General features: G+C 36.7%; 1 protein-coding gene across 1 annotated transcript; it reads right to left on the reverse strand.

The window, feature by feature from the left end:
- Positions 1-4573: 4573 nt before the first annotated feature.
- MROH9 (maestro heat like repeat family member 9) lies at positions 4574-73740 on the reverse strand. The gene is made up of 20 exons (XM_029226922.1): positions 73666-73740; positions 72819-72898; positions 66283-66418; positions 65622-65708; positions 63543-63647; positions 55064-55199; positions 46731-46855; positions 43278-43427; positions 29197-29351; positions 26699-26864; positions 25388-25530; positions 24231-24368; positions 23516-23636; positions 20850-20987; positions 18570-18746; positions 16525-16677; positions 16307-16423; positions 15639-15741; positions 6434-6496; positions 4574-4917 (listed from the first exon to the last, which is right to left on the reverse strand). The coding sequence occupies exons 1-20, from the start codon at positions 73738-73740 to the stop codon at positions 4574-4576; spliced, it is 2712 nt and encodes a 903-aa protein (XP_029082755.1).
- Between the last annotated feature and the right edge of the window lie 70439 nt (positions 73741-144179).

A 144179-nucleotide genomic window follows, 5' to 3' on the forward strand; every position in this document is an offset into this window, starting at 1 on the left:
GAATCTGCCTGCCAATGAAGGGGACATGGGTTTGATCCCTGGTCCAGGAAGATGCCACATGCAGCGGAGCAACTAAGCTGCTGTGCCGCAACTACTGAGCCTGTGCTCTAGAGCCCATAAGCCACAACTACTGAGTTCATGTGCCACAACTACTGAAGCCCATGTGCCTAGAGCCCATGCTCCATAACAAGAAAAGCCACTGCAATGAGAAGCCCGCGCACCACAACAAAGAAAAAGTAGCCCCCTCTCGCCTCAACTAGAGAAAGCCCGTGCACAGCAACGAAGACCCAATGCAGCAAAAAATAAATAAGTAAGTAAGAAAATAAATAAATTTATTAAAAAAAGAATCAAACAATACACAAAAAGGATCATACACCATGAACAGGTGGGTTTTATGATCAAGGATCATACACCACGATCAAGTGGGTTTATCAAGGATTCTTCAATATATATAAATCAATCAATGTGACACACCATATTAACAAATTAAAGAATAAAAACCATATGATCATCTCAATAGATGCAGAAAAAGCTTTTGACAAAATTCAACACCCATTTATGATAAAACTCTTCAGAAAGTGGGCATAGAAGGAATGTACCTCAACATAATAAAGGCCATATATGACAAACCCACAGCAAACATCATTCTCAATGGTGAAAAACTGAAAGCATTTCCTCTAAGATCAGGAACAAGAAAAAGATGTCCACTCTCACCACTATTATTCAACATAGTTTTGGAATTCCTAGCCGTGGTAATCAGAGAAGAAAAAGAGATAAAATGAATCTACACTGGAAAAGATGTAAAACTGTCACTGTTTGCAGATGACATGATACTATACATAGAATACTAAAGATGCCACCATCAATGATGCTAATCAATGAACATGGTAAAGTTGCAGGATACAAAATTAATGCACAGAAATCTCTTGCATTCCTATACACTAACAATGAAAGATCAGAAAGAGAAATTAAGGAAACAATCCCATTTACCACAGCAACAGAAAGAGTAAAATACCTAGGAATAAACCTACCTAAGGAGGTAAAATATCTGTACTCTGAAAACTATAAGACACTGATGAAAGAAATCAAAGATGACACAAACAGATGGAGATTTTTCTTGGATTGGAAGAATCAGTATTGTGAAAATGACTACACTATCCAAAGCAATTTACAGATTCAATGAAATCCCCTTCAAATTACCAATTGTATTTTTCACAGAATTAGAGTAAAAAATTTTACAGTTTCTTTGGAAACACAAAAGACCCTTATAGCCAAAGCAGTCATGAGAAAGCAAAACGGAGCTGGAGGAATCAGACTCCTTGACTTCAGACTATACTAAAAAGCTGCAGTAATCAAGACAGTATGGTACTGGCACAAAAACAGAAATATAGATCAATGGTACAGGATAGAAAGTCCAGAGATAAACCCACGCACCTATGGTTACCTAATCTATGACAAAGGAGGGAAGAATATACAATGGAGAAAAGACAGTCTCTTCAATAAGTGGTGCTGGGAAAACTGGACAGCTACATGTAAAAGAATGAAATTAGAACACTCGCTAACACCGTATACAAAAGTAAACTCAAAATGGATTAAAGACCTAAGTGTAAGACCAGACACTATAAAACTCTTAGAGGAAAACATAGGCAGAAAACTTTTTAACATAAATCCCAGCAAGATCTATTTTTGACCCACCTCCTAGAGTAATGAGAATAAAAACAAAGATAATCAAATGAGACCTTATTCAACGTAAAAGCTTTTGCAAAAGAAAACCATAAATGAGACAAAAAGACAACACTCATAATGGGAGAAAATATTTGCAAAAGAATCAACTGACAAGGGATTAATCTCCAAAATATAAAAACAGCTCATGCAGCTCAATATCAGAAAAACAAACAACCTGATCAAAAACTGGGCAGAAGACCTAAATAGACGTTTCTCCAAAGAAGACATACAGATGGTTAAAAAGCACATGAAAAGATTCTCAGCATCACTAATTATTAGAGAAATGCAGATCAAAACTACAGTGAGGTATCACCTCACACCAGTCAGAATGGCCATCATCAAGATATCTACGAACAATAAATGTTGAAGAGGGTGTGGAGAAAAGGGGACCCTCTTGCACTGTTGGTGGGAATGTAAACTGCCACTGCCACTGTGGAGAACAGTATGGAGCTTCCTTTAAAAACTAAAAATAGAACTACCATATGACCCAGCAACCCCACTACTGGGCATTACCTTGAGAAAACCATAATTCAAAAAGACATATGTACCCCAATGTTCATTGCAGCACTATTTATGATAGCCAGAACATGGAAGCAACCTAAATGTCCATTGACAGATGAAAGGATAAAGAAGACATGGTACACATATAAAATGGGATATTACTCAGCCATAAAAAGGAACGAAATTGGGTCATTTGTTGAGACGTGGATGGACCTAGAGACTGTCATACAGAGTGAAGTAAGTCAGAAAGAGAAAAACAAATACCATATGCTAACATATATATATGGCATCTAAAAAAAAATAAATGGTTCTGAAGAACCTAGGGGCAGGACAGGTATAAAGTCTCAGTTGTAGAGAATGGATTTGAGGACACAGGGAGGAGGAAGGGTAAGCTGGGACGAAGTCAGAGAATGGCATTGACATATATACACTACCAAATGTAAAATAGATAGCTAGTGGGAAGCAGCCCCATAGCACAGGGAGATCAGCTCGGTGCTTTGTGACCACCTAGATGGGTGGGATAGGGAGGGTGGGAGGGAGACGCAAGAGGGAGGGGACATGGAGATATATGTATACGTATAGCTGATTCACTTTGTTATACGGCAGAAACTAAAACAACATTGTAAAGCAGTTATACTCCAATAAATATGTTTAAAAAGAGAAAAACAAATATTGTATATTAATGCATATATGTGGAATCTAGAAAAATGGTACAGGTGAACCTATTTGCAAGGCAGGAATAGAGACACAGATGTAGAGAACAAACGTGTGGACACAGTGTGGGGGGAGGAGGGGAGGGCTGAATTGGGAGATTGGGATTGACATATATACACTATCGTGTAAAACAGTGAGCTAGTGGGAACCTGCTGTATAGAGCAGGGAGCTCAGCTCAGTGCTCTGTGGTGACCTAGATGGGTGGGATGGAGGGTGGTGGGAGGGAGGTCCAAGAGCAAGGGGATATATGTATACATAAGGTGATTCACTTCATTGTACGGCAGAAACTAACAGCATTGTTAAGCAACTCTACCCCAATTAAAAGAAAAATAGAGGACTGGAAATGTGTCTCAGATATATCAGGGTTCAATTAGAGAGGCACAACCAGAGGTTTGACTAAGCAATTGTGGGAGCGGGTTAAGAAGTCTCTGCAAAGTTGTCATCTTCACACCTTGTGCTGGAGCTCAAAGTCTGCAGGGCAGGCAATTGGGAAAGGAGTGTGGGTGTGAAGTGGAGAGCAGGGACAAGGTAGAACCCACAAGCGTGTGACTGTATCAGTCTCTTATTGCCTCCAACACTGATGATGTTGATGATGCAGATGTCCTGCAGGAGAAGCTGGTGTCCTTTGTCAACGTTACTAAACCCACCTGGCCCAGAAGTCAGAGAAGCTGAAGAAGGACCCAAGAGAAGGTAGAATGGCTGCTGCCCCAACTCCCAGCAAGGCGAGCTGGCAGAGAAATGAGAACATGTGTGAACTGCAAGTTGACACATTCCAAAGCCACAACATCTGAGTCAACAGAGGAAATGGGGCTTTCATCTACCAGCAAGTAATTCCCTGTGGCTGAAGTGGTTTATGCTAGGGTGGGATGCAGGGGTGGGAGGAAGGTAAGGTGAGGTGAGTGAAAGATGAGCCTGGAGCCTTAAGTCAAGCAAGATCACTGCAGTTCAACATTTATATATCAACTTTCTTATAAACCAGGACGAAGTGTTAAACTGGATCCTGACGGCCATGGGAACCACTAACTATGTTGACTCTCCAATTTTCATTTCAAAAAGTTTAAAACCATTGGCACAGCACAATCTTCCCCTCAAGTCTCAGCTCTCCCTATTCTTTCCTTAACCACCTGTACCCACAACAAACTCTCCAGCTTCCCCCAACACTCTTCTTGCCTCAGTGTCTCTACCTGGAATAGTTTGCCTGCTTTAAATCCTCTTCCCCTGCAAGCTCCATTTCTTCCTTAGTAGATACTGCCCTCGGCAGCATTCATCAGAGCAGGGTGTAAATAACCACACTGTGTGTCACTAGACTGTGGCCTTCCTGAGGATGGGAACCTTGTTTACATCATCCAGATATCCTCACTATCTAGCATAGTGTCTGGCACTTAGAAGATGTTCAGTAGCTATGTATTGATTAATTCAAGCTCCAAGAGCTTCTCATCAAACACTTCGCTTATATGTTTTTTCAATTTTGTTAGTTGCTTTGATGAAGTAAGTCTTCTAATCACTGTCAGACAGAGAGAAGCAACACATTTCTATATTTGAGTAGAGAATCAAGAAGAGACAGTAAAGGCTTCTAGTGTCCTTCTGAAAAGCATCTACAAACGGACTCAAGTTATCAAGAGGGAAAGGAAAATCATTCCTCTTCGGAGGTGTGCTCCAAGGCACTCGTGAACCTTGCATTCTTTACCGATACATCTTCGTTCTTTACCAATACGTCTTCATAATTATTGTCTGTAATGGCTTCCTTATCATTCTTGGTTTCTTTAATCCCCATAGGACTGCCTGTCAGGTCCTTGGGAAGGTTATAATTATAAAGAGGCTTCAATTTTTTGATGTAGATTAAGTTAAACAGTCTTTGGAAGCTTTGTTTAATATTTGAGGAGGTCAGTCTATGGGCTATTTCCATAAAAATTTTGTTTGTTATTTCTGCAAACTCCCTGATCACAGGATCTTCATCCCGAAGCACTCGGTCAATAGCTGTAACAGCAGAAAGGCCATTAATTCAAGGCATCACTGTCATAGTCTGAGAAGCTCTAACCCTAAATAGACTCACCACCTTTCACAAAAGCCCCCCTCCCCCAATTTTTGTTACTTTGACAAATAGCGTCCAGGAAGTTTTTTATGCTCTATCCTCACCAGACCTCATTAAAAGAAAAAAGGAAATAGTCACTAAGTGTTTACTGAGTGCCTATTATGTGCTGAGCATTGTGGTAGACAGCATAAACATATATTCATGAAGAGGTTCAATATTGCTCATAATAATGAAAAAAGTGGAATCAGCCTAAATGTTCATCAATATGAAAGTGCTTAAAAATTAGAGATATCATAAAGTGAAGTAGCACATACATATTAACATGATGATGTAGACCCATATTTCTTGGCATGAAAAGATGTTTCTGACACATGAGTAAGTGAAAAAGTTATAAAACAGTTATGATAGTTTTAAAAATAAATAGGTAATAGTTTATATTCTTTAAAAATATCTGCAATAAGATATATACCAAAATGCTAATATCATTATATTCATATGTTGAGCTTGTGGGAAGTTATTATTTTCTTTCTTAATAAAAAGAAATAGAGAAGGAAAAAAGGACAGATTTAGAAAAGAGAGAAAAAGTAGAAGGAACAGAAGGAGGAGGAAGAGTGAAAGAAGAAAAATATTCTGAGTGACATGGAGGGAGTGCTTAGTATTTAGCCGGCAGTCAATAAATATGAATGGATAAAAAAGGAAGATAATGATGTGTCAATGTAGATTCATCAACTGTAACAAAGGTACCACTCTGCTGGGGGATGTTGGTAATTGGGGGAGGCTCTGCATGTGTGGGGGCAGGAGGTATACAGGAAACCTCTGTATCTTCCACTCAATATTTCTATTAATCTAAAATTGCTCTAAAATATAAAGCCTATTACCAAAAAAGGGAAGGAAGGCAGCCACCTTATTTTCTGCCTCCCCTGTTTGTAATTCTGATCCTGAAGGGGAAATAGGCAGAGGCTAAGAGAGAGATGCTGAAGATCCAAACATTTTGAAAGAATAAACATTACCCTTCTTTAATTTCTTCTGGTGGAAGTGTACATTGCTCTCCACTAAAATGTAAATCCTCTGAGGGAAGGGACTTTGCTTTGTCTGCTGCTGTATATCCTGCAGATAGAATAGTGCTGTCACATAGTAGATGCTGGAAAAATGTTTGTTGAATGGATTAATGAGTGAATGAATTCTTAACTGTCTGTATCCCAAGGACTCTAGGATAATAGTTAGGTCTCAACTAATGAGAGGGACAGATGGAGAGATTGAAACAGAGAGCGAAAGAATAAAAAATAAAGAAGATGTCCCTTAACCCATTCCTTCCACTGATTTCCCCTTAACTGCCTAGCTACCTCTACCACCCTCTTCCCATCCCTGGCATCACTATAGAGCTCAGATATAAACTGAATCACAAACAGTGAAGTTATTTAGGCCTATACATAAAGATTTCATTATAACTTCAACACTTACCCTCAAGCATGACTTGAATTTCATCTCTGAGCAGTAAATGGCCACCCAATTTTGCCAAGTACCCTATGCACAAAGTAAAATTAAAGTTACTCCAAAATACGTTATGAAAATACATCATCTGATATTATCTGGCTACATTCATTGCTTTCTTCAAAGCAAAGCATCTCTAGATTATCCTTGAATCATCTTTTAGTGCTTTCAAATAATTATTAATAAAATTCTTTATTGAGATATAAATGTGCAGAAATCATAATTGTACAGCTCAATAAATGACCACATAGTGAATACGTCTAGCTACCACCTAGGCCATTAAATAGAATATTACTATTTTCCTCATGCCCTTTGTAGCCTCCTCCTTCACCTTTCAGAATACATTCTTTTGCTCAACGTTATATTGTATGATTCATCCATGTTTTTAAACATAGCAATAGGTCATTCATTTCCATTGCTACATGACAGAGGTTGGCAAAGTTCTCTTGAAACACAGCCATGCTTATTGGCTCATTTGCTTATGGATTATCTACGGCTGCTTTCACCCTCCAACAGCAGGGTTGCATCGTTGCGACAGAGACCATATGGTACTCAAAGCCTGAAATAGTTACTATCTGGTTCTTTACAGAAAGAATTTGCAGAATGCTTTTATATGATATTCCATCTTATTAATGCAGCACTTTTTAGCCATCCTGCTTATGATGGACAATGTGTTGTTTCCAATTTTGGGCTATTATGAATAATGAGGTTATTGTGGGCATTCTTGTACATGAATTTTTGCGTAGATTTGTGTGCATTGCTGTTTGGTATATAGCTAGGAGTGGACTTACTGGCTAATGGATGTGCTTATGTTCACCTTTAATCATTACTGCAGAACAGTTTCCAAGGTGGTTGTACCAATTTTCACTCTTACATTTCCATTGCTGTACATCCTCTCTAACACTTGAAATTGTTAGTCTTTTACCTTTCAGTCAGTTTCATGGGTTTGGTGGTATTATTTTTGTATATTTATTGGCCACTTGGGTATTTCTTTTTTTTTTGCAGTACGTGGGCCTGTCACTGTTGTGGCCTTTCCCATTGTGGAGCACAGGCTCCAGACACGCAGGCTCAGCGGCCATGGCTCACGGGCCCAGCCGCTCCGCTGCATGCGGGATATTCCCAGACCGGGGCACGAATCCGTGTCCCCTGCATCGGCAGGCGGACTCTCAATCACAGAGCTACCAGGGAAGCCCTGGATATTTCTTTAGTGAAATGTCTGTTCAAGTAAGTCACTTGTTTTTATATTGAGGTGTTTTTAAATTATTTATTCTTAGGCATTTTAAATTCTGGATACTAATCTCTTAGGATATTACACCCATTACAAATATCTTCTCCTACCCTAGGGCTAAACTTTTCCATTTGTATTGTTTTTTTGGGTTTTTTTTTTTGATGAACAGAAGTCCCTAATTTTAATGTAGTCCAATTTATGGTTAGTGAATTTTGGAGTCCTGATAGGGAATCTTTGCTGTCTGAAGGTCATAAAGATATTCTCCCATATTTACTTCTGGAAACTTTATTGTTTTACCTTTTCACATTTTTGGATTGCAAGCCCAACTGGAATTATATGGCATAAAATAGGTGTTGAGATTACTTACCTATGAAATTAATCGAGCACCATTAAGAGAAAAAAAACAAAGTCTTTTCCCTAATGCTTTGCAGGGTCATTTATATCATGAATTGTGCAGGGGTCAGTGTCTTGACTCCATTCTTAACATTGTGCCACTTCCATAGTACCTTAATGTAAAATGGGTCTTGATATCCAGTAGTATAAGTTCTTCAACTTTGTGATTCTTCTTCAGATTATCTTGGCTATTCTCAAATCTTTAAATTTTCATGTAAAAATTAGAATCAACTTCTCAAATTTCACACACACACACACACACACACCCAAAACCTCTGGTGAAATTTTGTTTGGAGTTGTATTGAATATACTGAACAGTCTGGAGAGAGTTGACATTGTTACAATACTTAATTCTTTAATCCGTAAACATGATATATCACTCTATTTAAGTCTTCTTAAAAACTTCTCAACATTTTCTAGTTTTTTTGTGTATCAGTCTTGTACATCTTTCCTTAGTTTTATTTTGAGGTATTTGATGAATTTTGGTACAATGCATTAGGCATCAAAAAATCGATTTTCTAGTTGTTTATTGATAGTGTGTAGAAACCCAATTGATCTTTGTATATTGATATTGTATATAGAAAACTTGCTAAATTTATTTAATTCCAATAGTTTTTCTGAATTCTTTCCAGTGTTCTAAATGCTCAATTATTTATCTGCAAATTTTGGAAGTTCTATTTTCTTTTTTCCAGACTTATACATTTTATTTCTTGTTATTACCTTATTTTAGTTTTGGAAAATTTTTGGTTATTATCTCTTCAACTATTTATTTTGTCTCATTCTTTCCCCACTATCCTTATGGAATGCATTTATTAGACCTTATAACCATATCTCATATTATTATGCTCTGTTCATATTTTCCATTTTTAACTCTTTGACCTTTGATCTTGAGGCTGAATATTTTATTCTGACATTTCTAATTCTCTTTATCTCTTCTCAGTTCTTTCTAGTCTGCTGCTAATTTTACCCATTGAGTTCTGCATTCCATCTCATTATTTAATCTTTTGAACATACTAATCATATTTATTTTAAAGTTCCTATCTGATAAATTTCAATAATTGCATATACTAGATTGTTTCTATTTTTTCCCTTGTAATTAAAAAAATCTAAACCTCTGGTTATTTTTGATTAAATCTCAGCTATTGTGTATACAATTTTGTGTAGATACTTTTAGGCTCTGGGCAATTTATCTTCTCCCAGAGAGGATTTATTTTTGCTTTTTTGGCAGGCAGTTAGGCTAGAGGTATATCCCCTTAATCCAACCAGGGAGTTAGATATTCAAAGGTTCAGTAATTTTAAGAGCTGGCCTATTTTTAGTTTACTCTCACTCTTAGGGGAGAGACATCAGGGATCCCAGCTGAAAACTTGGGGGTATTTACCAGGGTTCCTCCTCATTGTCAGTCCAATCCAAGTTTTATTCCTCCAGCTCAGTGAGACAGCTAAAATTTCTGCACAGTTTATCAGCCTCCCAAATACCCTTTTTGCATTTAGAATTGATCTATAAATTTATAAAAGAAAATCTATAAAGGAAAATAATCCCCAAATCTCAGGCCTACTTCTTTTGGTTTTTCTACTTTCTCTTCACTGCCTTTATAAAAGCTCTTACATGTTTTCAGATAGATTTAAGAAATATTTTTATTGCTGTTCCTATTATCCTCATTTTCCGTGTGATAAAATAAAAGTTCATAGAGATTAAGTAACTTGGTGAAGGTCACACGGCTAGTGGGTGTTCATTCTGAGATTTCAATGGAAACGTATCTACTCTCACCAATATTTCACACTGCCTCTGCTTCAGTCAAAATAGTGACCACAGAAATCACAATAATACATTATTTTCATAATACAATTTACAGATAGTAAAGCTCAAGATATTCTTATTGACAGGTGGAACATGGACTTAAAAATTTAAGAATAGGGCTTCCCTGGTGGCGCAGTGGTTGAGAGTCTGCCCTGCCGATGCAGGGGACACGGGTTCGTGCCCCGGTCCGGGAAGATCCCACATGCCACAGAGTGGCTGGGCCTGTGAGCCATGGCTGCTGAGCCTGTGCGTCGGAGCCTGTGCTCCGCAACGGGAGAGGTCACAACAGTGAGAGGCCCGCGTACAAAAAAAAAAAAAAAAAATTTAAGAATAATGTTTAAAAACAAAGCCCTGTGTTGTGGAGGTATCCTTAATTGGCATACTTTTGCTTAAGTTTGTAAATCAATGCAATTCCTCTCAGAATTAGATGGCGGGTACAAATAATGAATGAAAATTTCTTATGCTAGAGAGTACTAATTTCCCCTGTTGTCAAATTACTTCTTTATCTTTAGTTCTCTTACTAAAACTACCAATTTTTAGCTGGACACGTGGCCATCTAGCAGATGACTAGACTTTTAAGACTTCTTTGCAGCTAGGTATGGCCATATCTGTGTTCCGGGCTAATGATCATTTAGCAGAAGTTACAGTTGCTCTTTAAAGAGATGCCTGTGACCTCTTGATATTTTCCCCTTTCCAATTGACTGGTATGTAGAAGTGGTTGCAGGAGATGGAGGAAACATCTTGGACCTGATGTAGGAAACTGTGTGATGAGAATACTAGAGCAACAGAAGAGCTGACACTAGTCTACGTATACTTGGATTGTTAAATGAGAGAGAAATAAGGTACTATTTTGTTTAAGCCGTAATTATATTTGGGTCTTTCTTATACTGTAGGAACTTCAGAAATACAACATTACCACCAAAGGAGCAAAACAGGTGGTAAAATTAGGCAAAAACAACTGAAAATTAAATGACTCTACTGAAATGGTGTTTTTGAAAGTTACAAATGAACTTTCAAATAGAATTTGATGTTTTGAAAGTTTTGAAACACGGCAGACTAACCACAATGCCAACAAGGTGCACGTGGAAAAATACAGTTAGTAGTGGTGGGGAGCGTGGAGACAGGAACTACAAGCTCCATCCACAAGCAGTCAGCTCTGCTCAGTTGCTACCAGGCAGAAATGCAGGTTCAGTGTAGCCTTATCTCCTCCCCCTATCAAATAATTGGAAATACAGATAGTTATGCGAAAACTCTTAAATTTTAAATTTGGCAATTGTGACACACTGCTAGCTGTCAATCTAATATCATTGTCCCCTTCTTGCCCAATAAAAAAAGTGCCAAGCAGCTCTTGCAAATGATGGTGGCATTGTGACAGTTCTGATCATTGGGAGGTATAAGATGAATCACTGGTTGGGATTTTGAAGAAAGCTTTGTAAAATTAGGTTGACCCAGAGACACCTTTTGCTCTTTACGTTTTTCTTTCTCCTTGGTGTAACACTGCGAAAATGCTGAGGGTAATCAGAAAACACAAATAAGGATACAAGTCACATGCTAAGGATGATGGTATTATAAAGCCAATGATGCAGTGAATATCTACATGCACACATCACTTCTCATATGTGACTATATCAGAGGATAAATTCTCTTGAGAAGAGATTATTAAGTCAAAAGAATATGCATTTCACATTTGGATGGAAATTACCAAACTGTTCTGAGATTGTAGTAATTTACACTCTGACCAGTAATGTAAGTGATTGCCTACTTCCTGCAACCTGGACAAAACTATGTAGTATAATCATTTTTGTTCTTTGTCAGTTTGATGGATGGAAGCACTTTATCAATTCAATTTGCATCACTTTTTGGATGAGGCTGTGAAAATTTTATGTATATGAGCCAAGTAATTTTCTTCATGTACTTTGTCCATTTTCCTAGTGGGTTGTTTGGCTTTTCTTACAGATTTGTAAGGATTCTTTAGACAGTAAGAATTCATGCACCCTTTATATGTGATAAGTGCCATAAATATTTTATTACAATTTGGCTTTTGACTTTGTTTATCGTGGTTTTGCCTTGCAAAAATATTTGTTTTTACATAGTTTGTCAACTTTTATGATTTTTACTTTTACTTAGAACGATCTTACCTACCCCATGATTATAAAGCAAATTCTTCTACACTATTTTATCTAATCTTATTTATTATTATGGTTTTATTTTTAGCATTTGAGCCTTTGACCATCTGGAATTTATTTAGTGTAAAGAGTGGGATAGGAATAAAATAATTTAAAAAATTCCAGATGGCTCACCATGTGTCCCCAAACCATTTAAGGAATATTCCATATTTTCATCACTATTAGTTAAAGCCAGTGATTCACTGTAAAATATTGCATGTTTTGGCAGTTATTTCTAGATGGTATTTTGTTCCATTTGTCTATCTATTCATTCCATGTGATTTTAATTACTGTAGCTATATTAATATCTGATAAGGCTAGTCCTCTTTCATTCTTTTTTGGTTAGAACTTCCTGGATATTCTTGCATGGTAACTTTTCTATATTAATTTTAAAATTAGGATGTCAATTTTGAAAAAAAAAGCCCTATTGATATTTCAGTGGGCATCTTATTCCATGTATAGATTAATTTAGGAAAGGACTGGCACATTTACAATTTTAATTCTTTCCTAAAATATGGTTTATACCTTTCAATTTATTTAAAATTTTTTTGTGTCTTTCAGTAATGTTTGCAGGTTTTCTTCATAGAAATACTGCATACATTTTAAAGTTTCTTTTTAGATCTTCCTTCCTTCCATCTATTCAATACATGAATTCATACACCTAGAATTGATTTTTGTGTAGGGTGTCAGGTAGGAATTTGTGTGTGTGTGTGTGTGTGTGTGTGTATTCCCATTGTCCTAGCACCTTTTATTAGACAGCCCATCATTTCTGATCTGATATATACTACCAGTTCTGATCTTTATATTAGGTGTTTGTATATGTGTGGATCTGTTTCTAGGCTTTCTATTACAGTTTCACAGGTCTTGTCTTTCCTTGAGTGAGTAACGGATTGTCTAAAATTTGTTAGTTATATCTTCTTATGTTGGTCTTTTGCTCTTCCACATACATTTAGAATCAACTTGTCAAGATCTATGAAATTATCTGTTGGTATTTTTTATTATAACTGGATTGAACTTATTGATCAGTATTTCTCAGTAGGGGCTCTGGGGATTCTAGATGGGATAATTTGTGACTAACACTGTTACAATTATTACTGATGAATATTAAGCATACTCCTGTAACATTAAATGCATTAATGGACATTAAATGCTATACCAACCTGAAAGCAAGCTGGCAAGGGAGATTGGGAGATGTAGACCATAGAGGTCAGTTTTTGAGGCATAGAGAAATGTAAAACATAGTGAAGAATGGATTGGGAGCTGGAAGTCCTACAGTTAAGTAGATACTGTATGTCCTTATGTGATAGTTCATCCATTCCTTCTTTAGTTGGCTGAATTCCATCCATCAATGATTTCTTCAAGAAGGATTCATGGTAATGAACTTATGCTGAGTTTTTATGTTTTAGAAATGTTTTCTCATTATTTTTGTAGTTGGATATAATTTTGATGAGTATAAAATTCTTCAGTCATAATTTTTTTCTACTTACGATTTATAGGCTCTATTCTACATTTTAGAGTTGAATACTGAAGTGGAGAAATCTAATGCCACATTTATTTATTTTGTAACATATAGGTGACTTTTTTTTTGCTCAACTGCACAACGAATTCTTTAACTCTGAAGTTCCATAACTTTGTTAGGAAATGTCTTAATGTTTCATTCTGTATAAAATATTTCTTGAACAATTTATACCATCAGTATATTTAATCAAATTTTTTTTAGTTCTTAAATTCTATCTTTGAATACTTTTTTTCTGTCTAATTGTTCATTTTTCTTTGTGGATATTATCTATGCATACTTGCATTTCTTTCATCTATCTTCTATATCTATCATTGCTCCCTAATTTTTCAAACTGTTTCTTGTTGGTTTATATTTTATTTTGCTAACATTATTCAACCCTTTACTCCTTGTTCCTTACTGGGTTATCAACAATATATATTTGCTCTTCCATTGGCTGCAATGTAGTTTTTTGCAATGGTTATATATTTTTTCTTACACTTTCCATCATGCTTTGAAAGCTTCTTTTACTTTTTGAAATTCTCTGTTTTGCCATTTATTTTCTTGAACATATTAATCAGTTTTTAAAACATATGTCTCACATCTATGTCAGATAACTTTAGTATCTGGATCTCCTGATGTTCTCCTTCCATTGTCTATTTTTTTTAAAAAAACTTATTGGATTATAGTTGATTTACAATGTTGTGTTAGTTTTAGGTATACAGCAAATCTCCTTCTAGAGTGATGAAAATAAAACAAAAATAAACAAATGGGATCTAATTAAACTTAAAAGCTTTTGCAGAGCAAAGGAAACCATAAACAAAGCAAAAAGACAACCCTCAGAACGCGAGAAAATATTTGCAGAGGAAACAACCAACAAGGGAGTAATCTCCAAAATATACAAACAGCTCATGAAGATCAGTATCAAAAAAACAAACAACCCAATCAAAAAATGGGCAGAAGATCTAAATAGACATTTCACCAAAGAAGACATACAGATGGCCAAAAAGCACAAAGCACATGAAAAGATGCTCAACATCACTAATTACTAGAGAAATGCAAAGCTTACTCTTCATGTGTTCCCGTTATCCCATTATATATTCCCTGTGTGCTTATATCTTTAGATCTTTATTTTAAAAAGTTTTGGATTCATGAATATATTTACCATGATTTTCAACTACTCTGTAGAAACATTTTCTAAAATTTGATTTTCTTCTTTGTGGAAAGTTTGTGGAAATTTCCAGTGTAGAATTCAGAATAGCATGAATTCTTTATGGTTTGAAATAAAGTTCTTATAATACAGGGTTCTCTGTGTGTGTGTGTTCCTCTACTCCACTCTGATCAACACAGATCATGAACTGTAGTGCTGATCATAATACAACTTGTCTTCTACCCTGACTAATGACAGACTTTTCTGTACAAGTATAATGTGACTAAGTATTTCCTCATTCCTTGGGGCCCCAGCTATTCGAGGATGCCAAATGGGGTCAAGGGAAGATCCCACTACCAAGTTGGGAATTCAGTTCCTATCATTCCAAATAAAGGATTATTAGTTTTGATCTTCATGGCGAGAATCTAGGGGGAAAAAACTGATTGGTCAGGTTTGTCCAAGGTCAAAAATTACAGTTGTTTTCTTTTAGAATCTTCCTGCACTCCCACAACTTTACATTTTCTTCTTCAAACTTTATTGGATTTGGTAGCTCTTCCTCATCTGTTGTAGTCTGTGGTTATAGATGTTCATGTTTTTTTGAAGATGACATTTAAAAAATACATTATTCTTATTCTTTGGGGGGTGATTTTTAAGCAGTGAAGGAAAGCTGTAGTGGTTTGCCACCATCTAAAATTTTGAAATTCATCCTGTTGAATGTACTTTGTATGATAATTTAATCACACAGCTATACCCACTGTGTATTATAAAGTAGAACTCTATACTCATGATATATTTTAACTTCTGTTCATCTTAGATATCACCATGAAAAGTACTGTCTATCATAAAGAAAGAAAATTTATAATTTTTTCAAGGAAAATTTCTAGCTGCTTACCCCATTCTTTACCTTTTAAGACAAATTAGGAAATTAGAATTGAATTTTACTTACCTATTAAAATAACTGATCCTCTTCTCAGATATGTTCTGGAACTCCTCAGGAATCCTAAGGTATCAGATATCAAATCTATAATATATTTCTGATGAGAAATAAGCTGAGAATAAAAAAGGAAAAAAAATTCTCTCACTTATTGAAAGAGCACATTTGCTGTCTCCAGAGAGGCTTTCAGGGAAAAGAACTTGGTTGCTTATACCAAATCAGGGCCAGTTTAAAACTTGGGGGTTTCTGTGTATGAACGTTATTCTTTTGCTTGCAGGTATTATTCAGCTTATTACATGATATCCAAACTTTGGGTTTCCAACTTTTGCTTAACATCCTTCCATCCCCATTTGTCTATCATTGCAGTTTATGCTGGTTTTCAGAGAACCGGCTCATTCAGCCATGGAAAAGAAATTCCAGCTTTTCTTTTGGTGATCTGAAATGTTGTTCCTACCTTTACACTGCTCAAAGTAGGTAGGTTGGAGGAAGAAACGATAGATGGAAAATGTTGAGGAAAAGAGAGTGGAAATTTTTAATTTTCTCTTGTCTCAAGTTCTAGCTATAATTGTTCATTTATCTTTTCTTTATATTCCTTGCTCATCATGCTTTTCATCACTTTGGATATCCTTTAAAGTTCCTTCTATAACTCTTGTGGTAGTAAACCCTGAGGGGTCACTTACAAGATTGTTACAGATGTTGAGCACTACCAGCTCAAAACTGCAATGTTCATCCTTGAGCAAATATGATGTTGGCCATTTTAATTCTGAGGCACAGATTTCTAATGTATATTTACATGCCTGTGAAGTAGAAAAAGGTCAGTAAAAATCTATTCATCTGATGTTACATAAAGCACTGCGATTCTCAGCAAAACTAAGAAAAACAAAATCACAGGACTTACTTTAACTACTCTTGCCTCTGTATCTTCCAGAAACAGCATCAGAGGCACCAAGCCTCCGAAAACCACATCATTCAGCATCCATGTATACTGATTCATGTCCCTGAGTAACTCACCAAAGTGTCGAATGGCCATACTCCGAATGCCTCCATTACTCTGAAATATGCACACAGAAAAGACCTCATTTGAGGATATTTATATATATGCACACACACTATATACTATATATACTATGTATACTTATATACACTATATAGTATATATATATTTATACGTATATATACTATATATGATGTGTCTATATGTATATATATAATTTTTTTTTTTTCGATACGCGGGCCTCTCACTGCTGTGGCCTCTCTTGTTGCAGAGCACAGGCTCCGGATGCACAGACCCAGCGGCCATGGCTCACGGGCCCAGCCGCTCCGTGGCATGTGGGATCTTCCCAGACCGGGGCACGAACCCTTGTCCCCTGCATTGGCAGGCAGACTCTCAACCAGTGCGCCACCAGGGAAGCCCGTATATATATAATTATCATTTATTTTTAGAAAAGATTCACTTTGGGTCTAAGAAGTCTAAGGGTCTAAGAAGATTCACTTTGGGTCTAAGCTTGTCTTTTGATTTTAAAGTAAGACTTGCTTACCAAAATTCAGATTACCTTAAAGAAAATCCCCTGTGAAAAGTGAGTTTCTTAAATTTAGGAAGATAGTATTTAATAACATCCTAAAATTATAACATGTACAAATCTATATAACTTGGAGATGATTTCTATAATAATACTTAGGGTAATGTGACCATGATGTCTTCAAATGCTGGAGGACTTTGCAGAATTGCCAGTGAATACCAATGCAAGTTCTTTGCATAATGGCATAGTACTAGGTTTCCAAGGGCTTACTTATGCCAAATAGGAAGGTGATTGGATTATAAAGATTCTAGAAGAGAAAAATTGCAAGTCAGAGGAAGAGGTTAATTTTTTAAAGTATAATATCACCTTCAGTTTTTAAAAAAAGTTTATGATTCCATTTTGAAAATAATTCTTTACATGGACATGCCAACTACTTACTAGCTGTGTGAACTTGGCCAAATATTCATTTCAGTTTTCCTCAGTTTCCTTATATGTAAACTGGATAATAGCAATAGAGTTTGTTACAGGATTATGTGAAATTGTCCATGTAAATCCCTTAAAATAGTGCCTGGTACATAGTAAACGCTCAGTACATTTTAGCCACTATTATTATTACTATTCTTATCATTATGTCCTTATGAAATACTTTCTGCCACTGTTTCCTTTTTCTATAATTTAATAATATTGGGCCTTTCTTCAATGAAATCTGCAGAACTAAAAAGTTACACATTTTGGCAAGATAATTTACTATGAAATAATTCTCTGGTTCACAAACACTCATCAAAGGAATCTTTAAAAACAAATAGATTTCCCATAGCATACCAAAATGTTCTTGTTTATTAAAATGCTATATTACTGTCATCCAACTTTTCTGGAACACGTTTACCATAAAAAATGAGAATTTTCAAAATGCACAACTTTCTGATGAAATACTTTCTAATTAAAGTTTTCTATGAAAATATCATATTCATTTGGGGCATTACACATGTCAACTCTAATACCCATAATATGCCTGCTATTCACTCTGTTTTACAGATGATGCACTAAGAGACTGAACCACCTGCTCAAGATTTCACAGCTAGTCAGTGGCAGCACAGGGATTTGAACCTAGGAAGTCCAGATTCAGGGTTAACAAACACAGCCACTAAACTATAATTCCTCTTTCATCTAAGAACAGAGGCTACATTTTGATTCTCTTTTCCTATGGGCAGACTTTTCCAGGTTCTCATAGTGTAGTTTAAAAACAAACAAACATAGAGCTTACTTGATTAATATTATTATCTCTGGAAAGAAAAAGGTAGCTCTGCACAAAATGACTGCCTTTTGTTGACTTATTCTGGGATGTAATAGCATTGCCTTACCTGGGGCTTCAGCCAGGTAAGATAAAACCTAATGATCTCACATATCTAACTGTGTAACTCACATGATCCATCAGAGGACAGTAGCTGCAAGCAATTCTGGTACACAGGGAGGAGTAGGTCACCTTGTCCAGTTTGCCTAAAAGTCTTCGAAGGGTCATCAAGGCCCTAATTACAACAGTCTTGTCTTGGGAAAGGAAGGCATCCAAGATGGCTATTAATAAGCTGCAGACATTTTCTATCTATATATAAAAGGAAGAAAGCGGTGGGATTTAAGAACTAGAAGGAGACTTGAGGTAGCATTTAGTACACACACCTCTGAGTTTGGGCAGCATGCAGTAATGTGCTGGAGCTAGCTTACAAGAGTCAATTGCCAAATTGTCAAAAATTTTGCAAGCTGATCATTAAAAGTCACTATTAAAAATTAAATTTTATAAATTTAGAAATAAATAAAAACAATGGTAATAAATACTGAAGACTCATCACTTCCTGTTCTTTTGCTACATTTTGCTCTTTTATGCCTTTGAGGTTATTTACACGTAGTGTATCTGTATGGTGGGGATATTAAATAATGATGCACTACTGTGCATCTCCTCCCAAATCCATGTCTACTGATGTCCCTTTGATAGATTGAAATCATCCATAGTGGGAGTATTTAAACCAGAGAAATTGGTCTTATTTTCACAGAGCTGCTTGTTTAAACATTTACCAACACACCACTGGCAGTATAACCTCGAAACTAGGTGACAATGACCTGTTTGGACATGAGAGCCCCTGAGCTGCTGAGCTAGGTCATGGGCATCAATTGCAGATCAGAGACAAGCAGAATATCAGGTAATTAAAGCATGAAAAGGAGACACAAAAGGAGTGAAAGAAAGGCTGGAAAGAAAGGAAGTAAAAGAAATAAATAATATTTGCCAAAATAACAGCCAGAGGACACTTGTGTCTGGCTGGAGTCTTTACCAATAGATAGTATGTGAAACCTCAATACAGATCCCTCTCCACTGTTTCTCTCCCACTTTCCTAGACAACTTTGTTACATTGTTAATCGCATTGGTAAGAGGACTAGACAAGGCAATAAATAACTTTCTGTTCACAATACATCCTACTGACTTGTATGATTTATCTAAAGCAAATAAACTATGGCTCATTTTGTTGTAAACGCAAAATGAGTGCCCACTGACAGGCTTTAAGCTTTCAGAGACTATGCTTAATGGATATACTAGGATTTATTATTAAATTTATTATTAAATCAGTAATTTATGGAATATCTACAGCCTCAGCATTGTGCAGGCTACTTTGAAATTTACAAAAGAATTACAACACATAGGTGTATGCGCTGACACACTCTTCCTGGAAGGCAAGAAGTATTCATATGACTTAGTGGGAAATGATATAGGACAGTAGTTCTCAAGTTCAACCTGCATTAAAATTACCTGGAGGAGTTTTGAAAACATAGATTGGTGGGCGCAACCCCCAGGATTTCTGATTCCATAGGCCTGTGATAGGGCCTGACAGTGTGCATTTTTTTTTTTTTTTTTTTTTTTGCGGTACGTGGGCCTCCCACTGTTGTGGCCTCTCCCGTTGCGGAGCACAGGCTCCAGACGCACAGGCTCAGCGGCCATGGCTCACGGGCCCAGCCGCTCCACGGCATATGGGATCTTCCCGGACTGGGGCACGAACCCGTGTCCCCTGCATCGGCAGGTGGACTCTCAACCACTGCGCCACCAGGGAAGCCCGACAGTGTGCATTTTTAACAAATTTCCAAGAGACCCTGATGCTGTTGGTTCAAGAGTCATAGGTAGAGAGCCATAAATATGAAATATATAAGCAAGTGCTTATAGTTGTTGTGGCCCTGAAAGGGATGAGGCTGCTAGAGACCAGAATATCCAGTGAAATTCGACTTGAGCTGATCATTGGAAAATAAGAAAAATGTGAATGGGTGAAGGAGGAAAGTGGTATAAAGGAAGAAAAAGCTTGAGCGAGTGCTCTGAGACAGGAAATTAATGTGCATGCATGTGTGTATGTTGGAGTAGAAAATAACGTATGTGTGGTTTAGAGTGTAACAAGAGTGTTTATGTAGAGCAATGCTGATAAATTCTGAGTGTAATGAGTGATTTTCTGGGAAAAATATAAATAAGGTGATAAAGCCAATAAATTGACTTAACACATGCTTTCCATTCAACCCAGTTTCCTTATTGATAAAACACTCAGCTTTGATATTGTGTTGGTGATGTATAAACTAAAAAATAACCAATGTTTTGTCAGTAAGGATACTGAGTTCTACCAAATCTCAGATTATGACTTCGATGGTGCTGGCAGACACAGATCACACACACACATACCTCGTTGATAACCGGTGCCATGCTGGCAATTTTCTGAAGGCTCAGTTTGCTAACTGCAGGATCAGAGTCATTGACCCAGTTTCTGAAGAGAACCAAAAATTCTTCTGGGAATGGGTCCTTGAAGAAATTATTGAGAAGCTAAAAGAAAACAATTAAGTTCATAGGCAGAGTAGTGGCCAGGCATTGTTCTTGCTTCAGTCATAAAAAAATCAAGACATTTTCAGTAAAACAAACACAAATCACGCTAAAACTCTAAATACTTACACATATTTTTACATATGTTTCTGTGCGCATAGAGGGAAGGAGAAGTAGCAGATGGAATAGGAAATACATGCTTTGTTTTATATATATGATGAAAGAAATTTTTACATGTGGAATAACAGAGTTTACGTTAACTTTTTATACTTTTATGTTGCCTCATCTTTCTCTTACCTGGAAAACCTTGGTGCCTAATAGCATTAATATGTTTACTTATTCGTTTTCTACCATATAATGCATACACTAGTCTTAAAATTATGATATCAACACATATAACATCAATAAACCTCCTGAGGAAAAATAAATATTTCTTTACAGATTTTTTTTTGTCCTTGCAATTTATCTCACTAAGGACGTACAAAGCACAGTGTTCATGTATTACTTGATCTTTCACAAATCTGTGGGGTGTGTATATGTGTGTGTGTGTGTGTGTGTGTGTGTGTGTGAGAGAGAGAGAGAGAAGAGAGAAGCATACAATTCACAGAGAAAGACACTAAGATCATAATAGTTAAATAGGTAAAGGAAAGATCAGGTTGTTCATAATATGGAAATTTAATTTATAAATAATATTTTAAAAATGTTCAAACTCTCTAAAATTTTAAACAGTAAGTACAAATCAAATCACCCCACAGGACATCACATCTGCCTCTCACATTGGAAAGCTTGTTTATGGTGGTGAGAGTGCCGTGGGGTAAGCATACCCATGAGCTGTGTGGGGAGCTCTGATTGGCACTGCTTTCCAGATAGCGGTTTGGCATTAAAAATCCTTAGCCTTGAGAATGTTTATACCCTTTGGTTATTATTTCAGATTCTTGGAATCTATTATAAGAAAATAATCTAAAATACCAAAAGAAAGAAGATTTAGGCACAAAGATGTAAACTTGATTACTATTTATATCAGTAGAACTTGATTGCTATTTATATCAGTAGAAAACTAGAAATAACAAATATATATAAATAAATGGCATAGGCATTGGTAATACTATCTTAGGTATCACTGGCTGATAAGACCAAAATAAGGTAAAATGCATAGATTGTGTGTTCAGAAAAACAAAATGCCAAGGGACCTCACAGTTGAACTGGAAAGTTGACGATTGCCCAGAATTTCTAAACAGAGAAAGTGGTGGGAGGTGTGGTCATTGCTGAGTTCCTGGAAAGACAGGCATGCCAGTCTCCAGTAGCAGGAAGCATTACATTCATGATGAGAGAGGCAACTAGGTTTCCATCTAGGTATATTAATGATGCTTACATAAATCTTATGTAGTTTGTAAATTTCTTTTAAATGTAGCATTTTATGGAAGGGATTTTGTATCTCATGTTTAGACCTATTTGGTGTCTGTACATACTTAAAGGGTAGTACAATAAAAATAATGAGTCACATAATAAAATAATGAGAGGTTCAAATGGATTAAGCAAGTTAGAAAAATACTGATTTGCTACTGCAATGTTAAGTTAAACTAATTCATGTATCCTTGTGACAGCTTTAGAAGTATAGAGTAGGGCTTCCCTGGTGGCGCAGGGGTTGAGGGTCTGCCTGCCAATGCGGGGGACACGGGTTCGTGCCCCGGTCTGGGAGGATCCCACATGCCGCGGAGTGGCTGGGCCCATGAGCCATGGCCGCTGAGCCTGCGCGTCCGGAGTCTGTGCTCCGCAACGGGAGAGGCCACAACAGTGAGAGGGCCGCGTACCGCAAAAAAAAAAGAAGAAAGAAAAAAAGAAGTATATAGTATATTGTATGGGTATGCCTTTTATAGTTTATTAACTCTTTTGACATGAAGTTTGAAATGTAAAACTTTTGGAAATATTTGGCATCGTACCTTAGATCAATACTTATTATATATTACTTTTATGGAAAATTAGATTTGACTCAGATAATTTCAATTTATAGAACTTTTTACATGCCTTTTGTAAGCAAAAGTACTGCCTCAATTTGCTTAACTCTGGTATGGCATTCCAATATTTGATGTAATATTCATATACAAAGTAATATAGTTCTATATCTTCATGTTACCCAGTTATTTAGCCCATTCCTTTTTTCCCCTAGACAATCTGAAGTATCGTTTAGACACTAGATGTTACCTACCACCTTTAGTAAACTTAATTATCCCTATATACTTTAAGAAGCTTGTAAAGAAATATGAACTAGGACTACAAAAATAATTAGTTTGTGCAAATCCGCACCCCCTAGGAAACTACAAAGGCCAACTGCTGAAACAGTCTAAAGGGACAACCCTCTCATAAATCTATCTTCGCCTTACGCCCCTCAGCTTCAGCTATCTGTTATTGTCTTAACTTTTGGTAAGAATCAATATTCGGAGAGGGAGACAAAACATTAGAGAGTCGATTTAAGTTTGGATAAGGAAAGGGAATGAGAACTTGGTTGTTCACAGTCTCGTAATAAAACTCACTTCAGTGAGGAATATTATTGTGATGACGTTGTCTTCTGACCTTCTAGGACCTTCCACTGAGAGCTTATAGAGGTAATGCAAGGTGTCTGGAAACTGTGGAAAGTTATAGTCACTGAGAGTTCTGTAAAGAAGAATAAAGAACTGAATTAGCAAAGAAGATGAAAACACTTTCTGCAACAGCAAATGCTAATGGTAGAAAAGAGGGAAACATTATCCTCATATTTTGTATCACCAGATAAAAAGAAAGATATTCTTGAATATTCCTTAATCCAAGGTAAACTGCGGGCTCAGTATGAGTTCTACGCAGACTCTGTGGATAAAAGTCCTCTTCTATTATACTTTCCCAAATTTGTCTCATTGGGTCCAGGTTTTTATCAGACCTCTTTAAAGTGGGACCACATATCTGATGCCTGCAGAGGAGGAATCAGTTAACAACAGAGGAAGGAAAAAGCAGATTCACCTCTAGTTCTCCATATCTGTTCTGTGGAGGGAGAATAATTTGGTGTCTACATCACTAGGTAAGAGAGCAAGGCAAGGAAAAGTAAAACCCCCCCCAAATAAGTGAAAAAGAAGAAGTCAAATGGCAATTCAGATCATTAGGAGAGATTTGGAAGTTGGAGTGGCTATTGACTGTGTTCCCACAGTGGCTTAGTTGAAGAAAGATGAAACAGGTGGGAAAGAGACAGAGAACATTTCTCAGTGCCCCTGTTCTTACTTGGCAACAAGGTAGACTCCATGATGGTGAAACAGTGCTTGGGAAAACTGGTTCCAGCAATTCTTTCTCTTTAGAGCAATATCCACTTGTTGCAGTCCAGAACAATTCAGCAGAGCTCTCAGTGCATCTCGAGCATAGCTAAGGTCCCAAAGAAGAGGAGAGTCATCACCTGCAAGTGGCCTTCACATAACTAGATACAAGTGATTATTTGCCTTTTCATTCTACGTTGGGCAGGATGCCAGTTTTGGGAAAGGGGGGTGTTTCAAAGAAAAGACCATTAAATGCTCTTCATCTCCCCTGATTAGCAGGACATGGGATGTGGGGTTAAACTGAAATTGTAGCATGTAAAATCTAGGATTAATCATAGAGCAGCTTATTCGTTTATTAAAAGCTTGTTAGCAAAAGATGTTAAGTGATGTGAAGACATGCTAAAGGTGCCTGTTGATTGTCTTCTTTGCTTTAAATAAATAGAATACATTCTTATCTACTTGGGATGATTTGGTGTCTGTCTGCTTGAAAGACAGAGAGTGGATTAAATATCTTAATGGGATTGTGTTTTAGAGTCCTGCCTGACTTAGAAGTCAACACCAGATGAGGGCAAATAGCAGAAAGTTGGGTCCTGATTTCCCTGGAGAGCAGGAAAGCTTACTGTAATCTCTTGGGCAAAAGAGAAGAGCCAAACCTTACCTTATGTGGACAGAATGACTGCATGCTATCATAAGCCCACACATCACATCACCAACCGCAAAATAAATTTACAGTTCACAAAGCACATTTGTGCACATTATTTTTACCTTACACGTAATTTACCCTGAGAGATCACTATCAGAGTAAATGGCAGAGCTAGTACATGTCTGGTTTTGGACCTGTTGTTCCTCCCTACTCTCTCTCTGCGTGGTGGCTTCCCTTTGTGGCAGGAATAAACCGTGTTCTGTGGGAGTGGTTTTTTATACACTGCATACACATTCAGGGAAGGTCCCAGCTTACTTCTAGGTACTTAGAATAGTTACTTTTCCAAAGGCATCCTACCCTGCAGAGGAAAGAAAACTGTAATAAATGAATATACTGCACAAGGGATTATATAGTTCCACATGAACCCAAGGGAGTAGAAATATTTGACAGCTGGAAGCTCATTTCTTATACCACTAGTATCTCACAAAGTCCTGTCCTCTGTCATCAGTCTCAGGTTGCTAGTGTAATAGAGTTGAAGCATGAGGGCCATCAAGAGCTGAGGGAAAAACTGGGCCACTGCTTTCTTGTAAGAACCAATAGGCAGCAATGTGCACAGGGCCTGGGATGCCTATAAGAGAAGGAAAAAGGAGTCAAGAATGTAACCATCTCCCTTTAAACCCAGTCAGCAGCGGTGAGGTGGGTGGAAAGGCAGGGACTCTGCAACTCCTCCCCCAAATTCCTTGAAGGAAGCCTGAAACATGCATGTGTATTCATTCATTCAATAACAGTTACTCAGTCCATTTTGAAGCAGGAACTGCACCAAGCATTCTCTGGCCATGGGCTCCCAAATCACTATCAACAGTGCCTGATTGCCAAACCAGCAGGAAGCAAGCTGATTCTCAAGGAAGGCATACCTCCCAAGGCTCCATGCCTATGTGGTCATGAAGAACAGTCTTACCAGAAACCCAGGTCCTCCCAGTGCTTCAACAATCCAGGGCAGTGAAATATTTAAGGAGGGGCATGCCAGGTCAACTAACAAATTTTTTGGTCTACTGACCACTACAATACCCACTCTATCAGAGAAACACATCTCACCACCTCACATTTGTGGAGCATTATCCAGTTTTTCCCCTATTATATGTCTGTAAGACTTGAATTTACTCCCAGGAGTGGCGATTTGGGTGCTTGGGAGATATATAATGATGGACACAAATGAGGTTCGGCCTTCACATGCCTATCAAGAGTCTGTGTGATCTGGCTGGTGGCTACCTCTCTGATACCATCTCCTACACCTTCACCCTTGCTCATTACTCTCCAGATGTTTTGGCCTCCTTGCTTCACTGATATACCAGGTAAGCTCCTGTCACCACGTGGCTTTTGCCCTTCTCTCTGTCTAGAACTCTCATGCCTAGATATCTGCAAGGATCACTCCCTCACCTCATTCAGGTCTCTGATTCGATGTCACTGCAGCAGAGAGACCTGCCCTGACCAATTTACCTAAACCTTCCCTGCCACTTTCTTTTCCCCACCCCACTTTATATCTCTTCTAAGCTTTATATCATCTGACACATAACACATTTTTTTGGTTCATTGTCTGTGTCTCTTACAAGAATGTAAGCTTCATGATCGAGGTGTGGCATGTAGTAGGCACTCAATAAATATGTGTTGAGTGAATGAATGAATGAATGAATTAGAGCCAGATTGTGTCAAGGAAGTATGACTGAGACTGCGAGCAGATAGGGATTTTCACGACTAAGAAAACAACACCAGGAAAAAGAAACACTCGTATTATTTACCGCCACGGGCATCATATTAGTAGTGTCAAGAGAGAAATGTCTTCTTTCCGTTATTCTTTCTTCCATTGTCCCAGGCTTTCCTTTCAGTATCAACAAGATTGTCTTCAGCACAAGTGGAGCCACACTTGACTCAGCACCAGCCGCCTGCCACATCAGCATCAGAGTGCTGCAAACACAGCCCCCCATCCCTGATAATGAAAATCATACGTTTTTCATTTCCTACTCAACACTGTGACACAAATCAGGAAAAGAGTCTTGGTTTTACATCTTTATAGTGCGAAGAAACTGCAGACAAGTCCAAAACTAACTGATATTCCCATTTCCAAATGATCCCATTAAGTTTCTTGTCTTTGAAAACAGGGGAAGAATTTCAATATGGTCTTGTGGAAAATACAGACTGTAAGTCTGCAAGTTCATTTCCTACTGCTATTTAAATACCTGTCCAGCTCATTATAAGGAACTGATCAGCTTTCTGTACTCCATACTCTTCCCTCCCACCTTGTGACCTTGTTTGTCTAGGGATAATAGAGTATTTAAAAACTGGTATGGAAATACAAATTAATATATAAATAAATATATCAATTTAAAAAAGCTAACTAAAAAGCTAACTAAATTAAAGAAAAACTACATAACTTAAAAATTAGAAAATTAAATTTAAAAACTAGGGCTTCCCTGGTGGCACAGTGGTTGAGAGTCCGCCTGCCGATGCAGGAGACACGGGTTCGTGCCCCGGTCCGGGAAGATCCCACATGCCGCGCAGCGGCTGGGCCCGTGAGCCATGGCCACCGAGCCTGCGTGTCCAGAGCCTGTGCTCCGCAGCGGGAGAGGCCACAACAGTGAGAGGCCCGCGTACCGCAAAAAAAACAAAACAAAACACTGAGCCATTTCCCCAAATGTCACACATATAGTCAGTGACACAGATGTAATAACTAGAACCCTGACTTCTCAATCTCCAATTCCTGAGTTCCTTTCCCTACATACCTGTCACACTTCAAGATTATTCTTACTATTGCTCATCTTAAAAACTGCTATATGTCAAGCCATGCTGGGTTCTGAACTCTGTCATTCTTTCTCTTTGCATTTAGGTTCCTAATATGGGGGCCTGGTCCCTCAGAACATGGACACACCTATCTCTCTAGAACCCCAGTACTCAATTGCTTTTATCTGCAGGGCTTATTCATAGTACCATGCTTAGAACCACATGGACATCAAATCTCTCAAGCCCTGTCTCATTCTCTTACCTCTTGATCACACCTTCTTTCTGTTTCTCTGTTTAAGCTTACCTACAAATCCCAGTTTTTCTACCTCAATCCTCACCTACTATTGCACAAGACCTGCTAGTGACTATTTTAATTTTCACCTAATTCTAATTATGTTTGCTTTTTGTACCTCCTCAGTACACACTGTTTGTAATGGATTCATTGGAAGCTTTTATCTTACATCCATGTGGGTATATTCACTCTCCTCAACAAAATGCTTGAAGGCTGGTAACTTTACACATAGTGGGTACTTAGTTCCTGAATGAGAAAACACTGAGTCTTATGAATATTTTTAGTTTCCAAGAATTTTCTAAACAGTAAAATACTTTGTGAGTTTAAACTTCCTAAAAAATACAATCTTTAAGTTGGAAATAGAAAGTCGGTAATATAATTTGTTTAGCATTTTGTTGATTTCATTGCCCTCTTACAGACTTAACTAATTTAATCCATATAACAGCTTTATAGATGAAAAGAACTTTCCTCATTTCACAGATGAGGAAATTGAGGATCAAGGAGTTTATGAAACTTACATGATGTCACACAGGATATAAGGGTCAAGGCTGGGATGCAGTTCATTTTCATTTGTTTCCAAAGCCTGAATCCTTTCCATAATGTAATTTCCTGCCTTTTATACTGTTAATAGTAGAGAAGTAATACCTTCCCTTCCAATGTACAAACTATAGAAATGCAGTGGTGTGATTTAATAAGCTCCTCTAACGTGGCTGTTAGATTCATAGTGTCACGTAGCTCACCTTTCTTCTTAAATATTTCTCATGACCCTGGATCATGAATTTCAGATAAACAGTTAAGGGACAGGGACAGGTAAAATTCCCAATTATACCTGGGAATTTTAAATGTTTTATGATTTAATTGGTGGTTGGAAATATGTCTGTCCTTCATAAATGAGAAAAAAACACTATGAATTTTATCACATGTGGGGAAAAAACCATTATAACTTTGAGAAGAGGTTTTTTCAATGTGGGATATGCAGCAGAATACAATTTAAATCCTCAGATAAATAATAGCAACAATTATGATTTCTTGATGGTCTACTGTGTGCCACATATTTTACGAAGATATGAATACTATAGATGATCTTATTTAAGCCTTACAGTCATTCTATGTGGTACAAAAATAGATATTCTCTTTCAGAAAAAAAGAAACCAGATCTGATTTGTTCAGGTCTGTCTGACTCTGGAGACTGAACAAACTCTGTGGAAGGGGTGAGAGGGGCCTTACTTGTCTGCTGGGACTGGGTAGTCCATAAGTTGAAAGATGACCTTCTTTGGTGAAGTTCGTGTCAACAAGGTAATGACCCTCAACATAACTTGCTTCAAAATGGGAGAAGCATTTCCACACAATTGCTTATAAATAACATCCACAATTTTAGACACCTGGAAAAGCAATTTCACAGGTCAACAAGAGTCTCTAGTTGCACAGCCACCTCTAACCGAGGCGTTTCTTAGACAAAAGAATTCAGTCTTTCTCAGAATGACCAAGGCAGCAATTAACACACAAATAAGCACTAGAGGAAAGCATATTTATGTGTATTACTACACAATGAAAATGTTTATTTGGATGAGAAATAAACATATGCATTTATTTTTTTCTTCCGATTTTATTGAGATATAGTTGTCATAAAGCACTGTATAAGTTTAAAGTGTATAGCATAACGATTTGACTTACATACATTGTGAAATTATTACCACAATAAGTTTAGTAAACATCTATCACCTCATATAGATACAAAATAAAAGAAAAAGAGAAAATATTTCCTTATGAAGAGAAATCTTAGGATTTACTCTCTCAGTAACTTTCATATATAACATAAAGCAGTGTTAATTACATTTATCATGCTGTGCATTACATCCCTAGTACTTATTTATCTTGTAACTGGAAATTACCCCTCCCACCAGCCTCTGGTAACCACAAATCTGATCTCCTTTTCAATGAGTTTGTTTATTTATTTTTGAAGTATAATTAACCTATAACACTATGTTAATTCCTGGTGCACAACATAGTGATTCTGTATTTCTATACGTTACAAAATGTTCACCATGTTAAGTGTAGTTACCATCTGTCACTGTGCAAAGATAGTATATTATTCTTGATTTTATAAGTTTCCCACACTGTACATTTTGTCCCCATTACTCACCAGAGTCTATGTCTCCAGGTGAGTCCAAGTTGCCTCCTGCCTCTCTAGGAGGCTCTCCAAGATCAGTAAGTGGGTCTGACCCAGGCTCCTTTCAAATTACTGCTTCTGCCCTGGGTCTTGTGGAGCATGTGAGGTTTACTATGTCCCCTTTAAGAGTGAACTAACAGCCCTCTGGCTCTCCTGAAAGCAAGCCCCACAGACCTTCAAAGCCAGATGTTCTGGGGGCCCATCTTTCTGATGCAGGACCCCCAGGCTGGGTAGCCCAATGTGGGGGTTCGACCCCTCGCTCCTTGGGCAGAACCTCTGAAATTGTGATTATCCTCCTGTTTGTGGGTCGCCTCCTTGGGGGTGTGGATATTGACTATACAGCGTCTCTGCCCTTCCTACTCATCTCATTGTGCTTCCTTCTTTACAGCTTTAGTTGTAGATTTTTTCTGCTAGTTTTCTGGTCTTTCTCATCAATAGTTGCTCTGTAAATAGTTGTAATTTTGGTGTACCTGTTGGAGTAGGTGAGCTCAGGGCCCTCCTATTCTGCCATCTTGGCTGCCTCCCAATCTATATGCATTTATGGATAGTGGGAGAATACCCATTTTTTTTTTAAAAAAAGTTTATTTTGGATGGGTAGACTATTGTATAAAACATATAAGCTCAATTCAAAAAGCAAATGTACAATATAATTTGAGTCCTTTAAAAAGAAAGTCAAAATAATGGAACAGAATAACAAGAGAACAATATACTTCTGAAAACATTTTGACAATTAAAGGAGATATGAATCTATATTTTGAAGGAATGAACTATGTGTTGAGGGAATGGACTAGAATGGTAAATACTGAATCATAATCTTTCAAATTTTCTTTATAGGCTCCAAGTTAGTTTTATTTTTTCCTTGTTTTCTGGCTGTATTCTTTTTTAAAAAAATTATTATTTTTAACATCTTTATTGGAGTATAATTGCTTTACAATGGTGTGTTAGTTTCTGCTTTATAACAAAGTGAATCAGTTATACATGTACATATGTTCCCATATCTCTTCCCTCTTGCGTCTCCCTCCTTCCCACCCTCCCTATCCCACCCCTCTAGGTGGTCACAAACCATCAAGCTGATCTCCCTGTGCTATGTGGCTGCTTCCCACTAGCTATCTATTTTATGTTTGGTAGTATATATATGTCCATGCCACTCTCTCACTTTGTCCCAGCTTATCCTTCCCCCTCCCCATATCCTCAAGTCCATTCTCTAGTAGGTCTGTGTCTTTATTCCCATCTTACCCCTAGGTTCTTCATGACCTTTTTTTTTTCCCCTTAGATTCCATATATATGTGTTAGCATACGGTATTTGTTTTTATCTTTCTGACTTACTCTGTATGACAGACTCTAGGTCCATCCACCTCACTACAAATATCTCAATTTCGTTTCTTTTCATGGCTGAGTAATATTCCACTGTATATATGTGCCACATCTTCTTTATCCATTCATCTGATGATGGACACTTAGGTTGCTTCCATGTCCTGGCTATTGTAAATAGAGCTGCAATGAACATTTTGGTACATGAGTCTTTCTGAAATATGGTTTTCTCAGGGTATATGCCCAGTAGTGGGATTCCTGGCTCATATGGTAGCTCTATTTGTAGTTTTTTAAGGGACCTCCATACTGTTCTCCATAGTGGCTGTATCAATTTACATTCCCACCAGCAGTGCAAGAGTGTTCCCTTTTCTCCACACCCTCTCCAGCATTTATTGTTTCTAGATTTTTTGATGATGGCCATTCTGACTGGTGTGAGATGATATCTCATTGTAGTTTTGATTTGCATTTCTCTAATGATTAATGATGTTGAGCATTCTTTCATGTGTTTGTTGGCAATCTGTATATCTTCTTTGGAGAAATGTCTATTTAGGTCTTCTGCCCATTTTTGGATTGGGTTGTTTGTTTTTTTGTTATTGAGCTGCATGAGCTGCTTATAAATCTTGGAGATTAATCCTTTGTCAGTTGCTTCATTTGCAAATATTTTCTCCCATTCTGAGGGTTGTCTTTTGGTCTTGTTTATGGTTTCCTTTGCTGTGCAAAAGCTTTGAACTTTCATTAGGTCCCATTTGTTTATTTTTGTTTTTATTTCCATTTCTCTAGGAGGTGGGTCAAAAAGGATCTTGCTGTGATTTATGTCATAGAGTGTTCTGCATATGTTTTCCTCTAAGAGTTTGATAGTGTCTGGCCTTACATTTAGATCTTTAATCCAAAAAATTGTTATTGAAATATAGTTTGTGTTAGCTTCAGGTATACATCACAGTAATTCAGTAATTCTTTTTCAGATTCTTTTTCCTTATAGGTTATTACAAAATATTGAGTATAGTTCCCTGTGCTATACAGTAGATCCCTGTTGATTATCTATTTTACATGCAGTAGTATAAATATATTTATCCCAACCTCCTAATTTATCCTTCCCCCCAACTTCCCCTTTGCTAACCATGTTTCGCTTTCTATATCTGTGAGTCACTTTCAACTTTGTAAATAAGTTCATTTGTATCTTTTTTTTTTTAGATTCCACATATAAGCGATATCATATGATATTTCTCTTGTGTGGTTTATTTCACTTAGTATGATAATCTCTAGGTCCATCCATGTTGCTGCAAATGGCATCATTTCATTCTTTTTTATGGCTGAGTAATATTCCATTGGATATATATATGCCACACGTCTTTATCCATTCATCTGTTGATGGAAATTTAGGTTGCTTCCATGTCTTAGCTATTGTAAATGGTGCTGCAGTGAATATTGGGGTGCATGTTACTTTTTGAATTACAGTTTTATCTAGATATATGCCCAGAAGTGGGATTTCTGGGTCATCTGGTAACTCTATTTTTAGTTTTTTACAGAACCTCCATACTGTTGTCCACAGTGGCTGCACCAGTTTAAATTCCCACTTAGAGTGTAGGAGGGTTCCTTTTTCTCCATATCCTCTCCAGCATTTATTATTTGTAGACTTTTTTTTGAAATAAATTTATTTATTTGTGTATTTATTTTTGGCTGCATTGGGTCTTCATTGTTGCATGTGAGCTCTCTCTACTTGCAGCGAGCCGGGGCTACTCTTTGTTGCGGTGTGTAGGCTTCTCATTGTGGTGGCTTCTCTTGTTGCGGAGCATCGGCTCTCCTCTTGTGGGCTTCAGTAGTTTCTGCACGTGGGCTCAGAAGTTGTGGCTCACAGGCTCAGTAGTCATGGCTTGCGGGCTCTAGAGTGCAGGCTCAGTAGTTTTGGTGCATGGGTTTAGTTGCTCCATGGCACGTGGGATCTTCCTGGACCAGGGCTTGAACCCGTGTCCCCTGCATTGGCGAGAGGATTCTTAGCCACTTTACAACCAGGGAAGTCCCTCTTTGTAGACTTTTTAATGATGGCCATTCTGAATGGTGTGAAGTGATACTTTATTGTAGTTTTCATTTGCATTTCTCTAATAATTAGTGATACTAAGCATCTTTTCATCTGCCTGTTGGCCATCTGTATATCTTCTTTGGAGAAATGCCTATTTAGATCTGCCCATTTTTTGATTGGGTTATTTGTTTTTTTTGATATTGAGCTGCATGAGCTGTTTGTATATTTTGGAAATGAAACTCTTTTTGGTTGCAAATATTTTCTCCATTCTGTAGGCTCTATTTTGTTGTGCTTATGGTTTCCTTTGGTGTACAAAAGCTTTTACATTTAATTAGATCTCATTTGTTTATTTTTGTTTTTATTTCCATTACTCTAGGAGACTGATCTGAAAAGATATTGCTGAGATTTATGTCAAAGAGTGTTCTGCCTATGATTTACTCTAGGAGTTTTATAGTATCTGGTCTTATGTTTAGGTCTTTAATCTATTTTGAGTTTGTTTTTTTATATGGTGTTAGAGAATGTTCTATCTCACTCTTTTACATGTAGCTGTCCAGTTTTCTCAGCACCATTTGTTAAAGAGATTGTCTTTTCTCCATTGTATATTGTTGTCTCCTATGTCATAGATTAATTGACCATAGGTGGGTTTATTTCTGGGCTTTTTATCTTGTTACATTGATCTATATGTCTATTTTTGTGCCAGGACCATACTGTTTTGACTACTGTAGCTTTGTAGTATAGAATGAGTTCTGAAGTGTTACTTCCTCTGCAATTTTTTTGGAACAGTTTCAGCAGTATAGATGTTTTCTCTATATGTTTGGTATAATTTGCCTGTGAAGCCATCTGGTCTGGGACTTTTGTTTGTTGGGAGTTTTTCTGTTTTAATTTTTGAATTTTAATTAATTTATTTATACAGCAGGTTCTTATTAGTCATCAGTTTTATACACTTCAGTGTATACATGTCAATCCCAATCGCCCAATTCATCACACCACCACCCCGACCCCCCGCCGCTTTCCCCCCTTGGTGTCCATAAGTTTGTTCTCTACATCTGTGTCTCAATTTCTGCCCTGCAAACTGGTTCATCTGTACCATTTTTCTAGGTTCCACATATATGTGTTAATATACTATATTTGTTTTTCTCTTTCTGACTTACTTCACTCTCTATGACAGTATCTAGATCCATCCATGTCTCAACAAATGACCCAATTCGTTCCTTTTTATGGCTGAGTAATATTCCACTGTATATATGTACCACATCTTCTTTATCCATTTGTCTGTCGATGGGAATTTAGGTTGCTTCCATGACCTGGCTATTGTAAATAGTGCTGCAATGAACATTGGGGTACATGTGTCTTTTTGAATTATGGTTTTCTCTGGGTATAATAAGCCCAGTAGTGGGATTGCAGGATCATATGGTAATTCTATTTTTAGTTTTTTAAGGAACCTCCATACTGTTCTCCATAGTGGCCGTACCAATTTACATTCCCACCAACAGTGCAAGAGTGTTCCCTTTTCTCCACACCCTCTCCAGCATTTATTGTTTCTAGATTTTTTGATGATGGGCATTCTGCCTGGTGTGAGATGACATCTCATTGTAGTTTTGATTTGCATTTCTCTAATGATTAATGATGTTGAGCATTCTTTCATGTGTTTGTTGGCAATCTGTATATCTTCTTTGTAGAAATGTCTATATAGGTCTTCTGCCCATCTTTGGATTGGGTTTCTTGTTTTTTTGATATTGAGCTGCATGAGCTACTTGTAAATTTTGGAGATTAATCCTTTGTCAGTTGCTTCATTTGCAAATATTTTCTCCCATTCTGAGGGTTGTCTTTTGGTCTTGTTTATGGTTTCCTTTGCTGTGCAAAAGCTTTGAAGTTTCATTAGGTTCCATTTGTTTATTTTTGTTTTTATTTCCATTTCTCTAGGAGGTGGGTCAAAAAGGATCTTGCTGTGATTTATGTCACAGAGTGTTCTTCCTATGTTTTCCTCTAAGAGTTTTATAGTGTCCGGTCTTACATTTAGGTCTCAAATCCATTTTGAGTTTGTTTTTGTGTATGGTGTTAGGGAGTGTTCTAATTTCATTCTTTTCCATATAGCTGTCCAGTTTTCCTAGCACCACTTATTGAAGAGACTGTCTTTTCTCCATTGTATATCCTTCCCTATTTTGTCACAGATTAGTTGACCATAGGTGTGTGGGTTTATCTCTGGGCTTTCTATCTTGTTCCATTGATCTATCTTTCTGCTTTTGTGCCAGTACCATATTGTCTTGATTACTGTAGCTTTGTAGTATAGTCTGAAGGCAGGGAGTCTGATTCCTCCAGCTCCGTTTTTTTCCCTCAAGACTGCTTTGGCTATTTGGGGTCTTTTGTGTCTCCATACAAATTTTAAGATTTTTCGTTCTAGTTCCATAGAAAAATGCCATTGGTAATATGATAGGGATTGCATTGAATGTGTAGATTGCTTTGGGTAGTATAGTCATTTTCACAATGTTGATTCTCCCAATCCAAGAACATGGTATATCTCTCCATCTATTTGTATCATCTTTAATTTCTTTCATCAGTGTCTTATAGTTTTCCACATAAAGTTCTTTTTTCTCCCTACGTAGGTTTATTCCTAGGTATTTTATTCTTTTTGTTGCAGTGGTAAATGGGAGTGTTTCCTTAATTTCTCTTTCAGATTTTTCATCATTAGTGTATAGGAATGCAAGCGATTTCTGTGCATTAATTTTGTATCCTGCAACTTTACCAAATTCATTGATTAGCTCTAGTAGTTTTCTGGTAGCATCTTTAGGATTTTTTATGTATAGTATCATGTCATCTGCAAACAGTGACAGTTTTACTTGTTCTTTTCCAATTTGGATTCCTTTTTCTTCTCTGCATGCTGTGGCTAGGACTTCCAAAACTATCTTGAACAATAGTGGTGAGAGTGGACATCCTTGTCTTGTTCCTGATCTTAGAGGAAATGCTTTCAGTTTTTCACCATTTAGAATGATGTTTGCTGTGTGTTTGTCATATATGGCCTTTATTATGTTCAGGTAGGTTCCCTCTATGCCCACTTTCTGGAGAGTTTTTATTATAAATAAGTATTGAAGTTTGTCAGAAGCTTTTTCTGCATCTATTGAGATGATCATATGGTTTTTATTCTTCAATTTGTTAATATGATGTATCACATTGATTGATTTGCATATATCGAGGAATCCTTGCATCCCTGGGATAAATCCTACTTGATCATGGTGTATGACCCGTTTAATGTGTTGTTGTATTCTGTTTGCTAGTATTTTGTTGAGGATTTTTGCATCTATATTCATCAGTGATATTCGTCTGTAATTTTCTTTTTTTGTAGTATCTTTGTCTGGTTTTGGTATCAGGGTGATGGTGGCCTAATAGAATGAGTTTGGGAGTGTTCCTTCCTTCGCAGTTTTTTGGAAGAGTTTGAGAAGGATGGGTGCTAACTCTTCTCTAAATGTATGATAGAATTCACCTGTGAAACCATCTGGTCCTGGACTTTCGTTTGTTGGAAGATTTTTATTCACGGTTTCAATTTCATGACTTGTGATTTGTCTGTTCATATTTTCTATTTCTTCCTGGTTCAGTCTTTGCAGGTTGTACCTTTCTAAGAGTTTGTCCCTTTCTTCTAGGTTGTCCATTTTATTGGCATACAGTTGCTTGTAGTAATGTCTTATGGTCCTTTGTATTTCTGTGGCGTCTGTTATACCTTCTCCTTGTTCATTTCTAATTTTATTGATTTGGACCCTCTAGTTTTTCTTCTTGGTGAGGCGGCTAATGGTTTATCACTTTTAAAAATGTTTTCAGAGAATGAGCTTTTATTTTCATTAATCTTTTCTACTCCTTCCTTGGTCTCTATTTCATTTATTTCTGCTCTGAACTTTATGATTTCTTTCCATCTACTAACTTTGGGTTTGTTTTGTTTTTCTTTCTCTAGTTGCTTTAGGTGTAAGTTTAGGTTGTTCATTTGAGATTTTTCTTGTTTCCTGAAGTAAGCTTGTATCGCTACAGACTTCCCTGCTAGAACTCCTTTTGCTGCATCCCATAGATTTTGGATCGTTGTTTTCATTTTTATCTGTCTCTAGGTATTTTTTGATTTCCTCTTTGATTTCTTCAGTGATCCATTTGTTGTTTAGTAGCATATTGTTTAGCATCCATGTGTTTGTGTTTTTTACAGTATTTTCTTATAGTTGATTTCTAATCTCATAGAATTGTGGGTGGAATAAATGCTTGATATGATTTCAGTTTTCTTAAATTTACTCAGGCTTGCTTTGTGGCCCAGCATGTGATCTATCCTGGAGAATATTCCATGTGAACTTGAAAAGAATGTGTATTCTACTTCTTTCAGATGGAATGCTCTTTAAATGTCAATTAAGTCCATCTGGTCTAATGAGTCATTTAACACTATTATTGTGTTACTGTTAATTTCTCCTTTTATGTCTGATAATGTTTGCCTTGTACATTGAGGTGCTCCTATGTTGGGGGCATAAAAATTTACAATTGTTGTTTCTTCTTCTTGGGTTGATCCCTTGATCATTATGTAGTGTCCTTCCTTGTCTCTGGTAACAGTCTTTATATTAAAGTCTATTTTGTCTGATATGAGTATTGCTACTCCCACTCTCTTTTGATTTCCATTTGCATGGAATATCTTTTTCCATCCCCTCACTTTCAGTCTTTATGTGTCCCTAGATCTGAAGTGGGTATCTTGTAGGCAACGTATATATGAGTCTTATTTTTGTATCCATTCAGCCAATCTGCGTCATTTGGTTGGAGCATTTAACCCATCTATATTTAAGGTAATTATTGATATGGATGTTCTTATTGCCATTTTGTTAATTGTTTTGAATTTGTTTTCTGTAGGTCTTTTTTCTTTCCCTTTCCTCTTTTGTTCTCTTCTCTTGTGATTTGATGACTATCCTTAGTGTTGTGTTTGGATTCCTTTTTCTTTTTTATATCCATTATAGATTTTTGTTTTGCAGTTACCATGAGGTTTTGGTATAGTAGTCTCTCTCTCTCTCTCTCTCTCTCTCTCTCTCTCTCTATATATATATATATATATATATATATACACACACACATGATTGTTTTACGTTGCTGATATCTTAATTTCAAATGCATTTAAAATATCTTGCATTTGTACTCTCCTCCTCTCATGATTACTGATTTTGAGATCATATTTGTGTGTGGATAATTTCCTACATTTACTGTAAGTTTGCCTTTATAGGTGAGCTACCACTCTCATAATTTTCTTGTTTCTAGTTGTGGCCTTTTCTTTTCCACTTAGAGCAGTTCCTTTAGCATTTATTGTAAAGCTCGTTTGGTGGTGCTGAGTTCTTTTAGTTTTTGCTTGTCTGTAAAGCTTTTGATTTCTCTATTGAGTCTGAACGAGAGCCTTGCTGGGTAGGGTATTCTTGGTTGTAGGTTTTTCCCTTTCATCACTTTAAGTATATCATGCCACACACTTCTGGCCTGCAGAGTTTCTGCTGACAAATCAGCTGATTCCCTTGTATGTTATTTTTTGCTTTTCCCTTGTTGCTTTTAATGTTTTCTCTGTCTTTAATTTTTGTCCATTTGATTACTATGTGTTTAGGTGTGTTCTTCCTTGAGTTAATCCTTTATGGGATTCTCTGTGCTTCCTGAACTTGGGTGATTGTTTCCTTTCCCATGTAAGGGAAGTTTTCAGCTATTATCTCTTCAAATATTTTCTCAGGCCATTTCTCTCCCTCTTCTATTTCTGGGACCTCTATAATGTGAATGTTGGTGCCTATGACCTTGTCCCAGAGGTCTCTTAAACTGTCTCCATTTACTTTCATTCTATTTTCTTTATTCTGCTCTGAAGCAGTGATTTCCACCACTCTGTCTTCCAGCTCACTGATTCATTCTTCTGCCTCATTTATTCTGCTATTAATTCCTTCTAGTGTATTTTTCATTTTAGTTATTGTATTCTTATTTTCTAACTCTCTGATGGAAACTTCTTGTAATTTCTTGCTCTGTGCATCCATTCTTTTCCCGAGTTCTTGGATCATCTTTAAGTTCATTACTCTGAACTCTTTCTTGGGTAGATTGCCTATCCCCACTTCACTTAGTTGTTCTTCTGGGGTTTTATCTTGTTCATTTTGTCTGGAATATATTCCTTTGCCATCTCTTTTTTAAAAAAAATTTCTATTTGTATTTTATTTATGTAGTAGCTTAGTTGTGTTTCTCAACCTTGAAGAAGTGGCCCTCAGTAGGGGATGTCCTTTGTGTCACAGCAATACTCTTTCCTCTTATCACCAAATGGCCAGGGACTAGCGGGTCCCAGGGTAGGTTCTGACCTGTGTTTGCACACTCAGTTCTGCAGCCTGTGGGATCATAATTTTCTTGCTTCTGGTGCCTGCCCCTTGGTGGGTGAGGCTGGTTTAGAGGCTTGTGCAGGCTTCCTGGTGAGAGGATCCAGTGCCTGCCTTCTGGTTGGTGGACCTGGGTCTTGGTCCTCTTGTGGCCAGGGCCATGTCAAGGGGTGTGTCTGTGGCTATGGGCTCAGGAAGTCTTTAGACAGCATGTTTGCTGATGGGTGTGGCTGTGTTCCCACCTTGTTGGTTGTTTGGCCTGAGGAATCCCAACACTGGAGCCCACAGGCTGTTGGGTGAGGCCAGATATCAGTGCCAAGGACCCAAGCAAGATATCTTCCTCCAGCCAGAGTTCACATAGATGAACACTCCTTGATATGTCCACCACCAGCTTTTATGACCCCAGAGAGAGCCACAGCTGCTCCCTGCCTTCCCAGGAGACCACCCTCCAAGACCAGCAGGTAAGTCTGGCCCAGGCTTCTATGAAATCACTGTTTTGCCCTGGGTCCCAGTATGCACAAGAACTTGTGTATGCCAAGACTGGAGTCTCTGTTTCCCCCAGTCCTATGGAGCTCCTGCAATCAAGCTCCATTGGCCTTCAAAGCCAAATACTCAGGGGGCTCCACCTCCTGATTCTGAGACTGCCATGGAGCTCAAAGCTCTCACTCCTGTGGGAGAACTTATGTGATATGATTATTCTCCAGTTTGTGGGTTGCCCACCTGGATGGTATGGGATTTGGTTATATCACTAGTGTGCCCCTTGTACCATCTCATTGTGGTTTCTTCTTTGTGTCTTTGGATGTAGAATATCTTTTTTAAAATAGATCTTTATTGGAGTATCAGTGCTTCACAATACTGTGCTAGTTTCTGTTGCACAACAAAGCGAATCAGCCATATGCATACACATGTCCCCATATCCCCTCTCTCTTGAGCCTCCCTCCCACCCTCCCTATCCCATCCCTCTAGGTCATCGCAAAGCACCGAGCCGATCTCCCTGTGCTATGCTGCTGCTTCCCACCAGCCAGCTATTTTACATTCAGTAGTGTATATATGTCGATGCTACTCACTTGGCCCCAGCTTCGCCCTTCCACCCCATGTCCTCAAGTCCATTCTCTATGTCTACCTCTTTATTCCTGCCTTGCAATATCTTTTTTGGTAGGCTCCCGTCTTTTTTGTCAATTGTTGTTCAGCAGTTGTGATTTTGGTGTACTTGTGAGAGGAGGTGAACTCGGGTCTTTCTACTCCACCATCTTGTCTCCAATCCCTCTTCATGTTTGAATAAGGAGAGTTTTAGCTAGACCTGGAATTTTTCTCAAACCAATGGTTGTATATTCAACATCAAATTTAATCTACCCAGATCACCTCACTTCTTATTTTGAAAGTACTTCTCAGAGACCATAAGCTGAAAAGTTGTTTGATGTAAATTTACATTCCATTGCAATTGCCTTGTATACAATTGAATTATCTGTGTCCAACCCTCTACTCTAAACAAACAAAATGAAGTGTTTATTGTAAAACATTCATCCCGCCACATATGCTCCAAGGTAAACATGAAATGGGAGACATAAACCAGTGATCTTCTCCAGAGTTCTCTTAACCTATTGGGTTTAGAGCTTTTTCTTCTCATCCTCCTCCTCCTACTTTAAATGCAGCATGCCCCTAAAACAAGCCAGCTATGTTACTGTATGCTCAATTGTAGAAATGATGATTTCCTTCAATCCTCAAGGAAAGACGTGCTGTGTTAGATTTATTTAGAAATAGTAAGCCCACAAACTATACTTGCAATTTAGGAGGTTTTCAGGTTTTCAGGATAATTTTAATGCAATTTTTCATTATAACTGACTTTAGAATCCAACCCTGTTTAAGCCAAGAATCCAGTGTATTCAGTAGTTCAATTGTTTGTGGGAGCTGGGGTGGGGAAATAAGTTGATGAACCCCATTTTTGTTCAGTTTATTTCTCCATGTTTAATGATTTCATTGTAGCACAGGCTAGGTTTACACATCTAGTTTTCCAATTGGCTTCTTGTCTTCTCTAGGACCTGATATGGTTTTACCTAGCCTCCTTTTCTCACTGCATGAGAGGAGAACTTTTATTTTGTTAAAGAAATAACTGTTGCCCTCCAGCTTTCCCCTTGGTCTGCATGCCTTTTGGAATGCTCCTGTCTGTAGAAGCATGAGAGTTTGTAAGAAGCATTATTTCCCCTTTCCTGCTCTCTGAGTTTGAGTGCAAGCACTTAGTTTATCTACAATCACATAACACTGCTATGTCAGGAGAGGGAACTGGGAGTTCAGCCCTTATGTCTCCATCAGGGCTGGTTTCATGGGCATGTGACCTATGCTTTTGCACAAGGTCCCACATTCAGAAGGTCCTTCACTTTGTTTAAACCTCTGCTGTCGTCATATTGAAATTTTTAATAAGTTTTTCCTTGAGTTTGTGTTTTGTAAGTGAAGTCCCATGGGACAGTGGAGCCTGTGTGTGTGTGTGTGTGGCAGTATGAGAGTCAGCTACCATTCCTGCAGCCTCATTCAGAGGCAGCATTCACAATTCCCTAAGAACACAGAATTCCAGTAGACCCATGATGTGCAGGGGTTAAGTGGGAAATCAAAGCAGGTATAAGATAAACATTTATTGATGCCTCAACCACTTAGGCTGAAAATGGTGACATAGAAGGAAAGAGAAAGATGTGACAATCCATAAATTCTTTTCCTTTCAGTCTTTCCTTACTCACGAACAAAATGAAGATAGAGAGTGTTAATAGAATGTGTGAATGACAAGGAGTGAAATAAAGACAATTAAGGTAGTTTTGTGTACCACTCTTCTGGTAAGAATAAAATACATATGCATGCACGAAATATGAAATTTGAATTGTAGTATTTTGTTAAGTTGTGTGCTCTTATATTTGCAGCTATGATTGGCATTGCACAATAGAAAGATGGATGGCAAAATGCATGCTAATATTATAAAATTTTAGGTTTTTTTTTAACTTAGAAAATAACAACACCATGATAAATTGAGAGAGAGAGAGATAGGAAAATCTTCATATGTTTCTACATCTAATAGTAGTTTTTTTCTATGTTTTGAATAAGAAGCCCCACATTTCAGTTTGCACTGGGCCCCACAAATTATGTGGCCAGCCCTACAGCTAGCTGAGGGTTCTTAAAACTTTCCTTAATGGTTACACAGGGGATTTCAATTACAGTTGTACTATTTTATTGTTGTTAAAGCATTTCTTTAAAATTTGAAGCAAGTATAGCAAAATGTACAATTTGGTGTGATTGGTGAGCGAATGTTCATTACATTATTTTGAAACTTTTCTGTATGCTTGAAATATTTCACACAAAAGCCTCATTTTTTTGAAGTGACATAATGAACAATGGCAAGAAATATATATGAAAAGAAGTAGGCATATAACAAAGGCAGTAAGAGCCCATTAGAGAATACATTCTGCACTCCCCTGCTCATTGTCAAGTATCTTACCATGGTGACCTTATGGGCATAATATTCCAGAGTCAGTTTCAGTATGGTTGCTGCCTCAAATGCAGTTGTTTGATCAGGTGCAGAGAGTTTCATCAGGAGACTCCACACAAAGTCAGTTAGCAAGCATGGCAATAAGGTTTGTCCTACACTCTGAAACCAAAAAGGAGAGTCATGATCTCAGACCTTACTTATATCAAGAGAAGCAAGACAGCTGAACTCAGACATCCTGAGGGAAGCTTCAGGGCCAGGCAGGGCCATATGAATTTTGTGGGCCCTAGGCACCTTTGCTGCTATGGGCCTTTTCCTCCATTAAGAAATATTAAAAATTATATTTTATAATTGTGTTGCTATTAAGATGACTGTAATTCAAGTTGAATTATATATATTTTTTCATCTGATTTTTAAAGCAATTAAAACATTTTTATCTGAATAAGTCAGCTCTGGGGGCAAGCCAGGGAGAAGTGGAAAATCATGGCATTGCAATTCAAAAGAACTATAAAATATTGATTTTATCCCATTTCAGCTATTCAAATACTAGAAATTATTGTGAACTTCAGCTTTGGAAATGAATTTGCTCAGATAAGAAACAAGCATGATTTGTAGAAGATGAAGGAAAGGATGGGGTAAGAAAGGCAGGGTCATTCAAAGGTGTGGACTTTTTCTCAGAGAAGTATCAAGAAGCGGGAAGAGAAAAAAAGGCCCATATGTCCACGATTGAGATACAACAACTACAATTCAAACAGTCTCTTTGAAGTTAGAGGAATATCCATGGGCCATAAAATGTGAAAAAAATCACAATATTATGGATCTCTCAATTAAGAAAGATGAATGAACCACATTTCCTCCTTTTGTACATGTGTGTTATATATATATATATATATATATTCAAAAAATATATATATATTCAAAATTTTCCTTTATGTGTGTGTGTGTGTGTGTGTGTGTGTGCCATTCTCTAAAATACAGAAAGTACTCAATATTGCTAATAAAAGCTTTTCTCCATCCCGATTAAAGGAATTGAACATAGCTCTTTCTGGTCAATAGGGAAGGACTGAGGTCTGAGTGAAAATTGATGACCACCAGGCTCCCTCCTACTGGACAGAGGGGTGAGGGATAGTTTTTTTGGAAAGCTATGAAAGATAGATAAAGGAGGGTCACTAAGGCTTGGTGAGGTGAACTGAATATTATAAATAGTTTGCTCTACTTTGAGAAAGCCAGATTTAATTATATAAGATGTTGAATTTTAAAAAATCATTGGAAGAGGGAATATTCTCTTTTGCATATTTTTTTATTCAACAAAATATTTTAGTTTGGTGTCTATTAAAATGTTGTAGAAGAAGCAATTCCTAGTGAAACTTAGAGATAGTGTTAGAGGTTTCTGGTATGTCAAGGTTGAACAAAGAAGAACAAACCTGACTCCATATTGGATCTATTCCTTTAGCTCTAGCCTTTGTGCTCCATTGCCTGTGCTTAGTCATGCTAGCTTTGCACCTTTGTCTCAAACAGTAAGAGAATGTGGCCTATAGCCTGGAATATACATACTAACCCTTTCTCAATATTCTGCCTCCCAGGCTTGACCTTTAAATGTATAACACGTTTCCATTCATATAGAGATAAAAAGGTGCAGAATAGAAAGTTATAGTTGTCTTGTTGGAGGTTTACAGGAACATTGTTACCAGACCTATCTGGACAGCTGCAAGAACAAAGGATTTCAGCACCATTTAGTTTGTAACAACCGGTCACACCTCCCCTCCCCTTTTAATGTAAAAGAAGCCTGAATTCTAACTCGGGTAAGATGGTTCTTTGGGACACTAGTCCACCATCTTCTTGGTCTGCTGGCTTTTCAAATAAAGTCACTATTCCTTGCCCCAACACCTTGTCTTTTGATTTATTGGTCTACTGTGCAGCGAACAGTATGAGTTTGGACTCAGTAACAAAGGTATAGATATGACAGTAGAGTATCAAATGATAGGGCTCCCTTTATAAAATGTGATCTAGCTCTCTTGGCTAAAAACCTTGATGCTTTTCCTCCTATTTGCATCCTTAGGACTTTGTCTTTGGATATGGTCCTCTTGGTTTCCTTACTACAACCTTAGATTCTCTCACCCATTTGTCCCAATCTACCTCTGAAAGTACCTACCTCAGGATTTTCCAGCTACCACTCTTGCACACAGTGCTAGTACTAGACCTGCTTTGATCTCACAATTGAGAACTGAATAACAGGTCATGAACACAGGACCCAGGACACCCTCCCCCAAATCCAAGGATTTCTAAATCTGATGGACATTAAACTCAGAAAAGAGAGGATGCTAAACTGTAAGTGGAGATAGTGAGACCCATGAATCACTTGGAAGAGACCCTGAGGAAGCTGCCAGTTTTAGGCTAACTAGCCTAGTTGTGGGGCTCAGGATTTCAGTTCTAGGGCTCTGGAGTGAAGCATGGAAGGATGTAAAAGGATTTTCTAGTAAACCTCTACAGATGCCTGGTTTCTTCACTTAAATAGACAACTTTGTAGTCAACCAGGTTTGTGACTTTTGAGGGGAGGTGGATTATGAATAATGCTTGATTTTGGAAAGATGCATCGTCATGAAGATGCATATTTAAGATATCTATGTGGTATTTTTGATTGTATTATTTGAGGTATATTGTTTTCATATCTCCTCAGCCTCCCACAATTCTATCTACCTCAGCCATGGAAGGGCAAGGCACTGCTTTATGCATTGTATCTTTAGGAGGAGCCGTAAGACCCTCCCAACACAAGAGATGAGCTAGCCTGAAGAGCCTCCCCAGCAGGCTTTGCTGAACTGTTGACTCAGTGTGTATACCTAGACAGCCATCTGTTGGACAGCACAACTTAGGCGCCAGTGACCTCTCAAGCATATGAATAAGCCCATATACTTTGAAGAAGGTGAGGGAATGTATACAGTTATAGAGCCTCATGATTTTCCCCAAAGGTTGGGTCAATGTAAAAATTATTTACTTGGTACTGAGGTTTATCACTTGAACTTTTAAAAAAATTCAAATTTAAGAGGTTTTTAAAATGTAAATTGCATTATTTTGATGTTTGCTGAATAAATTATAATAACATTGAAAAGGCTGTTAATTGTTGACTTCATTAATTTTGCTAGAAAATCAGAAGTTTCCCATCTTTAGTAACTTATTAGCCAAACAATAAGAAGCATAACAACTAGGAAACACCTATCTCATTTGCATTCTGTAAGGATTAGGTAAAATAATATAAATTGCTATATTCTGGAATAATAGGCATAATTCTTATTAATAGAGATGAAAATCAGGAAGCCAAATACTCTATCATTTACTCTTTGCTTTACTGAATTTAAATAAAACAGAAAAAAATCTATTAAAAATATAAATTTTGTTGAAATAAGTTACCACTAAAAGTAATAATACACATGAAACAAAAGCCATAGGATAAAGTGGGGGCTAAGTTACCTGAGCAATTTTACTTTTGTCTCTTTGCAAGATCTTGGGTAGAAATTCTATATCAGAGGGAGAAGGCAGGAAGCAATGACTTCCAGGCTTATCATACTTTGTACTTTTATTTTTTGCAATATCCGCTGTATTAAGGAAAAGAGTTTAAGGTTTTTATTTGATCACTGGTTCCTCTATAACATTGCTATTTCCAATTTCCTCTTCCTGCCCAATTCTGGAAGTCTAAAGTTTCTGAATGTTTAACTCTCTGCTAACAGTTTAATCACATAAAATACTATGACTACATTGACCCAGAGTTTAAAAAGTGTTTAAGAGAGGCCTCTTTGAAATATGAATAAAGGACATAGATAATTTTAATAAGTTGACCAAATATCAAGTACATTTAGGCCATCAAATGCATTGTTCAGTGCAATGGAAGAGCTACTGCTAAGTTGGGGTGTCTATTGGTAAAAGAGCAGACTTGGAGGCATTTTGCAAAGAGCTAGGGGAGTGATACAGCAAGAAAGAGAAAAGCCCTCAACATAAGCTTCAGGTGCAGATGTCTTTTGTTCTAGAGAAGGTAGGTTTTAAATGACTTTGCTTGTTTGCTAACAGCTTTATAGAGATATAACCAATATGCAACATAGTTAAAGTGTCTACTTTGGTAAGTTATTATATATGTATGTGCCCATAAACATCACTGCAATAAAAAAAGATTTATTCCCTCCAAAAGTTTCGTCATGTCCTTTTGTAATTGATCAAACCTGCTCCCAGATCCCACTCCCTGATTCAAAGGCAGGCACTGATCTACATTCTGTCAAGTTTGTGTTTTCCAGTTTTATATAAGTGGAACCATTTAGTATATACTCTTTTGTTGTTTGGAATCTTTCATTTAGCAAAATTATTTGCAATCCATCCATGTTTTTTCTTGTATCAGTAGTCGTAGTGATGGATACTATTCCATTGTACATATATACCATCGTCTGCTTATTCATTCACCTTTTGGTAGACATTTGGGTTGTTTCCAGTTTTTGGCTATTACAAATAAAGGTGCTATCAACATTCATGTACAAGTCTTTGAATGGATATTTGCTTTCATTTCTCTTAGGTAAACACTAAGCTGTGGAATGACTGGATCATATGGTAGATGTGTGTTTGACTTTTTAGGATACTGCCAAATTACTTTCCAAAGCTGTTGTATCACTTCACATTCCCTCTAGCAATGTATGAGAGTTCCAGTTGCTTCACACCTTTAATAACGCATTGTATGGTCAGTCTTTTCAATTTTAGACATTTTAACTGGAGTACAGTGGTGTCTCATTGCAGTTTTAATTTACCTTTCTTTTATGACTGTATATTGATCATCCTTTGATGTGCATCCTTGCCATCTGTGCTTCTTTAGTGAAATGACTACTCAAATCTACTATTATTGTTTTAATTTGGTTGCTTGCTTTTTTTTTTTTTTTACTGAGTTTTGAGTGTTCCTTTAAAATAATGAATGCAATTCTTCTATCAGATATGTAATTTGCAAATATTTTCTCACTGTCTGTGGCTTATCTCTTAAGTGTCTTTCAAAGAGCAGAGGTACTTAATTTATCATTTTTTTTCATTTATGGGTCATGCTTTTGGTGTTATATTTAAGAAATCTTTGCCTAATCCAAGGTACAAAGATTTTTTCTAGTTTCATAGTTTTAGGTTTTACGTGTAGTCCTATGATCCATTTTGAATTAGCTTTTATGCATTTATGAGATATATATCAAAGTTCTTTTTTTGCATACAAATCACCAGTTTTTCCAACAATGTTTATTGAAGTTTATCCCTTCTCCACTGAATTGCCTTTGAACCTTTGTCGAAAATCAGTTGACCATACGTGTGTGGGTCTATTTCTGGACTCTTTATTCTATTCTATCCAAAGCAGTGTTGAACAGAAATAATGACAGTGCACATCCTTGTCTTTTTCCAGGTCTTTTGGGGAAATCATTCAGTATTCCACCATTAAGTATGATGTTAGGTGTAGATTTTTCATAGATGTACTTTAGCAGATAGAGGAAGTTTCCTTTCTATTCCTAATTTTCTGAGAGTTTTTATTAGGAATGGATGTTGAATTTTGTCAAGTACTTTTTCTGTATCTACTGAAATAATCATATGGTTATTTTTTTCATCTGTTGATGTGGTATGTTACGTTGGTTGATTTTCAAAAGGTTAAATTGACACTGCACTTCTGGATAAATTCCACATAGCCATGGTATATTATTCTTTTTATTTAGTGTACTGTTTGATTTGCTAAGCTTGATTAAATTTTTTCATCAGTGTTCTTGAGGGACATTGGTCTGTAGTTTTTTGTATTTATTTTTCTTGTAATGTCTTTGTGTGATTTTGGTTTTGGAAAAATGCCAGCCTCATAGAATGAGTTGGCAAGTATTCCCTCATCCTCACATTTCTGGAAGAATTTGTATAGAATTAGTATAATTTCTTTCATAAATGTTCGATAGATCATTTCAGTCTGGAGTTTTCTCTGTGGATCTGGACTTTTCTTTGCAGAAGATTTAAACTACAAACTCAACTTCTTTGCTAGATACAGAATATTCAGATTATCTATTTCTTTTTGAGTGAGCTTTGGTAATTTGTGTCTTTCAATTTGTCTGCTTAACTTGTCAAATTTATTGGCCTAAAGTTGTTCATAATATCACTTTTTATTCTGTTAATACCCATAGAATCTTTAGTGATATTATTTCTCTCATTCCTTATATTGGTAATTTGTGTCTTTTCTCTTATTTCTCCCCTGATCTTCTCAGAGAATTTGCTTTTGGCTTCATTGCTCCCTTAAGATTTTTCCACTTTCTAGTTTTATTGGGTTTTGTTCTGGTCTTTATTATTTCCTCTCATCTTCTTACTTCTGGTTTTATTAGCTCTTCTTTCTCTACTTTCTTAAGGCAGAAGCTAAGGTCATTGATTTAAGAACTTTTCTCTATTCTAATGTAGGCATGTGGTGCTAAGAATTTCTCCTCTGGAATCTTGTTTAGCTGTATTCCATAAATTTTGAAATTTTATATTTCCATTTTCATTTAGTTCAAAATGCTTTAAATTTCCCTTATTTCTCTTTTTTGACACATTTGTTATTTAGAAACAGGTTATCTAGCTTCCAAATATTTTGAATTTTCAGATATCTTTTTTTCTTTTAAAATTTAAAAATTTATCTCCAGAGTTTCCATTTATTAAAAAGTTGATAAAAGTTTAACTTGAATAAATCCTTTCCCCACTACTATTTATTTTTAACTTGTTTAAAATCTAAAAAAATTTCATTTTACATTGGCGTGTAGTTGATTTACGATCTTTTGTTAGTTTCAGGTGTACAGGAAAGTGATTCAATTATACATATACAAGTATCTATTCTTTTTCAAGTTCTTTTCCCATTTAGTTTATTACAGAATATTGAGCAGAGCTCCCTTTGCTATGAAGTAGGTCCTTGTTGACTATTTTAAATATAGCAATGTGTATATGTCAATCCCAAACTCCCAATCTATCCTTCCTCCCCACCCTTCCCCACTGGTAACCATAAGTTCATTCTCTAAGTCTGTGAATCTGTTTCTGTTTTGTAAATAAGTTCATTTGTGTATCATTTTTTTCTTAGATTCTGCATACAAGTGATATATGATATTTGTCTTTCTCTGTCTTACTTCACTTAGTATGACAATCTCTGTGTCCATCCATGTTGCTGCAAATGGCATTATTTCATTCTTTGTAATGGACGATATTCCATTGTATATATGTACCACATCTTCTTAATCCATTCATCTGTTGATGGACATTTAGGTTGCTTCCATGTCTTGGCTATTATAAACAGCACTGAAATGAACATTGGGATGCATGTATCCTTTCAAATCATGGTTTTCTCCAGATACGTGCCCAGGAGTGGGATTGCTGGATCATATGGTAGCTCTATTTTTAGTTTTTTAAGGAACCTCCATATTGTTCTCCACAGTGGCTGTACCAATCTACATTCCCAGCAACAGTGTAGGAGGGTTCCCTATTCTTCACACTCTCTCCAGCATTTATTATTTGTAGATTTTTTGATGATGGCCATTCTGACTGGTGTGAGGTGATATCTCATTGTAGTTTTGATTTCCATTTCTCTAATAATTAGTGATGTTGAGCATCTTTTCATATGCCTGTTGGCCATCTGTATCGTCTTTTGCCTGTTTTTTGATTGGGTTGTTTGTTTTCTTTGATATTGAGCTGCATGAGCTGTATATAAATTTTGAGATTAATCCCTTGTCATCCGCATTGTTTGCAAATATTTTCTTCCATTCTGTGGGCTGTCTTTTTGTTTTGTTTATGGTTTCCTTTGCTGTACAAAAGATTTTAAGTTTAATTAGGTCCCATTTGTTTATTTTTGGTTTTATATCTATTACTATAGGAGACAGATAAAAGATATTGTTGCGATTTATGTCAAAGGGTATTCTGCATATGTTTTCCTCTAAGAGCTTTATAGTATCTGGTCTTACATTTAGATCTTTAATCCGTTTTGAGTTTATTTTTCTGTATGGTGTTAATTCAGTTTTTGATTTCTAATTTAACTCTGTTTTCGTCATATTTTGTTGACTTAACTACCTGTTGATTTCTTGAAGCTTGTCTTATGGTCTATAATATGGTTTATTTTGGTAAATTTTCTGTTTTTTTCTTGAACAGAATGTTTATTTTTCCATTTTTGGTAGAGTGTTCTATAAATGTCAGTTAGATCTAGCTGGTTCAGTCTGTATCCTTATTGATTTTTTGTGTAATAGTTTATTGAAAAAGTGGTATTGAATTCTCTGATTGTAATTGTAGATCTATTTCTCATAGTAGTCCTATCAGCTTTTGTTTAATGTATTTTGATTATTTTAGTATGTTTTGTTTTCAAGTACATAAGTGTTTTGGATTATGTCTTCTTAATTAATTGACCCCTTTAGCATTATGAAATGACCCTCTTTTTCCCTGGAAACATTCTTTGCTCTGAAATGTGTGTATTTTTTTATATTGATATGGTCATTTCAGCTTTCTTTTGACTAGTGTTAGCATGTTATATCATTTTCCAACTTTTAACTTGTATTCTATTTGTGTCTTTACATTTAAGGTAGATTTCTCATAGGCAGCATATAGTTGAGTCTTGCTCTTTATCCAGTGTGATAATCTCTGCCTTTTCATTGGAGATACTTAGAGCATTTATATATATTATGAGTGGATTTAAGTCTTCATTTTACTTTTTGCTTTCCACCTGTTTTTCTTTATATTTTTCTCCTTTTTTTGTCTATTTTTATTAAGTATTTTTTATGATTCTATTTTATCTCCATTTTGGCTTATTATATAAAACTCTTCGTTATATTAGCTAAGTAGTTCCTTTAGGATTTATATTATACATCTTTAACTTATCACAGTTTACTTTGAAGTGATATTTTATGAATTTATGGGTAAGAACCTCATATTTCACGCTCTTTCAAACCTCTGTGATATTGTTGTCACATATTTAGCTCTTACATTGTTTTTGTTTGTTTGTTTGCTTTAAATAGTTGATTCTCATTTAAAGAGACTTAAAAAGTAGGGAAGAAAATTTTAATATTTTCCTTCATAGTTGCAATCCAATGCTCCTTATTCCTTTATGTAGACCTAGATTTTCATCTGACATCATTTTTTTCTTGAATAATTTCATAAAATATTTTTCATACTGCAGATATGCTAGTGATAAATTCTACCAGCTCTTGTATATCTAAAAAGTCTTTATTTCACTTTTGCTTTTGAAAGAGTACCACTTCTGCTGGTTAAAGAATTCTAGATTGACAGCTTTTTCTTTCAGTACATTATGAGGTTGCTTCATTGCCTATAGCTTGCGTTGTCTCATGAGAAATTTGCTATAATCCTTACCTTACCTTTACTCTGAATGAAATGTTCCCCCCCTCCCAGCCCCAGCTCCTTTTAAGATTACACTGTTGCACATGAAAAGATTCTCAGCATCACTAATTATTAGAAAAATACAAGTCAAAAAAACAATAAGATGTCACCTCACACCTGTCAGAATGGCTATCATGAAAATGTCTACAAATAACAAATGTTGGAGAGAGTATGGAGAAAAGGAAACCTTTGTACAGTGTTGGTGGGAATGTAAATTGGTGCATCCACTATGGAAAACACTATGGATGTTCCTCAAAAAACTAAAAATAGAACTACCATATGATCCAGCAATTCCACTCCTGGGTATATATCCAGTAAAGTAAAATGAAGAAAAAATGAAAACACTAATTTGAAAAAGTACATGCATTCCTATGTTTATAGCAGCACTGTTTACAATAGCCAAGAAATGGAAGCAACCCAAGTGCCCATAAACAGTTGAATGTATAAAGATGTGATATATCTTCTATCTATCTATCTAGATATATAAAACTCATCCATAAAAAAGAATGAAATTCTGCCATTTTCAGCAAAATGGATGGACCTAGAGAATATTATGCTTAATGAAATAAGTCAGACAGACAGAGGAAGACAAATACCATATGATATCACTTATATGTGGAATCTAAAAAATTTAAAAATGCAAATGAATGTATATGCAAAATGGAAACAGACTCACAGATATAGAAAACAAACTAGTGGTTACCAAAGTGGAGAAGGAAGAGGGGATGGGCAAATTAGGCATATGGGATTAAGAGATACAAACTACTATGTATAAAAGAGAAACAACAAGGAAATATTAATGGCACAAGGAATTATAGCCATTATCTTGTAATAACTTTTAATGGAGTAAAGTCTGTATAAATACTGAATCATTATGCTGTACACCTATTATAAATGTATATTGTGTATATTGTAAATCAGCTATACCTCAATAAAAAAGATTATACCGTTAATCCCTGCCAGAGTGTTTTTCAGCTCAGATATTGTAGTTTTCATCTCCTGAGGTTTAATTTGGGTCTTTTAGAGACTTTTCTTTGTCTCTCATTAACATGTTCATCTTTTTCTCTAACTCCTTAACTAAATGGAATATGTTATAATAATTGTTTTAATGTCTCTACTAATTCTATCATCTGTGTTATTTCTGGGTCAGTTTTTATTCATTCTACTTTTTATTGTGGGTTGTATTTTGTTTCTTTGCATGCCTAGTAATTTTTTATTGCATGTCAGACATTGTTAATTTTAACTTGTCCAAACTGTTCATTTTAACTTGTTAAATGATGGAATTTTTGTATTCCTAGAAGTAAGCTTGAGCTTTTTCTGATAAGCAATTAAAGTATTTGGAGATCAGTTGATAATTTTAGGTCTTGTTTTTAACTTTTGTTAAGTGGCACTAAAATAATTCAGGGATAATTTTTTCCTCTTGATGAGACAAAATCTCTTTGTACTCTGCTTCATTACTTATGAATTATGAAGTTTTAAATTCTAGTTTATAGGCATAGGCACCATTTCCAGTCTTTTGGGATTCAGTGGATCCTTTAACCATTTTGGGTGTTACCCCCACCCTCTCCCCTGCAAGCCTCAGGTAGTTTCCTCACATGTGTGCTCTGATCCTTACATAGCCAAATAGTTAAAGGGCTCTCTGCACATCTCTGGAGCTCTCTCTTTGTGCACTCCTTTCTGGCGCTTTGCCCTGTGAACTCTAAATATCTTGATCTATCTGGATTCCCAATTCTGTCTCTTCAAGTTGGTGAGACTCTTGGGTTACTCCTTTCTGGGCTGCAGCGTAGAAACTTACTCTAGGTTGTAAACTCAGTCAGTTGTAGACTCTGCCTTATTTGTTCGTTTGTTCCCATCTCATTAGGAATCATTTCCTTTGTTATCTGATGTCCAATGACTTGAGAACAATTAGTATATATAATCTTTAAATAGTTGTTTATTATGGGATAGTAAATCTATTCTCTGTTAAAGTATTTGGAAATAGTTTGATACCATAAGGTCTTGCTCTTATGCTTTGTTAGGCAGACGAGAGCAGCATTTATTTAGGTCTTGGGCTAATTTTTCCCCACCATTGAAGCAAGAATCTGAGTATTCTATTTGATACTCCATTACAGAGAAAAAGTATACCTCTTTTTAAAAAGTCCCATTGGTAATTTTTCTTCCTCTCTTCTCTGCCTCCACCCAGCATTCCTGTTCCCACCATTAACACCCAACACTAATCTAAATATAGTATGTTATAGACATTGAAGAACCAACTATAACATTATAAAAATAATTCTAAAAAAGATTTAAAAATACATTTTAAAAAGTGAAGCTATAGATCTTGGGGCAGGATTTTGAAATCTACAGACGTAGAGCCCCCTTGGGACCCACAAGTATAATAATTAGGAACAGATTATTAGTAACCCTTAGAAAAGATGAATCTTTCTTACCATTCTGACACTTTGCAATACAGAGGAGGTGATACATTCCCAAGGATGCTTGTTGTGTGATCGAGGGATCAGCATGGGAACACAAAAGAGACAGTTCTGCTGCCAGGACACCCAAACATGGAACATCAGCACTTGTCTAGTGAAAAAACAAAGTAGAAAAATGTATTTGCTATGCATGGTCAACATTAAATGTTTGTGTCTGATGTATGTATCAGACTACGGTTAGAGTTGAGCTTCAGAGTTCGCAAAATCTGTATTAAAATCCTCACTCTGTTACTGAGCCTCAATTTTCTCATCTATGAAATGCATATAACAAATGTTACCTTGTAACAGTTATTGTAGGAACTAAGGGGGTAACATTTATGACAAAAAAGAAAGTTCCTAGCCAAGTGCTTGGCAATAATAGAGACTCAACTAACGTTAGTTTCCAGTCTATATTTTAGGTAGCTATTTGTAGGTATAAAATTCTTAGGATACTGGGGTGGGGGAGTCAATATCCAAAAACTTTCATGCTTCCTTCTCCATGTATGAAACACTTTAGATGACTCTGTAAGTCACTGGAGAACACTTCAGATGACTCTGTAAGTCACTGAAGAAAACTTTTCTTCCGAGAATTGCTCTGATTCTTCCCAGGGAAATTAATTTTTTTTTTTTTTTTTTTTTTTGGTACGCAGGCCTCTCACCGCTGTGGCCTCTCCTGTTGCGGAGCACAGGCTCCGGACGCGCAGGCCCAGCGGCCATGGCTCACGAGCCCAGCCGCTCCGCGGCATGTGGGATCCTCCCGGACCGGGGCACGGACCCATGTCCCCTGCATCAGCAGGCGGACTCTCAACAACTGCACCACCAGGGAAGCCCGGGAAATTACTTTTTTAAAAAACTCAAAACATTTGCTTCTGGTATCAAACCTACTGCCAGAACATTTATATATTCTCCCCCTACACACACACAACTTCCTTGACACATAGGCTTCTCAAATATTTAGGTTTTTACCTTGACTGATTTGTTTAGCCAGATCAAATGCAAATAGAGAGGGGAGTAGACACATAAAAGAAGAAAGGAGAGATGGAAGAGACATTTTGCTTTTGTGAAGGTATAAGAATTATTACCAATTTTCTTTAAACAAAAAGGACTCTTCCCACATGTAGGTTTGCTAAACTAGTAGGCCTGCAGAATCTTCTTATCTCTAAGACAAATGATTACTTTTCCTAGGTAGATGCTTTGGTGCTAAAAGTTAGAGTTCAAGTCAACCTTCCAGGGAGATCCCAAGACCTGTTTCTCCTTCTTTGTATTACTCTTATTATACCCTTATCCTTGCCTCTCTTGTTGCTTGACCCACTCACGTCTCTCTGTCTGTCTGCCTGTCTCAGTCTTACACACAGACACAGACACACACACACACATACGGAATCATTCCTGACGAAGAATGTGAGGTGACCTAGGTCATGGGCCAAGGATATGACTGAATTAGGTTGTTGAGAGTGATGGTCTTAGTAGACGAAGGGAAGATAATCTGCTTCTGTGGATGTCTTCCTTGGATTCTTTCTGCCTATATTTCTTTGTAAGGGTACCTGCGGCTCCCCCTATTTTAGGAGTCCTATGACTTAGAAGAATCTAGAAGCAGACAGTAGGGGTTGCTATTTATTCTAGGCCCTAGGAAGAAGTATTTTATTTTCCCCTGGCTATTCTCTTCTTTTGGTGTGCATTCCAGATTTCTTTTTCTATCAAATGGCAAGATTTTAAGAACCACCTTTGCATTATGGGTTTAAGAAAAAGGGGAAGGTGTTCTGTTTCTCTGTTGTGCATGATGGAGGAGTATGAGTATGTGTCCAGTATTTTGCCACAAGCTTCTCTGCCATAAACATCTTTGCCACAAGCATTTTTGCTGCAAACCCTTTTAATACATGACTAATTGTCTGTAAGGCAATTTTGCTGTGAAAGATAAAATAACTAGTAGACTGTTTGGTTTGACACTTTGGTTTTAACTGGTTGAAATGAGTTAGACTTTCTTTCAGTTAGCCATTTTATTGATGGCTTTATTGAGCTGAGAGATGACAATGATTTGCCCCAAGAGTTGGTTTCTTATTTTGAAGCATACTACATTGGAGGAGAAAGAGGCTAAGGGTCTCAGAGGTGCAGAGTTGAATCCACATTTCCCATAGAACTATGGAACATCTATGAACAGACATGTAGCAAGATGCCAAGAACAAAACACAGTGCAGAGGTTTTTATAATGCAATACAAAGCTTAGTTAGAAATATGCATCCTGGTATTTGGAATGAAGGATGAAATGAAGGAAGAAGTTTTAGCAAAAAAAAAAAAACTATCATGCTGAATGAGGAGATGAATCAAAAAGCAAAAAACATATTATGAATGAAAGACTTCAAAGACAAGTGCTTAAGTACAACCACAAAATAAAATCAGTCATTTGGCAGGATTGCCACGAATTTACACACAATTTAAATATATTTAAATTGTATGTAAATATTTAAATTGTATTTCTCAAGAAAGCCTTTTTAATTTTGTTATTAATTTTTCATGTTTCATTATGACCTTTATAATGTCCCCCTTTTATTTTTCGTTATTTTATCTTTTATGAAAAAAGTGCCTTACGGCCAATTAGTTATGCTACAAAGATGTCTATGGCAAAGACCTTTATAGCGAAAGAACCTAGAACCAGGGGAGTACTTCTCACAGCTTAGCTCACTGAACCTGGGGACCATTTACAGAGGATTGGTTTTAAAGTTTTATTGTGTTATAGTTTTTGCCTTGAGCGTTCTCTCTGATTATCCCTTCTCATGAACTTGTGGATGTGTAACTCTTAGCAGGTGTCTTTGTAAAGGAAGCTGCTAATGTTGCCAGATAGGGTCTGTCTGGATGTGTGTCTCTAGCAGAGTAGCTGTGGCCATGTCTAGATTGCATAGCGTGTTTGAGGAGGAGGGGAGACCTGACTTAGAACAGGCCAAGAGAGGAATAAAGCTGTGTGAACCATGGGGCACACTGATGATGCCCTGCACAGTCCCTTCAGAAGTGTGCCAACCAAGGCACACCCCCTCAAACACAAGACTTTGGGAACATTACTACAGAATAGTCCTGCTTTTTTAGAAAATCTATCTAAAGTGCTGAAAGAAGGAGAGAGTTAAGACCTGGAGAAAAGTAGCTTCTCTGTATTTGTTCCTAAGTCTAAGTGCTCCTGCTTAGTTTTCTGACCCTTTCTTACTGGATTCCTTCTTCTGTGTACATCTGGCCTCTCCAGTTCCTTATCTTAACAATTATGACAGTTTTAGGTGCTAAATTCCAGAAGCAACCACTTCTAAGTTTTTTAGCTGCTTCTTTTGGAAGTCAACTGTACACCTCTAAACAATGGACTTCTACTTTAGTTCTAATATCACTTTGGGACATTGCCTGTCTATTCCTGCTGTGATGAATCAGTGCATAGGCCATACTCATTTTTAGTTATATTTCCTTTTGGCATATAAATATGTCCTCTCTACTCCTTTTGAGACTAAATTCTCATCTGTACTCAGAATTATCTATTTTTGATAATCATTTTTGTTCTCTTTATTTACCTGGGGCTATCTCTTGTATTTGGAGGGTTTTGGGGCTATCTCTTTTGTGTTTGTATTTGGAGGGTTTTCTCAAATGTCTGGCAAATTCTTGGTTGTCTAGTCACATGTAAGAACGTGATGCCACTGGTGGGATTTTGACCAAGGCTTGTCAACTGGTGGGCTTGGCTTTAGAGTAGTTGGGTGGGTAGGCTGGGGTCATGCTGAAGTGTATCTAAACAACAGAACCAAGATGATCGTTTCAGGGAATTTACAGTTGTTTAGAGAAAAATGTCCTCAAATTTTACCTACCAGTGGACTCATGTCCCTGTGGAATATAGAGTGTGTGTGTAAACAGGGATGGGAGGCACTATAGATCCTTCTGTATAAACTTTCTATGAGTCTTTTCAGTGCATGTGTATCTCTTGAGCTTTCCTTTGCCTCCCACTCTTCATCATTACTTGGGCTTCCATAGTTCCAGACTCTTCAGGGTTCCATAGGGATACTCTCTCCCTTTTCAGCTGTCCTCCATTCTAATGTTCACATGCCCCTGCCTTTCAGCTTCCCCTGCCAGACTTTATCAGTTACCATCTTCTATCTATTCTGTCATGCCGAAGTTTTCTGACATCACTAGCCCACTGAGAACCCGTTACTAATTCTCTTTGTTGCAATGGCAACATTTAACAAATTTTATTACTATCATTTTGTGGAGGGGGAGGAGATAGACATGTGGACAATCTGTTAGCTTTGACTTGAAATCTTCCACCTGTCTTTTAAATGCTGATGTGCCAAAGGAACAAACCTAGGAAAAATCTGTTAATGAGATAATATGACATGTTTAGCTCACATTTCTTCACCTGTTTGGAAATTAACAGTTTAATTGAAAGGACAAATATTCTTTGAGTGTAGCAGTTTCTTCATCCTGATGGGCACACAGGTCATATAAGAGGAATACCACTTTAAATTCTGGTAGAATACAAATGAAAGTATTGTTCAATAGGACAAGGGCCTCTCAGAGTCTGGAAGACATAGACTAGGGTAATTTATGAAGAAAATAGTTTTTATCCAGTGAATGGCCAGAACCTGAGAACAGAATAGGTAGCTATGTTTAGTTAGAGAATGGCAGAACAAATCTTCATTTATTATTTACAATGTGTCAGATATAGAGATATACAGACCTTGCTTGTGGGTAGTTTAGCTTTTAATTTATTAATAATATTTTTGATTGTTTTATATATTTGTTCCCCCATCTCCATTAATTTCACTGACTTAATTATCTTCAGAGGATAATTATATTATCTTTATAAGATAATTATCTTAATTATCTTATTTTAAAGAGAAAATTAACTTAGTAAAGGTTTATGCTTCCATGACTGTGATAAGCCGGTTGAGGCTAGCTTAGTTCCCACCTTCTGGAAAATGCTGGTGTGCTTCCACCTGCTGGCATTCAGCAAGCATTGCAGAACAGAGGAATACGTTAACCACTTGGCTTCTCAAAGGTCTCAGTTATAGCTTAGGAACCCTCAACGATTTATGAGAGCCTTCTGCTGTACATATGAATTTACACATTTATTGTTTCACAGTTGAAGGGTGGGCTATGTGCTGGGGAGAATGAACTTTACATCTGTAATTGAAAGAGAGTAGAGGTGATAGCAGAAGATGAAACCCCCAAATGTCATACCTGCTACCTGAGTGGAACTCACTAGTAGATATATATATATTTATACACACATATAGTATATATCTAGTATATAAATATACACTAGATATATAAATAGAAAATATATATGTGTATTGAAGTGCAAAGAGAAGCGTGTGAATAGTCTCCATCAAATGCTTGCTGAATATATAAAACATGTTAGGAACTATACAGAAAACAGACTGGAGTGTTGAACTACACTTAATCTCAAGCCTCACTTGCAAAATTTTGTGTCCATTTGAATGAACATTCCAAACCATCTCAGAAATAGAGGGAGACTGACTTCCCAGGCCAAAGTATCAGAATATTTAAAACAAGCCACTCAGTCTCTCTCTTGGACACTGAGATGGGGAATTAGCATGATGCAAAGAACGTCATGGACTGTATTTTCCATGTAAGTAAATTGTATTATGTTCCAAAGCTTATTTTATTTATTTAGTTTTTGGCTTTTTCTCACTTTCTTTTTCTAAATTTTTATTGGAGTATAGTTGTTTCACAATATTGTGTTAGTTTATACTGTACAGCAAAGTGAATCAGCTATATGTATACAATTATCCCCTCTTTTTTGGATTTCCTTCTCATTTAGGTCACCACAGAGCACTGAGTAGAGTTCCCTGCACTATGTAGTAGGTTCTCATTAGTTACGTATTTTATACATAGTATAAATAGTGTATATATGTCAATCTCAGTCTCCCAATTCATCCCACCCCCCTTTCCGCTTTGGAATCCATACATTTGTTCTCTACGTCTGTGTCTCTATTTCTGCTTTTTTTTTCAGATTCCACATATACGTGTTAATATATGATATTTGTTTTTCTCTTTCTGACTCACTTCACTCTGTATGACAGTCTCTAGGTCCATCCATGTCTCTACAAATAACACAAATTCAATCCTTTTTATGGCTGAGTAACATTCCATTGTATATATATATACCACATCTTCTTTATCCATTCCTCCGTTGATGGACATTTAGGTTGCTTCCATGTCCTGGCTATTGTAAATAGTGCTGCAGTGAACATTGGGGTGCATGTGACTTTTTGAATTATGGTTTTCTCAGGGTATATGCCCAGTAGTGGGATTGCTGGATCATATGGTAGTTCTATTTTTAGTTTTTTAAGGAATCTCCATACTGTTCTCCATAGTGGCTGTATCAATTTACATTCCCACCAGCAATGCCTGAGGTTTCTCTTTTCTCCGCACCCTCTCCAGCATTTATTGTTTCTAGATTTTTTTGATCATGGCCATTGTAATCTGTGTGAGGTGATACCTCATTGTAGTTTTGATCTGCATTTTTCTAATGATTAGTGATGTTGAGCATTTTTTCATGTGTTTGTTGGCCATCTGTATGTCTTCTTTGGAGAAATGTCTATTTAGGTCTTATGACCATTTTTTGATTGAGTTGTTTGTTTTTTTTGATATTGAGCTGCATGAGCTGTTTGTATATTTTGGAGATTAATCCTTTGTCAGTTGCTTCGTTGGCAAATATTTTCTCCCATTCTGTGGGTTGTCTTCTAATCTTGTTTATGGTTTCCTTTGCTGTGCAAAAGCTTTTAGGTTTAATTAGGTCCCATTTGTTTATTTTGGTTTTTATTTTCATTACTCTAGGAGGTGGGTCAAAAAAGATCTTGCTGCGATTTATGTCATAGAGTGTTCTGCCTGTGTTTTCCTCTAAGAGTTTTATAGTGTCTGGCCTTACATTTAGGTGTTTAATCAATTTTGAGTTTATTTTTGTGTGTGGTGTTAGGGAGTGTTCTAATTTCATTCTTTTACATGTGGCTGTCCAGTTTTCCCAGAACCACTTATTGAAGAGGGTATCTTTGCTCCATTGTATATTCTGGCTTCCTTTGTCATAGATTAGGTGACCATAAGTGCATGGGTTTATCTCCCAAAGTTTATTTTAAATAAAATAATAAAAATTCAGCTATGTTATAAGGCTGATTTAGGCTTTTCGTCTCAATATGTCTAGAGACTGTACAAGTATTAGAAATGGATACATGAAGATAGTGTCACAAATGCATGTTTCTCACCCCCTTATACTGAACTCCTGAACTGATTTAAGCAATCAGATATAAAATTAGTAGAGTATGTTTAAAAATCACAGTGAAGGGTGAGTTATGGAACAGAGACTGAAAACACAGTATCCATAAGAGAGAAAAATGTTCAGAGATAGTCTGAGGCTTCTTAGAAGGCAGGCAATAGTGTTATTCAAAATATAGAAAACCTCAGTAAATATTGGCAATTATGAGATACCTATTTGTTCCCCATCTGAAAGGCAATAGTTAAAAAGTCTGATAATATCCAGGTGTTTGTGAAGGTTGAGGAAACGGGCACTCTAATATTCACAGGAATGCAGAATGAGGGACAATTGTGCATTACTATGTTTTAACCTATTCATACTTTTTGGCCTGTTATTTTTCTTAGCATTTCTAAGTACATACATACATGCAAAAGGATGAACATTTTTGTATTGTTTGAAGCAGAAAAACCCACAATATACCTCAATGTTCATCAACTGAAGAATAGTTAAGTAGATCATAATACATCAACACTATAAGATATAAGCTGTAGTGAAAATAATGAAGCAAATCTATGAAAGTATCTGTTGGGCATACTGTTCAGTGAAAAAATAAAATTGCAGAACCATATGTAAATATGATGTAACTTTAGTAAAGAAAAACTAAGTAACAAATCTATGTCTATCCGTGTGCCTGTATATTTGTATGTGTACATAGCTGTTTGGCAGGACACACATCACACAGACCTGGCTAGGGATGAGATTGGGATGGAGAGGATAGTAAAGAAGGACTTCTGCTATGTCTTTAGCATGTTTTACAATGAAAGTACTCAAGAATTACTTGTTATACATTTAAAATAAATGGTGGTTTAAAAATATTCTAGGAAAAAGAGAAATAAGAAGGAAAGTAAGGATGGAAGAATTTATAAGTTTACAAATAACATTGATTGTGGTCCAAAGAGGAGAATCCAGAGAGTCAGCAAAAGCCTGGTTTTGACACACTCATACTGTTTGTGGAAAGCATGAGGCATCTTAATCAATTGAGAAACTCTGCTCTAACTGACATAAAGTCATGTAGGATATTAATTCCTTTCCCAGTATCCCAACCTACTAGTATGATAATACAAAGCAGGCGTCTAACACTCTCTAGACCCAAGACTTGGAAAGCAGCGCTGAGGAAATGCAGTCTTCAGAAGCACGTGGCATGATTACTCTGTGACTTACATATCCCTTGACTTTCCTGGATGCAAAGCTTAGCACTCTGCTGATGATCACCATGGCTCTCTCCTGCATGTACAAATTATCTTCACTCATCCACACAGCCATTTCCTGTTGAAAACACAAGAACTATCCTAGAGCCATGGTGTTTCCATTTCCACAGGTCCCTTTCTTCTGATCACCACCTTCACCAAGTCAAGGTTCCCCATGTCCTCCCAATGGTTTCACACCTATCCTATATTTATTTAAAAAATATGACAATAAGCTGGTATATTACTGTCTAGTATAATACTTCATCTGCCATATAGCTACACCTGGGTTTTATTTTATTTAATTCTATCCAATAAGTATTTACTAATATCCACTATAACAGTCACTTTGCCAGGCATCATGAAAAGTTTAACATGAGGCTATGAGGCTGATTATCACCAGCTGCTTCTCCTTCTCTTTTTCTTTCAAAATACATATTCTCTCTTTTTTTCTAAGCCATAAGATCTGATTTGCAGTTTTAAAAAAGAATCAAATGTTATTTGATCCTGAAATGTCATTTTATCCCAGAATTGCCTCTGTAAATTTACCATCCAGATATTTTCTGACTCATGGTTTAGAGTATATTCCTGGAGCCAGCTCGATGAGAAAGTTCTTGCTAATTTTGATTCATTGCTAAATATGGTCTGTCTTGCTGTAGCTTCTACCTATTCTAAATCCTCAGATGCAGGGACATATTTACAATCTTGGGGAAGGAAGAAGACTGCATATGCCTTACATGTTAACCACCATTAGTAGACTTCTTAAGACAGATTGTTGGAGTCCTCAGTATTTATGCCAATGGTTGGCCAAATCTCATCCCCTTCTCTTGCTCCCATTGTGTAAAACTGTTCTGAAGTTTGTTTCCTAGGGCAGAAGAGTCTCTAAATCTCAGGGGGCTCAGCCTATTCCTTTTCCAGGAGTGAGGGTCACCTCTTTTTGAGGATCAGGGGAGTTTCTAGATGTGGTAGGTATAAGAGCAAGGTGTTTAAGTAACAGGCTCCCAAGTTAGAGTAGATCCTCTACTCATTAGATGCACACATATTATTTCTCCTCTCTCTGCTTCCATTTCCTTATCTGCAAATGAGAGAAGTAATTTTAACTTTCTCATAGGGTTATTTTAAGGATTAAATTAAAAAACCCATATATTAAGTATTCAGCTTAGTGCCTGACATAGAGTAAATCCTCAATAAGCAGCCTAGGGTGGTAGAAAGAGCACACATGGGGAGAGGGTTGTAATAATGGGGTAATAACCAATTTACAGGATTGTGAGGTTAAAATGTTTTAAATGCATGGAAAATATTTGGCTAAAATTAGGCACAAGTTACCTCAGTATATTTTATTATCCCCTCCCATTTCTCCTAATCTTCATATATACCAGTTCTGCTTCTTTCCTTGAATGTGTTTTATGATTTGCAAATCCCATGATTCTCATGGTACAGTAAGTAAATGTAGTTTCTCAGTATTTTCAGACAGCTTCCTCCTGATGCCATCATGTTAAAAATGCAAAATTAAAGGTCATAAAACGTCCAGATCAGTCTCTGTCTCTGCCCAGCACATTAAAAACACAGTGAAATCTTGGATGTGAAAAGTAGGGTTATGGATGGTTATTAGAACTTCCTTTGATACTATGGTGTCCATGAAGATAGGATGCTCATGGGATTCCCTAGCCCAGGGTTGTTAGGGAAGAACATGCATATAGATATTATCAAAATATGGCTCATTGTTAGGTGGACCTGAAGGTGGTTTAGGCCAATCATCGTATGTTCTGCTACCCTGTATTGTGTTTACTCTTACATTGCTACATAACCCTTGGCTTCTTAAGTGTCTGTTGCCATTCTCCCAAAATTGGCTTCTTAAAATTGTGTCTCTGTAATTCAAATAAAAGAAAGTGATTTTATTTGGGAGATAATGACACATTCTGAAAGGTAAAGAAAAATTTTCAGCTGCCAAACACTTGAAGGAGATGTAAGTATGGCAAATGGTAAATAATAAGTAAAATATAGTATACCCTTTAGATTTATGACAAGAAAATGAGACTACTTATTTTCCCTTTACCTTTAAGATTTGCAGTTTGTAGAGGTCTTTAGACACTAAGATCAGAAGAGTGTCCTCAAATATGTTTAAAATAGTTCGGTATAAATTCTGAAAAACAAGAAATTTGCACAACCAGCCAGCCTGCCTTAGATAAAATTTTACCAACGCCTATAGTTTTGCATCCTGGGGTCCTGAGTTCTCCCCATAAACTGAAGGTAAGAAAGGAGAGAGGTAGCTCTGGAGATGAGACCTCATTCAATACAATATGCCATGAATTGCTTTAATACCTTGCGGGGCAAGTGAACTGTGTAGCTATGCTGAGAAATAAAAACCACAGATGTTGCTGATCTTACTACAGGATTCTTCCTACTTCCACTTTTCTTAGCTCCTGTTTCCTTCTTTGCAACACTTGCCAGTAAACTTGCTGTTTTTGTCAAACAAATTAACCAAAATCTCTTCACCCATTTGTTCCTATAGATCCTATACAATCCTTTAAATCCCATGGGTTATAGAATTCACAAGGAGTCCAGGGATAGAGATTAGTGCTAGAATATGCTGTTTATCTATTATATCTAAAGAGAATGAAGGAGAAAACAAAGATTACAACTTTTGGACAGACTTTCTGTGGGATTGCTGTGGTGCATGACGATGTCTCATTATGACTAAAGGAAGCAAGTCTTACCTCCAGGTCCTCTTGGTCATCCTCATTCTTCCCAATTTCTTTCACTTTGTCAAGACTTGGTATAGCAAATGCCATTTTAAAGGACAACTCTACTATCTTCAGTTGAGTTTCATATTGCAATAAGGGATCCACAAAGCTGACAAGAAAAAGGTATAATTATTAAATTGAGAAAAGAACAGATACAACCTAACTTTAGTGGTTTTTTCTTAGTTTAAGAGACAGTGTACTAGAAAATGAGGCCCAACTTTTGGCTTTATATAACATGGGTTTTAAATATTAGTGTGAAAATAACAATGGTGCTTTAACTATAAAGGAATCATATTTTTTGGTAAAAATCATTTATAATCTGTTATTTAGAGTTCATAATATATTTCTGCATAGACATAATAATGTAAAGGGTGGTTACCTACCCAGCCAAGCCCGTAAAGCCATGCTGAGATTTAGGTAGTTGAAATATATTACTGCCACATTTTCTCTAGTCCATGATACTATTTTCTTACATTTAATGTTTCTGATATTGGGATACATCTTCCAATTTATGGCAAGAGAAACCTTCCCATCAGCAGCTAAAAAGATAAGTTGTGACACAGTTATTGTTCCTTCAATAAGTGTGGCCTCTGGATAACAGTGCCTCCTGATTTTTTTGTGTTAAAAATAATTTTTTTAAAAAAGATGGTAATATAGTTGTTAAGGTAGGAAATCTTGTGCTGAACTCAGAATCTTTTTCCTCTACTGGAGAAGAAGACCTAAATATCTGATATCCATTGTTTGAAACGGCATTTCTTGGATTATATTAGATAATTTTCAAATCTTGAGAAGATTGATTTGACTTATTCATGGGCTCCAATGGATTTTCAGACTCTGAACAGCTACCTATCAAAAGCTTCCAGTAGTATTTTCAGTTGTAGGTTTCTAGAGATATATGATTTTGTTTAGAAAAATGCAAAATTAATATTTTGATGAAATAGAAAATACTGTCTTTTAATGTACTTTGAAATCATATTGCCAGTCCTAAAAATGCTAAAATGGTCCATGTCATGAACAAGGATTAGGAAAGTAGTGTGATACTCTGATGCCATTCATAACTGCTGATGGACTAAAGAATCTTCACATTTTACGTGTGAAGAATGCTGAGAGTCAGATATCGGTGATACTAAAGAAAGTCCAATATAAATATATAGGTCAACATTGGCAGTTATCAGCAAGTATACATTGTTTTTTGGGCTACATGTAATTGATTTTTCAAAAGAACAAGTATTAAATTACTAATGTGTTTTACAAAAAATGACATCTTGGAAATAAGAATGGCAGTGTGAAACCTTTCTTATATTCCAAGATACATAACCAGGTGGTATAGAAAGAAACTTGAGAAGAAAGAATAAGCATCCCTCACAAATTACTGTATGCTTTTGTTAAATTTTTGAGTGAAATGTTTTTTCAGATATTAGAGTGAAGTGAGAAGTAGCGGTAAGCCAAATGTACTAAAATATTTCTTGAAAATGTTTTATTTCTTCCTATTATGAAGCAATAAGTATTATATAAGATCAGTAAGCAAAATTTTTACAAGTATAATTTCAAGAATCACAATTGAATAAAGGAAAGTCGATGCCTCCTAATAAAAGCATGGGAAAATTATATTAAACATGATCAAAAATAAATCAGGAGGGCTATATCAATATGATACAAGTCTAATACAAATGAAAGAGTATTAAGGGAGATATATGCAATTATTATAAAATAATAAAAGACATAGTTATTAATACAAAAGCTCTCAAACCACATAGAAACAAAATTGAAAAATTATTAAACAGAATTATTAATATATATAATAATTTTATGAAAAATTATTATATTTTTAAAGATATAAGGAGAAATAGACACACAGATATAGGAGATGATTAAGCATTCAATTATTAGTATATGGTAGATAAAAATAAAAATTCTGCAAAAGGAGAGACCTTTAATATAATTAATAAGGAGGTATAAATTGTATTAATTGAGATAACAAGGATTATCTTTTCAGATAATCATGGAATGCTGACAAATATTTACCATATACTTAGCCATAGAAAGTTTCAAAATATAAAAGGATATATATTTCATTCTCAAATCACAATGAGAAGTCTATTTTAAAAATTAGAAAATTCAAAGTACTTAAATACTGTCAAGATATTTTTCTTATTTAAAATGAGGGAAAAATAATAAACTAAACATGTAACTTAAGATTTTAAAAGGACTAAAAATACAATCAAAGACATGAAGGACATAAGCAAAATAAATGCATTATGAAAAAAAAGGAAAAGGAGACATAATAGTATAATGGCAAGTTTAAAAAAAGATTTAAAAGATAAGAAATCATAGGAGACTACTACAAGCAACTATATGCCAATAAAATGGACAACCTAGAAGAAATGGACAAATTCTTAGAAAGGTACAACCTTCCAAGACTGAACCAGGAAGAAAGAGAAAATATGAATAGACCAAGCACAAGTCTAGGACCAGATGGCTTCACAGGCAAATTCTATCATATATTTAGAGAAGAGTTAACACCTATCCTTTTGAAACTCTTCCAAAAAATTACAGAGGAATGAACACTCCCAAGCTCATTCTATGACACCATCATCACCCTGACACCAAAACCAGATAAAGATATCACAGAAAAGAAAATGACAGGCCAATATCACTGATGAACATAGATAGATGCAAAAATCCTCAACAAAATACTAGCATACCGAATCCAACAACACATTAAAAGGATCACACACCATGATCAAGTAAGTGGGATTTATCCCAGGGATGCAAGGATTCTTCAATATCTGCAAATCAATCAGTGTGAGACATGACATCAATAAATTGAAGAATAAAAATGATATAATATCTCAATAGATGCAGAAAATGTTTTTGACAAAATTCAGCACCCACTTATGATAAAAACTCTCCAGTAAGTGAGCATGGAGGGAACCTACCTCAACATAATAAAGGCCATACATGACAAACACACAGCAAACATCATTCTCAATGGTGAAACACTGAAAGCATTTCTTCTAAGATCAGGAACAAGACAAGGATGTCCACTCTCACCACTATTATTCAACATAGTTTTGGAAGTCCTAGCCATGGCAATCAGAGAAGAAAAAGAAATAAAAGGAATCCAAATTGGAAAAGAAGAAGTAAAACTGTCACTGTTTGCAGATGACATGATACTATACATAGAGAATCCTAAAGATGTTACCAGAAAACTACTAGAGCTCATCAAGGAATCTGGTAAAGTTGCAGGATACAAAATTAATGCACAGAAATCTCTTGCATTCCTATGCACTAACAATGAAAGATCAGAAAGAGAAATCAAAGAAATAATCCCATTTACTATCACATCAAAAAGACTAAAATACCTAGGAATAAACCTACCTAAGGAGGTAAAAGACCTGTACTCAGAAAACTATAAGATACTAATGAAAGAAATCAAAGATGACACAAACAGATGGAGAGATATAACATGTTCTCAGATTGGAAGAATCAATATTGTGAAAATTACTACACTACCCAAAGCAATCTACAGATTCAATGCAATCCTTATCAAATTACCAATGGCATTTTTCACAGAATTAGAACAAAACATTTTACAATTTGTATGGAAACATAAAGACCACAAAAGCCAAAGCAATCCTGAGAAAGAAGAATGGAGCTGGAGGAATCAGGCTCCATGACTTCAGACTATACTACAAAGCTACAGTCATCAAAGCAGTATGATACTGGCACAAAACAGAAATATAGATCAATGGAACAGGATAGAAAGTACAGAGATAAAACCATGCACCCATGGTCACCTAATCTATGACAAAGGGGGCAAGAATATACAATGGAGAAAAGACAGTCTCTTCAATAAGCTGTCCTGGGAAAACTGGACAGCTCCATGTAAAAGAATGGAATTAGAACACTCCCTAACACCACACACAAAAATAAACTCAAAATGGATTAAAGGCCTAAATGGATACTATAAGCCTAAAAGGCTGGATACTACAAAACTCTTAGAGGAAAACATAGAAAACTCTTTGACATAAATCATAGCAAGATCTTTTTCAATATACCTCCTAGAGTAATGAAAATAAAAACAAAAATGAACAAATGGGACCTAATTAAACTTAGCTTTTCCACAGCAAAGGAAACCATAAACAAAATGAAAAGACAACCCTCATAAAGGGAGAAAATATTTGCAAATGAAGCAACTGACATGGGATTAATCTCCAAAATATACAAACATCTCATGCAGCTCAATATCAGAAAAACAAACAACCCAATCAAAAAAATAGGCAGAAGATCTAAATAGACATCTCACCAAAGAAGACATACAGATAGCTAAAAAGCACATGAAAAGCTGCTCAACATCACTTACAGATAGCTAAAAAGCACATGAAAAGCTGCTCAACATCACTAATTATTAGAGAAATGCAAATCAAAACTCCAATAAAATATCACCTCACACCAATCAGAATGGCCATCATCAAAAAATCTAGAAACAATATATGCTGGAGAGGGTGTGGGGAAAAGGGAACCCTCCTACACTGTTGGTAGGAATGTAAATTGATACAGCAACTATGGAGAACAGTGTGGACGTTCCTTAAAAAACTAAAAATAGAGCTACCATATGATCCAGCAATCCCAATCCTGGGCATATATCTGGAGAAAAAACATGGTTCAAAAGGATATATGCACCCCAGTGTTCATTGCAGCACTAGTTAAAATAGCCAGGACATGGAAGCAACCTGAATGTCCATTGACAGATGAATGGATAAAGAAGGTGTGGTATGTATATACAATGGAATATTACTCAGCCATAAAAAAGAATGAAATAATGCCATTTGCAGTGACATCAATGGACCTAGAGATTGTCATACTGAGTGAAGTCAGTCAAAGAGAGACAAATATCATGTGATATTGTTTACATGTGGAATCTAAAAATGTGTACAAATGAACTTATCTACAAAACAGAAATAGAGTTACAGATGTAGAGAACAAACTTATGGTTACCGGGGGGTAGGGGGGAAGGGATAAATTGGAAGATTGGGATTGACAGATACACACTACTATATATAAAATAGATAACTAATAAGGACCTACTGTATAGCACAGGGAAATCTACTCAATAATCTCTAGTGGCCTATATGGGAAAAGAATCTAAAAAAGAGTAGATATATGTGTAACTGATTCACTTTACTGTACACCTGAAACTAACACAACATTGTAAATTGACTATACTCCAATAACAGCAACAAAAAAAAGACAAGCAAAAGAGTAAGCAGAAACTAAATAATAATTAATAAAGACTAAATTAGTAAAAAAAATAAGTAAGCTATTATATGAGTTTAATAGTAACAAATAAAAGTTATTTATATTATTAAATTATACAAGTATATATGAAGGTATAACACATGTAAATCTTTATGTACCAAATTATACTTGGTTGAAATATGAAAAGCAAAATCTATAACAAATTTTAAAGGATAAAGGAAAAACTATTAGGTGGGGGATTTTTAGGACATTTAAGTAGACCAAAAAATTAAAATATGGAGAAGGGGATTCTAATCCAGGGACTGCCTTTCCATGAACCCTGTAAAATAATACAGTATGCCAAATTTTGTTTATATGGATCTATGTATACATGTATCTTCTAGGTGACTAGGCTTTGACAAAACACTTATTAATAAGTGCAGTTCTTCTGGAAAACAAGTTGACACAATCAAAAGCTCTAAGAAGGTTCATCTCATCTGCATTACTTTGGGTTCAGGGGAAGCAGATGCCAATACAGGATTAGAAGTACAAGAGATTTCCAAGAGAAGGAAGGAAGGAGGAATAGGGTAGGAAGAGTCTTGGACTGCAACAAGTTCCAAGGAGGGTTCAGCTTGGCTGATGGCAATCCCTCAAGCTGAAGTCACCCATTGGAGTTATTTGTCCTACCATTCTGGGTCATTGGTGAGATCAGCCTACAGGAAGTGACACCTCACAGACCGTGCTGGTGAATCTATACAGGCAGGGCTGGAGTTGTTGACCAATGAGGATTCCCCCACAGCAGGGCATTTTCATGGTTGCCTATCACCTAAATCAGGAACCTCACTTTCAGAATGGTATTTCAAGGAAGTAGTTCAGAGCAGATACAATCTTTTACGTACCAGGATGATTATCATAATGTTGGTAAAATATAATATAATTTAGAAAATGTCAAAATTTTGGAATATTCCATTGCCATTAAAATGAAAATATGATTTTACAGAGAAATTAAAAATTAAGACAAAGCAAAAATGAAAAGTAGTATAGAAAATTGAATGTGCAACCTGCTTATGAGTCTGCAGTAGTTAAATAATCTGCCTATTCCTGCAATACAGAAAGATTTAAAAGAACATGAGAAAGAGCTAATAGTTGCTGAATTAGGGTGGTGGAATTTGGAGTAACTTTTTATTTCTCATATTTTTGATATGTATTTATTACATTTTTAAAAAGGTATTCAATCAGTGATATGAAAGCATTAAAACTTATTATACCTGGAGTTCATGGCCAGGATCATGGCTTGGTTACTTAACAGGCCTGAGTATGCATCCCATAGGCTGGCAGCTGTTTGCGCCTGTAAGTACCAGGAGAGAGAAAAGAATCAATGATGACAGACCTGTGGGGCTCATAACATCATGTGTAATTCTGTCTTTTACAGAAACCAAAGGGACCAAATTGGACTTGAAATATAAGCCCAAGGGTTTATAGAAGTGATGAGACCAGACAAACTGTAATTTAAACCTATGCATGACATTAAATGCTGGCCTTTTACAGCCAACCACTGTGCTTATATAATTAGCATTTCCAGACAAAAATTTATTAGGAATGCTCTTTACCGGGTGCCCTCCTATACAACATTAAGTGCAATCTGCTCAGTGTGGAGTCTATCCATAAACATATCAGCAAGGTGATTTAAAACAGGCCTTACTGAAAAATGTCCAAACTCACACTACTATAGAATGGGAACCATGTACAGGTCAATGTATAGCTGTCTAATATAACTATTTAAATTTATAAATGATAATAAATGGGATTCCATTAAGAATCTCAACTTTTTTTTTTTTTTTTTTTTGCGGTACGCAGGCCTCTCACTGTTGTGGCCTCTCCCATTGCGGAGCACAGGCTCCAGACGCGCAGGCTCCGGACGCGCAGGCTCAGCGGCCATGGCCCACGGGCCCAGCCGCTCCGCAGCATGTGGGATCTTCCCGGACCGGGGCACAAACCCGTGTCCCCTGCATCGGCAGGCGGACTCTCAACCACTGTGTCACCAGGGAAGCCCAAGAATCTCCACTTCTTTATTCAAGAAGTTGGAGAACTGGAGAAGACCTAATAGAATAGCACCTCTTTTCTTCTGCGCATCCCACTCTTGTTCACGCAAGCCTCTGTTGCAATGTCACTTTCTTGTATCAGGCCCATTAGTGCTGTTTATAGAAATTCTCAGCCTCTATTTCTGAAATAGCTCAAAGTTCTCTTTTAGGTACTGCTGTATAATAATGGTATTTCAAAGGGAATTTATTCCTCTAGTGCATGGCAGTGACTGCCCCTGAATACTTCGCACATTAAAAAAAAGCCCTTCTCTGTTTGCTAAGTGCTGCTTTGCTGACTCCAGCATTGAGTGCCCTGTGGGATCTCTGTTTTGCCTCTGTGGAGTGTAAGAGCAATCTTGATGGATACAGCTATATGCCTGTCTATTAAGATCGTGTTGTGGACTGCGTGTTTGAATTTTGAGAAATTTCGATGTTGAAACCCTAACCCCCAGTGTGATGATATTAGGAAGTGGGGCCTTTGGGAGGTGATTAGGTTTAGAGGAGGTCATGAGAGATAACCCCTATGATGGGATTAGAGCCTTTATAAGAAGAGACATAAGAGAGCTCGTTTGCGATTTCTGTCTCCACCATGTGAGGATGCAAGGAAAGGATGGCTGTCTGAAACCCAGGAAGAAGAATCTCACCAGATACTGAATCTACCATTCTTTGATCTTGGACTTCCCAGCATCCAGAACTGTGAGAAATAAATTTCTGTTGTTTAAGCCACCCATTCTCTGGTACCATGGTAAACCAGCCCAAACAGATGAGAGTCAGAGAAACTTCCTGATTGGGGATCTGAATTAAAAAATGGCATCTCCCCACTAGGGATAAGCATCCTGCCATGACCTTCCTGGGAGTCACCACACTGATCATTGTCTAACACCTCTTCTCTGGGCTGTGCTCAGACTGAGTGGTTCAGAGGACTTATTCTCCTTTCTCTAAAATATTTATATTCATATCTAGCATTGATTCCTAACAATGCCAAACATGATTTTACTTAATCTTGAGAGAATAATTCTTTGCTATGTTATTTATTAACATACTGCACATTATTATTACTTGGAGAGCATGGAATCTTCTATATGGCAGACAACTCTCACTGTAACATGGAAGAATAATGGTGATTGGTGTATTTTGGAAAGACATTTTTGTCCTTGTCACCACTTTCATCTAATTTAGCCAGAAATCTACTAGTTGTGTTTCTCTGGGCAGTGACTAACTGAACATTTTGTTTGATATAAGCAATGATCCTTTGGCAGTATTGTTTCAATGGGAACTTTTCTTATACAATATGTTCTAACTGGGCTTGAGTCCTTAGAAATTAATTTGTAACACTTTAAATTTAAAGCACTGATTCTCAACATTGGCAGTACATTAAGGGGTTAAAAAATATTGATTTTGATTCCTGGGCCACACCTCCAGAGATCTGGATTTAATAGGTCTGTATTCAAGACCAGGCATCAACATTAAAAAAAAAAAGCCTCCCAGAAAATTTTGATGTACAGCCAGAATTGAGAAGCCATTTTTAAGCCTGTAGCTTGCTTGTACAGTAATAATCGTCATTAGGTTGATCTCTAATAACATGGACCTCTGCTTCCCCTCTGTTAGCTAGGATCTCTCTTTTTCATGGAGCCAAATTTGTTACCACAAATCCATCACCAGTTTATTGTTCTGCCCATGTTACTTTAGTGTCACATCTTTTGTTGATTCACTGATTTACAGCAATATCCCTTCCTTGTTATAAGCATGCTTTCACCTGTGCCATATATACTGCTAATGTTTATCTAATTCCAAAAGCCAGTGCACACACTGATAAGCAGTAAGGATTGTCTAACATGTACAGACTGATTCTCCAGTGGTGTCGGTATAGGGAGTTATAGGATTTAGCCAGGAGTTTCACCTGCTTTTCCCAATTAGGCTTTTTGTTATTGTTTCAAATATATAACATGCTCACCAGTGTTCCCAGAAATTCTTCAGAGCCTCCTCTGGGGAGATATGATTATCATTCTGGCTTTAACTTCTATTATATGGATAAGTTCTCTTTTATATCATTTTCAATGACTCCTTAATCACTCTGGGTCTTCACTGGAAACCCGCAGTAACTGATGAAACGGTCACAATCCTGGGACTTCCTGGTGGCGCAGTGGTTAAGTATCTGCCTACCAATGCAGGGGACACGGGTTTGAGCCCTCATCCAGGAAGATCCCACATGCCTCAGAGCAACTAAGCCGTGCGTCACAACTACTGAGCCTGCGCTCTAGAGCCCACGAGCCACAGCTACTGAGCCCACGTGCCACAACTACTGAAGCCCGTGCGCCTAGAGCCTGTGCTCCGCAACGAGAAGCCACTGCAGTGAGAAGCCCGCGCACCGCAACGAAGAGTAGCCCCCACTCACCACAACTAGAGAAAGCCCGTGCACAGCCATGAAGACCCAACGCAGCCAAAAATAAATAAATTTTAAAAAATGCTCACAATCCTGGAAATCTGTACTTTGTAATATATTTCATACTGGATTCTAGGGCCAGTCTGGTGGGCCTTAAGCTTCCATATTTATTATTTTGGCTTTGTTCTCTAAACTATCCATGTGCTTTTTATATATATCTTATATCATTGACATTTTTTGTTCAATATTGCTTGTCATTCTTGGCCAGAAGAACTGGAGTTGTGCCAACTTGACTAGTTTCTTAAATCTCAGATGTTTCAAATCACATATGGATACTGTGTGTTTTCTTATGCCACCTTAGCCAGGGAGAAAATGGTATTATCATAATAATCATTATTCTGAGGGAATTTGAATTCCCTCTGGGAATTCCCAAACTATCCTGGGAATGTTCAAAGGGAGCTATGGACTTGATCTTCTAGAATACTATGTGAGTCTGAACTTTTCCCTTAATCTTAGCTCACTAGAATGTCTCCTTTCTCTGATAATAGCAAAATGTCAAAAGTTCAGAGAGATGGGGCATCTGAATTGAGGGCATGAATATCCAATGCCCTTACCTCTTAGGCTTTCTGTCTTGTGCTGGTGCCTTACTGAAGGTAGTGACTGCTGTTGCTGATGCTCTTGTGTCCCTACCAACACTGCCAAGGCCAGATACCGAGATAGGTGAAGGCTACACCCAGAATAAATTCACTGCCTACTCCCAAATCCAGTTAAATTATTTTCTACTACTGCAAAAAGCACCAGAACCAGTGTAACTACAGTGTGCACTCTCAGTATTGTAGTTCTTAACAGATTTTACTTGTTCTTATATTCATTCCTTGCTTGACTTAAACTCTGGGGAAGATTGATGGGACAAATCCCTGAAAGAAAGTTACTGTGCTGTTATATTATGTAGAATTGCCCTACTCCTTTTTTTTTTTTCTAATTAATCATTCTCTTTAAACTAGTTTTGTACCTCCACTGTCTTTCCTTAGAAAGTTATTTTCCAGGGAGATGTGGGGCCCTCATCTCTGCACACTACTGGAAGGCCTACTTCACCAAATCTCCAGACATTTTAGGGTCTTAGCATCAACATATCTTGGCTCATGAGGGTACCCCAAATACACACTTCCCTCATCAAAAATCCTTTGCCATCCGTACAAATCTCCCCTCTCAACCAAAAATCTTGTTATGGAAAGATGAAGAACTAAATATAATATCTCTGCAAGATTGAATCCCCAGGATGCAAACATTTTCAGTTGATCATCAGATAGTTGTTTAGTGTCTACTATGTACTAGGTGCTGTGTTAAGCAGTGGGGTTAGAACAGGAGCAAGACAGATAATTTCTGCCAGTAATCTCATGGGAAAGCAAACTTGAAACATAGGAAATCAGTAAGTATTCAACAAAAGAGGATTTATAGGGATGATTAAGGGAAGCTAAACTAGCAGAGGGTATCAAGGAAAATTTGTTTTCTGAAGAAGTTTTAAGCTCAAACTTAGAGATTATGGGGGTCAGGAGAGCAGAGGAAGAGTTTTTCAGAGAAACACTATGGGTTAAGGACTAGACTTGAGAAAGGGTTTGTTGCATTACAGACACCGTTCTCAACCCTCACTGAGCCTTAAAATCATTTGGATCCCTTCCAAAAATACAAATGCGTAGACTTCACCCCACACAAGTGAATCAAAATATCTGAAGGTGTGGCCCTAGCAACAGTATTTAAAAAAAAAACCTCCACACATAATCCTAATATGAAGCCAGGATTGAGAACCATTATATCAGAGGACATGAAAGGAAACCACATGGATGGTGCAAAGAGAGTAAGGACAGTGGAAAATCATGGGGCCAGAAAGGTTGAATCACAGCTGGTCCTTTTGTGAGCTCTTTTGTGAGTAATAAAGATTACTACTCATCTCTAAGGACCGTGGGAGGCATTTAATAGAAGGAGGGACAAGATCACAGGGCTGCTTTGTAGAGATTTGATTGAATATGATAAAATTGTTGCCAAGAGAATGTTACCGAGGCGAGAGATTGTAACAGACTAGGATTAGAATACTGGCAGTGGAAAAAGAGAGATAAGTAGTGACTGGTAGCAATATCAAATGCTGCTTAAAGGTCACACAAGAAAAAGAAAATTATTATTTGGATTTGAGACATGAAAGCCACTAGGGACCTAGATGGGAGTAGCTCAGTAGAGGGTTTCTGTAGATGCTCAGGCTGGCAGGTCATCATGCTGACTAATCAGCTCAGGTCTCACATTTGGATGTGAGGTCCTCAGTTATCTGCAGACACAAATGAACAAAGAGAAAGACTCTACTAGCCAAACCTTACTTTTCCTTGTTACATGACCAAAGTCAACAAGTGAGACTGTCAAAAAAAAGTGAGATTGTATAATTGAGGCAAAACCATTTGTTTCCATTTCAGAACCATGTGTGCTGGGTACAATACTTGTCATTTTACTGATTCTGGTGTGACATATTAATACTTATTGAAACTTGATATTCTATGCCTAGAGACCTATACCTTTCTCTTTATCATTTTTCTCTGCTGGATTTCTGCCCCTTGTGCTTTCTTTACCCCAAACAGAGAAGCGAGCGCTTCTGTTGAGTTGCATTATTATTGATGGCCACTAGAGTATAGAGATAACTCAAAATTTATAGCGTGACAGTAAAAGCAGAGAACCTCTACAAACACAGAGACCCAAATATCTCTCACTTCCTTAATGGGGAAGTTTTCCACTTTTTTTTCATTGGGAACAGCAAAGAGAGGAACTTTTTTAAAGCTTAGGTATACATGGACATCATAACCAGGTAGTATGTCCAATATCACTGCCTAGTAATATCAACCTAGTAGTGTGTTGTTTTTTTTAATTTTATTTTTAAATTGAAGTAAAGTTGATTTACAGTGTTGTGCCAATCTCTGCTGTACAAAAAAGTGACTCAGTTGTACACATATAGACATTCTTTTTTTTAATATTCTTTTCCATTTATGGTTTATCACAGGGTATTGAATATAGTTCCCTGTACTGTATAGTAGGATCTTGTTGTTTATCCATCCTATATACAATAGTTTACATCTACTAATCCCAGGCTCCCAGTGCTTCCCTTTTCCACCCTCCCTCCCCTATGGCAACCTTGTGGAATCTAGAGTGTTGTTTTAAGTCCAAGTCTCAATGTGACTTCATTCAAAAACTTGTTGGTGACTGCCTACTTTGGAGCCTTATATTCATAAATATCCATTTCAATATCTGATAGAATTCTCCTGATAAAACTTACTGGTTTCTTTCCCTCTCATCTTTTTAATATAATTGTATAAACCCTCAGAACTAGTAATACATGGTATTATTAGTATGTAAATATAATTTTAAAAACCCTGAGCAGAATAGGTGATGAAAATCATCATGTTCACATCAACTTCAGTGGTCCAAGAGGATGAGGATTCCTAGTTACTCTCTTCCTTTTCCAAGCCTACTTAAAACTCCTTTCTCTAATATATCCCTAGTTTAGACCTGGATTAGACCTCTGAGTTAGGTCATAATGGATTATTGTAATAACATAAATATTCTTCACAACTCTTCTATGATATCCATTGAAGCCCAAAATTTTTATTCCTAATAATAAGGTTTAGCCAGCTGGTGATACAGACATTGTTTCCTAATCCCCACATTTTAGAAAGGCCTGTAGAACAGGCCCTTATTTTGGAACAATTTCAAGTCAGCTTTACCCAGTCCATCTAGGACTTTAATTTGCCATCTGTTATGCCTTTTATTATCCACTTTGACAATATTAATGTTATCTATGGACACTAATAATTCTGGATAGGTCATATTAACAAACTGCTTCTCTATTCAGTATCGAAAGGTTCCCCTTTAAATGAATAGATCTCTAACGGGCAGAAAAAGTCTTTATTTTTATCCTCATTAGTCAATGTTATCTGGTTGTTGGAAGTGATAACACTGACTTAGTAAGTCTAACCCACGGAGAACCACAAACATTTCAGTAGGTAGTCTAGTGACCCTTGAAGGCAAAAGAGAGTATTAGCTCAGTGATTGTGTTAATATGCACACATTAAAAAAACTTCCACATTTCTTTTTACTATTACTATTGGGTAGACATTTAACAATAGCAGTTAGAATGAACCACAAAAGTACATTTTAATTATATGAATACCTAAGGCATTAATCTCTCCTCAAACCATCCTTCTAGAGCATTATTTAAACTGTCTTGTCAGTGAACATTCTGATGTGCCAGATCACTAATACACACACAACAATCCATCCACAAGGAGAAACTCTTTGGTTCTGTCCTGAGTTGATTCTTCAGTATGTTTTCATGTGTCTCAGATCAAAGCCATGAGATCTTGGGATTTCTTAAAATGTCACAATACAATGTCTAACTAATAGTAATCTCAGAAGGAAAGAATGAAGAAAACACAAGGAAGAAAATTTTCCAATAAATAATGCAAGATCTTCTCAAAGATAAATGGCTGGAATCTTTAGACCGAAACATGAGTAAGTGCTTAACATATTTGAATAAAAAGTACACCTAAAACTATTTTTATGAAATTTCAGTCTAGCCAAGATGAAGAAAACTCTTAAAGGCTTCCAGAAAGAGAAAACAGGTGACAAAAGCTAGAGAATCAGATCATTGTCAGATTCTTCATTGGTTATATTGGATACAAGAAAAAATGTAAGTTATGCCTCAGATTTTATTTTTTAGAGAAAATGATCTGCAACCTAGGGAAATGGCTGGAATCATAATTGATGATAGCTGTTCTTATGGTGGTATTTTAAAAAACTCATCTATATTGCATCATTTTTAAAAATGGAAACATAGCACTTTTGTAAAACTAAAAAAGCATTTAAAATTGATCATATATCCACTTCAGAAACAAAAAATCTCTAAGTTCCCAGAGACAGAAATTGTGCAGGTCACATTCTGCTGCAATAATGGTATGAGATTATATGTTAAAAATAAAAGAATGGAATAATGGATATCTATATGCAAAAAGATGAATTCATATTCCTACCTCACACCTACACAAAAATCACTCAAAATAGATAATAGATCTAAATCTAAAAGCTAAAACTATAAATCCTTTAGAAGAAAACATAGGAAAAAATCTTTGTCACTTTTGGTTTAGGCAAAATTTCCTTAGATATAGTCCCCAAAGCACAGTCAAAAGAAAAAAAAGATAAATTGGACTTGATCAATACTAAAACTTTTTGCTCTTCAAAAGACACAATTAAGGAAAGGAAAAAAAAATCAATGTACTGGGAGAAAATATTTGCAAATCATATATTCTACACTCAATAACTGTAAATCTATGAAATACACCTAGATAAATGATTAAGAAATATTTAAGGTATACATGAAGAAAAAACTTTACTGAAGATTCAAGTAAGTGAGAGAAAAAAACATGTTCCTGATGACAAGACAATAATTTAAATAAATTCTCCATAAACTAATCTATAAATTTATACAATTCTAATCAAATGCCAAAAGAAATTCTGGGAGAAATTTCACAAGCACAGTCCGAAATTCTTCTGAAAGTGTAAATGAGTAAAATTAGCCAATACATTTTTTTCTTTTCATTTTGAATTTTATTTTATTTTTACACAGCACGTTCTTATTAGTTATCTATTTTATACATATTAGTGTATATATGTCAATCCCAATCTCCCAATTCATATGTTTGTTCTCTACATCTGTGTCTCTATTTCTGCCTTGCAAACCGGTTCATCTGTACCATTTTTCTAGATTCCTAGATTTCTAGATTAATGCATTAAAATATGCGTTAATATACAATATTTGTTTTTCTTTTTCTGACTTCACACTGTATGACAGTCTCTAGGTCCATCCACATCTCTACAAATGACCCAATTTCATTCCTTTTTATGGCTAATATTCCATTGTATATATGCACCACATCTTCTTTATCCATTCATCTGTTGATGGGCATTTAGGTTGCTTCCATGACCTTAGCCAAGACATTTTTGAAAAAGAGGAATAACTGTATAGATTCACCAAATTAGATGCAGAAAGAGTTTGTGTTATATAGCCGAGCTATCTATAATAGTTTAAAAGTGTGACAGTTTCTTTATTGCTGTGATTTGGTAAGATAACATTGACTATTCTGGCTGAAACCAAAAGATTCTGCTGAAGCTGCTGCTGCCACCTGTCAAAGGCATTGATAATATTGCTAGTGCTTGCTAATGGAGTCCCATGACTGCTGATACCCATTATCAAGTTAACTGGCTTATTTCACTTAGCATAATATCCTCCAGGTCTATCAATGTTGTTGCAAATGGCAAGATTTCATTCTTTTTTAGGACTAATATTCCATTGTATATATGTACCACATATTCTTTATCCATTTATTTGTGAGTGGACAATTAGGTTGCTGACATATCTTGACTACTGTAAATAATGCTGCAATAAACATGGGGGACATATATATTTTCAAATTAGTGTTTTTGTTTTTTTCAAATAAATACAAAGGATTTGAGTTGCTGGGTCGTACTAATATAATATTGTAATTCAACTATATTTCAATTTAAAAAGATAGAGAAAACTAGGATTGCACAAAAGATGCTCTCACTTCATAGCAAAAGCCACAGGTGACCTCATTCCCTCTCACCATTTTAGCCACTCATTGTTTCTCTCTTTTTTACAGCAGCCCAATCTTTCTGGGACTCAGAAGCTGGGACTGTGCTATTGCGAGATTCTTCCCCCTCTTCTACCAGCCTATTGTCCTTGAATCACACTATGCACCTTGATAATATCTTCACACAAGATATGTTCTTCCCTTGCAGGCTCTTCCTTCCTGGTAGTTCTGTCTCATCTGGAGTGGTCCAGACATGCCCGAATTCTAGCAAGAATTCAGTTTAGGCTCAAATGGTGACCTCTACATGAAACAAGTTTGCTTTTTGTCCCATGAACCATTTGACCATCTCCTTTCTATTGACAACTATATGCAGCCTAAGTCTATGTCATTCTCTTGAATATAATTTGGTTTTTGGACTTGATCTTGTCCATAGCTAAGTGAAATATAAACCCTGATTCTGAAAAACAAATTAAGAACTGAAATTGTAGTGCAGTTTTAACCTTCTTAGGACCATATTCTTACTTTACAGGCTTAGTAGCTGTCTTACTGATTCCTGCTATGCCTCCAGAGATAAATTGGTGTCTAATAAACTTGTTTCTGTAATATAAATGGCATAAATTAGCTCTTTATGTTTTCTAGATTTTCTGTTCACTTCATATTGTCAGTAAAACTCTTCATCACTCTATTGGCAATGACTGTGTTTAGACTACTCTATTTCTCTAACAGTGTATATATTTCACTAGGTCAAAACAAAGTATATTTATTGCCCACTGATGGCAAGTATCCACTTTGCAATCCCTACTAGGAACGAAACAAAATAAAACAAAAAAGAGTTTCAAATTCACACAGTAAGATACTTTGCTCTCTATTAACTTATTAATTAAAATTCCTCTTCCCAAGAGAAATAAAAAGGGATTGGGGGTGGCTTAGAGGCAAAGACAAAAATCCAATGATATAAAATTAAAATAAAGATAAAAATTAAGATAAAATTGATGATTTGAGGATGAGGGACATTCACAGACATACATAGTAAACAGCACCTTTACAAGAGCAAGAGATGGATTTCAAATTTAGATACAAATGCATAGATTGATCCAGTGATGAAACTTAGATTATCTATAGAAACATCTTTTTGAATAAACTTTTAAAGCATACCCATTTTGTTTAAACATTTTAAAAAATAATGCACAGCTCTGGAACGAAAAACCACATTCACAGAAAGATAGACAAGATGAAAAGGCAGAGGGCTATGTACCAGATGAAGGAGCAAGATAAAACACCAGAAAAACAACTAAATGAAGTGGAGATAGGCAAACTTCAAGAAAAACAATTCAGAATAATGATAGTGAAGATGATCCAGGACCTCGGTAAAAGAATGGAGGCAAAGATTGAGAAGATGCAAGAAATATTTAACAAAGACCTAGAAGAATTAAAGAACAAACAAACAGAGATGAACAATATATTAAGTGAAATGAAAACTACACTAGAAGGAATAAGTAGCAGAATAACTGAGACAGAAGAACGGATAAGTCAACTGGAAGACAGAATGGTGGAATTCACTGCTGTGGGACAGAATAAAGAAAAAAGAATGAAAAGAAATGAAGACAGGGGCTTCCCTGATGGAGCAGTGGTTGGGAGCCTGCCTGCTGATGCAGGGGACACGGGTTTGTGCCCCGGTCTGGGAGGATCTCACATGCCGTGGAGCGGCTGGGCCCGTGAGCCATGGCCACTGAGCCTGGGCGTCCAGAGCCTGTGCTCCGCAATGGGAGAGGCCGTGACAGTGAGAGGCCTGCGTACCGCAAAAAAAAAAAAGAAAAAATGAAGACAGCCCAAGAGACCTCTGGAACAACATTAAACGCAACAACATTCACATTATAGGGTTCCCAGAAGCAGAAGAGAGAAAGAACCTGAGAAAATATTTGAGAGATTATAGTCGAAAAATTCCCTAACATGGGAAAGGAAATAGCCACCCAAGTCCAGGAAGTTCAGCGAGTCCCATATGGGATAAATCCAAGGAGAAACATGCCGAGACACATAGTAATCAAATTGGTAAAAATTAAAGACAAAGAAAAATTATTGGAAGCAGCAAGGGAAAAACGAACAAATAACATACAAGGGAACTCCCATAAGGTTAACAGATGATTTCTCAGCAGAAACTCTACAAGCCAGAAGGGAGTGGCATGATATACTTAAAGTGATGAAAGGGAAGAAACTACAACCAAGATTACCCTACCCAGCAAGGATCTCATTCAGATTCGATGGGGAAATCAAAAGCTTTATGGTCCAACTAAAGCTAAGAGAATTCAGCACCACCAAACCAGCTCTACAACAAATGCTAAAGGAATTTCTCTAAGTGGGAAACACAAGGGAAGAAAAGCACCTACAAAAACAAACCCAAAACAATTTAGAAAATGGTCAAAGGAACATACGTATCGATAATTACCTGAAACGTGAATGTATTAAAAGCTCCAACCAAAAGACACAGGCTTGCTGAATGGATACAAAAACAAGACCCATATATATGCTGTCTTCAAGAGACCCACTTCAGACCTAGGGACACATACAGACTGAAAGTGAGGGGATGGAAAAAGATATTTCATGCAAGTGGAAATCAAAAGAAAGCTGGAGTAGCAATATTCATATCAGACAAAATAGACTTTAAAATAAGGAATGTTATAAGAGACAAGGAAGGACACTACATAATGATCAAGGGATCAATGCAAGAAGAAGATATAACGATTATAAATATATATGCACCCAACATAGGAGCACCTCAATACATAAGGCAACTGCTAACAGCTGTAAAAGAGGAAATCGACAGTAATACAATAATAGTGAGGGACGTTAACACCTCACTTACACCAATGGAGAGATCATCCAAAATGAAAATAAATAAGGAAACAGAAGCTTTAAATGACACAATAGACCAGATAGATTTAATTGATATTTATAGGACATTCCATCTAAAAACAGCAGATTACACTTTCTTCTCAAATGCACACGGAGTATTCTCCAGGGTGGATCACATCTTGGGTCACAAATCAAGCCTCAGTAAATTTAAGAAAATTGAAATTATATCAAGCATCTTTTCTGACCACAGCGCTATGAGATTAGAAATGAATTACAGGGGAAAAAATGTAAAAAATACAAACACGTGGAGGCTAAACACTACATTACTGAATAACCAAGAGATCACTGAAGAAATCAAAAGAAAATCAAAAAATCAAAAAAGAAAATCAAAAAATCAAAAAAGAAAATCAAAAAATACCTAGAGACAAATTGAAAAACGACAATCAAAAACCTATGGGATGCAATGAAAGCAGTTCTAAGAGGGAAGTTTATAGCTATACAAGCCTACCTCAAGAAACAAGAAAAATCTCAAATAAATAATCTAACCTGACACCTAAAGGAATTAGAGAAAGAAGAACAAACAAGACCCAAAGTTAGCAGAAAGAAAGAAATCATAAAGATCAGAGCAGAAGTAAATGAAATAGAAACAAAGAAAACATTAGCAAAGATCAATAAAACTAAAAGCTGGTTCTTTGAGAAGATAAACAAAATTGATAAACTATTAGGCAGACTCATCAAGAAAAAGAGGGAGAGGACTCAAATCAATAAAATTACAAATGAAAAAGAAGAAGTTACAAAAGACACCACAGAAATACAAAGCATCCTAAGAGACTACTACAAGCAACTCTATGCCAATAAAATGGACAACATGGAAGAAATGGACAAATTCTTAGGTATAAGCTTCCAAGACTGAACCTGGAAGAAATAGAAAATATGAACAGATCAATCACAAATAATGAAATTAAAACTGTGATTAAAAATCTTCCAACAGGGACTTCCCTGGTGGTGCAGTTGTTGGGAATCTGCCTGCCAATGTAGGGGACGCCATTTCAAGTCCTGGTCCTGGAAGGCCCCACATGCCACAGAGCAACTGGGCCCGTGCACCACAACTGCTGAGCCTGTGCTCTAGAGTCCGCAAGCCACAACTACTGAAGCCTGTGCACCTGGAGCCTGTGCTCTGCAGCAAGGGAAGCCACCACAATGAGAGGCCCATTCACCACAATGAAGTGTAGACCCCGCTCACCACAACTACAGGAAACCCACACGCAGCGGCGAAGACCCATTGCAGCCAAAAATAAATAAATAAATTTATTAAAAAAAAAATCTTCCAACAAACAAAAGTCCAGGACCAGATGGTTTCACAGGTGAATTCTGTCAAACATTTAGAGAAGAGCTAACACCCATCCTTCTCAAACTCTTCCAAAAAATTGCAAAGGAAGGAACACTCCCAAACTCATTCTATGAGGCCACCATCACCCTGATACCAAAACCAGACAAAGATACTACAAAAAAAAAGAAAATCACAGACCAATATCACTGATGAATATAGATGCAAAAATCTTCCACAAAATACTAGCAAACAGAATCCAACAACACATGAAAAGGATCTTACACCATGATCAAGTGGGATTTATCCCAGGGATACAAGGATTCTTCAATGTACGCAAATCAATCAATATGATACACAGTATTAACAAATTGAAGAATAAAAACCATATGATCATCTCAATAGATGCAGAAAAAGCTTTTGACAAAATTCAACACACATTTAGGATAAACACTCTCCAGAAAGTGGACATAGAGGGGACCTACCTCAACATAATAAAGGCCATATACGGCAAACCCACAGCAAACATCATTCTCAATGGTGAAAAACTGAAAGCATTTCCTCTAAGATCAGGAACAAGACAAGGATGTCCACTTTCACCACTGTTATTCAACATAGTTTTGGAAGTCCTAGCCTTGGCAATCAGAGAAGAAAAAGAAATAAAAGGAATACAAATTAGAAAAGAAGTAGTAAAACTGTCACTGTTTGCAGATGACATGATACTATACATAGAGAATCCTAAATATGCCACCAGAAAACTATTAGAGCTAATCTAGGAATCTGGTAAAGTTGCAGGATACAAAATTAATACACAGAAATCTCTTGCATCCCTATACACTGATGCTGAAAAATCTGCAAGAGAAATTAAGGAAACACTCCCATTTACCATTACAACAAAAAGAATAAAATACCTAGGAATAAACCTACCTAGGGAGACAAAAGACCTCTATGCAGAAAACTATAAGACACTGATGAAAGAAATTAAAGATGATATGAAGAGATAGAGAGATATACCATGTTCTTGGATTGGAAGAATCAATATTGTGAAAATGACTATATTACCCAAAGCAATCTACAGATTCAATGCAACCCCTATCAAATTACCAATGGCACTTTTTACAGAGCTAGAACAAAAATATCTTAAAATTTGTATGGAGACACAAAAGACCCCGAATAGCCAAAGCAGTCTTGAGGGAAAAAACGGAGGTGGAGGAATCAGGCTCCCTGCCTTCAGACTATACTACAAAGCTACAGTAATCAAGACAATATGGTACTGGCACAAAAACAGAAACATAGATCAATGGAACAAGATAGAAAGCCCAGAGATAAACCCACGTACTCATGGTCGTCTAGTCTATGACAAAGGAGGTAAGAATATACAATGGAGAAAAGACAGTCTCTTCAATAAGTGGTGCTGGGAAAACTGGACAGCTACATGTAAAAGAATGAAATTAGAACAATTCATGACACCATACACAAAAATAAACTCAAGATGGATTAGAGACCTAAATGTAAGACCAGACACTGTCAAACTCTTAGAGGAAAACATAGGAAGAACACTCTTTAACATAAAGCACAGCAAGATCTTTTTTGATCCATCTCCTAGAGTAATGGAAATAAAACCCAAAATAAACAAATGGGACCTAATGAAACCTAAAAGCTTTTGCACAGCAAAGGAAACCATAAACAAGACCAAAAGACAACCCTCAGAATGGGAGAAAATATTTGCAAACGAATCAACGGATTAATTAAATTAATTAAATTAATTAAATCAAGGATTAATCTCCAAAATATATAACCAGCTCATGGAGCTCAATATTAAAAGAACAAACAACCCACTCCAAAAGTGGGCAGAAGACCTAAATAGATATTTCTCCAAAGACATACAGACGGCCAAGAAGCACATGAAAAGCTGCTCAACATCACTAATTATTAGAGAAATGCAAATCAAAACTACAATGGGGTATCACCTTACACCAGTTAGAATGGGCTTCATCAGAAAATCTGCAAACAACAAATGCTGGAGAGGGTGTGGAGAAAAGGGAACCCTCTTGCACTGTTGGTGGGAATGTAAACTGATACAGTCACTATGGAGAACAGTATGGAAGTTCCTTAAAAAACTAAAAATAGAATTATCATATGATCCAGCAATCCCACTACTGGGCATATACCCAGAGAAAACCACAATTCCAAAAGACACATGCACCCCAATGTTCATTGCAGCACTATTTACAATAACCAGGTCATGGAAGCAACCTAAATGCCCATCGACAGATGAATGGATAAAGAAGATATGGTACATATATACAATGGAATATTACTCAGCCATAAAAAGGAACGAAATTGGGTCTTTTGTTGAGACATGGATGAATGTAGAGACTGTCATACAGAGTGAAGTAAGTCAGAAAAAGAAAAACAAATATCATATATTAACGCATATATGTGGAACCTAGAAAAATGGCACAGATGAACCGGTTTGCAGGGCAGAGATTGAGACACAGATGTAGAGGACAAACGTATGGATACCAAGGGGGATAGCTGCGGGGGGGTGGTGGTGGTGGTGTGATGAATTCGACAGTTGGGATTGACATGTGTATAAAATTGATGACTAATAAGAACCTGCTGTATAAAAAAAGAAAAATAATAATAATGCACACACATGTACAGTACAGCACAAAAGAGTAAATAGCAGACAAAGATTCCAAGTCTTCTATCTATCTAGAGGTAGAATACGCAGATATGGGCGCGCTAATAACATTTTTTCAGCTGAGACGACTAGGAAATTGTTCCGTTTTTTCCTGTAAGTCTTCCACTGTCCTCTATTCCCTTTCTTCTCACTGATCCCCTACCCTTGATTCCCTCCTAGATCGTTGTCTCCCTTATTGACTTCTAAGTCTGATTTCCATGAATTTTCCATCTCTTTATTAAAACAGCTTCACCATTATTAGTAATACTGAATCCTGTTTATTTAAAATCTTCAACCTCATAATTTATTCACAGGTCTTCCTTGATCCCAAGGGCAGGCAAGATTCTTGGTTTTAAGGTTGACACATCACAGCTTGATGCTTAGACCAGTGACTCTGGAACCAGATTCCATGAATTTGCACCCTGGCTCTGCCACTTGTAAATTATGTGCCAACGGGCAGGTCACCTCTTGCCTCAGTTTCCTCATTTGTCAAGCAGGGATAGTAGTAGCACTTACTCTGTAGGACTTTTGTGAGGATTAAATGAGTTTTTCATGTAAAGCACTCAGAGCATGACTTACACGTTATAAATGCTACATAAGTGTTAGCTATTTTTACTATTATTGGAGTTGGTAATGGGGTTTCCTTCTCTCACAGCTCCCCTTGTCTCCCCTGTCTTTATTTCTCTGAGGTTGTGGCTGTGACCTGGGAAAAATATTTTTCTTTTCTCATCTGCCCATGACATGACTTGTCCTCTTCCGAGTGGTGATTACTTCTGACCCATTTTGGTGGGAAGGATTTTCACAGTGAGGAAGGAGGAAGGATAATAGGCTGTTGTGGCAGAGCAATCAGGAGATGAGGGTGGATGGGGAAATAGTGGGATGGTTCAAAACTTCCTTCCTTTTGAATTAGTGTTGAAGGTCATTGCAGGGGCACAGAAGGGTGAGCACGAATATGACTCTGCCGGGAAGAAAAAGCTAAAAACAGTTTTCAATCAAACTGCCCTTTTCCCCGTTCCACCTACTCACCTATGTTAAAATATATTTTAAACATTAATTATGACAGGCTTGTAATGGAGACAGTGAACAAATTTGTTTTTTCCGCCCAAGAGATTTCAGTTACATTACTTCCTCATAGAATATCACTTACCATGCGGTGCCATTTGACACTGGACTGCAGAATCTGGAGACTACTTGCTAGTCAGGGAGAAGAGGGAGAGTAGTTAAAAGGAAATGAACTTTTACCACCTGTTGGAACATATCCCCAAATCTAAAGTTTTATATGACCTTAATGGCAAAGCCCAATGAAGATAGTATGTGCGTGCGCATGTGTGCACGTGCGCGCGCACACACACACACACACAACTTCAGACAAATTCATTACAAATATTACTAAACAACACTTAACTAAAAGATTAACAAACAGAATACACAGCCACATTAAAAGTATAATGAACCCTAACCAAGAGGTATTTATTCCAAACTTACAAGGATGGTTAGATAAAGGAGGACCCATAATATAATTCTCAATATTAATTGCTAAAAATGTTACATGATCATTTATATTGAGGCAGAAAATTATGATAAAATTTTAAATCTATTCTTGATAGAAATTCTTAATAAAACTGATATGTAGTCATTTTCTTAATGTGACATATAAACACAAAAGCCAGAGCCAGATGTAATAAGGATATAATTAGAAGCATTCTCATTAAAGTAGAGGACAAGACCATTATACCACTATCATTTGCCATTTCTGGACATTCCAGCTAGTATTGTTAGAAAATAGAAATAAATAAGTGTATTAAAATTGGAAAGAAAAAGACTATATTATTTTTAAATTATTTACTTCATGGGAAAGAATATGAGTGCCTTTTAAATTTGTCTATGATATCAGAATGATTTAACTAGAATTGGAGTTATCAATGACTGAAATGTTTGGTAAAATTCCCTTAGAAAACCTTTAGAACCTGATATGTCTTTCTTTGACGGTGTAGGTGGGACCAACAGGACCCCACATTGCATTTAGTCATCGTTTCTCCTTTGTTTCCTCTGTTCTGTAATTATTTTGTAATCTTTCCTTGTTTGTGAATTTGACTATTTTGAAAAGGGTACCTGGTTAGATATTTTGGCATGCCCCTCAGGTTGCATTTATCTGATGTTTTTCTCAAGATTTGATTGGAAATATAGGTTTTGGGAAAAATATCACAGAAGTGAAGTGTCCTTCTCATCATGAGAAAGTATCAGATTTTGAATTTATTCAATAGTTCTACTATTTTTCTCTTATCAGATTCAGGGATGCAGCTTCATCTTTGTGTACTCCTTCTTTCCTTCTGCCTTCCTTGGATTTATTTTGAGGTTCTTTTTCTAAATTCTTGTTGTGGATACTTGATTCAGTTATTTCTATCCTTTCTGGGTTATAATTCTAAGTATTCAAAGCTATGGATTTTTCTCTGTGTACTCTTTCAGCTGTATGCTATAGGTTCCAATATGTAGCGCTATCAACATTCTGTAATTTGTGTATTAATTTTCTCTTTAACCTAAGAATTAACAGAATACCTTATATGACACATGGTAAGGATTTTTGTTCGTTTCATAAGTTTACTATTGACTGCTAATTTTTTTTTTTTTGCATTGTGATTAGACACTATTTCTTCTGTTTCTACATTTTGGAATTTATACAGAAATTTCTAGCCTAACATATGGTTATCTTTTGTGAGTACACCTGTCTGTGGGCATTAGAAAAAAAGATATGTTCTTTGTATTCAGGGCTAGAGATTGATATATGGGTTTCTCTCGCTCTCCCGCGCACAAATACACACAGTTACCTTTGTCTGAAGTACATCCTAAATTCATACTTGCTTTAATACTCCTTGACGACATGCTGACAAAGGTGAATTAAAGACTTCTACTACTAATGCTGCAAAAGAGTATTTTGTATTAGTACATAAACCAGTAACTTTCCTATAGCTTTTTTTTTGCTTTATGAATTTTGATGCTACTATATTATATAAGTAGATCATATTAATTTTCGATCGCTGTTTATGTAACAAGTTACCACAAATGTAATGGCTTAAAAAAACACCCATTTATTATTATTTGACAGTTTCTGTGGGTCAAGAAGGTCAGGCTCTCTTTAGGGTCTCACATGGCTGAAATCAAGGTGTCAGTATGAACTGCCATCTCACTTGAGGCTCAGGATCTTCTTCCAAGGTCATTTAAGTTGGTGGCAGAATTCAATTCCTTGAGACTGAAAGACTGAGGATCCTGCTCTTTTGCTGGCTGAGTCTGAGGGCATCTGTCAGCTTGTAGAAACTGTCTGAGTTCCTTGCTCTGTGGCCCCTTCACAAGGCCTTCTCACACTACCAGTGTGACTTCTGTCTCCAACATCTAGACCCAGACTCAAAGGGATCACGTGATTACATCAGGCCCATTCATAATATTCCTTTTGATTAACTCGCAGCCAACTCTCTAGTAATCTAATTACATCTATAAAATCCCTTTTGCCGTATTGTGTAACATAATCATATCCCATCATATCAGAGCTCCAGCCTTTATCCTTCCTTAACTTTTCAGCTTCAAGAGGAGGGATTTATACAAGGCATGTATACCAAGAGACAGGAATATTGGAGGACATCTTAAAATTCTTCTTACCACATGAATTTTTATAATTATTTTATCTTTATTATGAGTTATAGACTTTCTCATTATGTGATGCTGTTAAAAAATCACATTTAATTCTTTAAGTCTTAATTCAAGCTTAAAAGTCAAAGTTGTCTGAATTAAGATCCTGATTCCTAATTTGTTGTTATTGTTGTTGTTTACATTTTCTTGGTATACATTTTCCCATCTTTTTATTCACAACTTTTTTTTTTAACATCTTTATTGGAGTCTAATTGCTTTACAGTGGAGTATTTTGTTTTATAAATGTCTCTAGTAGGTAGCATATTGCTGGGTTTTATTTGTAATTTAACCAGACTCCTTTCTCATTATAGATGAGTTCAATCCATTTTGATTTATTTATGGAACATATTTTGGTCTTAATTTTGTTCTATATTTTATGCTTTTTCTGTAGCTGTGGCTACTTTTAGGTCCTTTATTACTTGGTATTTTTTCCTTGACTTTCTTTGTGTGTTTGTGTGAAGTGGTGTGTTTTGTGTGTTTCTTTTATATGAAAGGTTTATATTCCTGTTGTGATTATGATTAAGATGACTCTAATTTTTTGCAATCTATTTATTCCTCAAAACTGTAGACCAAACTTTAGACCAAATATGATTCCCAATTGTGAGCAAAGATGAAATTTGTTCATCTCTGTTTCCTCCCCTACCTTAACCCCTATAGATTTTAGTTGATTAAATTACTTAGTGAAACCTTTATGCCTTTTTGTTTATACTACTTGATGACTTATTAATCCCCAAGTTTTAATAATAAAGAATCAATGTCCTTACATTACCTTCCTCCTTATTTCCTAATTTTCCTGGGTTATTAGTTATATAATTTTCATACTTACAAAGTTTATAATATTTATATTCAGTTCTGTAACAATAATCCCCACTTTCTTTTAAATAGATTCAGTGCACACTGCATTGGCTTCTCTAGTCATCTCCCGTTGAGCTGAAGTTCATTTTCTATTAGTCCCTTGAAGGGAAACACATTCCTCGAGTTCTTTCATGTTACAAAACATTTCTCACACTCACTCTGAGTTAAAGTTAGCCTGAGTATAACATTCTTGGGCCACAATGTTTTCCTCAAGAATTTTATGTGTTCTGTTCCACTGTCATCCAGTATTGCTGTGGAAAATGCTATGGTGAGCTGGATATTTTCTTCTCCTAGAATGGTTAGTTGAATACTTTTCCTTTTCCTGGATTTCCAAAGCATTCTTTATCTTTGGAAATCAGTAACTTTACTAGGATACTGCTCCTTTGATTGTATAGAGTTAATTTTTCTAGGGACATAGTCTGCTTTTTGACCTATATCTTCATGAAAATTTATATTAAAATTTTTATTTAAATATTTTCTTCTTTTATTTTGTTTCTCTTCTTTGGTGACACCAATTATGCTTATATTGATCTCTCTCTCTTTTTTTTTTTTTTGCGGTACGCGGGCCTCTCACTGTTGTGGCCTCTCCCGTTGTGGAGCACAGGCTCCGGACATGCAGGCTCAGCGGCCGTGGCTCACGGGCCCAGCCGCTCCGCGGCATGTGGGATCTTCCTGGACCGGGGCACGAACCTGTGTCCCCTGCATTGGCAGGCGGACTCTCAACCACTGCGCCACCAGGGAAACCCTGGTCTCTTTTTTAATGTCTTTCTAGCTTATCTCAGTCTTGACCTTCATGCTCCTTACCATATTTTCAGCAATGCTTATTTTCTTTGCACCGTTTCCAACATGACCTTTGTTTTTGTGAGAATATCCTTTCCCCTCCACTTCTGTCCTAAACGGCACTGTTTTTTCCTAAATTCTTATATCTCTATTTCAAGATTACGTTTTACAGATAAAATTGCTTCATTAAATTATAAAGTCTTTTTTATCTGCTCTGTGATATTTTCCTAGAATTATTTAACTGTCATTATTTTTATATTACATTTCTGCTTTTTTCTTGTAAAATCTTTCTTTTTTTTTTACATCCTCTATTGATTCCATTTTGATGATTACTCAGTATTGAATGAGATGAGCTACTCTCAGATCAAATGTTTGCTGGACTTTCAGATTGAGAAATTCTCCTCTTGACCCAGAACTGTGTGTGTAAATTTGCTCTTTCGGGTTTATTCTACCCTTGCTATTTGATCTTGGCAGCATCAGAATTTACCTCCTCTATCATGACTTACTGCAACAGTAGATTCTTGGTTGAAAACCAGAACGAAAGAAAGGTGTGCAGTTGCATATTCCATTTCCGTTTTTCTGTCTAAGCTGCTCACCTTGCTTTTCCTCGTGCCTCCATCCCCACCAAAAAGCATCATTCATCTTCCCAGGGAGTACCTCTGGATCCAAATATATGAACAAAAGCTTCATTCCAGAGATGTCATATTTACTCACAATTTAGCTATTTCACCACTGGAGTGTTTTCATTGTTATTTTCAAAGATTCCGTATTTACCAAATGTTTATTTAGCTTTAGCAAAAGTTTCCCCTTTAAAATTCTCACAGGATTGAATACATATGTGAAGAAATTTTAGAACAGATCTAGAATTTTCCCAAGTTTTGCTAGTCTGTGTTTTTATGTGTGCATGGTTTATTTTAATAAAAAATTGATGTGTAAACTATTTAGTCTCATGAGCTTTTCACCACCTGATGAATTTTTCTATTTCCTGACTCCTTGAAATCCAGCTTCATTGAGAAAAATAAAATGTTTTCTGGAGGGGGGTTCAATTTTTGAACTTGAGTGCTTGAGGTGAGACCAAAATTTGATGGTGTAGACCGCCATAGGTTAAGATAAGTGCTCCAGATGCCTTCGAGGCAGGAGAGATGTGGTCAGATGGTGGAAAAGAAGATAGACATGGAGTTAGGAGATTCATTAACAAAGATGAACTCTTCCAATTGGCAAATTTGGAAAGAACTTTAGAGGAGGGCCATAGTGAAGTAAATTCTAATATACCCATAGTTCTTTCTTTTAACAGAACAAAAACTAAGAAAAGTAGTCAAAGTTAGAAAGAAGACAGACTTTTGACTGACTGAAGGATTAATAGAATAAAAATCACTTACTCGTGTGTGACTTCTCTGCAATTGATAGGAGGCAAGGTAGTGAAGATAAACTCAAGTGTCTTACCTCTTAGCCAAAGGTAAAATATTCTAACAAAGAAAGGAATCCTTTGAGATGTTGTCATTCGTCATGACAACCACATATTTCAAAGATTCCATTCTGGAATGGATGTACTTGCCTAGAAAGTATTGATATGCTCAAGTGGCTGGTAATGCTCACTGTCACTCCTGAGGAGGGAAGCTTCTGGTTCTTATGTTATCAGCACTGAAAGGTAGCTCTGCAAACCAACAAGCTTGCTAGAAGTTGGGTGAAGGATATGAATAGAAAATTCACAGAAGAGGAAAACTGAATGGTCAATAAATATTACAAGATGCTTAATCGTCCTCAAAGTCACGGAAATGCAAACCAATAAAATACCATTTCACAAGAAATAAGTAAAAGAATAACTACAAATAAGTAAAAATTTTTAAATTGATTATTTAAATATTGGCAAAGATAAAAGAAACTGGAACTTTCTCACATCACTGGAGGAAGTACAAATGATATAGCTACTTTGTAGAGCAATTTGTCACATTTTAGTAAAAGTGAAAAATTGCGACCCAGAATTTCCACCTGTAGGTGCATAGGCATAGAAACATTTATAGAATTTGTGTACTGGGGGGCACGGGGAAGTGTGTTCATTGCAACATTTTTTTGTAACAAATTTAAGATATAACTTGTATTCCATATAATTCACCCTTTTAAAGTGTACAACTCCGTAGTTTTAAATGTAATTACAGACAGGTACAACCATCAACACTGTCTATGCTCCTATATTTATAAGAGATTGGTCTGTAGTTTTCTTGAGATGTCTTTGTCTGGTTTTGGTATCGGGGGTAATGCTGGCCTCATAAATAAGTTGGATAATGTTCAATCCTCTTCTATTTTTTAGAAGAGTTTATAAAGATAGTTGTCAATTTTTTGTTAAATACTTGGTAGAATTTACCACTAATGTCATTTGGTTCTGACATTTTCTTTGTAGGAAGGTTTTTGACTACTAATTTAATCTCTTATAGTTCTATTCAATTTTTTCTACTTCTTGAGCAAGTTTTGATAGTTTGTGTCTCTCTAGAAATCTCTCCACTTCATATGTTATGTAATTTGTTGGCATACAATTATTCAGAGCATTCCCTTATAATCTTTTCAATTTCTGTAAGGTTTTTCTTAATTTTTGAAGCATTGTTTTGCCAGATATAGAAATCTTGGTTGACAATTTTTTCCTCCCAGCCCTTTGCATATGTCACCCTGCTACATTCTGCCATCCATGTTTCTGATGACAAACCAGCTGTTAATCTTATGACAATATCTTATACATGATGAGCTGCTTTTCACTTGTTGCTTTTAAGATTTTCTCTTTGTTTTTGGCTTTAGACGTGCTGCTTGACATTCTTTGAGCTTTGTGTGTGCAGGTTAATGGGATTTTGGGGTTAAATTTGGGAAGTTTTTGGCCATTATTTCTACAAATATTATTTCTGCTCCTTTCTCTCCTCTCCATCTATTACTCATATTAGGCATATTTTGGTATACTTGATGATGTACCACAAGTCACTGAGTCTTTGTTTATTTTTCCTCTTTCTTTTAAATTTCTGCTGTTTAGACTGGATAACATCGATTGACCTATTGGCAAGTTTGGTGATTTTGCCATCTGCTATTCAAATCTGCTGTTGAGCCCCCCCTAAGTAGATTTTTCATTTCAGTTATACTTTTCACTCCAGAATTTCTATTTGGCTGTGTTGTATAATTTCTATTTCCTTTTTGATATTCTCTATTTGGTAAGAGACATTGTTTTTATACTTTCTTTAAAAACATGGTTTACTTTAGTTCTTTTACTGCATTTATAACAGTTTGTTAAAAGTCGTTGTCTAGTAGGTACAACATCTGGTTTCCTTAGTGACAGTTTCTTTTGTTTTTTATTCCTGTATATGGGCCATAATTTCCTTTTTCTTTGCATGTGTCATAATTTTTATTAAAATCTGGATATTTAAAAAAATTTAATATAGCAGCTCTAGAAATCATATTGCTCTCCCCTCAGAGTTTGTTGTTATGCTCATTATTTTTATTGATGGTGGTTTTATTTTGTGAATGTAGTGACTTTCCTGGACTAATACTGTAAAGCCTGTATTTTTTCTTTTTTGTCATATATGGCCACTGAATTCTCTGTTCAGTTAGCTAATGATTGGATAGAGGTTTTTTTAAAGTGTTTTGAACCAGTAGGTCTCCCAACCTTTGCCAAGGAGCTCCATATGTTTGTACGTGTGTGTGTGTATATTGTTGTTATTGAATGCTTTCCATACTTCCAGCAGTTTACAACACTGCCTTAGTCTTTGCTTCCTGATCGCAGAGCCTTAATGTTGCCCAGAGGGAAGAAATTAGAACCTTCTCATGTCTTTCCTTGGTGTGTGCGGAGCTCTGAACATGATTTCCAGAAATAGATCAGAGCTTTCAAAGCGTCCTATGGGCACCTCATTTCCCTATTTTTCCTTTTTTGGTCAGCCTCTTATTTGCTCCAACTGTTGTTGCCACCTCTGGGAGCTACAGTGTTAGACTACTGCCACGGATTGGTTTTGGCAAATGCTCTGAGAATAGGACTGTTTGCGCTGAAGGACCTCTGAGTCAGGTAAAATAATGACAGGCTCTATGAATGGTACTTTTTCAAGGAGATAACAAAAAGGTCAAATAATGATGGTTCCCTGGAGGATTTGTGGGATCTATGAACATATTCTGCCCTCTCTAGCAGTGGCTAGACTTCTGATTTTCACAGCTACTGTGGTTTTGGGGTTTTTGGTTTTCACCCATTTTTGAAAATAAACACTTCTTAGATGATTGCAAACATTCAGTTAATTCCCCAAGTTCTAAAAATGTTGATTTTGCCAGTGTTCTCATTGCTTTTATGGAGGAAAAGATTTTCAGAGGTTCTTACTCCACCATTATAAAAGTACTTGCACAACCTTATTTTTAGTAGGAAAAAAATTGGAAACAATATGTTATAGTAAGAGAGTGGACAAGTAAATTGTGATCTCTTTATACAATTGAACTCAGCAGTTAAAATAATGGACTAGGATTATATATCTATAAATGGCTAGCTATAAAAACAAGTTGTAGAATGATACCTACAGAACAATAATATTTACATAATTACAACATAAAACACACCAACTAATATTTTTGATATGTGCATATATTGAAAGCAAATTATTTTTGCAAAACATGAGCTGAGAGGATAAACATCTTATGCATGATAGTGATGGGGATTTGGAATGAAATAATAAAATAAGAGTAACTTTTCCCATAATATTTTTATTTATTTTATTAAAGAAACTATGGACACATGAGTGTATACTATATTATTTTTGTGTTTTTATCTATTTAAAACTTAGGAAGAAAGAAGAAAGTCATAATGGGTTGGATTCTTCTGTTCCCTGGGGACTCACTTGACTCTGCTCAATTTTTCATAATCTGCTCAATTTTTCATAATCTATGGGTGGATAGAAAACAAAAGACAAGAGTAAGATAAATAGCTGCTGAATCACAATTGGGTCTGTTATAAAATGATTTTGAAATGGCTTTCAAATATGGAATGTCATATTCTGCTTTTTATTTTGCTTTTAAAAAATTACAGAAAAATGTGAGTCATTGGCTTCTTCCTCCCTAAAAATCTCCATACTATGTCTCTGCTCCAGTCAGGGAAGTGAAACAATTGACATTATCTGTCTTCTTTCCTCCACACTCTTGGTTAGTAGCACCTCCATTGATTTCAGCAGAGAGAAAGAGAGTTGCTTTACAATTTATAACAACTTGAAAGAACATAGCACCTCTCTTCCAGAAATTTCTGACATCCCATTGATGATATGGGAGCACAAATATCAATTCTATTTTACAGACAGGAATGGGAGAATCTGATCTACTATGATACAAAGTAATTTTTCTCACAGACTATTTGACAAGGGTAAAAATGAGAAACAAACCCAAGCCTAGCCCCTCTTGGCCTTTTACGCAGCCAGAGAAAGCATCAAAGCAAGTGTTCTCATTACCACATGGAACCACTAGGTGTCACTAAATATAAAACTTGTATTCATTAGAGATTACAACTAGGAAAGCAGAAAAGGCAAGTGAAATTCATCATGTTAATGGAGAAAACTGAAAATTCCACCTTCAGTTGACACAATGGAAAGTGGCTTCTCTCTAGCCCAGTACCCCCAGGAAATGGTTTCAGAGCCTGTCATATCTGTGTGTGGACCCATTTGGACTGGCAAAAGCATTTAGCAGAAAAGTAACTAAATGATCTCATAAAACTCAAGAAATATGTTATAGAATGACTCTGTTAATAAAATGGGGTTAAAATTCCAAGCCTCAAGTGCTGGAGTCCTCCTGGGACTTGTGTCTAAAGTTTCAACAGCTGCCCCCAGGTGGCAGTGAGTCAGATAAATTGAATTCTCTTTAGACAGGGAAAATTGAGATATGATTTTTTTTCAAATTAATTTCTACTTTTCTCAATGATTTCCCCCCTTTTATGTCTTTATTCTGAAAAACATAACTGGCAAATAGTATGAATTCAACACATATTTGTTGGATGAATAGTATGAAACAAGGGAAGGAAACTAACATTTATTTAGTTGCTTTTTATACCTTGTTCTCTACTGCTTTCTTGCATTCCTTTTTTTGAACATACTCTTCACCAAAAATCCTATGAGGTAATTATTGTCGTCATGGCTGCGTACAAGCAATACTCATGAGATATAATGACAAATAATCTTTACTTTTATTTCTCTTTTTTCCTTTAAACTTTATTCAGTAGGAAAGCTCTTTCCCTGCTCCTGGATAAAATCTTCAAGCACACATATAACATTTCTGATCTCCTGTTGCTACTCAAATGTCCTATGATCACTTTAAGTAATAGAACTATCACAATTTAGTAATAAAAACTGTCCAATTTTATGTAATAACGCTACTTATTTCACTCAAAATCACAACTTCTCCTCTCCAAGCTAGAGCTGGTGGTGGTCTGGCAGTTTCCAGAAGGGGCTAAAGTATGTTTCTTTTTCATACTCAACTCCTCCCCAACTCCCTAACATACTTTGGAGAGTGTGGGAAAGAAGAAGAGATGAAGACGGAAGTAAATTATCTTTCTTTGAATGGTGCTTTTGAGATATTCAGATGTCCCCACTAGAAACATTTGATGGCACTTCCAAAGATGCAAGCTAAGCATTTTCTTCTGGCTGGCCATTCTCTCTCAGGTTTTCATATACTTTTATTTTCTTTATTGTACGTTAAAATTTTTCTTTCATATACTTTTCTGTATTAAATACTGAGGCATTCCCTCCTTCTTCTATAATAATAGAATTCCCAAGTTTAAGCTGAATCCATGGCGGCTTGGAATAGGACTGCCTTTCCCAGCCTCCCTTATCATGGTCCATGTACGAATTCTTGAAGCATCCTTAAATGGAGACGCTTGCTTTGTTTTTCCTTTCTTCTTTCCTATCGGCTGCAGAAAGGACATGGTCACTGCAGACTGGACGATGAGGTGGAAGCCCTGTGCTAAGGGCCTTGACAATCATGAAGCTGACTTGGCAGCTTTGTATATTGATATATAGGCTTTTTCCATAGAGATAAACTTCTAGTCTCCTGCTTTCAGTTTTTATCACTTGCAGACAAACAAAATCCCAACTGATAGAAACACACAAGCAAATAAGATTTAATTTTAGGAAAGCTTTGTTAATGAATAAAGTCAAGATTAGAAGAATAGCCTTTACTCATGCATCCTGACTTTTACCACCTTACGTACATGACACTGTGTGAGGTTCTGGAAGAAGAGTGTACAAAGGTGAAATAAGGGAGGTTCTGCCCACAAGAGGTCACGTTCATCCCCTTCTTGTCCTTCCTGTACCAGACATTGGATCAACACCCTGAGGCTGATTTCTTCTCCAGCATTTCATAGCTGCTGCTTCTCTGTTCTCTGAGGCAGCAAGCCTTTGTTTTATTCTTATTAAATTCCAAGAATATCTTTGACATCTGGGGGAAATAAATAAATAAATAGATAAATAATGTTACCATAGTTTTTTCATGCTTAACTTCCTATAATTCTATTTCTCTTAGGTAAGTTGTATATTGTAATGTGTTATAAAAAGTTATAATAGGAAATTAGGGTTTTTTTCCTAAACTGGTGAATTACCTGTCAGAGTCTGAGAATATTTCCCTCTGTGACTTCCAGGGTAAGGGCATGCTCCATGAAAACAAGCCTCTATAGTCACTGCCTCCTTTTGCAAATTCATATTGCACTTTCACATATTAAATAGCAGAGTACCCCTGAGATACTCTCAGAAATGTATTTAACTTTCTTTAACCTAGCGTTTTCCAATCTCATTTGATTATGGGACACTTTTTTTTTTTTTTTTTGCGGTACGCGGGCCTCTCACTGTTGTGGCCTCTCCGGTTGCGGAGCACAGGCTCCGGACGCACAGGCTCAGCGGTCATGGCTCACGGGCCCAGCCACTCCGCGGCATGTGGGATCTCCCTGGGCCAGGGCACGAACCCATGTCCCCTGCATCAACAGGCGGACTCTCAACCACTGAGCCACCAGGGAAGCCCTGGGACGCTTTTATCCTATAGCATCTATTAACACGTATTAGCATAGCACCCTCTGCATCCTAGGCTGTTACAGTGAGCTCCTTGCGCTTTCTGCGGCAATGATCCTTGGGTCTGATCACTGATTGAATCAAAACAGTCTTTCCTAATTTGCAGATAAAAGTTAGGCTCATGGAGAGCATTGCCTTAGTTTGAAATGATTTTCTCATAAATTTTTGCTTAAATCTGCGGTATCAATTATTGATTTTCTGCTTGACAAAATAAGTGAACATACACATACATACCACACCTTCTTTATCCAGTCCTCTGTCAATGAACATTTAGGTTGCTTCCATGTCTTGGCTATTGTAAATAGTGCTGCTGTGAACATAGAGGTGCATGTATCTTTTTGAATTAGAGGTTTCTCTGGATCTATGCCCAGGAGTGGGATGGCTGGATCATATAACTCTATTTTTAGTTTTTTAAGGAACTTCCATACTGTTTTCCACAGTGACTGCACCAATTTACATTCCCAGCAACAGAGTAGGAGAATTCCCTTTTCTGTACATCCTCTCCAGGATTTATCATTTGTAGACTTTTTAATGATGGCTATTTGAGGCCAATGAGATGATACCTCATTTTAGTTTTGATTTGCATTTTTCTAATAAATTAGAGATGTTGAGCATCTTATGTGCCTGTTGATCATCTGTATGTCTTCTTTAGATAAATGTCTGTTTAGGTCTTCTGTCAGTTTTTGATTAGGTTTTTTTTTTTTTTTTTGATTTTGAGTTGTGTGAGCTGTCTGTATATTTTGGAAATTAAGCCCTTGTTGGTTGCATTATTTGCAATATTTTCTCCCATTCCGTAGGCTTTTTCATTTTATGATTTCCTTTGCTGTGCAAAATCTTATGAGTTCGATTAGGTCCCATTTGTTTATTTTTGCTTTTATTTCTTTGCCTTGGGAGACTGACCTAAGAAAATATTACTTAGATTTATGTCTGTGAATATTTTGCCTATGTTCTCTTCTAGGAATTTTATGGTGTCATGTCTTATATTTAAGACTTTAAGCCATTTTGAGTTTATTTTTGTGCATTATGTGAGGGAATGTTCTAACTTCATTGATTTACATGAGGCTGTACAGCTTTCCCAACACCTTTTGCTGAAGAGACTGTCTTTTCTCCACTGTATATTCTTGCCTCCTTTGCTGAAGACTGACCATAAGTGTATGGGTTTATTTCTGGGCTCTCTCTTCTGTTCCATTGATTCATATGTCTGTTTTTGTGCCAATACCATGGTATTTTGATCACTGTAGCTTTGTAGTATTGTCTGAAGTCTGGGAGGGTTACGCCTCCAGCTTTGATCTTTTTCCTCAGGATTGCTTTGGCAATTCTGGGTCTTTTATGATTCCATATTAATGTTAGGATTATTTGTTCTAGTTCTGTGAAAAATGTCATGGGTAATTTAGTAGGGATCGCATTAAGTCTGTAGATCACTTTGAGTAGTATGGCAATTTTAACAATATTAGTTCTTCCAATCCCAGAGCATGGGATATCTTTCCATTTCTTTGAATCGCCTTCAGTTTCCTTTATCATTGTTTGATAGTTCTCAGCATATAAGTCTTTCACCTCCTTGGTTATGTTTATTCCTAAGTACTTTGTTTTTTTTGGATGCAATTTTAAAAGTGATTTTTTTTTTTTTTTTTTTTTTTACTTTCCCTTTGTGATACTAAATTTTTTTCTCACGTAACACTCAGCAAAACTCTTGAGGTTTTATAGGGAAGGAGTAATTCACAGAAGTGTGCTCTAGGGTTTCAATGCACATTGAGTATACCTGCTTAAAAAAAAAATCTGATGAGTGGAAGTCAGAATTATGAACACAACAATAATGGAGAGTTATGGAATAATCATGTGACAGATGGTGTGATACATAGGCATTAAAATTGTGCTCAAAACATTTTAAAGACATAAGAAAAACACTTAGATAATATTAACTTTTCCATATGGAGAAAGAGCAAGCAAGAAGAACAAAAACACAAGAAAGTACCTTAGCAATGACCATAGTTGGGGAAAAGTGGAAAATAGTGAAGGAGTGAAGCTGTAGAGAATACCCTCTCCAGTCAACTTCAAGTTTCGTTCACCTGGCTGGACCTGCGGGGCAGGAGGTTCTGAAGTGCACACTGGCTGTGAGATTAAAATGGAAAAAGTTTGTGTCTTTTATATATCAATGTGAGATAGAAAATAAAGCTGTTCCCTAGCTTAGTTGAAGGCAATGATGAGGAAAAAAAATACAAAACTCTTTCATGCTTTGTATTCCTACTGAGTTCATAATATTTAATTAGTTAGTTTAACGAGAGAGAGAGCATTTTAACAGTGGTTACCACTTTTTTATTATTCCTATTTTCTTATGTCAACTTTTATTTGTATATTTCCTTTTTTTTTTTTTTTTTACAGTGAATGTGTATTTTTCTCTTAAAAAGACCCAAAATATACAAAATAGTAATGTGGCATTAGGAGAAATTTTCTATTGTCTTTCCCCCCTTTGTTTCTTTCCTTTTTTCTACTAGAAAAAAAAAATGTAAAACACATTCTACATACAAGGAAAAGGCTTTACTTTTGTGCCCAGAAAAGACAACTGTAAAAGTTTTAAACAATAGGAAGTGATCACCTGCTTGAGAAAAGTTCACCTGAGAAATCTTTTCAAAACCAAGTTTTCTTGATAAATATTTAATGTGTCAATGTGCAAAAATGTACTTTCCAGTTGATCCACACACCTTTTTATCAAACTAGGTACATTTGCACTAAAATTGGCTTTATATCTTACATTACTTTGTGGGTAAATTTTCCCCAAATGCTTAGGTTAGTTGCTATCCAATACTGATAAGTGGAAGCCACAGGTTTACATTTCTTTTAAACATTAAAGTGCAATTGTAAAAAACGGAATTCTCATTCTTGTATACTCTACAAGAACTTTCCTAAATTTGCCCAGTGAAGTCTTGTCTAATCAAGATTATTCCCATGGTAGTAAGGAAGTAATAACAGGGAGAATCCAAATGTATTTTTCACATTTCAAATGCAAAATGCTTTTATCATTTAATTTAGTTTCTTACTTTATATTAGATTTTTATTCATTCGATTCCTTCATTAACTGCAGTGATAAGGTTTATAGCCTGCCCCTAAGATACTCTTCTTTAAGTATCTTCCATTCAAGGTTACTTTGAACATAAACCAAATAGGAATTAAGCTCTCCTTTTCAGAGCCTAAGCTTTTCCTTTCTTGCCACTCTCCCGTAATCTTTACTTCAAATCATACTCTATCAGAATTAATATACTATAAGGCAGGAGTTTTCAAAGCATCATCAGCAATCGGCAGAGTCTTGGAGGCCCCTGAGATCCTATCAGGAGTCCATGAGGTCAAAAGTATTTTCATAATAATGCACTTATGGTACAAAAGCATTGATGGGTAAAACTGCAAGTCCTTTAGCATGAATCAATGCAGTGGCACCAAACTGTGTTAGTAGTCACAGTAAATAAAACAAACAAAACAGGCAAAGCTAGTACAAGTCTTTTAAATATTCTGTGTAATGAAATGGGAAGGACGCATAAAACACTTCCGTACAAAGTAAAATGCAATGACTTCTTATTTTTGAGGAAAAGCACTTGTGCGATTATCTGAGTTGTGAGTTGAACTCAATGTTTTATTCATGAAACACATTTTCTTTTTTAATTTGAAAGAAGGAATGACACACTATGGTTATTCAGATTTGGGTATTTGGCAGACATTTTCTCAAAAACGAGTGAAGTGAGTATGTCACTTTGGGGAAAACAAGTATCTGGTGCCAATGATAAAATTAAAGTTTTAAAGAGAAAATTCGAATCTTGGAAAATTTTATCCACCACCATGAGTTTGACAGCTTCCCAATATTTAAAGACTTTTCTGATGAAGTTGGTGCTTGGCGGTGATATTAATAAATGTGACCTTGTGTCAGCATTTGGAAGATCTGCATAACTAAGTAAATCAGTATGTTCCAAATTACCAATCTATGATGTTACAAAATTGGACATGAGTGAAATATCTCCTCAAAGTGCAAGACAGACCAATGGATTTTAATGTAATAGAGTGTGAAAAGTTTGATAGGATTTCAAGTTCCACACTGTAACTAACCTTTAATAAATCACTGCTTATCAAATTTTAGTATAGTAGCAAAGAATAACCACAAATATGTGAAAAGTTATAAGGAAAGACATGATGTTAAGGGGACTACAAGTATTTCAATAATTACTAGAACAGTGGTCCTTTTTTTTTTTTTTGCGGTACGTGGGCCTCTCACTGTTTTGGCCTCTCCCGTTGCGGAACACAGGCTCCGGACGCGCAGGCTCAGCGGCCATGGCTCACGGGCCTAGCCACTCCGCGGCATCTGGGATCTTCCCGGACCGGGGCACGAACCTGTGTCCCCTGCATCGGCAGGCGGACTCTCAACCACTGTGCCACCAGGGAAGCCCGAACAGTGGTCCTTTTGTAGGCATATTTCCTATTGAAAAATTTGTCTTTAAGACACTAAACTACTTTGTTGAAATTAGTGCTTAGTTTACAAAATGCTTCCTTCTCTGCAAATGGTAGCTAAGAGTAGTAACTGCTTCATGGTTTTCTTCCCCATCAACAATTTACACGATGAGGGGACATAAAAAACATTGACTGACTTTTGTAAAGGCCCATTTTGATTAACAGCGCATTTAAAAGGCAAAATTTTGAATAACAACTTCAATTTTTAATTTCCTTGTGAACATTTCTTCAATTCAGCCACTGAAATTTCTCAAGAATAATTGACCTATTAGGACATAGGTTTAATATGTCTTTGAAATACACTTTAGCTCTCAAGTTCCTCACAGATGAAAGCTTTGTTCTTGGCAGTGCAAGAAATATACACCCTTCTTGAAAACTGTTTTTGGGAAAGAATATGCTTACTTTGGATGTTCCCTGTGAACTGTCAGGACACTCTCAAATAAAATAAATGTTTCCTTTATTTCAAGGCAAATAAATGATATTTTCAGATGTCTCTGAATAGACCTCAAAAATGATCCACACCACTGTCATTTTTGAGTTTTTGGAGGGGTCTCATCAGCCATGAAGAAAACCGGAGACCTGAAGTAGGACCTTCAGGCACTACTGCCTAAGGTTTGACCTATAAAATCCTTTGGAAACTTGATCCTGTAAAACAAAGAATTGAATGGCAGGGAATGATTTGGTTTCCTAAAAACCCAGAAATGATGGTCTGGTTGTCTGTTCTAGATCTATTCAGCCCTACCACACTTATTCCTTTCTCTGTTTCCCAATATTAAGGGAACTCCCCAAATAAGGTACTTTACAGCTCTAGTCATAATTGATTTCATGGATGAATGGACTTCCCCACACATGCCATGCTGGGATATAAGAAACATAACTTGTCTTACTGGAATCTTGAGATCTGGATTCTAGGGACTGTTTAATTGCCAGTTGTGTGATTTTTAACAAATTACTTGACCTCTCTGGCCCCCAGTTATCACCTCAGTAAAAGAAAAGGATAAAGTAGAGTCCAGTAACAAAATTCTGTAATTTTATGGAAACTGTCCTGTCATTGGTTCTTGGGCTTCACAGAAGAGAGTTGGTAAATAGCTCCACATGCATCCACTTTCCCCACCCTTGCAGACCGAAGTCTAAGTTATCTTTTGCTGTGCCCACATTTGGTCTCAAAATCATACTCATTTCAAGACTTCAGGAAGCTACTACCAAATGATTAGTGTTGGAACGTTTTCCAGCTGAGCTTCAAAATTAATTCCTTGTTATTAGGATGACTTCTCATTAAATAGCTAACATGTATCAGCATATATAGGTATGTGTCACTGTTTTAAGTGCTTTATGTGTATTAATTCACTGACTCTCAGCAACTTTGTTAGACAAGTACCATTATTACCCCATTGAACAGATGAGGAAACTGAGGCACAAGAAAATTTAATACTTGCTCCGGTCACTCAGCTAATAAGTAGGAGAGCTGGAATTCAACCTCAGGTTGAATTAGATTAGAGAGGTGCATTCTTAACCACAACCTTAGACTGTTTCCGTTATTCTTTTCTGCCTGTTTTCTCCCTCTTTTTACACTGTTTATTATGGAAATATTAAAACATACATGAAAGTAGTGAGAACATTATAATAAATCTACATATACCTATTACCCAGCCTCAGTAATTATCAAACACAACCAAATATGGTTTATCTATATATGGTTTACGTTTTTCAACTAGATTATTTTGAAACAAATCCCATGGATCATATCCTTTATTTGTAAATACTTCGATATGTATCTCTAAAAGGTTTCTACCAATACCATTGTCATGCCTAAAAGAACTAACAATAATTCTTTAATATGATCAAATTCTTAGTATTCAAACTTTCCTAATTGTCTCACAATTTAAAAAATTTTTTACATTTTTTTTCAAATCAGAACCCCAAAGTGTTTGTACATTGCATTTTGTTGACATGTCTTTTAAATCTCTTACAAATCACAGGTTTCCCTTCCCTCTTTTTTTCTCCCTTGCCATATATTTGTGGAATAAATGAGGTGTTTATTTGGTAGAATTTCCTATAGTCTGGATTTGCTTATTGCATTCTGTGGTGTCACTAGCATGTTCCTCTGTCCCCTGTAGTTCCTACAAACTGGAAATTTGATCTAGAAGCTTGATGAGATGCAGATTTGATTTTTTGTTTGTTTGGTTTTTTTTTGTTTGTTTGTTTTTTTGCGGTACACGGGCCTCTCACAGTTGTGGCCTCTCCCGTTGCGGAGCACAGGCTCCGGATGCTCAGGCTCAGCGGCCATGGCTCACGGGCCCAGCCGCTCCGCGGCATGTGGGATCTTCCTGGACCGGGGCATGAACCCGTGTCCCATGCATCGGCAGGCGGACTCTCAACCACTGCACCACCAGGGAAGCCCAGATTTGATTTTTGGCAAGAATACAGGCATACCCGCGGAGCAACTAAGCCAGTGTGCCACAACTACTGAGCCTGCGCTCTAGAGCCTGTGAGTCACAACTACTGAAGCCCACACACCTAGAGCCCATGCTCTGCAACAAGAGAAACCACCGCAATGAGAAGTCCGCGCACCGCAACAAAGAGTAGCCTCCACTCGCTGCAACTAGAGAAAGCCCCCATGCAGCAACGAAGACTCAACACAGCCAAAAATAAATAAATAAATTCAAAAAGAAAAGGTTTAAGATTTTCTCTCTTAACTGTCTTATAGATTTATTTTCCCTTCAGTATATTTTTATAGTTATTATTAAGGTAATATGTATGCTTTATTGCTATGGTATATATATATTTTTCTAAATTACATTTTCTGGTTTTTCTAGTATTCAAAATTATACAATTAATCATGCTTTAAAACTTTTATCCTGAAATAATTATAGACTCCAGAACTTATAAAAGTAGTGCAGAAAGGTCCCATGTACCCATCACTTAGTGTCCCTCAGTGGTAACATCTTAGATTACTATAGTACATACATGATCAAAACCAGGAAATTGACATTGATTAAATACAGTTAATTATCCTACAGACTTTATTCCAATTTTACCAGTTTTTGCACAAATTCCTTTTTTGGTATGTCTTTGTGTATAGCTTTATGTATTTTTATCATGTTTAGATTCATATAACCACCATCCTAATCAAGATATAGAACTGTTAATGTCACCACAAAGGAAGTCCCTGGAGATACCATTTTAAAGTCACACCTCCCTCCTTGCCTAACTGCTGATCTGTTCTCCATTTCTTTAACTTTGTCTTTTCAAGAATGATGCATAAATTGAAATATACGTTATGCAACTTTTTGAGATTGTTTTTTTTTTCTCACTCACCATAATGCCCTGAGATCCATCCAAGTTGTTACATGTATCAGTAGTTTGTTCTTTTTAAATTTTATTTTATTTTTTAGCTGAACAATATTCCATTGTAGGGACATACTACAGTTTATTTAACCATTTACTTGTTGAAGGACATCTGGGCTGTTTCCAAATTTGGGCTATTACAGTTAAAGCTGCTATGAGCAATGGAAAAAAAAAAAAAAGAACTGAGGAAAACAAAGCAAATCAGAGGAAAACAAAACAACACATGTGAGAGAGAACTAAGAAATGCACCCTGCTTTTAACTACTATGTTTTATTCCATTTAGGATGGAATCAACTGACCTATGAGTCAAGCTGACTCCACTGATCAAGAAGTAAACACATGTACTATCACAATTGGTCAATAATATCAATGAAATAATGTACTCATTATAATGTATGATTTTCAATACTAGGAGTTTTATTTAAAATTTTGATAACTGAATTTTAAATTGATATAAAATTTATGATTGTGTGAACTGAATGTTCAACAAAGAGCCTGCAGAAGTGTTGCTTTAGATTGTACCACTGTGATGAAAAATAAAATCCATGAAGACTAGCCTAAGGATAAGGATACTGAGTGAAGGAAGGGGAGAAGAAGAAAGAGGTAGAAGGGGAAGAATACAAGTTTCTCCTTGAGGTCTAGAGTAGAACTACTTAACCTGGTTTTCCTTGAGGCTCACAGGGTAGAAGACCTCTGAAGCAGGAAGTAAATTCCATGAAGGTAGGAACTACACAGTTATAATCACCAATGGCCTTCCCAGTGCTTTAAGCACAAGTAAAAATTACTGAAGGAACAATGAGTGTTGTAAGTGTTTGACTGCTCAGGAATGAGACCCCGTGGCCTTATGAGAAATGAGGAAAGAAAAGTCATGTGCTACCCTACAGAGACTGAGATGTAGAGGTTAAAAATGTGTGCTATCCAATAAAGCCAAGTATATTTGCATGGGAAAATAGTGTATTAATTCATCTTCTAGAGCCAAGGCAACATTTTACAGAGAACTCCAATGCCTTTCAGGTCTTTGGGCACTGTAACTACATCAATCAGTACACATGTACCTTTGAGAATAACTTGTCCAATATGGTAGCCCCTAGCCACAGATGGCTACTTAAATTTAAATTGATAAAACTAAATAAAATTTAAAATCTAGTTTCTTAGTCATTCAAGCCACAGTTCAGGTGCTGAGTAGCCAAATGTGGCTAGTGACTACCAAATTGGACAGCTCAGCTCTAGAATATTTTTATCATTACAGAAAGTTCTATTGGACAATGCTTTTATGAGGAATGAACAGAAAATAACTGTTATATTGAAAGAGTAGATCTTGATAAAGTGCAAAATAAACAAACAAGTCAACTATCACCATCAATACTAACACCAATATTAACAACAGTCTTTATCCTTTACCTACACTACTAGGTAAAATTGTCTTTCTGGGGTTTGCTGTTCCCCACTTCTTGGATGAAACCTAGAGCAGGTCCCATGACTTCTCTGGTTACTCTCAAATGTGATTTTACTCACGAAACTTATTTCAGTAATTATTTTGTCTAATATCATTTAATAATAAAAACTCCAATTTTTATTTTCAGAGTTCCCTTAATGTAGTCAGCATTTCCTCTGGCTGGCCAAGTACATCTCTGGTTTACAGCCCCTGTCAGATTGGCTTCTTTGAAGATGATTCTAGGCTGATCCCTGGGAAAAAATTATTGCTGTATTTCCAGGACACATAACAATGCCTGGCGTGGGTACTAAATGCATACTTGTGGTTAAATAAAGAGGGCCACAAACTTTGTAAGTAAATAAAATTTAATTTTATACTCAAGTACTCATCAAGAGTGAAAAAATATGGGGTAGGCATATATGGAGAGTTGAGATCAAAGAGCAAAATTATAGTATGAATTTTTTCATTATAAATTTTTCTTAAAATTAAAGTATAATTTATATCAATGAAATGGACAGATTTAAGGATTGATGAGTTTGTCCAAATGTATACACCCATGTAACCGTTATCCTCTCCAAGATGTAGAACATTTTAATCACACCAGAGATGTCTTTCCTTGACCCTTCACAGTCCATTCCTGCTAACCACCCATTGCCACACCCCAGGGAACTGTAGATTTGTTTTCACTATTACAGAACAGTTGAATGAAAATCACACTATTAAATGAAATCAAACTATACTCATTTGTGTCTGGCTTCTTTAACTCAGCATAATTGTTTTTTTGAGGTCCAGCCGTGTTGTATGTAGTATTCCACTGCATGGATATACCACAGTTTGTTCATTCATCGGTTAACGGATATTTGCGTTATTTTCAGCTTTTTAATTATTATGAACAAAGTTGCTTTGAACATTCACTTTTTGTAAATAAATAAATAAATAAATAAATTTATTTATTTATATTTTTGGCTGCGTTGGGTCTTCGTTGCTGCGCAGGCTTTCTCTAGTTGCTGCGAGCAGGAGCTACTCTTTGTTGTGGTGCACGGGCTTCTCATTGCGGTAGCTTCTCTTGTTGTGGAGCACGGGCTCTAGGCGCGCAGGCTGTAGTAGTTGTGGCATGTGGGCTCTGCAGCGCAAGTTCAGTAGTTGTGGTTCACGGGCTTAGTTACTCCGCAACCCTTGGGATCTTCCTGGACCAGGGCTCAAACCTGTGCCCCCTGCATTGGCAGGTGGATTCTTAACCACTGTGCCACCAGGGAAGCCTCTGAACATTCCCTTTTTAAAACTTATCCTTTCATTTATATTGGGTAAGTAGCTAAAAGTGACATAGTTGGATCATAGATAGGTATATATTTAACTTTATGAAAGACTGCCAGAATGTTTCCAAAGTGGTTTGACCATATAATATTCCCACTACCATTGTATAAAAGGTTAAATTATTTCATGTGCTCCTCAACAATTGGCGTTATCAGTCTTTAAGTGTTAACCATTCTAGTGAGTATCAATTAGTATTTAATTGAGGTTTTAGTTTGCTTTTCTCTGATGATTGATGGTGTAGAGTACATTGTACTTTTTCATATACAAATTGGCCACTTGCATATTGTCCTTGTAAACTGCCTGTTCAAATCTTTTGTTTTTTTAAAGTTATATATATATATACGTATATATATACGTGTATATATACACGTATATATATATACATATATATACGTGTATATATACATATATACACGTATATATATACACACACATATATATATATACACACACAATATTTTCTCCCGATTTGTGGTTTGTCTTTAGATTATCTTAACAGAATCTTCCAAAAGTTTTAATTTTGATAAAGTTGATTTCACATTTTTTCTTTTATGGTTAGTGAAAATTATTGCTTGCACCAACATCATGGAAGTGTTTTCCTTTGTTTTCTTCTTGAAACTATATATACTTGATTTTTGTATTTGAGTCTGTGGTCCATTTCAAAATAATCACTTGTGTGATCCATTTCAAAATAATCACTTGTGTGATCGTGTAAGGTGTAGGTTGAGTGAGGCTCACTTATTTTCATATAGGTAGCTAGTTGACCCAGCACCATTTGTTGAAAAGACTTTCTTTCCCTCATTGAATTGCTTTGGATTCTTAGTTAAAAAATCAGGTGATTGTAAAAGTATGGGTTTATTTCTGGATTGGTATCATAACACTATTGAGTCTTTCATTCTATGAACATAGCACATCTCTCCATTTATTTAACTCTAATTTCAGCAGTATTTATAGTTTTGCATGCATAGGTCTCACATATATACCACTGTATTTGTCTTTAAGTATATTATATTCTTCAAAGCTATTGTAAATATTGTTTTCCTACTTTTATTTTCCACATTTTGTTGTTAGTATTTAGACTTAAAGTTAAATTTTTGTATATTGGCCTTATATTCTGTGACCTTGCTGAATTTACATATTAGTTATAATACATTGAGGAGTTATGATTTTTCTATGCACATGATTATATCATCTGGAAATAAAGACTGTTTTATAGCTTCCTTTCCAACATGCATATCTTTATTTTTCTTGCCTTATTTAATTGGCTGAGATCTCCAGTAAAATGTTAAATAGAAGTGTCAAAGTGCGTATCTTTTTTATCAGCTCCAGAAATCTATCTTGAAACTTTAGTTAGCCAAATCATAAGCTGTGCATGCTTAGGGCAAGATTCTACAATGCTGGGCAAAGTACAGTCGTTCTTCTGGGGGAAGAACGACTATCAAGAAGCTGTGAGCTAAAAAACCATCTCAGCTCACACAGGAGTGGAAAATGTTCAAGGTTTGACAGAAAGAATAGAAAGACCTTATAGAACAGCTTGAGAATCCAATAAAGGCTGAGCCTAATTATTGATAGTTGGTGAATGGCTCTCTCAACTATAATGAAGAGTTGGAACTGTCCCAGTTCAGTCATCCACCAAGCTATCTTTTGATGTTTTATTTTCCTTTCAATATAACATGCAATGATTACCTTAAACAGATGTCACATCTTGGGGGTTAAGAGGTCCTCACTGAGATTCTGTAACATCCCACTCCCTTATACGTACCTATCCCCACTCTCAGTACATTAACTGAGGAAATGCTTAAATGCCTTTCTTAATATGAAGGCTGTAACCCCATGTTATGATTACTGAATAATATACATGTAGCTCAGAGAAATATGAGTAGAAAATTTGGAAACCAGTATCAGAAATAAATATCTAATACATAATAATAATCATTAGATTTGGGAGACATGTCCTAGAGAAAGTAGTGAAAACATTACCATAATTTAAGGTTAGTTTAGTTCATAGAAGTCCTAGAATACACACCATAGGAAGTAATTCTTTGGCCAGAGCAATAGAGAGGATGACTTAATGCTTTTTCTCAGTTTTGCATTACCACAGTTTAAAAAATAATAAAGTAAGGAAAAAAACACCAGAGGCAAAATTTGAGTTTTTGCCTTGCCAAGAATAGCAGGAAGATACTTATGCTGTCACTCAAAGCATAAAAATACAGCAAACTGTAGTTCAAATCCATTATCTGCCCTTGATGCCAACTTTTTACCAGCCATATAGAGCCTGTCTGCCTTCTTTATCTCTTTGAACTATTTGGAAAGTTATTTATTTTTAGAACTTTGGACTGATGCTGGGCCTCATTTATGCGCCTGCCTCTCCCAATGCGTTTGGGAATTGCATTGGCACACATAAAAAGAGTTCTAGGTTGGGTTAGCCTTTTGGGCTCTATCCAGTTAGGGGAAGCTATGGGTATAAAGAATCAAGGACAAAGAAGCACAGAGATGAACAAGTTGAGGCATCATTGTCTTTTTAGTTCACAGTATACATGGTCTTTCTTTGCCATTTTATGTCTCACTGCACAGTAGTGCATTATAAATTTGTGGGGAGGTCAACGTATAGTCTCATAGTCTGGTGACTTTTTTTATAACTAGTCTTTAACCAAGTGTCTCTTATTTTGACTTGCAAAGTCATCAAACTTGAACGGATCATAAGAAGTCAACAGACTAAAATTAATAGGACACAGAAACTGGTCCAAATAAGTTGTCAAAATAAAGAGAGATCTAAAGCAGGTAATAGGATCAGGGCCACAAAGCCAAAAGATCAAAGGTTCAGAAGATGAGAAATGGAAAAAGCTAGTCAAGTGAGTAAAGGGGAATTGGGAAGGTGGCTAGAACAAATGCTGGCAACAGAGAGCTATTATCTGGGGCTGGATTTTTACTTTCTCATACTAATATGAAAGTGGACCAAGATTAGAGCAAGCAGTTGTATTCAATTAAATTTAAGTGAGCTGATCTGACCTGGACTGAATTGGTATAAACGAATTGAACTAGATTAAAATAAATTATATTGGATTGTACAATTTCCCTTTATAGAAACATAATTTTATACATAGACACATACATACAACTGTAAAATTCAGATAACACAATGCTTTGTTTAAGTTGTTTTTACTCAGGCCTTGGAATGGACATGAAAAAATTTTAAGTCTATCCTCTTTACCTGTAGGACCACATGTAAACTATATTAATGATGTAACAATTTATCTTCATTAAACACACACAACATATGTATTATGTATAGTTTTGGCCTTTTCAAAATATTTTTGTTCATTTTTAGGTATTTTGAGAGGGAAAACCTGTACCCTGCTTCTCCTTTCCATCTTAACCTGGTATAATGCTACATAGTGCTTCATGGTTAAAAAAAAAGGTGATAATGTCATGAAGCACATCTTCTGATAACTTTTTCAGTGAAAGACTGTGTATGATAAACTGTGTTTCCCCCCTTGGCTCTTAAATAATAGTTAAGCTGACTGAAAATTTCTAGGTTTACTGACTTTCCTTTAACAATTTAAATATATTATGCCATTGTCTTCTGATATCTATTGTCCTGATTAAAACTCTGCGTTTAACCTCATTCTCATTTCTTTATATATAATCCTCAATTTCACTACATGTCTCAGTTTGAATGATAGTCATTATATGTTAGCCCTGGCTTGGGGGGATTTTTTTTGTTTTGTTTTGTTTTGTTTTTTGTATGCGGGCCTCTCACTGTTGTGGCCTCTCCCGTTGCGGAGCACAGGCTCCGGACGCTTAGGCCCAGCGGCCATGGCTCACGGGCCCAGCCGCTCCGCGGCATGTGGGATCTTCCTGGACCAGGGCACGAACCCGTGTCCCCTGCATCGGCAGTTGGACTGTCAACCACTGCGCCACCAGGGAAGCCCTAGCCCTGGTTTTTTAATAGGCGGTGGCTTCATCAATCCATGGACGCTTAATACCAGGAATGACCTTAGAAGTCATTTTTGGAGGAGAGAGATTATTCTTCTCTTCTTCTTCTTTTCCATCCCCTACTTCTGCCTTGGTCCATTCAGAAGAGAAAGTTCACCCACACTTTGACCTAATGTTTCCTTGCACTTGGATGGCTGAGACAAGTTGTCTGTTATTACTCATGAGGTTAGTTATTTACGTAAATTTGGAATATGCTGCCCAGATCCAGTCATGCTAGATGGGAGTAGGGAAAGGAAGGCCCAATATAGTCTCAAAGCCCAAGATGCTCTAGAATGACTTAATCAAGGAGCTCCACTCCTGAAATGCTGGCATATTATTTCCCATTTGGTTATTTAGCCTTGCTGAAATATCTCCTTCAGCAGAGAACCCTGAGGTAGGAGTAGGGTGAGATTTGGATACCAAAACTTCCCACTGAAATCTTTAACAGCATTAAATTCATCTCCTTAATTTGATAGAATACATGATAAAACTAAAGCCCAGAGAGGTGAAGTGACTTCACCCAAGTAGAAAGTTAATTAGTGAAGCAGCAGAAAATAGAACTTTAATTTCCAGCTCAGGAATATTTCCAGGATCCAATGGTAAGTTTTTAACTTCTCTATTTTCTCAATCTCCTTCCTTGACAGAACAAAATTTACTTTTTTTTAAAAAACACAACATGATTCTATTTTAGTACACAACCAAAGTACAAAACACCATAGTAAATTGATGGCAATAAAATATGGTATTTCATTTGCATTGCATGGCAAATGGTTAACATCCTTAGTCATAAATGAGTCCTTAGTAACCAGTAACAAAGACATTGGTATACCAAGGGAAATGAAAAAAACAGAAGAAAATGAAATAGCTCAAGTGACTAGTAAGGATTAAGCATATATGAAGATGACTGAGCTTAACAGTAACAGAAGAAAAGCAATTTCTTTGTAATATCATATTACCAAAGATTAAATATTTAACATTTGTACAGTTTTAGGAAACATACCCACATAAACACTGGGGGACAAGATTAATGAGGTCCTGTCTATATAGTAGGGGAAAATCTAGTGTGGACTCAAAACTATAAATTTTTGATATCCTTAGCCCTAGCAGTTCCAATTCATTGGAATTATTTCAACAAATTAGTTGGATACATTTACAATTTATATATAAACCATGTTTACTGCATAGAAAATTTGTAGCTAATATATAGAGCCCCCAAAATGACTTGCATATTAATTTGGCGATAATGATTATGATGACTCAATAGGAAAACTGATGCCATTGCTTCTGCCACCATCTTCAGTAAAACCAAAAGACAGTCTTGGTAATGTTTGGAGATTCCTCATTGATGTGTTACAATGGACACTCCCTGTAGATCAGTAAGACAGGATGACAAGGCTCAAGTTTAAAGTGACCTAAAGGGTGATATTGGAGAGAATCGTAACCAGCCATGTTGACTGTTTTCATTGTTGCCATTGGACTAAATCTCAGGAGCTCGAACGATGGAGGCATGATTACATAGGGAATGGTGCAATTTCAATGCTTCATTTCATTGCTCCCATAAGTATTAAGTGCATATATTTAAAATTTCCACTTATCACAGGAAAATTTTAAATTCATAAAAATTAATCGTTTTCAAGACTTCAAAGGACATGGAAATTTGTGAAGTATAAGATTTTATTTCTTAAATGCCTTTTTTCCTTCTCTAATTCTGCCACCTCCATCTATGTTATCCACTATGAATGAAATTTTGAGGACAAAATTTTCTGTACCACATTCTCTACTAATGATCCTTTAGACAAACTGCATTAATATGGAAAGAGCAGAGGTTTTGGAGTCAGGAAGAGCTGGTTTGAATTCTGCTTCTATAGTTTACTAGCTCTGGAACCTAATGTTAGTCTCTTTGAGTCTCAATTTTCTCATTTGTAAAATAGGGATAAGAATATTCATCTCAAAGGGGTTCTTATAAAGTTACTATGGAACTTCTAGCATTGTGCCTGGCACACAGTAGAAACTAAATAAATATTAATTTTGTTATTGTTAATTATTAGTTTTTTCATTTTAACACACTGACTTTTGCCCTATCCTGATATTCTTTTTTTTAATTTATTTCTTTTTAATGCAGTATAGTTGATTTACAATGTCATGTTAGTTTCAGGTGTACAGCACAGTGATTCAGATATAAATAGATAGATTCTTTTTCAGATTCTTTTCCTTTATACGTTATTACAAAATATTGAGTATTTGTGCTATACAGTAGGTCCTTACTGGTTATCTGTTTTATACATAGTAGTGCATAGTAGTGTGTATATGTTAATTCCATCCTCCTAATTTATCCCTCCCCCACCTTCCCCTTTGGTAACCATGTTTGTTTTCTATGCCTGTGGATCTATTTCTGTTTTGTAAATAAGTTCATTTGTATCTTTTCTTTCATATTCCACATATAAGCAATATCATATGATATTTGTCTTTGGCTTACTTCACTTAGTATGATAATCTCTATGTCTGTCCATGTTGTGGCAAATGGCATTATTTCACTCTTTTTTATGGCTGAATGATATTCCATTGTGTATATATATATATATATATATATATCCATTCGTCTACTGATGGACACTTAGGTTGCTTCCATGTCTTGGCTATTGTAAATAGTGCTGCAGTGAACACTGGGGTGCATCTCTGGATATATGTCCAGGAGTAGGGTTGCTGGTAACTCCATCATATGGTAGTTCTATTTTTAGCTTTTTAAGGACCCACCATACTGTTTTCCATAGTGGCTGCACCAATTTGTATTCCCACCAACAATGTAGGAGGGTTCCCTTTTCTCCACACCCTCTCCAGCATTTTTTATTTGTAGACTATTTGATGATAGCCATTCCGACTGGAGTGAGGTGATACCTCATTGTAGTTTTGATTTATATTTCTCTAGTAATTTGTGATGTTGAGCATTTTTTCATGTGTCTGTTGCCCATCTGTATGTCTTCTTTGGAGAAATGTCTACTTAGGTCTTCTGCCCATTTTTTGATTGGGTTGTTTGATATTGAGTTTTATGAATTGTTTGTATATTTTGGAAATTAAGCCCTTGTCAGTTGCATCATTTGCAAATATTTTCTCCCAGTCTGTGGGTTGTCTTTTTGTTTTGTTTGTGGTTTCCTTTGCTGTGCAAAAGCTTTTAAGTTTAATTAGATCCCATTTGTTTATTTTTGTTTTTATTTCCATTACTCTAGGAGATGAATCCAAAAAGATGTTGCTGAAATTTATGTCAAATTGTGTTTTGCCTAGGAGTTTTATAGTATCTGGTCTGATATTTAGGTCTTTAATTCATTTCAAGTTTATTTTTGTATATGGTGTTAGAGAATATTCTAATATCATACTTTTACATGTGACTGTCCAGTTTTCCCAGCACCACTTATTGAAGAGACTGTCTTTTCTCCATTGTATACTCTTGCCTCCTTTATCATAGGTTAAACAACAATAAGTGCATGGGTCTATTTCTGGGCTTTCTATCCTGTTCCACTGATCTATGTGTCCCTTTTTGTGCCAGTACCATAGTGTTTTGATTACTGTAGCTTTGTAGTATAGTCTGAAGTCAGGGAGCCTGATCCCTCCAGCTCTATTTTTCTTTCTCAGGATTGCTTTGGCTCTTCAGGGCCTTTTGTGTTTCCATACAAATTGTAAAATTTTTTGTTCCAATTCTGTGAAAAATGCCATTGGTAATTTGTTAGAGATTGCATTGAATCTGTAGATTGCCTTGGGTAGTATAGTCATTTTAACAATATTGATTCTTCCAATCTAATAAAATGGCATATCTTTCCTTCTCTTTGTGTCATCTTCAGTTTCTTTTATCAGGGAATAAACCTGCCTAAGGAGGCAAAAGACCTGTACTCTGACATTCTTATTTTCTTTGAGGGAGCTCTTATCTTCATCCCATATTTATGTATGTGTGTGTTTAATGAACTTAAATGCGACATTTCTGAATAAAGATACATCTCACTTGCTGCTAGGGTAACATCTAGTACACTGTGCATGAAGACTGAGAAGTGGTGATTGATATTATTAAGTGATAAATGAACAGTTGACAAATAGATCATAGCAACTCTAATGTAGAGGTAGTGCTAGTAGTTTGTTCATAACTTGTTAGTCTGCTACAGACCCAGCATGAGTCATAGCTCCTGAATGTCAGGCTCAAGAACATGGAGGCCAGCTTCCTCCTTGACCACACAGTATCAGAAGCCACTCATTAGCGTGACTATGTGAAGATGCTCAGCCACTGCATAATTAGGGTGTCTCTGTTCTCTTTCCCAACTTTCCATCACGTCCCTCCACATTTCCCATTGTTGCATCATCCTGTACTGCCTCTCACTGGACAGTCCCACAGGAATTCTGATGGCTTTCTGAAAAGTTGGGGATGGGATTAAATTATGAAGGTTTAAGGGATTTTGTTACACTTCCATTTAAATCATCAGAGGAAGAGAGCGTGGGATAGATGGGTGGTTTTTTTAATTCAAGCCTGCCAAGTTCATCCAACGTGACAGGATAACATTTCAATTCCACACAGAAAAAAATATCTTACCCTCATGATTCTTGGGAAACAAGGAAAATATCTGCTTGGATGGAGCCCATAAGATCCAAAAGCTACAGATGCTCAGGAAGCTAAAGTTGAAGGATGTTGTTATTAGGAGGTCCAGTCAATGTACAACTCCAGAAACTTCAAGGGAGAAATGGGAATGGAAATTGTTGTTTCCCAAATGATAACATGGTTTCAGATTTTTTAAATATGTGACCATGAAATCCCTAAGCTTTGGTGTGTTAGAAGGAGGCCTTCCTGGACACTTTGAGCTTTGCATGTGAGAAAATAGAGAGCTCATATGAATATCGACTTTCAACTAAGATGGACCTGAATTCTTAATCTCAGATTAGCATTTACTAACTGCTCAATCTCACTAAGTTACTGTCCATACATAAGCTTCAGCTCTGCATCTAAACCTTGGAAATAGTTTATATCTATTTCACAGGGTGTCTATTTGTTTGTTTTGAGGATCATAGGAGCTCATGTGTATAAAACATTCATCACAGTGAATGGAACTTATTAAAGGCTCGGTAAATGGTAGCTTTTTTAGGTGTTGGCCAAGACACATATGCTTGCTGAGCTAAATTAACCAAATATTTCATAAACACCAACTCTGACCGAGACCCTTTGCATCAGATACCTTCTAGGCACAGAGATGATCTCGTTGTTCTATCTTTAAGATGCTCATGGTCAGTATGTCTTGTCTTTGACCCTTTTGTTTTCATCTCCAAGACATCATAAGAGCAGAGATTTTATGTCTTATATTAACATATTGTTACGGTCTAGAAGAGGGAATAAATTTAACAAATATTCACTGAGGATCTATTTGTCCCAGGTACTGTTTGTTGTAGGTATTTGGGATATATCAGTGGACAAATCAAAGTTCTCTGATGGACAAACGAAGCTACTTAATAATAACATCCAAAAACATGCCATGAACCATTTTTTTGACCTGTGGATTGAAAATTTCCCTGAAGAACAGAGCAATTTAGAAATAACTCTTCCCTAGGTAGTGTGATGCCACTTATAAGCCACCACCACGGATGCTGCATTTTGCAAGGTCACCAAGCTTTCTTACAGCTTGTATGAGAATGACATGTGAGTGTGTGGTCTAAGAGAATGTCTGGCTCCTTTGGGGAGATGGGCTTCATCCTGATGCAACTTAGGAGTCCTGGTCTCCCACCTATCAAATCACTTCGTTGGTCCCCACCCTAGAAGACAACATGGAGTCAAGCATGGAACCCTGGAGGTTAAGCGAACTTTCTCTGACCAGTAGGTGTGTATCTGCTGCTTTTCTAGATCTGCTCCCCTTGGGGACTCTGTGCCTCCTTCATCAAGAAATCTGCCAGCATTCACAATTGGAAAATAAACAGGCCAGCAGGTTCTGATTAACCCAAATTGGAACTATTCAAACAGTCACAAAAAGGGATCTTTTCCCCTGAAGGAATTTACATGTGAAGAGAGACTAAGATGGGAAATAAACATTTCTATAATGATTAAAGTTAATTGGCTTGAAAGGATGCCTCTGAAAGAAATGCTTTCTGGTTTTAGTTCCAATCTATTTTGGGACAAGCCTGTTTTTCATAAGATTGGTAACTGCAAACAGATACTGCCCTTTCATTGGAAACAGATGGTACAGGACATAATTAAAGAAGTATGCACTGGCATCTCAAATAACTGCTTTCAATTACAGCATTTCAAGAGTATTAAGGGGAAATATTTTAAACAAGACCACTGCAAAAATAGATTTTGTCATTAACTTTGAAATAATATTTGACTTAAGGTTGAAATTTCCATGTGCCAGGTCTGGATCTCACGGCTGATGCCGATTGGTGCAAAAGAAATTGAATCATTATGGTCCTGTCATTCAGGGGGAAAATAAAAAAGACTTCTCATTTTTTTAATGCAGAGAAAAACTGCTTTTTTCCCCTTCTGGTAAGACTTGTATTTTATTTTGCACTTGAATCTCAGTTCTATATTACAACTTTGAGGAGCTTTCATAGTGAAACCATCTCAATGTTAACTCCAAGCTTATCTGTCCCTAATGTGGTTGTCTGTCCGTGTGTAGGCAGTGGGTACAGGCCTGCCCCCCACCATGAAGCATGTGTACATGCCCTGTAGCCCATGTTGTCATGTATACACTGAATACATTCATGTTGAGATCTATACATAAAACCCCCAAATTAGATAATATGCAAACTCATCAGATTGCCTGGGTTGGTACATTCATAATCTGGGGTTTGCTTATTGTAATTTTTCTCATTAGGTAATTTTAGTGGAGATTATAACAATTATAAGAAGTTATATAACTGGCAAGTTACAAAATGCTTCACTTGTCCTTTTTTAATATATTGGAACGGTGTTTATTTCTCTGAATAAATACTTTCTTATTTATTGAGCATCTAACACATGACAGATACTGTACCAGGAGATAAAACGATGAACAGATACAATTGTTTACTTGCCCTCCTAGAGCTTATGATCAAATGGTGGATAGAAAGACAAGGGAACAATTGCAACATAGGATGGTAAATGCTATGATGAAGGGTAGTCAGGGTGGCATAGAAACACTGAATAGGGGTTCACCCAAGAAGAGGCTTCTACCCTATTACCTTAAACTTGGGTTTAGAAACAGAATAGTAAAGCAACTGTACAATACATCACCTTAGTGACTCAAACACATGTACTTTTGGATGTACTAATAGTTCCTAATGATGAGAACAGCAACCTGGCAGATACGATACAATTTATTGATCATCGATTGGTATTAATTAATCAACAAGCACGGCAGAAATTTACTTTTTATTATATGTACACACATGTGTGCACACATGGGGAGAGAGACACAGAGGACACTCATGAACCGTACCACTGACCACCACCGCCCGAAATTTGCATGGGCTCTAAGCTCTGTCTGGTTGTGGCGACGGGTTAGGTGTGAGCTATCCCTACTCTCACTCACTTGCCTTTACCCTAATGGCCTGTGTTCTTGAGAAGGCTGGACAAAGGCTTGTGGTGAATAACAAGTACAAGAGCAAAATACTAATCAGTCCGCACATCTATTTCCTCATCACATGGATCGTGAGTAGGATGTTGCAATTGGATTTTTGGACTATTAAAAAAATTTTTTTTGAGTAATTAAGCCCTTAAGAAGCTTGGTAATTTCCTTCAAAACTATACTGAGTATTCAAATTCTCCATGAAGTCATTCAGATTAACCCCACCCAATAATTAACTTTTCCTCTTTTTGACTACTCTCCGTAGTTTGTGGGTGTGTGCGTGCATGTGTGTGCACACACCCTATATCCTTTATTATTTATGGGGAGTAAACAGGCAGTACCACAAATATTAATATTACTTGTTCAATAAAATGCTGTACAGATTGGTTCCCAAAGAATTATGAAGAAAATACAGCACAAAAAGTGATCATACTTTGATAAGCAATAAGGGGGGAAAGTTTCCAATTTGAGGCAGGAAATGAAGAGAAGAGAGAATTCTGGACTCTGGCCAAGGGAGAAGTGGAAGGGATTTAGAACTTTGATAATAATGTAAAGAGTGAGGAAGAAAAATCATTTTAATAAAGAAAGTTCAGATTCTTCATGTAAAGCACCTTTTTTTAGGGTTGGGGTGATTCAGGTTTGTAGACTAAATTGACCCCAATCCTTCCATTTTCCCTGCATCTATATACACTTGCCACAAGTTCATTGTGGGTGGAGCGTATTTCCCTGCTTCTTAGACTTTGGGCTTGGCCACATGACTTGCTTTGACCACATGGGTAGGAGTGATAGGGGCCAGTTCCACAGCTAGGTTTTCAGAGGCCTCACATGCTTCTTCTTGCTTCCTTTTGCTTCTGCTCCTTCTATGAGAGAAGCATGGCTTGGCTAGCTCTCTACTCCAGGATGACGAGAGACATATGGAGCAGAGCCACCCCAGCTTGCCCACAGACCTGCAGTAAGAAGCAGGCGCACCCAGCTGAGCCCAGTCTCCCTCCCAGCTCAGCCAACCCACAGACCCATGAAAAAGAAAAGATTGTTCCTTTAAGCCACTGAGTCTTGGGGTCGTTTCTTGTTCAGAAATATTGTGTCAAAGATAATTAAGGCATTGCAAAAGAAATGGTGGTGTCTAGAGGGAGGAAGAGAGTGGAGCTGGCAATGGGCATCCTTTTCTGGCTGTCTTTCCCTGGTTCTCCATAATCTATGGAGAGACAGCTATCAGGCAATGGCTGGTCTGCCCAGTGGTTGACTGCCTTCCTTGACTAGGTGAAGTTCATGTCTTGCTTGCTTAGCTAAAAACTCTGCTCTTTAAAATTCAGAGCAAGTTCACCCAGTTTGAGGGGTGGGAGACTATTCTTTCTGGTCCATATATCTTCACTAGTTTGCTGAAAGGTATTAAGCCCAGGACATTGTTTTTCTACATGTCTTTTCCACAGGTGGAGAGTAGTCTTACCCTTACTTTGCTCCAACTTTCTCTTGATTGAACTCCCAAAACACTTAACAGCTTCTAAATGTAGCAGTGGGTGACTCCTGCTCTTTTCCTATTTAAATTCCCTCTTTTAGTTCAATTCAAGGGCCACCACACTGAAGCCTTCAAGCAGGATGGGTTCATGGAAGAAATGTAGAAAGATCTAATTTGTTGCCAAGAACTTCATAAGGCAACATACATAAGAACCAGTGTGGCCTTACCCAAATGAGCTCCTTACCTCTATTGAGTTTTATCATAAACATTATTTTTTTAAATAAATCTCACCCATTATTTTGATATTTTCTTCTTTCTGAAAATACTAAACTATTCCCAAGAGATTACCTGGGGCTAAGGAGGGCAAATCTCTGTCTCAGTCACACCAAAGGCTTGTAGAAAGTTTACTCAAAAGTTTTCATGTGGCAAGCTATCTAGGTCCTACTGATGAAGCAAGTCATACAAGTTGAAAAAAAAAAAAAAAGAAAAGGAAAAAAACCTTTTTTTAAAGACTATGAGAAAAACATTACTTTGTGCTATTTAGAGAAGCTTGGGAGATTTGTTTTTCCTTTGGTAAATGCCACAAAGGAGACGTTTCTCATGAAAACTTAACTGATAGACAGACAGTAGCATGGTGAGGGCTGGCCTCTGGGAATAGTTATGGGAGAGAGCTTGGAGCCAGGACCAGCAATTATGAGACACCAAGGAAAAAAGCAGAGGTTGTGTAGACATAAAATATTCCAAAAGCAATCATGGAAGTGGAGTGAGAGGAAGAAAGAGAGTAAATCCTTTAAATAAAAGTAGTTCTCACCATACAAAACCCAACAGCATTCACATCTGGTATAGCAGAATTATACTTGACTAGGACATACCCTTGAAAATATATTAAAAACTTGGATATATGCATAAAACTATACTGGACAGAGAGAACTGGAATTTGAATCCTGGACTTATTTACAATTTGAGAGATCTTGAACAATTTTTCTACAGCTTTGAATTTATTATTTGCAAAATGGAAGTCATGAAACAACATGTGTGGAACTGCCCAGCATATATAGTAAATGTTTAAAATGTATTTGTTGAATCTAAATAACAACCAATTCTACACTAGAAGCAAGAGTTCGTATTATGGCCAACTGAACTTGAAACATAATGCTCAGACCTCAGATTTCTCAAGGTCAGTCATTTAACAGCATCAGGAGAAGATGATAGAGTTCTATTACAGAGCTGGAAACACATGATATGAATTCACTGAGTCCCTAAGTGAACTTAGCACTTTGGTAGGCACTCAGTGCAGTGGGGAATGAGAGTTAGGTGGTAGGAGAGGAGAATAAAAAAGAAGACCTATTGGATGTTGCTTCTCTCAATCAAGTTTAGACTTCAGATATGTGTGGCTGAGAACACAAGCTCTGGGGTCAGACTTGCTCTCAAATCTTGACTTTGCTTGTATGACCTGGGTCTAGTTGTTCAAAGCCTCAGATTCCCCATCCATAGAATGGGAACAAAAATACTTATATTGCAGTGCCATTTAAGGATTACAGATAGTTTATGAAAAATGCCTAGCAGTTAGTAGACATATGATACAGGGCAGCTATTGTTACTTAAAAGGCCATAGCTCTTTCAGAGCAGAGACTAGATCTCGTGAATCTTTGTATTCTTCATTGTGTTTAGCACAATGCCTGTCATATATTAGGTATAATAAATCTTCATCGAATGGATGAATTACCAAAACATCTTGTTTAATGTTCTTGCCTTTTGCCCTAATTGCCATCAGATGGAGCTTTTGCCTGGTTTGAGGGGGGTTTTTTGCCCTTACAAGACCAACATCACCACCTTTGACTTCAGAGCATATCTCCAAGACAGAAGAACTACAATAGACATAAATTGGCTGTCTGGGGTGCTTGCCTATTAATGGCACATTCAGATTCCACCTAAACATTGGTCATACCTCTCTGGTTTTGGACTCAGTCCTGCATTCATTTCCCAGCGCCATTATGTCTGACAAGTCACTTTGGGAAAGTTAGTTACCTCTTTGAACTTAATTTCCTCATTCATAAATAATGACCTTAACGGTTGATGCGAAGATTAAATGAGACAGCATATGTATAATGCCAGACATATAATAGGCAGCACAAGATTTGAAACTGAATATATGACAACAAAGCTCAAGTTCCTTATATTACATTTGATTTCCAAAGGATTTTAGGTTTCTTAAAGAAAGGAGTCATATCTTGTTCAGAATCACTTTGCATATACCTTGGTGCCTAGCATAATGCAGGGCAAAGAGTAGTATGTAATCAAGACTTGTGGAGCTGAATTGCTTGCAACTGTTAACCATACTCTAAGTGAATCAAGAACATTTCTTTAGGAAAATGTGCCTTTGGACACAAGGAACCATAATTGATTCACAAAAACAAGGAATACCAAAGAAACTTTCTTTCCCTTCTTAAAATTATTAGACTGGTTGTTTGGAGAAAAAAATAGACATCACACCCTTTCATTTTAATAAGTCTTTAGGCAGTTAAACACTTAAGATGCTTTTACATGCAAGTAGCAGAAAACCCAAAACAAACTGGCTTCAAAAGTAAGCACATTTATTGGCTCACATGCTTGGAAGTGTATGTCAGAATTGGTTGTTCAACAACGTGATCAAGGATCCAGGTTTCTTTTTGTCTCTCTATTTTGATAACAGTGTCAGCTTCATTAAGGATATAAGTTGTTCAGTAGTAGAAAATAGGCTACATGTTTCCTTATTCATTTCTGGAAAGAGAAAATGAAAGAGAGCCTGCCACTCATGAGCTCTGAACTTAATTTTTCCCTTCATAACGTTCCCACTTCTTAAACAGTAATTGTCATCCATGAAATGCTATGCACTGATAGGCTTAGCTTAGGAATCCTGGCAAGGGATATGGTATTAAGACTGGAGTTAAGGTCAACTCTTCATGCACCATCCAGGTGGTGGGAAGGTGCTAGAGTCAATGGTCTGAATCATGAAAATTCACACCTTCTTTTCAGGGCCATAGCCTCTACAAAGGGAGCACATTCCTTTCTCCATGCCAGCTGTGATGACCAGTTCTTGCCGATTGTCACCTGCTGTGGGCTTGGCATTCTCTGCCTGCTTACAGTCAGATGGCAAAAAAATAAGAAACATAACTGAAGGAAGATCATGAGCCAATATAGTGCCAGAGGTGGGGGAGGAATTTCTTAACAGCTGGAATAATCTTTAGCTCAAACAATCTTTAAGAAAGAGAATAAACAAAAGCAGAACTCAGGCTTCCCTGGTGGCGCAGTGGTTGAGAGTCCGCCTGCCGATGCAGGGGACACAGGTTCGTGCCCCGGTCCGGTAGGATTCCACATGCCGTGGAGCGGCTGGGCCCGTGAGCCATGGCCGCTGAGCCTGTGCTCCGCAACGGGAGAGGCCACAACAGTGAGAGGCCCACGTACTGAAAAAAAAAAAAAAAAGCAGAACTCAATATGGCAGACATTCATTGTTTACCTAGCACTGGGGACTGGGCAGGCCCTCTGGTGGTTAGGAGAATAATAAATACATGGAGACAAGGTTCTGGCCTACTATAAACTTTAGAGTTTAGAGTGGAATATTTGCAACACACACACATCTGCACACACATGGTACTTGAGAAATGTTCAGAACAACATCCAAAACAGTAAAGGGGGTGACTGGACAATATGACATCCAGAAATGTATTACACACAGTCTACCCTCCCACTCGCCCTCCTAGCCTGTCCTAACCTCTCAAATCACTTCAACACTGATACTCTCTCTGCCCTATTAGAATTGACTTTCTTAAGTAATTGACTCTCCTAAATATTCCATGTAACCTTAGCTTGCTGTCTGTTGAAGTCATCTTTATCACAATTTTATTGGTATAAAACTTATGCATCACTCTTAATCCTACCACTCAGATATAACCACCATTAGCATAGTGATGTGTATTCTCTCAGTTTTTTCTATATGTATTCTTTTTTTTTTCCTTTTTTTTTTTGCGGTACACGGGCCTCTCACTGTTGTGGCCTCTCCCGTTGTGGAGCACAGGCTCCAGATGCGCAGGCTCAGTGGCCATGGCTCACGGGCCCAGCCGCTCCACGGCATGTGGGATCTTCCCGGACCGGGGCATGAACCCGTGTCCCCAGCATCGGCAGGCGGACTCTCAACCACTGCACCACCAGGGAAGCCCTATATGTATTCTTTTCTTTCACAAATTTACAGGGTTTTCACTTGCCACTCCTAGAACACTAATTTATATATGTAAAGATCTGGAAGGATATATGAAAAATTGGTAACTGTGGTCTTCTCTGGAAAAGGAAGGGTGTTGGCACTTTTTTTTTTATTCTGTGCACTTCTATGTTATTATTTTAAACAACAAAGATGTCTTTAGGTAAATTAGTAAAATTTCTAAAAGGGAAAAGTAAAATCTCTACTTCCTATGCAGTTACCAATAAAAAGTACCTGTTCTTTCACTCTGATTTATCGCAGTAGTCCTCATCCTTGGGGGCATGGCAAGAAATGAAAGTATTCAGTCTTGATCCTAAACTTCTTTTTTTTCTAGAGAGGAATAAGAAAAGAAAAATGAGAAAGAGGAGCCTTGATTTTCTCCTACAGCCCCAGAGTGCTTAATAATCAAAAGAGCAAGTATCAGGGGATGAAGAACACTCCACCTCGGGAAAGGGATTTTCTCGACAGCTTCTCAGAGGAAGGAGTTTTTGTGTAGAGAAAGCAGAACTGGCTGGAAGTGAGGATACATGAGTTTTAGTTCCAGTTCTGTGAACACACAGATCTGTGAAACTGCAGGAGTCATGGTGTCCCTCTTGGCTTCAGTTTCTTACCTTATAAAAGAACTCATTTTAGAATATTTTAAAATTGAAAATTATTGAGCATGCTAAATTTTTTAACCTTGCCAAGCAAGCACAATGAAAAGGAAAAAGGAAACCAACAAACTGCAAACCAAAAACTGTCATCAAACTCCATCATCATTTCACAAATGAAAGGACACATTAGCACCAAAAGTGTAAGGACACAATCTCACATTTTAAAAATTAGCTTTATGTTAAAAACTCTCAAAATTTGCCCTTCTTTGTCTCTTTCCTCCATGGACAAGTACACATTCGCCATGGACTGCATTTGGGAACCTCAGCAGTAAGCTCTCTCAACATTCCCTTCTGGTGCTATCATGCTGGCATGCTGTGATCGTGAGCCTGACCCCGCGATAGCATACTGGATGTTGAATGGCAAATTCAAGGACTCAGAGGGAAAGTAGAAGCCACACTGCAGAGCAGAGATATTCAGCACTGGGAAACTAATTATTATTGAACAACTGCTACATGCCAGGAACTCCTCTGTGTGATAGAATTCCATAGAGAACAAAACAAACACAAGAGCTGCCTCCAGGGAACTTATGTTGTTAAGAGAACCAGATTATTAACAAAGACACAGCAAATACATAGTGTATCACATGGCCTTAAATACTATAGAGAAAAATAAAGCACGGTAAGTCTGATAGGTAGAGTCACTCAAGCGTGAAAAGCTATCAGAGAAGGTCTCCCAGAGCAGACACTAGAAGGAAAGGCAGGAAGTGTGCCATGTAGACGTCTAAGGGAAGAACACCATTCATAGAGGTAATGGTAACTACAGATGCCCTTAGGCAAGAGTGTGCTTGATAGTGTTGAGGAAAAGCTATGCACAGGTTAAGAGGAAAGAAAAGGAGATCACAAGTAGTTGAGGACAAGAGCATACAGGGCCTTACAAGCTCCAGCAAGGACTGCCTTTTCTCTGAGTGCATGGTGAACTATCAAAGGGCATTATGTAGAGGAGCGACATAGTTGACTCATGTTTTCATAAACTTGCTCTGCTATTGTATAAAGAGACTGTGTGGACAAAAGTAGAAGCAGGGGATCCAGTTGATGCTATAATTTCAGTCTGGGCAGTGAAGAAGAATATTTTATAACAGAAAAGAGAGATACCCCCGTGGTGGTGCTGTGGCTGTTGTTTTTGTTGTTGCTGCTGCTATTTCAAGGGTGAGGGAAATAGGGAAACAATATGGTACTCAGTGGGAGGAAGGCTAAGATTTGGAAATACATATCTAAACCAGTATATGTCTATATATTCTCTCTATATATAAATCTCTGTGTATATATATATATACATATATATATGTATATATATATACAGATTGTGTGTATATATAGAGTTATCTATCTATCTTTTGTCTACAGGTTACTAAATAAATTCTTGTCCTTTAGTTCCCTCCAAACTAATGCCTTCTAATTTTAGGCTCTTTAAGACTTTTTCTTTTCTTAGCTAATTATTATATATATTCCATGGGAACCCTGTGTATTAGCCCAGAAGGGCTAGGTGATGGGTCAGTGACAAATAAACCTCAAAATTTTAACAATTTAACACCATAAAAGTATATATCCAGTGTGGATTAGCAGGCGACTGATCCTCTTCGTTATCCAGAGACCAGACTGAGAGAAGCTTCATCTCAACATTTGGATCTATAATTGCTGAGGTAGGAAAGGATTCATGAAAAATGCTGTACTGGATTTGAAAGCTTCTGCCCAGAAATAACACACAGTTTTCCCTCGTATGTCACTGGTGTAAGTCACATGGCCATGCCTCACTTGATTGAGGCAGGAAAATGCAGTTGTACCATGTTCCTGAAAGACTGGGAAGTGGAAAAATAATTGAACCGTCCTAATGACTCCCATAATCTGGCTTGCTATTTCTGATTGGATCTCAGAGTTTCCTTGCTTTCACCATTCCATTTGCATAGGTCTTCCCTGTTTATCTTAATTGGAATATTTATGACCTATAAACTCCCAAATCACTTATGCCACTCATACGACATTGCACATTACCTTATATCGTCATCATTTTTGTACAGACACACAAGTGGCATGTGCTGTTCTCAGTGCCACCTGTCTTCTCCTTTACCCCACTAGGTTGGTCTTTGCAGCCAGGAAATCAATCCAAATAGGTCCTAGGGTAATTATCCTGCCTGAAGATAAAAAAAACAGAGATGCCTGTTTCCTTTAGACTGCTTCTGTTCTTTGATAATATGCCTCTTATTTCCCACCTGCCGTGCCCACTAGGCTTTTCAATAAGTGTGGCAATGGCAGCAGATTTTCTCTGATGCTGAAGCCAAACCAAAAGTTAACTTCATGTGCTTGCTAGCAATGGAAAAGCAATAGCATTGAGTGTTTCATTGTTAGATTAATGCATTAGTGAGTGACAAGGTGCCATCTTGAGCAGTAGTGATAGGTTTCCAACTCTGAGGACGTTCTAAAACTGTTTTTAGAAAGAAATTGTTTTGAGTTTCCAGGTCAGGGAATAAGGTCCACATGTCATCTCACTATCAGAATATCAAACTCTGATTTTTCTTTCTTGACATTTCAGAGATTATGACTATGTAGAAATGACAAGGACAGGACAGTGTATAACTGCTGAAGCCCCACAAATGGAACCACCTTTGTTAACTTTTTAAAGCAATTAATCTGGTTTATTAAAAATAATGTCTCCTCTTAATTAAGTGACAGATATTAGAGATTGATATTTTTTTCTTTCAGCAGTCCCATAAAAGGAGAATGAAGGAACGTGAAGGAGCAATAGAGCAAATGCCAAGATAGAGAATAATCAGATCAGGTTTTAAAATAGAAACCCATCTATTAGCTACGAGTGGAAACAACCTTTCATTTGCTTTACTAAACAGGAGGCTTATTGAAAGTTGGGATTGGTTTTTATTTTTCTTTCTTTCTCATACTGCAGTCCAACATGGTGCATTGCCTAGAGGAGGCAGAAATAAACACTTGTCTAGTGAACAACAAAAAATTGTATCGGGTTTGCTTCTTCTATCCAACAGGTGGCATTGTTGATTTATAAATGGCCTTAGGACCAGCACAGGGGCTAAGCAACCACCAACGTCGGTTTTGTCATTGCTGTTTTTGTTTTTGTTTTAATTACACCTGTTGTTAAAGCATAGGACAGATGTGAGGAGCACAGATATCCCTCTTTTCAGAACCACTTTGTTTTTGAGAAGCCATATATGGCTGATGAGTCATTTTAATTATATAGGATTAGTAAATGATAAGAAATATCTAACGTTCCCCCTTTTGATTACGCTGGATGAACCAAGGAGGAATTCCTTTGTCTTCTCTTCATTCCTGTTAGTGCCAATTTAACCATGACTCATACCACTTGAATTTACACATTAATTCACTAAATCACTTATGTATTGAAACAGTGGCATTTACAGACTTTGAGTTTTGTGCTTATTATACAAAACTAGAAAAGGACAGAGCTACAAAAGAAAAATGAGACCCTATCTTTATTGTCTAAGATATTTGAAATCTAATTAGGAAAATAAAAATATATATATAAATCCAACTAGTAATAATTCAGGCAAGATGCTCTTATGTTGGGTACTAATAGTCAAAAATAAAAACTAACATTTAGTGGGAATTTACTGTGTGCTAGATGCTGTTCTAAGCATTTATTTGATCCTCATAAGAATCCCTTATAGAGTAGGTACTATTAGTATCCTCATTTTATCAGTGAGGAGACTGAGACCTGGGGGATTTAAGTGGCCAGGTCATGGCAGGTAGTGTGACCCCACTTATAATAGCAGCTGATACTGAGTACTCACGTACTTGACACATGTCAAGTAAGTGTTTATGCCCTTTGCGTGCATTATGTTAGTTAATTTTCATGCTAACAATTTCAACTAAGTACTAACCACTATCTTTATGTTACTTTTATTTCCTGTAGGAGTCTACTAGCCTTTCTTAACAAAATACAAATGCATTTACCTCTCTATTGCTTGAAGTAAACACAGAGATTTATGCAAATATGGATTTATTAATTTAACTTCAGACCTGACTAGGCTTCAGAATGCAAGTAATTTACTAAACATCATGAGAGTGTGCATTTTTTCTCATAAGGTGTATCAGTTCCATTTCATCCAGCATTTTAGTAGAAATTAAAAATATATATTTGTAATCTTTGTTGCCTTCTCTTCAGATAAAAAAAAATCTGTTTTCAGCTGTGGGAAGAGTGGCCGAATGACTGATTAGGACTACTGAAATTTCATGCATTTTGATTCACTAATATACCACAAAGCCTTTAAAGTAGGGAAATTACATATATACATATGCTAATCTTTTTCTATCTTCAAGAAACAAACAAAACCCCATAAATTCCAACAATCTATAGCCTTTCCTTCAATCCAAAAAAAAAAAAAAAAAAATAGGAATGAGGAGTGGGGGGTTGAGGGGAAACAGCAAAAAAATAAGGGAGATACATTTCTAATCATGGTATAGGTTAGCAAGGACCTGTAAATATAATGACCTTATTTAGAAATTTACCAAATCATTTTTTTTTTCTTTTTAAAATAACAGCTTTGGGACTTCCCTCGTGGTCCATGGTTAAGACTCCATGCTTCCATTTGCAGGGGGCCCAGGTTCAATCCCTGGTCAGGGAACTAGGATCCCTCACGCTGTGCAGCATGGCCAAAAGAATAAAAAATAAAAATGAAATAAAAGAACAGCTTTATTGAGATATAATTCACATATCGTAAAATTCCCCCATTTTAAATTTTGCAGTTTTAATAGCTCATTTTCTGAACTTACAAGAGTTTTTCTCAATGTTGAGTAATGGGAAATTCTGGTTAATACTTCCCACAGATACTTATTAACTCAGTACAGCTGAATTTCAGGATTCCTAATTAGGCATCTGGCCACTTTACATGCAGGCCAAAAATATTTTATTTTTAAAGGGAGGTGAATAAGTGTTGCATGTATACGTTTTACATTTCTACTAAAATACTGGTAGAAATATTACTGATATCCCTTATTGCAAATTAGACCTATAATGAATTGACAGAATTCTGTAGTTTGTCTGAAATTAAATTAATACATAAATGCTTGTCCAAACTCAAATCAGAGTTCAAAGAATGAAACTTTTTTGTGTGTGATTCCCAGGCTTATTTTCAAAGGGTTGACAGACAATGCTTTTATATTTGTTCTTTAAAAAAAGGAAGGAGAAAAAACTTGCATATAATTTTAGACTCACATGAGGGAGAATCCGTGGCTCCCTAGATTGCATCATGTTATATAAAACCTATTCCCAACTAAGTACAGCACTTAAATAAATTGCAGAGTTAATACGGTAGCATTAACTAAAAAGTTTTTTAAATGTCAGAGCAATTTCCTCACCATGTTGGATAAAGATATTTTATGTACATTAAATGTATGGGAAGGGGGAAAAAAAAGATTTATTTTTGCATGTTTGTTAAGCATCTCCATAAGTTTAATTGCTCTATTTTCCAATCAGAGGGTACTAGTTTTCAGGGTATAAAACATATAAAATATTGCCTTGTTGGTTTTCTCTGTTCTCTGGAAGAACCCTAAAACCAAATAGAGTTTTATTTCTTACTGCTAGGAATATCCTCCAGAAGAGTTTCCAGATACATCTTATGACAAATTGTATATTCATGAGGCAATATGTAATGAGAAAGGAGATTTTTGAGTGTGCATTTCAACAATGTCCTTCTGAAAAGTTAGAAAGAAGGCTCATGCCCCAAGTGGCAAATTATGGGGGATATAGGCATTCTTACACTCTGTTGATTGGAAGGAGATATTCCACAAACTTCCTGGAAGTCACTTGTGTAATTTGTGTTAAAAGAAACTTTAACCAAGTGCAAACTCTTTGACCTTGCAATTCTACCTCAGAGTTTATCTTAAAGAAACAAATGGACATTTGTACAGGGATATATGTACAAGGATATTCAACACAATGTTGTTTATAGTAACTAAAAATTCAAAATAACCCAGTGTCTGTCAATAGAGGATTGATTAAATAAGTTATATCCATCCATACAACATAATACTATAAAACAACTAAAGGGGAATATATTTGTTAACATGGAGAATGTTCATGGCATGGTTTTGAGTGATGAAAGAAGGTTACAAATGTTGATACCTTTGCAGAAAGAAATATGAATTTATACATGTGTACATATATGAATAGAAATAACCAAAATGGTTACAATACTAAAGTGCTAACCATAGTTTTGTTTAGATAGAATTATACATTATTTTCTTCTTAATTGTTTATTGTGCTTTCAGAATATACATTAGTATATTTATGTATATATCGAAAGAAAAATAAAAGAAAGTTATTTTTATTTTACACACAGCAAACAAAACAAAACACAACACAAAAAACTGAGTTCTTGGAAATAATAAGCAAGCCCTGGTAACTGAACTGTTCAACCAATGGCTTTAACTCTTAATTTAACACACAGTTTTGAGTAAATATTATGTACAAGGCACTATATTCCTAAATCTTTCTTTAGCTCTTCAGCATTCTGCCTCCCTTCCCATCCTATTCTTCCCTTTCCTCTCATCGCCTTTCTATATCTACCTTTCCTACCCTTTTCTCCTCTGATTTCTTCCCCTTGGCTTGTTTCAAATCCCCTAATTCTACCTCTTTTCATATAAGAACATATGCAGTTTTCTTCTGTACACCACCAACAGCTGACGGATCAGTCTACCCTCATGGTTTTCATTTCCTTCTACTCTCCCTTTTTAATTCCATTCACTCTTCACCCTTATTCAACCTGGGTTTTGCCTTTACCTCTCAAAGGAAATTGATCTGGCAAAATCAGTAGTAAACTTCTAACTAAGAAATCCAATGGTCTCATATGAAAACTTATTTTTGTATTTTCTTCTGGTCTTTCCCCATATGTTTCACATAGCTATACCTATAGTATAGAAACATTTTTTTGTATTTTATTTCCCTTTTAACATAATACTATTACCTTCATTACTTCTACTCCCTACCCATTATAATCACTTTCAACATTTGCATGCCATTGAATGGTTTTAATTATGGTCAAGAACCTGGGCTTTGGAGTTACCAAAAAAACAAAAGTGGATAAAAAGTGGTATAAAATCTTATCTTTGCTACTTATTGGCCTGTGATAGAAGTTACTTAAAATATAACTTATAGTGTAATGGGGATAGTATAGAATCTATGCCATAAGGCTATTATGAAGATAAAATGAGTAATGTAAATTAATCCTTAGAACAGTGGCAAGCACATAGTAAACAATCAATAGATGTTAGCTACTTTTACTGCATTCTACTTAAATGCATCCTACTTATATACTCTCCTTTCCTAGACATTTAAGTTGTACATATATTTTATTACTATAAAAAAGTTGCAGTCAGTATTTGGTGCAAATAAAACTTTTTTATGATTATTTGGTTTAATTTTTAAATATAATTCCTTAAGAATAAAAGTCCCAAAGAGCTTCAAGATGGCGGAAGAGTAAGACGTGGAGATCACCTTCCTCCCCACAAATACATCAGAAATACATCTACATGTGGAACAACTCCTACAGAACACCTACTGAATGCTGGCAGAAGACCTCAGACCTCCCAAAAGGCAAGAAACTCCCCACATACCTGGGTAGGGCAAAAGAAAAAAGAAAAAACAGAGACAAAGAACAGGAACGGAACCTACACCAGTGGGAAGGAGCTGTGAAGGAGGAAAGGTTTCCAAACACTAGGAAGCCCCTTCGCGGGCGGAGACTGTGGGTGGTGCAGGGGGGAAGGTTCGGAGCTGCGGAGGAGAGCGCAGCAACGGGGGTGCGGAGGGCAAAGCAGAGAGATTCCCGCACAGAGGTTCGGTGCCAACCAGCACTCACCAGCCCGAGAGGCTTTTCTGCTCACCCGCCGGGACGAGCGGGGCTGGGACCTGAGGCTCGGGCTTTGGTCGGATCACAGGGAGAGGACTGGGGTTGGCTGCGTGAACACAGCCTGAAGGGGGCTAGTGCACCACGGCTAGCCGGGAGGGAGTCCGGGGAAAAGTCTGGAGCTGCCGAAGAGGCAAGAGACTTTTTCTCACCTCTTTGTTTGCTGGTGCTCGAGGAGAGGGGATTAAGAGCGCCGCTTAAAGGAGCTCCACAGACGGGCGCGAGCCGCGGCTAAAAGCGCGGACCCCAGAGACGGGCATGAGACGCTAAGGCTGCTGCTGCCGCCACCAAGAAGCCTGTGTGCGAGCACAGGTCACTATCCCCACCTCCCCTCCCGGGAGCTTCTGCAGCCCGCCACTGCCAGGGTCCCGTGATCCAGGGACAACTTCCCCGGAAGAAAGCACGGCGCACCTCAGGCTGGTGCAACGTCACACTGGCCTCTGCTGCCGCAGGCTCGCCCCACACTCCGTGCCCCTCCCTCCCCCCAGCCTGAGCGAGCCAGAGCCCCCGCATCAGCGGCTCCTTTAACCCCGTCCTGTCTGAGCGAAGAACAGATGCCCTCAGGAGACCTACATGCAGAGACAGGGCCAAATCCAAAGCTGAACCCTGGGAGCTGTGCGAACAAAGAAGACAAAGGGAAATTTCTCCCAGCAGCCTCAGGAGCAGAGTATTAAATCTCCACAATCAACTTGATGTACCCTGCATCTGTGGAGTACCTGAATAGACAACGAATCATCCCACATTGAGGAGGTGGACATTGGGAGCAACGATATATATATATTTTTCCCTTTTTCTCTTTTTGTGTGTGTGTATGTGTATGCTTCTGTGTGTGATTTTTGTACGTATAGCTTTGCTTTTACCATTTGTCCTAGAGTTCTGTCCATTTTTTTTTCACTTAAAATTTTTTTTCTTAATAATTAGTTTTTATTTTAATAACTTTATTTTATTTTACTGTATTTTATTTTATTTTATCTTCTTCTTTCTTTCTTTCTTCCTTTTCTCCCTTTTATTCTGAGCCATTTGGATGACAGACTCTTGGTGCTCCAGCCAGGCATCAGGGCTGTGCCTCTGAGGTGGGAGAGCCAAGTTCAGGACACTGGTCCACAAGAGGCCTCCCAGCTCCATGTAATATCAAATGGTGAAAATCTCCCAGAGATCTCCATCTCAACCCCAACACCCAGCTTCACTCAACGATGAGCAAGCTACAGTGCTGGACACTCTATGCAAATAACTAGTAAGACAGGAACACAACCCCATCCATTAGCAAAGAGGTTGCCTAAAATCATAATAAGGACACAGACACCCCAAAACACACCAACAGACGTGGACCTGCCCACCAGAAAGAAAAGATGCAGCCTCATCCACCAGAACACAGGCACTAGTCCCCTCCACCAGGAAGCCTACACAACCCACTGAACCAACCTTAGCCACTGGGGAAAGACACCAAAAACAACGGGAACTACGAACCTGCAATCTGTGAAAAGGAGACCCCAAACACAGTAAGTTTAGCAAAATGAGAAGACAGAGAAACACACAGCAGTTGAAGGAGCAAGGCAAAAACCCACCAGACCTGACAAATGAGGAGGAAATAGGCAGTCTACCTGAAAAAGAATTCAGAATAATGATAGTAAAGATGATCCAAAATCTTGGAAATAGAATGAAGAAAATACAAGAAACGTTTAACAAGGACCTTGAAGAACTAAAGATGAAACAAACAGTAATGAACAACACAATAAATGAAATTTAAAATTCCCTAGAAGGGATGAATAGCAGAATAACTGAGGCAGAAGAAGGGATAAGTGACCTGGAAGATAAAAGAGTGGAAATAACTACTGCAGAGAAGAAAAAAAGAATGAAAAGAATTGAGGACAGCCTCAGAGACCTCTGGGACAACATAAAACACGTGAAAATTCGAATATAGGGGTCCCAGAAGAAGAAGAGAAAAAGAAAGGGACTGAGAAAATATTTGAAGAGATTATAGTTGAAAATTTCCTTAATATGGGAAAGGAAATAGTTAATCAAGTCCCGGAAGCACAGAGAGTCCAATGCAGGATAAATCCAAGGAGAAACACGCCAAGACACATATTAATCAAACTATCAAAAATTAAATACAAAGAAAAAATATTAAAAGCAGCAAGGGAAAAACAATGAATAACACACGAAGGAATCCCCATAAGGTTAACAGCTGATCTTTCAGCAGAAACTCTGCAAGGCAGAAGGGAGTGGCAGGACATATTTAAAGTGATGAGGGAGAAAAACCTACAACCAAGATTACTCTACACAGCAAGCATCTCATTCAGATTTGACAGAGAAATTAAAATCTTTAGAGACAAGCAAAGGCTAAGAGAATTCAGCACCACCAAACCAGCTTTACAACAAATGCTAAAGGCAATTCTCTAGGCAGGAAACACAAGAGAAGGAAAAGACCTACAATAACAAACCCAAAAACAATTAAGAAAATGGTAATAGAAACATACATATTGATAATTACCTTAAGTATAAATGGATTAAATGCTCCAACCAAACGACATAGACTGGCTGAATAGATACAAAAACAAGACCCGTATATATGCTGTCTACAAGAGACCCACTTCAGACCTAGGGACACATACAGACTGAAAGTGAGGGGATGGAAAAAGATATTCCATGCAAATAGAAATCAAAAGAAAGCTGGAGTAGCAATTCTCATATGAGACAAAACAGACTTTAAAACAAAGACTATTACAAGAGACGAAGGACACTACATAATGATCAAGGAATCAATCCAAGAAGAAGATATAACAATGTTAAATATTTATGCACCCAACATAGGAGCAACTCAATACATAAGGCAAATACTAAGAGGCATAAAAGGGGAAATCAACAGTAACACATTCATAGTAGGGGACTTTAACACCCTACTTTCAGCAATGGACAGATCATCCAAAATGAAAATAATTAAGGAAACACAAGCTTTAAATGATATATTAAACAAGATGGACTTAATTGATATTTATAGGACATTCCATCCAAAAACAACAGAATACACATTCTTCTCAAGTGCTCATGGAACATTCTCCAGGATAGGTCATACCTTGGGTCACAAATCAAGCCTTGGTAAATTTAAGAAAACTGAAATTGTATCAAGTATCTTTTCTGACCACAATGCTATGAGAATACATATCAATTACAGGGAAAAATCTGTAAAAAATACAAAAACATGGAAGCTAAACAACACACTACTTAATAACTAAGACATCACTGAAGAAATCAAAGAGGAAATCAAAAAATACCTAGAAACAAATGACAGTGAAAACACGATGACCCAAAACGTATGGGATGCAGCAAAAGCAGTTCTAAGAGGGAAGTTTATAGCATACAGTCCTACCTAAAGAAACAAGAGACATCTCAGATAAACAACCTAACCTTACACCTAAAGCATATAGATAAAGAAGAACAAAAAACCCCAAAGTTAGCAGAAGGAAACAAATCATAAACATCAGATCAGAAATAAAAAGAAATGAAGGAAACGATAGCAAAGATCAATAAAACTAAAAGCTGGTTCTTTGAGAAGATAAACAAAATTGATAAACCATTAGCCAGACTCATCAAGAATAAAAAGGGAAAAGACTCAAATCAATAGAATTAGAAATGAAAAAGGAGAAGTAACAACTGACACTGCAGAAATACAAAGGATCATAAGAGATTACTACAAGCAACTCTATGCCAATAAAATGGAGAACCTGGAAGAATTGGACAATTTCTTAGAAATGCACAACCTTCCGAGACTGAACAAGGAAGAAATAGAAAGTATGAACAGACCAAACACAAGCACTGAAATTGAAACTGTGATTAAAAATCTTCTGACAAAAGTCCAGGACCAGATGGCTTCACAGGTAAATTCTATCAAACATTTAGAGAAGAACTAACACATATCCTTCTCAAACTCTTCCAAAATATAGCAGAGGGAGAAACACTCCCAAACTCATTCTACGAGGCCACCATCACCCTAATACCAAAACCAGGCAAAGATGTCACAAAGAAAGAAAACTACCGGCCAATATCACTGATGAACATAGATGCAAAAATCCTCAACAAAATACTAGCAAACAGAATCCAACAGCACATTAAAAGGATCATACACCATGATCAAGTGGGGTTTATCCCAGGAATGCAAGAATTCTTCAATATACGCAAATCAATCAATGTGATACACTATATTAACAAATTGCATGAGAAAAATATACAATCATCTCAATAGATGCAGAGAAAGCATTGGACAAAATTCAACATCCATTTATGATAAAAACGCTCCAGAAAGTAGGCATAGAGGGAACTTTCCTCAACATAATAAAGGCCATATAGGAAAACCCACAGCCAGCATTGTCCTCAATGGTAAAACTTAAAGCATTTCCACTAAGATCAGGAACAAGACAAGGTTGCCCACTCTCACCACTATTATTCAACATAGTTTTAGAAGTTTTTTCCACAGCAGTCAGAGAGGAAAAGGAAATAAAAGGAATCCAAATCGTAAAAGAAGAAGTAAAGCTGTCACTGTTTGCAGAGGACATGATACTATACATAGAGAATCCTAAGGATGCCGCCAGAAAACTACTAGAGCTAATCAATGAATTTGGTAAAGTAGCAGGATACAAAATTAATGCACAGAAACCTCTTGCATCCCTGTACACTAATGCTGAAAAATCTGAAAGTGAATTAAGAAAACACTCCCATTTACCATTGCAACAAAAAGAATAAAATACCTAGGAATAAACCTACCTAAGGAGACAAAAGACCTGTATGTAGAAAATTATAAGACACTGATGAAAGAAATTAAAGGTGGTACAAATAGATGGAGAGACATACCATGTTCTTGGAATGGATGAATCTACATTTTGAAAATGACTCTACTACCCAAAGCTATCTACAGATTCAATGCAATCCCTATCAAACTACCACTGGCA

This window comes from Monodon monoceros, unplaced genomic scaffold (genome assembly GCF_005190385.1).
Source record: "Monodon monoceros isolate NGI ecotype Baffin Bay Population unplaced genomic scaffold, NGI_Narwhal_1 Super_Scaffold_18, whole genome shotgun sequence".
In the NCBI taxonomy this organism is placed as follows: Eukaryota; Metazoa; Chordata; class Mammalia; order Artiodactyla; family Monodontidae; genus Monodon; species Monodon monoceros.

Excerpts from the sequence above, each read along its gene's own strand:
- MROH9 (XM_029226922.1), bottom strand. The coding sequence starts at position 73,740 with ATGGGCCTGATACAAGAAAGTGACATTGCAACAGAGGCTTGCGTGAAC. Across the intron at positions 24,369-25,387 it reads ATGACAGAGGACAGGACTTT|CTATGCTCGAGATGCACTGA; the intron begins GTGAGATACTAG and ends TTGGGACCTTAG. Across the intron at positions 16,678-18,569 it reads ACTGTCCTCTGATGGATCAT|AGTAATGGAGGCATTCGGAG; the intron begins GTGAGTTACACA and ends TGCATATTTCAG.